Source organism: Antechinus flavipes, chromosome 2 (genome assembly GCF_016432865.1).
Source record: "Antechinus flavipes isolate AdamAnt ecotype Samford, QLD, Australia chromosome 2, AdamAnt_v2, whole genome shotgun sequence".
In the NCBI taxonomy this organism is placed as follows: Eukaryota; Metazoa; Chordata; class Mammalia; order Dasyuromorphia; family Dasyuridae; genus Antechinus; species Antechinus flavipes.
Window position 1 is genome coordinate 399605879 of NC_067399.1, and position 144179 is coordinate 399750057.

At 36.2% G+C, this 144179-nt stretch overlaps 2 protein-coding genes across 6 annotated transcripts; one reads left to right on the forward strand and one right to left on the reverse strand.

The window, feature by feature from the left end:
- Positions 1 to 29559: 29559 nt before the first annotated feature.
- Positions 29560 to 38914, forward strand: LOC127550100 (heterogeneous nuclear ribonucleoprotein H-like). Its single transcript, XM_051978727.1, is given in 15 exon segments — positions 29560 to 29659; positions 30148 to 30266; positions 31555 to 31710; positions 31902 to 32045; positions 33685 to 33823; positions 34824 to 35002; positions 35088 to 35159; positions 35216 to 35349; positions 35485 to 35620; positions 35944 to 36003; positions 36096 to 36185; positions 36870 to 36962; positions 37486 to 37511; positions 37514 to 37535; positions 38133 to 38914. Coding segments are annotated over 14 exon segments (1467 nt in total). The 5' UTR covers positions 29560 to 29659; positions 30148 to 30169; the 3' UTR covers positions 38252 to 38914.
- A 3779-nt stretch (positions 38915 to 42693) lies between these two features.
- Positions 42694 to 81645, reverse strand: RUFY1 (RUN and FYVE domain containing 1). Of its 5 annotated transcripts, none has more exons than XM_051978723.1 (18): positions 80875 to 81639; positions 66228 to 66401; positions 65171 to 65288; positions 63557 to 63658; positions 62291 to 62414; positions 60403 to 60464; positions 59298 to 59363; positions 58052 to 58121; positions 53991 to 54092; positions 53132 to 53248; positions 52572 to 52739; positions 50817 to 50914; positions 50364 to 50483; positions 49659 to 49788; positions 47757 to 47851; positions 45071 to 45119; positions 44038 to 44115; positions 42694 to 43429 (listed from the first exon to the last, which is right to left on the reverse strand). In XM_051978723.1, the coding sequence occupies exons 1-18, from the start codon at positions 81170 to 81172 to the stop codon at positions 43286 to 43288; spliced, it is 2115 nt and encodes a 704-aa protein (XP_051834683.1). In that variant the 5' UTR covers positions 81173 to 81639; the 3' UTR covers positions 42694 to 43285. The 5 variants fall into 5 exon arrangements, 4 of the variants coding, with proteins under 4 accessions (XP_051834683.1, XP_051834684.1, XP_051834686.1 ...); XM_051978724.1 differs by lacking the exon at positions 80875 to 81639 and adding an exon at positions 67393 to 67601; XM_051978726.1 differs by lacking the exon at positions 80875 to 81639 and adding an exon at positions 67300 to 67388.
- Positions 81646 to 144179: the final 62534 nt, after the last annotated feature.

The window sequence follows — 144179 nt, forward strand, 5'->3', positions numbered from 1 at the left end:
CTCATGGTTTAAGAAGCTGGGCTTTAGGGTACATGATTTATGTATCTGGCCTGCCATATCCAGATAGATGCCACAGTGAATAGAGTGCAGGGCTTGGGCCTGGAAGACTTGTCTTCCTGAGTTCAAATTTGGTCTCAGACACTTACACCTGTGTGATCCTGGGCAAGTCACTTAATCCTGTTTGCCTTATTTTCTCATCTGTCAAAAGACTGGAGAAAAAACTGGCAACCATTCCAGTATTTTTACCAAGACTCCAAAAGGGATCATGAAGAATGGGTCGCAACTTAACAAAAACAATAACAATTATATCCATCTTAGTTTGATTTTTGAATAACTACAAAATGTCAGAGCTGGAAGGAATCTTACAAAATGGAATGTTAGAACCAAGGAATCTTAGGATGGAGAATGTTTTGAAAGGACGGCACAGGCTAAATTGACAGACTGCCTCCACTTCTTTTTCCTTCATTCTCTTCTCAACTCTCTACAATTTGGATTCATACTTCAACATTCAATCAAAACTACTTTCTTCAAAATTATTTTGAATTTCTTCAAACCTGACAAATTATTAAATATTAAATACCAAATCCAATGGTCTTTTCTCAGTCCTCATCTTTTTTTGACCTAAGTCCTTTGACCTGGTTGAGCATCCTCTTCTTTTACCTCTTATAGGTTTTTGTGGCTTTCCTTTTTCTTGTTTTCCTTCTACCTGACTGCTCTTTTTCAATCTCCTTGGCTGAATCCTTATCTAGGTCATGACCACTAATTGGGAGTTAACCCCCAATGCTCTGTCTTGGTCCTTCTTCTCTTCTTTCTATATATCAGTAGTATGCTGGTAAATATTTAATAACTAGTTCTCTGGGGAAAAAATGAATACACAACACACTTTTTCAAAAGTTTGATCTACATTATTAATATCACTTTCCTGAGCCTAGACAATCAAGGAAACAATAAATTAAGCCTTGATTTGTGGTGTCTGTTGATTTTTCACACTGAAAATTTAACAACTGGACTGTGAGCTGGTATAAGCTAGCTGCCTCTGCTCTCTACTATTTCACTAGGTGGTCTCATCATTCTTCACAGATTCAATTTAGCACCTCAGTGCTGATGATTCTTATCCTATACAACCCTACCCCTCCTCCTGATCTTCAGAGACTCACATCTCCAACTGCCTAATTGACATTTCTTGATGCGTCCCACAGACATTTTATTTTAAATATGATATGTTCAAAATGGAATTCATCCAAACTCTCACCTTTCTAATATTTCCTATTCCTGTTGAAGATACCATATCCTTCTAGTCATCCAAGCTCACAAGCTATCTTTTTAAACTTCTTTCTCCTTCTGCCCTCCTTCCTTCCCTCCCACATTCAATCTCTTGCCAAACTCTAGCAATTCTCTCTTATCAGCCACCTCTGACACCACCGCCATCTTGCTGCAGGCCTTTATCACCAGGGGCCTGGACTGCTGCTACAGCCTGCGGGTTGAACTCCTTGCCTCAAGTCTCTTCCTGCTCCAGTCTAATCTCCAATGAGCTTTCAAACTGATATTCCTAAAACAAAGATCTGACTAAGCTTTCCTATTACCCTCAGGATCAAATGCAAAATCCTCTACTTGTTATTCAAGGTCCTACATAACCAGGCCCCTTCCCACCCTCCAGTCCAGCAGCTTTGGTCTCCTTACTGTTCTTAATACAAGACAATCCTAAATTGGTACATTTTCACTGACTGTCCTCCATGCCCAGAATTCTCTTTCTCCTCATTGTTTTTCATAGCTTCCCTAAATCCCAGCTGAAATCCTACTTCTACAAGAGGCTTTTCTTAATCCCCTTTAATGCTACTGCTGCCTCTACATTATTTTCAGTTGGTCTGCCCACATTTTGCTTGTACCTGATTGTTTTCATGTTGTCTTCCCTATTAGACTGTGAACTCTTTGAGAGGAGGGACTGTTTTTGTTTTGCTTTTCTTTCTTTCTTTAGTGCTTGAAACAGGGCCTAGCCCATAGTAGATGCTTACTAGACTTGATTCTTAACTAAAGGACTTAAAATATAGACATAATGCCAGAGCATTCTTCTTTTTTTCTTCTTCATTTTGCAGAAAAGGAAATGAAAACTTAAGCAAGGGAAGTTGCTTTAAGGTTATGTTAAGGGCAAAGCTGGGACTAGAAGGCATAAGAAATTCACCCAGTGGAAACACTTTAAATTTGTTGAAAGGGCTATTTTCTTTTTCTTTTTAATGTTTTTTTTTTAATTAAAAAAAAAAAAAACAGAATAGAAAAAAGAAAAACAGAACAGAACATTGTCATGTGTCCAGCATAACATTAGGGAGGATTTAAATATACGACAATAAATTACCACTTCAAGAAAGGATATATTATAATAATATAAGAAATTATATTCATGAGTGTCCATCTTTTCTTTGCTTCCTTGTGGGTCTTTCTTTTGTTCTCTGCTGTGCACTTCTTTTACTTTTGTTTTCCTCCTCCCTCAACAGGTTATAGTTAAGCACAGAGATATTTATATACATACATATGCAGATATGTACATACATACACACATACCCTCTGCCTACAGATACACATATACACATATATACATATACCTCCAACAGACACACACATATGCACATATCTACACACACACACACACACACACACTTACCCATATGTATCTAATACAATATTAGTATGGCTGATATATAATAAAAATTTCTCTCTTGATTGAATATTTTTTTTAAGCATAGGTTTTGATTTTTCAAAATACATGCAAAGATAATTTTTAACATCCACCTTTGCAAAACCTTGCGTTCAAAATTTTTCTCCTTCCCTTCCCATCTTCTTCTTCTCCTAAACAGCAAATAATCCACTCTAGGTTATACATATACAATTCTTCTAAACGTATTTCCACATATATCATGCTGCACAAGAAAAATCAGATCAAAAGGGGAAAAAAATGAGAAAGAAAAAAATGCAACAAACACCAAAAACAAAGGTGAAAATATTATGTTGTGATCCACATTCAGTCTTCATAGTCCTCTGAATGTAAATCACAGTCGATCACAAGTCTATTGGAATTGGCCTGAATCACCTCATTGTTGAAAAGAGCCAAGTCCATCACAGTTGATCATCACATAATCTTGTTGCTATGTACAATGTTCTCTTGATTCTTTTCACTTTGCTCATCATTACTTGTATAAGTCTTTCCAGGATCCCTCCTCCTGCAAGTGACTGCAGCCAGCAGCTTCCCTGCCCACTGCCTCTGCACTCACAGGTGTGCTAGTTCCTCCTCACCTAGGGCTGCAGCTCAGCAGCACAGCTGGGCCTGGCATTCCTAATCAGCCAAGATTCACTCAGTCTTCCAGAACTCAGACCCAAGGCTCCTCACACAGTTTGGGAAGTAAAAGTTTCTGTGGTTCCTACCACAGCCAAACTCAGCTTGCCCCAGGGGTCCCCATTTAGTGTTTTTGTGGAGCTAATCTGGAGGTGTTTGCACTTCACACTGGTTATTCCCCTGCCTGGGGTCTTTATTCCAATCTTTTTGAGTTGTGCCAGTAGTACCCGTTCTGCCCATTTTCACCAGTCCATATTGGCTCTGAGACACAAATTTGTTTTGGGGGGGAAATCTGGAGAATTTTAAAATTTACCAACCTACTCCTCTATCTTTCCAGAATCCTCCCTCTTTTTAATGTTTAAAACAAAATTTTATTGATTATCTTTTGTTTTTACAACCTTTGTATTCTCCTCCTCTGACCACCTTTCCAGGAATCATTATTTATAACAAATGTAAGAATACTGGAGGGATAACCTCAAACTCTAATGGATCCCTACATTTTGAGATCATGCTCGTGGACCAAGTTCAGTCCTAGGAAAGCCTAGGCTTAAAAAGAGGGTCAATAACTTTTTTTCTCCTCAGGGAATGACACTAAAAGCTTAGGTTTGCTTCATGGTTAGGTTGCCCTAAAAGGAATTGGGAAAGAAAGATACTCAGTGTACACTGTAGATCAGGTATATGATCGTTATTTATTTCCTCCATACAAAAGAAATGATAAACATATAAATGCCTTACAAGCACAAACTGATAAAAATTTAAGCATGAAGAGGTAACATAATTACTTGTATGTTCTGCCAGGAGATTAATACTTAAAACAGGAGACATTTTGTGACACTGGGGATTTATATTTCATCTAATTTTTGATTCTGCACTATATTTTCTTCTCTTCAGGTCTTTGTCTACCAATGAACCACAGCAATGTTTGTCTTCCAAGAAGCATTGTAGTAGATATAGGATACTTTCAATAGGGCAAAAAGAACCATACAAGGGGTGTAGTTATATCCAACTTATAAAACTCACAATACTGCCTTCAAAGCTTTAAATATTCTATCTTAAGATCACCATTTGATACCTGTACTTCTTCAGGGTACCCTGCATTTTCACATAGTATCAAATTCTTTTAACACTTAGCTCATGCATTCAGAAATGGTCAGGATGCAACTATAGGAAGTGTCCCAGCCAGAGCACATCATTAGAAATAGCCAGGGCCTCGGCCTATATCCACTTATTCTCCATGTTACACCAAGAATAAAAAAAGTGGGGTAGGAGAATAATTCAGCAGTTAATCAAACTACAGAAAAAGAATCTAACATTATACATAATGTTCCATATCCATGGTTCCCCACCTCTGCAAAGAAGGGAGGAGATGCCTTCTATCTCTTCTCTGTTTGGTTATTATTGTTTCGCAGCATTCATTTTCAATTGCTTTTTGTTACTCCCTAGATCCAAATTAGATTGTTGTAGTCCAGTTGAGATGCCCCAAAATTTCTTATCCTGAAACATTCTCCTGACTTTCCAGACTCCATAACTCACTTTCTCATCATGGAGAATCCCTCTAAGTTTGACACTTTTTTGACCTGGAACATCCCTCCAGCAGGCTGGTCTCAAGCTCTGTCTGAATTCCTTCTATTGGACTCCATTTTGGAAACTGGTTGAGGGCAATCATGCTTTATGCCTCTTCCTGATACTGTGCTTCTGACTTTCTGGATTCACCACATGTGATTTCCCATTATGCTTCTTAGATCCCTAATATGTTTGTTATCTTCTCTCCTTAAAATATAAGCTCCTTGAAGGCAGGGGTTGTCTTTATTTTTACTAGTATTTGTATCCCAGCCCTTAACACAGTACTTGGCAAATAGTAATAAATGCTTATTGCCTTGCCTTATGTATATCATTTTCCTTTTTCTACTAAAATACAAGGAAGCATAGACATTTATACAAAATGAAGCAAAGTAAAATTAGTATTGTTCTTTTCTTTTTTTTTTTTAACAGCACAGTAACATTTCTTTAAATCCATGTAGTACAACTTATTTAGCCATTTTCTAGTCAATGGATATATTAATTTGTTGCCAATTCTTTTCTACTACAAAAAGTATTTTGGGGTATATATAGGAAGTAACATTGACTTCCTTGGGATTTGTGCTTAATGAATGTAGAATTATTGGGTCAAAAGGTCTAGATTTGGTTCATTATTCCAAATTGCTTTCCAGAAGCTGTTTTGATGCACAGTGCATCAATAAGTTTATTTTTTCACAACTCCAACATTAACTACTCTCCTTTTTTTGGTCATTTTTGCTAATTTTGTGAAATGAAATATTAGAATTGTTTTGGCTTGCATTTCTTTCAGTAGTGATTTAGAGCACTTTTTTCAAATAGTTGTCAATATCTAATTCTTCTGAATGTGTTAATATCCTTTGAACACTTATCTATTAGGAAATGGAATGTGTTATGTATTTTTTCTGTCAGTTGCCTATTTATCAGAGATTTTTTATACAAAATTTGTTTTTGTTCCTATTCTATTACTTCTTACTATCCTAGATATATTAATTTGATTTATACAAAAGTCTTTAAATCTCACATATTCAAAATTATTTACTCTTTTGTAATCACTTCTTATCTCTTGCTTGGGAAAGCATTCACTCCCTAGACATGGTTTTGAAAGTTAACTGATTTGCTAATATTCTAATTTTTTAGTGATATAATTTTTAATATTCAAGTTATACTGTCATTTTGAGTTTGTGGTATATGATATAAAATGTTGATCTGAGCCTAATTTTTAACACTCTTCCATTTTCTCCAGCAATTATTGCCAAATGAGTTCTTTCCTAAGTAATTAATATTTCTAGGGTTATTGAGCAATAAGAAATTACATAATTTCTTATATTTCTTATCCAGTCTACTCAACTGATAGTTTTTCCTTTTTTAAAAAATCAGTACCAAATAATTTTGGCGATTGCTGCTTTATGATATAGTCTGAGGTCTGCAAGTGTTATCCCATGTGGCTAACTTTCTATGTGGCCTTGGACAAGAAATTTGTCTTCAAGTTTCTTCCTCTGCAAGATAAGATTATATAACCTTGGACAAGAAACTGGGCTTCAGCTTCCTCCTCTGCAAAATAAACAAGTTACAGTGACTAAATCATCTCTAAAGATCTCTGCCTGCTTTAATATTCTTGAGCCTAAAATTATAATTTTAACTATAATAAATGTGAACATACTAAGGGTACAAAGGATTTCAGATAAGGTAATCACAGGTACATGGAATAATTACAGAATCAAGTTTGAGAGAAAAGAGTTACTGATTTCCCTTGTCTAGATAGTTCCTTCCAATACTAACAAGCCTTGCTTATCCTTTGGAGCCAGGGCAGTAGACTTGCCTTCCTAATCAATTGATATTCTTCTTCCTCTGAACTGAGCTTCCTCCCCAGTTTGCTAAGAGTATAGTATAAAGAACAAAAGGCTAGATCAGGAAAATGGACTTTTAGATTTCTGGCTTTGCCACTCACTGACATGCTATGTAATATTGAAGACCATTGGGTATAGAGCCTGGGTAGGAAAAAAATATTACATTTCTGCGGGATTTAAGAATTTGATAAAGAGATCTGATGCAGATATAAGTACAATACAAAATTAAGCATAATTGTTACTCAAGGCCCATACTACCTTATTTTATTCTTTCTGGCCACCCATATTGCTACTGGTTATCAGTTCTTTATCTTTCCAGGTCTAATTTACATGACCTCACCCTGATTTGACCAAAACCCAATAAAACTGGCTCCTCCCACCCCCTAGGGATTCTAAGGGCCATGAGGCCATCACTTTAACAAAAATTTAGCAAAGCTCCAGATATCTCTCTTGCTAGGTTCAGAATGAGTCCCTGTCTCATAATTTCCCTTCAGGGAAATTTTTATTTGGCCTCTCTAGCTTACAATATGTCAGATGTGTTTTTTAGCTCTGACATTCTATTTCCTAAGTAAGCCTCCTTCTGCTTTAAAATTCTACGAATATGGAGGATCCCTAAATCTATCTCTTCTCTAAAACCTCTGTCCCAAAGTTGTGATTGATCCAGAGGATTCATTAGAAACTGGATGTGGTCTGTGCTTATTCCAAGGCCTTTTATCAGGTTGAACTGGGAAGGACCAGGCAAAGAAAGAACCTATGGGACTCTTCTCCCATCCTCAATATAGATCTCTACCATAATTCAGGAGAATGATAATATGACCAAGGCAACTAATTATTGCTAAAGGCTGGGAATTCAAATAAAATATCTTCATTGGTTGAAAATGAGTGGCTTTTAAAGCATGCTAAATTTTAATTTGTCCTGCAGGGACTGGGAGTATTTCCTGTTCCTCAGGTGGAAGACTAATCTTTCTCTATTCTTACAGGAGCTCCTGATCCTTTGTCTCGAACTTTACGCAGTCTACAGTATACCCACTAGGGGGCATTAACATCCCAGTGATGGCTGCGTTGGGATCTGGGAGGGGAGCAGGCAGGAAGAGCAGGAGGAGAATCTACAGCTTCTGCTTTTCTGGCAGCCCCAGTTGGTGGGTAGATCAATCACAATAGCAGCTGAAGGTTTTGGAAAGGAAAGATGCTTTGAGATTCTCCATATGTACAGACCTTTAGAGTGGAAGAACATTTAGAACAAAAAACACCATGGCAGGACTGGAAAGCACCTTAGCAACCATCTAATCCAAGCCCTTTATTTTACAAACAAGGAAAATGAGGCTCCTAGAAGCAAGATGCCCATCCTGTCATGGCTGATGTGGGCAAGTGGGCTTCTAAGTGTCCTGAGAGTACAGCTGGAAGCAGTATTGAGGATGAGGAGCATCCTCTTATTTTCCCTGCTTCCCTTACACCCCAGACTTGTTTCTGGCTGAATTTGGGATAGGTAATATGGAGTCCTAGCCAATACATTCATTCTACAAGAGGTATCTGAAGTACTTCTTAAGGAGCAGGCGTCTTGTGGCTATTAAAAGGATTGAGAAGAATGGTTCTGTGTTTTCAAGTAAATGCTATATTTAAGACTCCTAGAGGCAGGCCTAGAAGTAGATTGATCCTAGGCCTACAGTCACTAACACCTTAGCTCAAATTCAGTCTGACTCTTTGGATATGACCCTGGGCAAGTCACACGGGCAAGTCCTGACTGCCTTAGTTTCCTTAATTGTAAAATAGGAATAATACTACCATCTACTGACTACCTTTCAGGGTTGTTGTGAGGATCAACGGAGATATTTGTAAGGATTTAGCACAGTGCGTGCTTATGGTAGGTGTTTGATGGTTATTCCCTTCCTTCTCTCTGTCTTAGAAGGGGAAATAGCCTTTCCTGGATCCATTTAAAATTTCCAGGAGAATGAGATTGTTGAGGGTGAGAACTAATTTTTGTTTTTTGTTTTTTACTGCTTGTACCAACTCAGTGCTTTGCTTATAGTAGGTGTTTAATAAATGTGTTGATTAAATTTCCATCTAGGTACATGTATGTTTTGTTAGTTCATAAGTGCCTGATATTTTTGAGTATGATCTTTTAAAGTTATCTTCCTTTATATAATTGTAGTTACTCTTTATTCAATTCTGTATCATTTCATTCAAATATGCTTACTGACCATATTTCTTTGAATTCTTCATATTCATCATTCTTTATAGTACAATAGTATTCTATTACATTCATTTTCCAATTTGAAGCAATTTGTTTCCAATTTTGGCTGCGCCTATACAAACATTTTCATACAGATAAAGTCTTTTGTTGTTTTAAGTTCTTTGGGATATACACATAACAGTGGGATTACTTAAAGTATATGAGTACTTCTTTTTGGATAAGGAATAAGTATGATGGATAATACCACATGGACACATCAATTAAACATTTAAGTGCCAACTGTGTTAAGGAATAGGAACTCAAATTTAAAACAAACAAAACCAATAACAGTCCCTGCTTTCAAGGAGCTTGGTCTAATGGGTAAAAAACACATACAGATATGTACAGACAAGGCATATACAGGATAAACTGGAGATAACCAATTCTGAACAGGACTTGAAGATAACCAGGGAAGTTAAAAGTCAGAAATGAAGAAGCAGAGAATGCCAGGCATGAGGAACAGCTGGTGAAAATTGACAGACTTGTTAGACTCAATAGATATATTAAAAAGTTTTGCTGAACTGCTTTTTCTCCTCTCTTTTTCTTTGTTTTATGGAATAGTTCTCTAGATAAGGGAAAAGCAATATTGGGAAATGGAGGTGATATAAAAGCAAAATAGTAATAAAATTAATTTTTAAAACAATTATGAAAAATTTTGTAAATGTCATTGCATATTTCCAAATTTTTTCAAAGTATTTTGACTGATTTATAGCTTCACTAAGAGTGAATGTGTTTTTCTATCTCCCCATCAGTAGTAAATTTTTTTACTTTTACTAGTTTTTGTAATTTGCTAGGTATGGGGGAATAATAGCATTATTTTAATTTGTAATTATCTGATTTCTAATAATTTTGAGCACAATTTTTGGAGATGATTGTGGTTTATTTGTATTTCATTTTTTGAGATCTGTTCAAATTCTTTGACAGGAATCATGACCTCTAATTTTAAATATTTGTATCAAAACTCTGTAGTTTAGATGCCAGATTTTTATCAAAGCTATTTTATACAAAGATTTCCCCCATTTTGCTTCTTTGCTTTTTATTCTAGATATTATTTTATTTATGCAATGGTTTTTTATTAATATAACTGAGAGGCAGAATAGCATAATGGATTGAGAGCTAGCCAGGAAGATTTGCGTTCAAGTCCTATCTCTGACATACTGCACGACACTAAGCAAGTCTCCTTAACCTTTTTAGGCCACATTCTAACACTATAATTTGCAGAGAAGGTGCTGATCTATTTTGATAGAGAGAGTTTGCTTACCCAAGAGTTTCCAATATCAGTGAAATCCAGTACTTATCTCCATCTATTACAAAAATTCTACAAGAAATATTTTAGTATATATCAATATTTAGTATATATACATTTTTATCACTGAATTCTATGGGATATGCTAAATAATCTCTAGATCATAAAGTTAGACATCTGTATCACTTTCTTCTCCTAATTCCAAATTGCTTTCCAGAATGGCTGGATCAATTCACATCTTCACTAACAACGTGCTAATGAGTACACTTATCTTTTAAAACCCCTTCAAAATTGACTATTCTTATTTTTTTGCAAGTTTGCTAGGTATAGGGTGAAATCTTAAGAGTTGTTTTGCATTTTTCTTTTTATGAGTGACTTGGAAATTTCTTTCAAGATGTTGATAGTTCATCATTTTATTGGAGAACTGTTCATTTTCTTTTATCACTTATCTATTGGGAAATTGTCTTATCTATTTTGCTTATCAGAAATATTTGATACAAAGATTCCTCTTCTCCACCACTACCACTACAGTCAACTGCTTCCTTATTTCTTTTAATTTTGTTTATTCAAAAGTTTTTCAGTTTCTCAAAGTCAACATAATCTTTGATAAAATGGAAAGAGTACCCAGTCTAGAGTCAGGAGGAAGAAGGAACTCAGATCTGGCCCTTAGGCATATCCTGCCTATGTGACCTGGACAAATCACTTAGCCTTTGCCTCAGTTTCCTCATCTGTAAAATGGAGCCATTAAAAACATTTACTTCCTAGGGCTGTTATGAGGATCAAATGAAATAACTATAAAATAATTAGCACGATACCTAGCACATAGTAAAGGATATATAAATGTTAGCTATTACTATTAGCAGTTATATAAGCATTCACCTTTTCCCATAGCTATAAAAATTTTTTGCTCTGTGTGACTCTAGGCAAGTCATTTGACCCCAATTGCATCAGCCCTCCTCCCACCCCAACATATATATTTGCTCTGATTATTTATGATTTTAAAAAATATTAAGTCTTTATATTGATAAAATTTGCCATACAATATAATTCTCTTTAGCTTTAGGTATTGTACTACACCTAATTTTTGCCAGACCATTTTGCAGTTTTCTTAATAATTCTTGCCAAATAGAGAGCTCTTTACTAAGTAATTCATGTTTTTCATTGGTTGAAGACTGAGTTACTTAGTTCAGTTATTCCTGATTTTTCTACTTTTTAATCACTACTACTAATTATTGCTTTATAATACTATTTGAAGTTTTGAAGTTTCATCTATGAATGTTGAATATTTTCTCCTCTTTTTTAGGTCTTTATTTGTGAAAACTGCTTTAAGAATATTTATAGGAACATCTAGGTGGCACAGTGGATAGAACACCAGCCCTGAAGTCAGGAGGACCTGAGTTCAAATTGGCATCAGACACTTAACACTTCCTGGCTGTGTGACCCTGGGCAAGTTACTTAACCCCAATTGCCTCGGGGGTGGAGGTGGGGGGAAGAATACATTTATAGAAGTCAAGTACAATGAATCTTGGATTAATTTTGAATGTAATTTGTTATTTTTTCTCTTGGTTTGTGATATGAGGAAATGTTGATAATGTTTTTTTGTGAATTTGTTTTGTATTTTGTTAACTGTAGCTATTGTCTCAAATTTTGACTGTCTTGGATTCTCAAGTTAAATCATCATCCAATTCAATTCTATCAGCAAACTGAAATGATTTTGCCTTTTCTTTGCTGAATCTTACTAATTTTTCTTGTTTTTATCTCTCCAGCTATGAAGATAAGAAACTAAGACTTACAGAAAAATAACAACTTACATTAAGAAAGAAGGGTTTCCTTACCTGGAAGTTCCTCATATCAATAAAATGACAGGTCTAGTCTTTATTTCCCCTCTAGCATTTTTACTGGTATATTAAGCAATGATGATGACACTAGAAGGCTTTGCTTCAACTACTGATCTTATTGAAATATTCCATTATTTATTTAGAATAAATACTGCTAACTCTTGGTTTTAGATAAATGTTTGAGATCATATTAAGATAGTTTCATTCTTAATACTTTTTCTTCTTTTAACAAAGGTTAGTTTTGTGTTTTGTTGAAAGCTTTTTCTGCATCTATTGATGTAACTGTTTTTAAAATTAATACTATTTGTGATAATAATATTGAATTATCTTTGTGTCCCTGGCATGTCTGATTTAATTTTCCATAATGATTTTTGCAATATTGCTATATTCTTTTTCTTTCTGTTTTATTTAATATTCTGGCATTGATGTTTATCAGTGATACTGATCTGTAATTTTCTACTTTATTTTCTTGGTTTGGGAATGAAGACTATCTTAAAAGAGAGCTTTGTGGAATGTCTTTTTGCTGTACTAATTTTAATATTTTCTTTTGTCTTAGTTATATATAAAACAATTTAACGTTCTTTTTTCAAGTTTTGAGTTACAAATTCTCCTTTTTCCTTCCTCCTTCTCCCTACTCTTGTTAGAAGGCATTTGCTTTCTTTTAAAAAAAACTGCTTATGTGGCATAGGAATTGCTGTGTAAAAATAATAAAATAAAAACAAAATTAAAAAGGTTCAATTTAATTTTTTTTTGAGACTTAGTTAATTGCTCAAATGCATTTGAGATATTTTCTTTTTTATTAGTTTGGGTATTTATAGGAGAGTATTTTCTGTTTGATTAGTTTGGATATTTGTGGGAAAGGCAGCATGGCACAGAGAATGAAGAGTGATTTGTGGGGCCAGGAAGATATGAATTCAAGTTATGCCTTTTGGGAAAATGCACCATCAGTATGTCCCTGAATATATCACCTGACTACCTAGTACTTTAGGCAACTTACATCTATTTAGTTCATCTTTTTTAGTACACAGAGTTTCATCTGGGAGTTTTCTGTACCCTTAAAATCACAAGTCCATTATCCCTATTTATTTGTACATATATATAAGTCCATCTATTTCATTTTGATTTTCAGTTTTGTTACCAATACTGCTTTATTACTATTTAAGCATAGTAATTTATAATTTTTTTTTGAAAAATTTACTCATTTGTGGTGAATTTTTTAAGAAAAATCTTCTATTGTTCTTTTTTTTTTATCAAGTTACCTAATATTTTATCTATTTTGTTAGTGTTAAAAAAACAACAACACAACTTTGTTTTATTAGTCCACTTGTTTCTAATATGAAAATGTTGAGACTTTTAATTTTCAAAATCTGTTCTGTACTTATTTTGGTTTTTAAGTTGTTTTTTAATTTCATAGTTACTTATTTTATAAGTTTTTTCTTTTTCTCTTTTGTTAATATTACTATTCAGGGTTATACATTTTCTTCTAAAGACTGTTTTAATTGTTCAACATACATTTTGGCATGTAATTTCATTTTTGTTATTCCTTTTAAAATAATTTTCAATAACTTCAATGATTTGGTTTGGTTCACTCATTTATATATGATTTTTTTTCTCTCCATGCCTATCTGCATCTTTTGTTCCCATTTTCTTGTTTCTGTCTCCATGTCAATTTATCTTTGCTCCTATTTACTCATTTACAATTTTTAAAAATTATATTATTATCTGTAAAAGATATGTTTATATTACTTTTTCTATTTATGAGATTTTTGTGCCCTAACATAATTAATTTTTAAAGGTGCCATGGCAGTCTGAGAAATATCTATAGACTAAAATTTCCATTTCAGAAGTCTCCTTTAAATTTATTAAATCCAATTTTCCCAGAGTTTAATTAACTTTTAATTTCCTTCGTATATACTGTTTTGTTGAACCTGTCAAGCTCTGAGAAAGGAAAATTTAGATCACCTAAAATTAGAGTCTCACTGTCTGGCTTTTTTCATTTCAGTTAACTTTTTTAAAAAAAAGAACTTTGTTTCTAGGGGAAGCTAGTTAATGTAGTGGATAGAGCACCAGCCCTGAAGTCAGGAGGACCTGAGTTCAAATATGACCTCGCATAATTAACACTTTCTGTCTATGTTACCCTCAGACTAGTCACAACCTCAATTGCCTCAGCAAAAAAAACAAAACCCAAAATAACAAAAAAAAAAAAAAAACAAAAAACAAAACTTGGTTGCTGTGTAATCTAGTGTCTAAATGTTTAATTTTGATAACTGTGTCTTTTAAGCTCTTATAGTTTCCTGACTTATTTCTCTGGTTGTCAAAGTCTGTTATCACCTTATTACCCATTCCTTAGCAAAGTGCCTAACACATTTCTGGTGCTTTATAAATACCTGTTGAGCTATTTAAAGTTATGACTATGTCTCCTGCTTTTTATTTTTAAAAATTAAGTGCAAGCATCAAAAATCTTATTTCAGACCTTCACTCTAGAACAATATACATAGAATTTTATAATTTTTAGTTGTGCTTTTGTAAGCATTAAATTGTTGAATTTTTTGTATGATCAACTAAATTTGCTTAGTAATTATTTAGTAGTATTTACTCAAATTTATTTTTCACATAATAATTTCCCACACTTTCCTATATGCTCCAGACTTGAAAAATAATCCATTCGTTTTTATTTGCTTTTCCTCTTATATAGCTGTAATTACTATATAAACTTTATTCTTTTAGTTTTCTCCTCTCCCTCTCTTTCTTTTTTATATTACTTCACAAATGTCTTTTCTAATTTTTAAAAAATATTCTTTATATTTGGTTTTAATTATAATATTCCATCATATTAATGTTTTTTTAAGGAAACTATCATTTATTTATGAAAGTATTGGAGGCATATTGACTAGTTTTTTTTTTTTTAAAACTAAATAAGTGTCCAAAAAAGTTAGCAGGAGACCAAAACCTTGATGAAATGAACTAGTAGTTTGGGTATGTGGACTAATCTGCAAAGTTTGGGGGGCAATTTAATCATTTTATTAATAAGGTCAATAGATTATTAAAAAGAATGGTCATCTAACTATCTCTTTAGACCAAAGACTTTATCAAGGAAAAAAGTAGATGTCTTTCTTCCTCCTGATGCATCTGATGCAGTCTTGTGGCTCAGGTCCATTCTCTAGCTCAGCTTACTTATAGAAGTTTCTCTTCTTTTTTGTCATCTTTTCACCTTTTTTTGAATCGGGCTTTTAGGTTGAGGAGAGTCAAAATCTTAGAGATTCTCAGGAAAGGGCTTCTGTCTAGGTGAAGAACCATATAGGAGAGAGCTGTTTCCAGAATTTGTCTCTGCATCTTTTCCTCCAAATTGCCTTAGGTGGACACCATACCGAGACATTTTAAAAGGTTTGAGGGTTAGAGAGACATAGTATGTGGAGAATTTAATCTCCTTGTTTAATAATCCAGCCAAAGCAGTAGTAAAAGGAAGTTCATTTTGTCTCTCTTAGACCAAAGAGCCATATTAATGTGAAAATCTATGAAATCTTTAAACAAATGTTCTTTTTTTTCTTAATATATATTTTTATTTATTTTATTAAATATTTCCCAATTCCATATTGGGTTTTTAAAAATAATATTTTAAAGTTGGGTTTTGTTTTCTAACTCATTTTTTAATTCAGTTTCTTTTAAATTAATGAATTCATTTCATTAGCATTTATGGAGAGCATCAGTTGAGAAACCAACTATGGAACTACTGGAATTTTTTTTGTGCTTTTGGAAATGACAAATTAAGAATTCCATCTAGAAGACTTGAACTTTATATATAAAGTGAAGTAAGCAGAACTCGAAGAATAATTTACCTGATAACCACAATAATATAAATGAAAACAATATTGAAAGACTTCTAATCATATGATGCAATAGCCCTCTTTCTTCTCAGAAAGGAGATGGGTGATCTATAGGTACAGAATGAATTCTACATTTTCTAACTTGACTAATGTATTTGTTTTGCTTGACTTAACTTATTATTTATGAGGAAATGAGGCTTATGGAGGAGAGGCTCAGGAAGTGATGCTGATGTAAAAAAATGAAAATATCCATAATTTTTTTTAATTAAAGAGATAGACTATTGTAGGAATAGAGGATCAGTCAAGAAGACCTGTTCTAAAAACCTGTGACCAACCCATGCTAACTGTGTGACCATACACTTAATCTCTTGTCGTCCAAGTGAACTCTTTAAAGATATAGTTTCTAATCTGTATCCATAGCAGGAATTTCTACATTAGCTATCCCCACACTGATGAATCACTGATGACCCCCCCCCCAAAAAAAAAAAAAAAGTCCACAAAACATTCTGAAAATTATAATCATGAAGATTAGATTTCTCTCCATTGGATACTATTACTTTTTCCTTTTTCTCAGCATAATGTATTATGCTTCCTGTTATATTTTTAACAACCCAACCTCATTCCCTGCTGCCCACACCAAATACAGATAAGGCTTATCTAATTTGTAACAGTACAATCTTAATCACATCCTACTCCTTTCTCTGCTCACATCAGAGATCCTGGAATTCTACTTTTAAGGATATAATCTCTTAAAAATTGTCTTTGTTTATTCAATCTTTTCTAAGATCCTAAATATGTACTTTGGAAAGCATTGTCTTCCAACTCTGTCCCTTCCTCATCTCTTTAATCTTTACTTTCGTTATTCATGTATTTTAATCCATGTTCTGCTTTCTTTTCGAAATTATTAGATTTTATCCATATTTTTGAAGTTTTTATATTCACTTATGATGTAATGCCCACTTTTAAGAAATATTTCATTTCTTCAACCCCTTTCAGTCAATCCTCCAGACGACCTAATTCTGCTCAAACTCTTTTCAAGAAATTGTTTCCTCAAATTCCCAGCCTTTGCTTTTCAGAGACTCATACCAATTGTGATTTAAGAACTACAATTGACATTATCTTCTTATTATATATTAACATTGAATTCTATTTTACTCTTTAATTGCACTCAATTCTAAATTACCTTCTTCAATTTGCATTTGCTTGATCAATTTACATTTTTAAAACCCTGTATAATTTTAGATTTCTCATCAAGAAGCAAAATTTCTGACCTCATTAAAGAGCCACTTTTCCCAGGATGGAGTATTCTCAGTGTTTCAGAGTAGATAATTTTGAGATGAAAGCCAATTCCCCTTTCTTTTTAGCACATCGCATTTCAGCAAGTTCTTTCATTCTTGTCTTTACATGTAATATTCCTAATTCAGCAGTGTTCTATTCTACTCCTAGACTGGATTTAGAAAGTTACTGGGTTTAAGGTACTCTTTGGGTCTAATACTCCTAAAATATATATACTTCAGGAGATTCCATAGGCTTGTTATCTTTATAATAGTTATCCAGAGGATATAATTAGGTCAAAACAAAGGGAACAAAGGTGGAAAAAAAAATAGGCCTTTATATACAAGGCCTAGTATGAGCCAGGGATTTTGCTAAGTATTTTGTAAATATTATCTCTTTTGATAGAGATATCCTTGAGTGTTGTGATACGGGAGCCACCTGCAGTGGCTGCTAACTCAGACCTGTAGAATGGATCTTTTCATGTGAGAGGATGACAAGAAGACTGAGAGGCAATTGCTTTGTCTGACCTCTCTCCTCTTCCCTCTTGCCTCCAATTTATTTCCCAATCCACAAGGAACACCTGCATCAGCATAGGCTGCCCTGCAACTCCCTCAAGTGTCACTATCTGATCCACAGCTGCGGAGGTTCTCTGAAAATTGACCTGCCCCTTCACCCCAGGCAGGGTCCTTAATCCTTGAGAGTTAAATGTTATTTGGTTTCCATTTAAGGAAATGGAGGCAAAAAAGTTAAATAACTTTCCCAAGGTCACCCAATTAAATAAAGGTCTGAGGCAAGATTTTAAATCAGAATTTTCTAAGTGCTGGACCCAACACTCTTTGACCTGTGCCATATAATGAAATGGCATCATAAGGAAAAAAAGCTACAAAACATTTCTCTAGTTTGCCAAAATGGGCATTCTCCTACATCTTTAGTATTAATGGGAAGAATATATTCTTACGTATATTTGCATATGTATGTATAGTTTCCACTACACACACAAGAATGGAACATATCTTCAGTTCCACTGAGTTCTGATGTACTTTTTCACTATAAGCAATGTGTCTGGTGAGCAGATTACTCAGTTGGACTACCTAAACTTGTGTTTCTGTATCTCATTTTACTGTTCTGGCTCAAAAAACTCTATTTGTTTTATGCCTTTTTTGAGAATAGCATCTTCTACTAAATAAATATCTTCCTTGCAGGATGCCATGATCAGTGAATGAATAGGGGAAAAAACAAATTCCTCCTGCCTTAGGGATGGAACAGTTCTCTCCCAAGGGTTGGGTCCTTCAGCTAGTTAATACAGGGTTACCAGAGGCAGGGCTGATCCTTGGGCTAACCAATAACTAGCTCTATTTCCATCAAATTTGATCACAAAACTTCTGTATACCTTATAAAGAGTTAATGAATTTCTCAAGACCTTAATATCTGAGAGTTTTTTATGTTCTGGAATTTAATTAATCGAATAGAGGCTAAGAGAGAAGTCAACAAACCAGGTAGAACCAGGTGTTTTCTGAATAACTTTCATCCATTCCTACTTAAAAATATATATATTTTTTCAGTGTTAAATCATTAAGATATCAAACTTTTATCCTTTGTTTGGCTTTTAAAACCCTTTACAACCTTGCTCCTTTCTACCTTTCCAGTCTTTTTACATTTTACTCTCCTCCCAATACTCTAGGCATTGTGTTCTTTTTACATAAAACAATTCTTTTCATGGGCTATTTCCTATGCCTGGAATGCTCTCGCTCCTCACTTTAAACCTCCTGGTTTCTCTGGACTCCTTCAAAATGCACCTTAAATATACCTCCTCTTAACAGACAGGCCTTTCCCCAGATTCCTACTGCTAGGGCCTTCCCTCGGAGATTTCCTCTGTTTCAATTTACATATCTTATATGGACACAGATATTTGCACATCTGTTTTCCCCACTAGAATGTGAGCTTCTGGAGGACAGGAACCATTTCTTTGCTTTCCTTTGTATTCCCAGAGCTTAGTATGTAGGAAACATTTAAATGTTTTAAGTGCTGTTGACTGACTTGAGTGCAGGGAGTTTAGCTTTTTATATACACTTAATAAATTCTTTATTCATAATACATGGTTGCTGATTAATTAATCCTGAAAGTAGTAGAGCTAAGAGTGCAATAGTCAGATGGTAGGGATTCCCTGCCTCAAGTCTCTTCCCACTCCAATCTATCATTCACTCAGCTATTACTCTTCCTAAATCCCAGGTCTAAGTATGTCACCTTCTTCCCATGCTCATTTCACAAACTCCAGTGGTTACTTATCTTCAGGATCAAATATAAAACTCTGTTTTCAAAGCTCTTCATAACCTGTATTTTTTCTACCTTCCCAGTCTTCTTAAACTTTGCTCTCTACCATATACTCTGTAGTCTAATGCCACTGATCTTTTTGCTACTCCTTGAACAAGACACTCCATCCCCTAACTCTTCACTTTTTTCACTGTCTTCTATGTCTGAATTCTCTCCATCTCCTGGTTTTCCTGGCTTCCTTTAAATCCCAGGTAAAGCTCTATCTTCTACAAGTAGCCTTTCCTGACTGCTTCTTAATGCTAGTACCTTCCTTAGTTGATTATCTTCAATTTTTCTTTTATATATATTATTTATATATAGTTATTTTGATGTTAAATTGTGTGCTCCTTGAAAACAGAGACTATTCATTCTCCAATTGATAAATGGTCAAAGGATATGAACAGACAATTCTCAGACGAAGAAATTAAAACTATTTATAGCCCTATGAAAATATGCTCCAAATCATTACTAATCAGAGAAATTCAAATTAAGACAATTCTGAAATACCACTACACACTGTCAGATTGGCTAGAATGATAGGGAAAGATAATGGGGAATGTTGGAGGGGATGTGGGAAAACAGGGACACTGATACATTGTTGGTGGAATTGTGAACACATCCAGCCATTCTGGAGAACAATTTGGAACTATGCTCAAAAAGTTATCAAACTGTGCATATCCTTCGATCCAGCAGTGTCTCTACTGGGCTTATACCCCAAAGAGATACTAAAGAAGGGAAAGGGACCTGTATGTGCCAAAATGTTTGTGGCAGCCCTGTTTGTAGTGGCTAGAAGCTGGAAAATGAATGGATGCCCATCAATTGGAGAATGGCTGGGTAAACTGTGGTATATGAATGTTATGGAATATTATTGCTCTGTAAGAAATGACCAGCAGGATGAATACAGAGAGGACTGGCAAGATTTACATGAACTGATGCTAAGTGAAATGAGCAGAACCAGGAGATCATTATATACCTCAACAACGATACTATATGAGGATGTATTCTGATGGAAGTGAATCTCTTCGATAAAGAGAGCTAATTCAGTTTCAATTGATCAAGGATGGACAGAAGCAGCTACACCCAAAGAAAGAACACTGGGAAATGAATATAAATTGCTTGCATTTTTGTTTTTCTTCCTGGGTTATTTATACCTTCTGAATCCAATTCTCCCGGTGCAACAAGAGAACTGTTCGGTTCTGCACACATATATTGTATCTAGGATATACTGTAACCTATTTAACATGTATAGAACTGCTTGCCATCTGGGGGAGGGAGTGGAGGGAAGGAAGAGAAAAATTGGAACAGAAGTGAGTGCAAGGGATAATGTTATAAAAAATTACCCTGGCATGGGTTCTGTCAATAAAAAGTTATTAAAAAAAAAAAAAAAGAGAGGCTATTTTTTTGTTTTTCTTTTTACCTCCAGCATTTAACATAATGCTCAGCACATAGATGCATTCAATAAGTTGCTTGCATTCCAGGGAAGAGAGATTGCCAGTGCAAAGGCAAGGAGTGAAGATATGGTCTAACATGTGAGCAACAGAGAAAAGGATAATTTTGCTATAATATAAATGGAGGAGGGAGGGAAATAATGTATAAGGAAAGAATGGTTATTGTTAGGTTAAGTGTTTTAAAAACCAAGCAGAGGAGTTTGTATTTTTTCCTACAGGCAATTGGGAGTCACTGGAATTTAATGAGTAGAGAACTGTCATATTTGAGTTTAAGGACATTTACTTTGGCAGCTATATGGAAGATGGAATAGAATTTGATTGGAAAGATTTGAGGCAAGGAGATCAATTTGGAATTTACTTCAGTAGTCTAGGTGAGAAGTGATAAAGGCCTGTACTAAGGTGGTGGCTGTGAGTGATATTGTAGCTGTGAGAGATATTGTGGAGATTAAAATGATAAAGTTTGGCAACTGTCTAGATATGTGGAATAATGGCAAGTAAAGTTTCAATAATATCAAAGTTAGGAACCTGGGAGAATGGAAAAACACTGACAAACTTGATAGAACTGGATAAGTTTAGGAGAGTGGAGGGCTTTAGAAGAAAGGGAATATATTCTGCTTGATAACTTGAGTTTGAGGTGTCTCAGGTTATCTAGTTTGAAATGTCTTCCAGGCAACTGGTGACTTAAGGTGAGAGAATAAAGGGTAAGTATAGCTCTGTGACTTACCTACATAGAAATGATAATTAAAACCAGAATTGATAAAATTCTTAAGGAAAATGTAGCATAGAAAAGAGAGCTTCCAGATAGTTATGAAGTATACCATATTTAGGGGTTGTAATAAAGCTCAATGATGTCATATTCAAATAGAAAAGGGACCACTAACCACACATAAAGATCCCAGCAGATAAATATTGACTTAGAAAACTACATCATAACATTATCTATGTTCTATTGTAATTTTATTAACTTTGTTAAATATTTCCCAATTACATTTTTATGTGGTTCACGTAGCCTGCACTTTCATGTTGGGCTGAGTGTTTGACACCTTTGATAAGAGATGATAAATCACTAAAGATTACTAAGAAGCAATAAGAAAGGTGGGAGGAGAACCAAGGGACTAATATAGTCTTACAAAGTATTGGAGGAAATGCAGAAATGAATGCAGGAAAGAAGTAAATGTTGGCAGGGAATCTTGTTACTCTTCCTCTTGGAAGACCCTACTATATGACTCATAGATTACTGAAGGGGTAGATCTGGGTTGCTACTCCATCATGGTGTAGCCAATGGAATAGAGGTCTGGATTTAGTCAGTTAAAAGCAGATTCAAATCCTACTTCTGACATTTAATAATTGAGTAACCAAGTCAATTAGCCACTCTAAGTCTGTTTATTCATCTCTATAAAGTAGGGGTCTCTTTAATGTGGACCTTGGTTTAATTGATGCTCATAGTTCTGTTATGTTCAATTATCTTCTCAGCATACATTTGAGTTCCCCATTTGTAATGACTTTCATAAGACCGAACCAGAAGATATACAAATTCAAAGCAAAATTATTTAATGAAGCAAATACTTGTCACAAGTTTTTCCCTAAAGCTGCCACCCTCTCAACTCCAAAAATCAATGTGTAAGTCCAGTCTACCATTAAAAACCAATGTCTCTCAAACACTGTGGGAAAGTGACATAGGCAGTTTATTTAATTCATGCACTGATGATGCAATATGGAATGTGAAGTGAGCTGTGCTGTATAATTAACTCTTCTCTACTCTTTGGCAGGATACAGAGTTCTGCTGGCCAGGCCTTGAAACGCTAACACCTCTTCTCCATCATAACTGATTCTTTTTGGTTGTCTGCAAATGCCAGAGCTCAGGACATGGCTGTCATTCTTTATCAGCTATCCAGCCCTAACTTTACTGAGGGACATTAACTCCTGGGAGACTGTCTTCTCTTTAAATTATATGTGCTAAGTTAAAGCTCTCATAATCAAAGAATATAAGGAACAAATTCACATTTATAAGATTAAATTGATTTTCAAATTCATAAATAGTCAAAGCACACATCTAGGCAGTTTTTAAGGGAAGAAATGCAATTAATCAACAATCATTTGAAAAAATACTCCAAATCTCTAGAATAAGAGAAATGCAAATTAAAATGACCCTAAAGTTCTACTTCAGATCCATCAGATGGGAAAAGATGACAAAATAAGGAAAATAACAAATAGTGGAAGGGCGAATGAAAAATAAGACACATTAATGCATTACTAGAGCTGTGAATTGGTCCAGCTAGAACTTTTAGAACTATTCTTTAAAAAAAAGTTGCTAAAGTTGCATGCCCTTTTACTCAGTTATTCTATTATTGGGAAGACTGATAAAAGCGAATAGAATTAGGATAACAATTTATACCATGACAACGTTATAAAAACAACTTTGAAAGACATTGAGTTCTGATCAATGCAATGATAAACCACAAAGCCAGAAGACTGAAAATTAAATATTTTATGCTTGCTACCAGAAAAATGGTAGACAAAATACAGAATGAGATGCCCATTTTTGTACATCTAAGAATTTATTTTGCTGGACTATACATGTTTTTTTTTTCTTTTCTCAGAGTGGGGTGGGAGGGAGAGTTAATGTATGCTTTTAAAGATTAAAAAACAAAACTGCATTCTAGAAGGGCATCTACATAATTATGCTAAGTTAAGCCCTGAAACCATGCTCCCACACTGCCTTCTGAGAAATCATATCCAAACAGACCAAGGGGGTCTGTATATTGATCTGATCCTCCTTCACAATGCAATATAATCCCAGCTATTATTATTTCCAACTCAGGACTATGCAGATAGCATAGAACTATACATCTTTTTCTTAAAAGAGTCCGGGAATCTTGCCTTCCTTTCTTTCTCCAAAGGCTGTGACCCTTCTAGATGATTACTTAAAGAGCTAAGACCCTTCTTTTTTTTTAATTACAGCTTTTTGTTGACAAAACATATGCATGGGTAATTTTTCAACATTGATCCTTGCAAAAACTTCTGTCCAACTTTCTCCCTCCTTCCCTCTACCCCCTCCCCTTGATGGCAAATAGTTCCATACATGTTAATTATGTTAAGTTAAATATAACATATGTATACATATTTATACAGTTGGTAAGACCCTTCTTAATCTGAGGACAGCTTCTTCCCTCCTCAGAGGAACAAGTGAATAAACTAGACTTCCTTCAGATGTTAGTATATTTGTCCCTATAATGGTTTATTTCTTACTTACCATCTCTAACAGGCATCATTGCTTAACAGAATACATAGACTGGTTCTCTAAAGAGCTTGCAAGAATAGTTCTCTAAAGATGTTGCAAAAATGTATCATACTCTACAAGGAACTAAACCCTTCTTGTATCATAAGTCTCTGTGTGAAACTGAGCTTTCTTTCAAGACAGGTTTAAAGATGTGAACTAAGCCATGAACTTGAATTTGAGAACAAAGGCCTTATCAGTGGGGACTGAGAGACTATGGTAGGAATTCTCACCATCAATAGGAAATTTATATCTTGTCAAAAAAGAAAAGGGAAAAGGGGTTAGGAAAGGGACACATGGACGATTCTTAGGGCATTTCAACTATGTAATTAAGACTTTATTCATTTCTTACTGCTTTTATCTAATTATTCAGTAGTTTCTACATAACCAAGACTGAAACACCACCTTGGAAATTGGGGTCTAGTTTTATATTTTTGAGTATTTCTCTAGGGAGTCTTGCAGATATGTGATTATAAAAATTAGCAAAATACTGGTCAGTTCTGTCTCCCTGATCACAGGAAGTTAAAAAGTCTATAGATGAAAGGCATTGTTTTTTTTTGTTTTTTTTTTTTTTTTACTTTAGAATCTAACACATATCAGAGGACTTTATAACTATTAGACACAGGGAAGAAAGATTAGCAAATGTTGGAGAGAAACAGAAGAAGAGAAAAGAAGTATTTTGGGGGCAGAGAAATCATGAGTAGTGTTGGCTACATTTAGGAAGAGATGTTAGAAAGAAGCAACACAGCACAGTGGGTACTGGCTATATCCTTAATCTGGTTTGAATGTCTTTTTCTTTCCATCCCCAATGCTATCACTTCAGTCTCAAGGCTTCATCAGATTTCATGGACATTAACTTTCAAACAGGTCCCTTCCTTTACACTTCTTTTCTCTTCCATATAAACTGCACACACTGCTGGATTAATTTTTCATAAAGTTCAGTTTTAAATACATTATTTTTATTTTTGAAAACATCCAGAGGTTAACCTTTGAATATTTAGCACATTTCAGACTCCTTAATCTAGCATTCAAGACCCTTTAAAAACTAAAGCCTGATATATATCCTCCTTGTTCTGACAAAGATGGGTATTATCACTCAAGCATTTTATTCAGGTGTCACCTTAACCTTGTTTAGGGAACTTTCACCAAATAGATATTCTTTTCCTTCTGCCATTGAGTCAAATCTTAATATCATTCAAAGAGCAATTATATTTCTACCTTTTGTCTATAGGAAATTGTCCTTTGAAGTTCTATAGCACCTATCTGTACCTCTCATTTGGTAGAATCTGAAGTATCTTAGTTAAAAAAAAAAAACCCAACTTTTTTTAATCTTTTGTTGTGAACTTGATAAACACTAACATAAATATTTCTTTCTTTCTTTCTTTTTTAATAATAACTTTTTATTGACAGAACCATGCCAAGGTAATTTTTTACAACATTATCCCTTCATACTCACTTCTCTTCCGATTTTTCCCCTCCCTCCTTCCCACCCCCTTCCCTAGATGGCAAGCAGTCCTATATATATTAAATATAACATAAATATTTTTACAAAAAACTCAGGAGGCTACATATGAAACTACATATTTCTCTTATGAATAACTTAAAAAAAAAGCAAACAGAAATTCAACAATTTCTTCTTTGTTCTCCTCTCTGCATTTTTAAAAGCATCAAGCACTCTTTATTTTTTTACTTCAATATCACTTTTTTTTTCTTAAATCTGTACCTGTAAACAAATCACTATATTTAAATATTCATGTTGGCCATCTCCAAAAATATTTCAAATCTGATTCTCAACTCCATTATTCCTGTCAGAAAATGGACCATATTTTATTCATCCCTGGATTTCTTAAGACATAGGCTCTTAGAAAATCTGTTGAATAGGAAAGGCAGAAGCAATGGGTAGGAAGAAGTTGGGAAATATGGAGCAAGCAAAGTGACAAACTGGGCACTGGAGGACTGAATTTCACTAACTTGATGGGTAATCATAGGCAATTTATTTAAAGGGAATTAGAGATGATTTTTTTACTTTGATCTTTTCTGAGATTATAAAATCATCTGGAGTAGGGAGTTATTTGTATTTCTATTTGTATCTAAGAAATTTAATGCTCTGTGCACTTTGGTCATTGTTTAATTTTTGGACTAAATAAGCAATGAGTGGATATGATAGAATTATCTGTTGGCAACATCAATAAATTTTAATCTTAGCATTTTGCCTCAGTTTCTTCATCCAGAAAATGAGATAGAGAAGAAAATGGCAAACCACTCCAGTATTTCTGCCAAGAAAACCCCAGATGAGGTCACTTGGAATCAGATAGGTCTGAAACAATAGAACTTAGCTCTCCTAATAATTAGTTGTATTACCTTGAGTAAATTATGTGCTTCTCATATCTGGACCTGTTTTCTTCTTAAAGTGAATCATTATTTACAAAGCTTTCTCTAGCTCTAAAATTCTATGCCATTTCCTTTTTTAAAAAATCCATCTTACTAGCCTGACAATTACTTTAATAATGGCTTCTCAATCAAATATGATAGGCATATCAACATAGCAGCAAGTAATAAAGGAAATTGTTAATAGCCACACAAGTAACATCTTTTCTATGAACTTTTTTCTAATTATTCCAGTTCATGTTGATTCCCTATTCTAGTTACTCTTTCATTTTCAAATTATTGAATATTGTCCCATTATTTTTCTTTACATAGCAATATAGTACTTTATTAAAATGGTATTACATTTCCATGGACTTGTGATCTCATTTCTTTGTGTATTTATTTGCTCTAGCACTCATAGGTGATTCTCGTCCATGTCCCTCCATAAATGTCAAAGATTTAGCTACCCAATAATCCTGAAGGTCATATTCTTGACTTCATTCTTTTAGGCAGCAATCCTCAAACTACGGCCTGCGGGCCTGATGCGGCAGCTGAGGATGATTATCCCCCTCACCCAGAGCTATGAAGTTCATTTAAAGGCCCACAAAACAAAGTTTTGTTTTTACTATGGTCCGGCCCTCCAACAGTCTGAGGGACAGTGAACTGGCCCCCTATTTAAAAAGTTTGAGGGATTCATTTGTCTAGTGAAGCTTTTGAAATGTACCTCTGTTATCTCTTTCTCTGTGTCAATACAATAGTATAAAACTTTACTATACATAAGTATAGTTTTGTTCACTAATAGTGAACCTTGAGTGAAGTCTGATTTTGAGCTTATCATTTTTAACAACGAAAACATCTTTTAAAATGAAACTAGTATTTGCATACTTTTTTTTTTTTTTTTTTTGCTGAAGCAATTGGGTTTAAGTGAATTGCCCAGGGGGCACACAGCTAGGAAGTATTAAGTGTTTGACATCAAATTTGAACTCAGGTCCTCCCGACTCAGGGCTGGTGCTCTATCCAGTGGGCCACCTAGCTGCCCCTTATATACATTTTTAAGAGAAAATGGAATTGTGAAACACAAGTTTTAAGGAAAAGAAAAAAAAAATGGTAGCACAAGAGTGTGTTAACAATCCTGTACAAATTCACATGTCATCTAGACATCTATGTAACCAATTTACATTGTCTTGTTGACATGTTAACGAATGTTTTGAATCCCACTATGGTGGCAGAGAGTTGATTATTTGTATTTCTGTTCCTACCTAAGACTACCTTGTATTTTGTACATTTTTAGCACTCAGTTTAATCACAGGAATAAAAAAAAAAAAACTGTGTGGGTATGATTGAAAATACATTTGAAACATGAAAACTAAGTTTCTTTTCTCAAATCTACACTCTTTTTGTAAAATAGTGACTCAGCTATAATGGTTTTAATTATCATTTTCAAGCAGATGGTTCCAAGATCTATCTATCCCCAGGGTCTCTCTGGAGCTTCAGTCACACATCACTGACTGCCTATTGATATATCTCAAACTAGAGACATCTCAAACTGAACATTAGACTTTCCTATTTTCTATCCAAGGCACTAATCGATCTTATAAGAATCCCTGCAGCTTTTAAAGAGCTGGCCTAAAACCCACAAGACTTAAATTCAAGTCCTGAATGCCAGTCTTATCCTCTCAGTGTTCTGGGCAATTTTCTAAGAACACAAATTATAGAGAAGATCCTAATTTGCACTGATAGGATTTTCCTCATCTGGGAGATCTTTACACCAATAAAATCACAAGTCTAGTCACTATCTCAATGGAGAATAGTCAACAAACACTTTTTAAGAAAGTATCTACCTGTCCCACGCATAAAGCTGAGCCTCCCGGTAATTGTAAGGGAATACAAAGGCTGCCAGTGGCTTCAACACCAAACAGTTGTTTAACCTTACAATATTTAATTTTCCTCATTCTCCAAAATCCTAAAGCCTGTCAGTCACTCCTCTGACATTTAATCATGCACTTTGTTTAACTTTTCTGTGTGGATGTCATGCCTATTACGTAAGCTTTCTGAAGGCAGGGAATACTTCTTTCTCCTCACACTATTCTAGTTTTGAACAATCTGGATAGCAGGTGCTCAAAAAATGCTCCAGGAGGCCTCAAAACTTTCAAGCTAAATAGCCCGGGATTCCCTACCGTTTCTGAAGGAGCTTACCAGCGGCTCCCAAGCCCAGTGCCAAGGGAACACGACCCGGAGCAGGGGATTTGGTGAGGCTCCGTAAAGAGAGGGCGGGGGTAGCCCCATCTTCTCATCTGGGAAATTCCGTGTACTCCCAAACCAACATTTATTAAGCGCCTACAGAGGGCTAAGCGTGGGGGCCACAAGAACAAAAACAAACTCTGGCCCTGCCCTCGAGGAGATTCCATTCTCCCGAATTTAGGCCTTATGGCCCGCAGGTTTTGCAGTCTCCACGGAGAAGCTCCCTCTCGGGTTCGGCGGCCCGGCGAGACTGGAGAGATAGTAGTGAAGGCCCAGCGCGTGCCCGAAGAGATCGCGTATAGAGGGGGCGCTAAAGCCTACTCTTTGCAAGGCCCTGATGTTTGCGACAGGCCGGAACTCGAGACATTTCAAAGACCCCGGCTCTCTTTCCTTATCGGACTAGGAGTTTAACCCTAGCTGGGAGGAAGGCCCACCCACTGAGAGCGGGAGCCACTAACACTACAGACTAAAGGCCGCCACCCTAGGCCCTTCATAACTTGCCCCTCCCCCACCTTGGCGGGCCTGAGAAGCGAATCATCAGCAAGTTGGCGCATGCGCAACAGGCAAGATAGTAAGCGGATGGGCACGAAGTTCAATATTCGCGGTAAAGCGCAAGCGCAGAAAGGGCGTGGGGGGTCTTGGTGGGGGAAGGGTTGGGAAGGACTGTGGCCAAAGCGCACGCGCGCGAGATTCCTGTGGCGGGAGGAGGTTGGCGCTCGTGGAACTACGCTTGCGCACAAGCGTTGTGTGACGCAAGGGGGCGGAGACTGGAGCTCTTCTGCGCGTGCGCAGAGCGTGCTCAAAGGGGTTTATCTAGGATGCGCAGGCGCTCAGCGGTCATTTCTTCGTAGCCACGCCGAAGTCAAGTATCGAGGTGAGCACCGGTCGGCTCTCACCCAACCTCCGTCGCCCGCGGGAACGGCACTTCTCTCTGGACCTCTATCGGCCTGGTCCCCGTCGGCACTCTGGGGGGAGCGCGGCGCGTTGTGGGCTGCGGTTCGGGTCGGCCGGAGCTTGTCGGCGCCTCCGAGGCCTGCGGGCCGAGGCGACTCCATTGTGTGCGGAGCAGGAGGAGGCGGAGCGGAAGCAGCCGCCGCCATTTCCTCGGCCGCCCGCCCGCCGGAGAGAGGCTCGGCCGGCGCGGCCCCGGAGGCGCGGGCGACCGGTTTTGGGGGCGCGGCGGATGGTTGGGGTGGTTGGTATAGTGGGGACGAAGGACGGGTTACCGGTTGTGAATCCCCGCTTGGCGCGGGGGCGCGAACGGCTGGGAACGCGGGTGAGGGGGGGTGAGGGGCGGGGCGAGGTCCTACCCGGGAGGCGGGGGGAGGGACCCTTTCCTCACCCCCGGCCCTCGCTTCGCAGCCGCCGCCTCTGACTGAACAAGATGATGCTGAGCACCGAAGGCGGAGAAGGCTTCGTGGTGAAGGTCCGGGGCTTGCCCTGGTCCTGTTCGGCCGATGAAGTCCAACGCTTCTTCTCGGGTAAGCGGGCGGGGGTGGGGCGGGGTGTAAGATGGGGGAAAGTGAGAGCGCGCCTTTGGGCGGCGGCGGCCGCGCGCGTTGGCCTCGCGTCCGCGTAGGCCTCGTGCCCGCGTAGGCAGCAGGTCGACGGGCGGGGGAGGGGGGGCCGCGTGGTCCTAGGCTGCCGCGCGCTCCTGGCGGCCCCCTGGCGGGGGAGCGGCCGCTTGCTGCAAGTCTCGCGCTGCTGCTTGGGGGGAGGGGGTGGAAGTTGGTTTCGCTTTGCGTCATTACACAATGGAAATTGCGAAACGACCGCAGCTTGCTTACGGGAAGTGGATTGGAGGGGCCGTGTTTGCATTAGCAAAAGACTTACCCACCTCCCTCCTTGGATCCTTATGGTTCTTATCCTTCTGCTAAAGGAGGGCTGCTTGGAAATGCATCTATTGCTTTGACAAGAATTGAATGTCTCCTGATAAACATTTGACTGTCTCCTACATAGCAAAAGTATCGTGGAAAGGCTGGTATGATTTTTTGTATAGGACAGATGAAGGCCGTGCATTTTTCCTTTGGAAAGTAACCTCAGTTTATGATTCAAAGTTAGAGACTTGAAATGTTGAGAATGGATATTTAAAGGACTTAAAAAAGGGAAGCTGTGAGAGGAGTCGATTTGGAAATAGATTTGGTTCCTTAAGTTGTCAGTGGTTTATTACTTGGCATTAGTAAAATCTTGGAGAAGTATGGGAAGATGAAGCTTTTACGTAGCCTGTTCAATGAAACTATTATGGATACATAAAAATAAGCTGTTTAGCCATTTATAAGGTGGGTCAATAATTTCATGCTTGTACTGTTACTATGTGAAGTTATAGTATTCCTGCTGCTTGATGTACTGAATGGTAAGTCAAGAATGTTTCACTTGGTATTTATATCTTGGTAAAGAGGAATAAGTATTTTACCCTTCCCCCCAAAAAAATTAATTTGAGGCTGGGTGGTGTGCTTGGCATGCAGTCACAAAGTTGATTTTTTAATTTATATTTTTTTAGTAATAGGAGATGAAATGTCTGAAGTTGTAAAAATTTGTTAAGGATTTTAAAACCCCCTAAAACTTGCGATTTAGCTATTCTGATATCTTTCACTTTGAAAATTTTTAAAGTTATAAATTGTCATAATGTCGTATTCAGAATAATTTTGCTTCCAGTAACAATATGGGTATCTAATACCAAGTTTTAAAAGTCCTAGTTGTAGGGAGTAGCAGGACCTAACCCAAATAGTTAGATATATTAACTGTGAGTAACAATTGGTTTCTTCACAGAATGCAAAATTCAAAATGGGGCATCAGGCATTCGGTTCATCTATACCCGAGAAGGCAGACCAAGTGGAGAAGCATTTGTTGAACTTGAATCAGAAGATGAAGTCAAATTGGCACTGAAAAAAGACAGAGAAACAATGGGACACAGATATGTTGAAGGTTTGATTTATGTTGACATAGTAAAAGTGTTAAGTGTGTAGATTTTACCCCCCTTTCTGAATTTTAGGTAATTGACCGCATGGAAATGGTCATCTAAGTGAGTTTTTGGCACCTCCTAGTTTACCTAAAAATAAGGAAATCTTGCTCATTCTAACATTCCGAAATTGACTAATTCTAAGCACCTCTTACAGTATTCAAGTCAAACAACGTTGAAATGGATTGGGTGTTGAAGCATACTGGTCCAAATAGTCCTGATACTGCCAATGATGGCTTTGTACGCCTTAGAGGACTCCCATTTGGCTGTAGCAAGGAAGAAATTGTTCAGTTTTTTTCAGGTATGTAGTAGTGCTTGTCATTGGACAGTGCATTCTGGCTAGTTCAAGTAATTGGAGTTATTTAGATGTACTTGTTTGGACAAGTTGAAATTTTTAAACACTGAATGCTCTTCTCTCTGGTTTAGAAGTTCAGGGACTTTCAAATAATTTAAGCCCATAAATTAGACTACCTTAAAGCTGGAAAACAACTTGGATTCTAAATATCACTAAATTTTTAATTTTTTTTATACTTGGTGTTGTAGTTTAAAGTAGATATTTAGATGCTAGAGGATTGTCCTCAACAGCTTAACTTCTTTCTACACATTTGCTGTTCAGCATAGTACCTCAAGTTTATAAGGTAAGATGCACTTATCACCATGACTAGACTGATGTACTTTAATTTTAACTAACACTCTTCCTGCTGTTATTCATTATTGTAAAATGACACTGCCGGTGTCATGGGACCAAAGTTAAACTCCTTTATGTTCTCTGGAGCAATACTATGGAGCCTCTTCCAAGGAAAACCTGATTATAGCCTGGTAATTGTAGGCTACTAGCATTGCAAGTTGCCTGTCTTAAGTAAGATTGCAGAGGAATAATTTGCAGGTACTGTTTTAAATTCTTACCAATTGCTGATTTTTGAAAAATGCTGTCCCTGTTTACTTAAGATAGGGAAAATGCTCACTGAGGTAATGTTTTGGGCCTAAACTAATTGAATGTCTAACACAATTCTGATGTGATTTGCATGAGTATTATTCATTGAAAAGTTTGTAATAGAAATGTTTTTAAGTTTTTGAAAAATTTGACTAGTTGTTTCTAGGTCTAGAATGCAATATTAAAGATGGAGGGCTTTTGTGGTTTAATAGTATATAAGTATTAATTTCAATCATTTAATAGCATATTTGATAACAATATTTGAATCCTAGTCATTGTTTTTGACTAATGTTCAAATATCTTATTAGAATGAAAATTTGAATGCCATTTGTCACTTAATGTAATTTCATATCTTACTCCTAGGAAAGTGTTTTTAAGACTTTTTGTAATCTTGGAAATGTATCCACGAACTGGAAATTCCATCTTTGAAAACCTTTTAAGTGTTATCTTACAATTAAGAACATAAAAATTGCATGATTGTCTTAGATCAGTTGTGTTTTAAAAGTCAGGTTATTTGATCAGTTTTGTGATCTTGCAATGTTTTTATTTCATCATTGTATGTGTACCTAAATATGCAAAAATTGTCTTGAAAACTGAAGTTCCACTTAGCTTATTTGTAATATTTAATTTAAAGGAAAGAAGACATGTTGGCAAAACTTGTTAGTGTGTGAAACTTGATTAGCTTACTGTCATTCTATCTTGTGTAATTCTCAGCAATGAGAATGTGTTGAAAATATATAAACTGTTGTCAGTTTAATACATCCCCTATCAGCAAGTAAACTGTATATTTGTTTGCATCATATTTTTGTGCCACAGGGTGTTTTAACAATAGTAAACTTATATGGAACTTCATGTCAGTGCATATTTGAGTACTTAAAGTTAAAAGCATACCATTCGCCTAAAATATTTACAATTCTGGTGTATTTAAAGCTATAAGAAGAATCATTTCTGGGCTTGTGATGTTAATATTGCCCCCCTACTGGGGTTATTTGTCCTTGGGTTGAAGGGTTGGAAATCGTGCCAAATGGGATAACATTGCCGGTGGACTTCCAGGGGAGGAGTACGGGGGAGGCCTTCGTGCAGTTTGCTTCACAGGAAATAGCTGAAAAGGCTCTAAAGAAACACAAGGAAAGAATAGGGCACAGGTGGGGATGGATGGTTGGTTGGATACGTCACTTTTCTTATGGTAAATGATAATTAAATCCATATTCTCTCTGCTTAAAAGGAAATGTATCTATTTCCTAGTCCTAGTTAATAATTAAAATGTTAAAAACTGTTAAGTTACTATCAGATGCTAAAGTTACATGCAAAAATTTTCCAATGCCATATTTATATAGACACAAAAGCTTACAGTTAAATTATTCCCATTCAGTAAGATGCATTTGCCAATTAAGGTTCTTAATTTCTATAAGTAACCATAAGTCCATGGAGTCGAGAGACTATGGCTTTAAAAAAATTTAGTGTAAACAATTGCTTTAGCTCAATATCTAGTAAATTAATATTACCATAAGAAAATGTGATAACTTTCTGAACTTGTTTTATAAAGTTGAAATGCCACAAACTTTCTTGCTGTATATAAACTTGCATTGTAACGTTAAGCATAGCTTTCAAGAAATTGTCACAAAAGGTTTTATTCAATTTTGCTTGTGACTATTTTTCATTGAAGCATGCGCTTACCTATGCTGATTCTTACTAAGAAGCATAGGATATGTGGGGTACTTGTTAAAGGCAAAGTAACTGTAGCATTGAGCTAGAATGTTGGTGAAGGCTGGCTTTTTAGCTCACTTGTTACGCATTGCCAGTTAATTCAAATGTTGAAATGTTGAGAGTTGAGTGGAATTCATTCCCTCCTAAAACATTTTACTTTTATATAAATACTCCTCTCCCACCCTTAAGGTTGGGCAACAGTAGTTTTGTTTTGTTTTTTGTTTTTTTTTTAAAGGAGGAGTTTAATTTTTCCCCTCTAAAAATGACGTTTTTATAGTCAAGAGTAAAATCTGGTCATTGCCTATGCAAATGTAAAGAAATCTGGCTTTTTAAAGTATTTTGTCAGTTTCATGGCTATGACTAGAATATTGTCTTGTGTAATTATACTTGTGCATGAGATGAAGGACTCACTAGTTTTCTATGTGAACAATGTTGTAGGTATATTGAAATCTTCAAGAGCAGCCGGGCAGAAGTTCGCACTCATTATGATCCTCCTCGAAAGCTAATGGCTATGCAGCGGCCAGGTCCTTATGACAGACCTGGGGCTGGCAGAGGCTATAACAGCATTGGTAGAGGAGCTGGGTTTGAAAGAATGAGGCGAGGTGCTTATGGTGGAGGTATGTGTACCTAAGAAATAAGATACCCCTTTTTAAAAAAAAAGCTTCCTGTTAAATAATGACTCTTCCCCATTAACCATTTCAGGGTATGGAGGCTATGATGACTACAATGGATATAATGATGGATATGGCTTTGGGTCGGATAGATTTGGAAGAGGTAAGGTAAGAATTGTACTTCAAAGCTGGAGGATACTTACACTTTTTTAAATCTAGACCTAAATTACTGTTTTTCAGGAATGTCTGATCATAGATATGGAGATGGTGGGTCCACTTTCCAGAGTACAACAGGCCATTGTGTGCACATGAGAGGATTACCTTACAGAGCTACTGAAAATGATATTTACAATGTAAGTTTCTCAGGTTAACTTGCAAATTAGTTTTAATGTGTATATGTTTATATATCTGACATTAAAGAACTGAAGGATTTTTCTAGAAAGTAATCTTTTAAAATGAGAGCATAACCTGATTCTTTTTATGCCCAGTTTTTCTCACCACTCAATCCTGTTCGAGTACACATTGAAATTGGACCTGATGGCAGAGTGACTGGAGAAGCGGATGTTGAGTTTGCTACTCATGAAGATGCTGTGGCAGCTATGTCAAAAGACAAAGCAAATATGCGTGAGTCTATTGGACTTTTTGTATCCCAGGAAATTTAAAGCATGCACAACAAAATCATTTGCCTTGTGATCGTTAGTTAAGAAAGTATGAAGTTTTTGTCATCTTGATTTCTATTACTTGGCTTGGTGTACACAGAGTAGTTTCAAATAGTTTTTAGGGAATTGAACAGTTTAATTATAAATTATAATAGAAGAGTATAAATTTTAGCATTAATAAAAAGCCAGGAGGGTTAATTTAGGCTGCATATTTATATTTAATATTAAAATTAATTTTAAGAAAAACTTGCATAGTAAGTAATCTTTCAAACCTTTTTCTCATTTCAGAGCACAGATATGTAGAACTCTTCTTGAATTCTACAGCAGGAGCAAGCGGTGGTGCTTACGGTAGCCAAATGCTAGGAGGCATGGGTTTGTGTAAATATCACTTTAGTGTCTTTTTTTTAAGCTAACCTTGTATGCCTTTTCTCTCATTTCAGAACACAGATATGTAGAACTCTTCTTGAATTCTACAGCAGGAGCAAGCGGTGGTGCTTATGGTAGCCAAATGATGGGAGGCATGGGCTTGTGTAAATATCGCTAGTTTTTTTAAAAAACAAAACATTTATATTTAAGTCAATTATATTTAAGTTAAGTTATTTGTTTAGTTTACATTTAATTGAGTTTAGTGTAACCTTAGGTCAGGTCCTTTGGAAGGCTATTCCTTCCATTCAGATGGGCTATGAAGTTAATTTATAATAAGACTTAAGTTTTTAGTGAAGTAGTAAAATTTACAGATTAGAGAGTAAATTGTTTGTATTTGGGGGAGGGGGGGAGGGAATTGTAAATAACATAACTTAGAGAGCCTAGTCTTGACTAATGTCAGTAAAAAAGGACCTGGCAATAAAACATAAAACGAAGTACCTTGTTAGAAAATGAAGGGGGATGTATGGTGCCCAATTTTACCTGAAGTAAAGGATGTTATTTCATTATTTGCATCCATTAAATTAGTAATATAAAAAGAATCTAAGAAAAGCAGCTTTGTAATAATGCCTCTACTTTATTGAGTCCTGTGGATCTATTTTACACTGTGCATATAGTGGAGGAGTAAAATGCTGTTTAAAAATAGTTTTAAGAATTACTCTAGAACAGGATTGGTTATAGGACAAGTGGTCAACTCTGGAAGACCATGTAGATTTAGAAGTGCAAGCCAGGTACCACCAGGTACCACATGGCCTTGGAAACAAGAACCTAATGTTTTCTTAACTTAACAGCAAACCAGTCCAGTTACGGTGGTCCAGCTAGCCAGCAGCTGAGTGGGGGTTATGGAGGAGGCTACGGTGGTCAAAGCAGCATGAGCGGATATGGTAAGCATGTTTTTAATTGTGGTTTAAATTTTTTAAGGCAGGCATGTTTATAGCTGGGGGGAGGGGAAATATGCAGGTTCCTTTTTGAAATTGGGCATATATGATAGCCGGGTTGGTTGTTTGCTTTGGTGGTGGTGGGACAATGGTGGTGGGAGGAATAAATGCTGAGCATAATTGCTTTATTAAAATTTTGAGAAATGAGCATTGGGGGAAGTGTTTCATAAATGGCACCTAGTAGTAACTGATCATAACTTGCTGTCGAGCCAGAAAATGTTATCTGCCTCCATTAAGAATAAAAATTGTGCCTTTTGTGATTTTTTTTTTTTTAATTTTAAGTTTTTAAACTTTTTTTTATTAGTAACTTAACTATTCTAGGTGGGATAATTAAATGGTAGACTGGCGGTTGGGTTTAAGATCATATTTTCTAGACAGTTAAACTAGGATTGGTTTTGGTTTATTTTCAATTGGTCTAAAGAATGGTGATTTTGGTATTATAGTCTTACCCTACAAAATCCTTTTGCAGACCAAGTTTTACAGGAAAACTCCAGTGATTTTCAATCAAACATTGCATAGGTAAATATTTTCTCAAAAAATCTAATTTAAATTCCCAATAGCAAATATTTTTTTTTTTTATCTGTTGTAATAACACTTTCTATAGCAGTCAATGGCTCTGACTTTAACTCCATGGAGGCTGCCATTTTGGGCACAGTGAGTTGCCATTAGTCCAACTGTGTAGTCTCACTTCCTGCCCACCATGAATAGGAAAAGCAAGAGACTTCCCCCTGTGCTCCCTATTCATATGCCATTCAATTAACATTGTGAATGTTTTACGTTAAATTTTTTAAATGCCTGTTTAGCTTTAAAATCATTGTGAAAGTAATTTTGCAATTTTTGAAAAACACTAGTTTTCCTTTAAACTTAAATTTTTAATCCTTAAAGATCCATTAAAATGGTAGCACAGGAGTATGGCAAGTTGGTACAGCAGTGAAGGGGTTAACGGAGGCCTGTTTGGAGTAAGGGTCCCCCTATCCCAAACATGTTTCTCTCTCCACATAAAACAGCAGCCATTGTGCACTACAAACAAATTTTATTTATTTTTGTGATACTGTTTTAACGTGGCTGGTACTTTGAAATGGCTATTAACTTTTCCCCACGTGTATCTCTTTTCAGGGAGCCAAGGAGCGATGAACAGCAGCTACTACAGTAGCGGGAGCCGTGCATCTATGGGAGTGAACGGAATGGGAGGGATGTCTGGCATGTCCAGTATGAGTGGTGGATGGGGAATGTAATCCTGATCACTGACTCTTGGTCAACTTTTTTTTTAAAGAAAAAACAAACAAAAACGAAGTTTAACAGTTTTGCAATACAAGCTTGTGATTTATGCTTACTGTAAGTGAAATCAGGATTGTTTTAAAAACTTCAGGTTCAGTATTTTTGAACACAGAAAACATTCATCTAGGATGTAATAACCAAGTTGAGTAAAGACTATAACTGTTAAACAATTTCAGCTTTTCTCAAGGTAGTTATGTTGTAGGAGTGTACTTAAGCAGTAAGCGTATTTAGGTTAAAGCAGTTTCAATTATGTTAAATGTTGCTCTTATACCACATTACATGGAACACTGTTTGAGATGCATGTTGGGAGACATGCTTTTTTGTAAAACAAATATAGGAGCTGTGTCTGCGATTCAAAAGTGAAACATTTGGCATGTTTGTTCTAGTTTATTTCGTTTACTATCCTGTAAGGCACGTACGTTTTAAGCTTTTTTTTTTTTTTTTTTTTAAGTTAATGGGGACAATTTTGAGACGCAATACGGATACTTTAGGATTTGGTCTTGGTGTTTGTATTAAATTCTGAGGCCTTGATTTAAATCTTTCATTGTATTGTGATTTCCTTTTAGGTGTATTGCGCTAAGTGAAACTTGTTAAATAAATCTTCCTTTCAAAAACTGGAATACATATTGTCCTTACTTTTAACAGTGTCATTATTTGGCACTGTTTCTTAAGCCAACTGTTCACTGTGCATGTTAGGTTTCCTCACCATTACCTGTTGAAGTGATTGAGTGACCTTTGTTTAATATATCAATTCCCTACTTAAAAAGAAAAAAGCACAGGTTACCTTCAGAACCCTGAAAACTACCTAGTATTTGGAATTATATTTGCTTAAGAATTTGGGACTGTCACCAAAGTTAGCTGGGTGCCTGGTGGTGTCTAGTGGGGGAAGAGGGGGGAAACAGGACATGAGTGCCAAAAGGAGTTGAATGGACTTGGCAATCTACCTGCAGAGAGATCCGGAAGTGAGACTGAAACTGCCTGGTTAGTCAATAGAGCTGTTTCAGTCTGGGGCAATGGTAATTGGGAGTGTGTGCTATGTGCCTTTGAATATGCATATATCAGGTTTTCTAGAAAAGTCATTTTATGGCAGGACATCTTTATTAATAGGACTTAATTTATGAACAAACATTTGAAAATAATTTTACAAAATTATGTAGGATATAAAAGTGTATGGAGTTTTTACGTTGTCTTGGATTGGAATGACGGCTAACCCAAGTGTTTAAGGGGTATAGTGTTTACTGCAGATAGGTAGTTAGCTAGGAATGTTTGTGCCAAAGTTCTCTAGTTGATGTGTAGAGAAAGCTAAAGCTATGATAGTTAAAGTGTAATAAATACCTTAAGTTAGACTCATGACAGCCCCATTTGGTTTTATCCTAACTTTACATTAATTATAATTTTGAGATCAAGAAGCCAAGCTTTTTTTTTTTTTTAAAACTACAAAGGAAGAAGAGGGGTTTGCCTTAACTATTGACAAATTTCTGTATAATTGTACCTTTCAAAGCTTATAAGGAGCAACTGTAGTGAAAGATAGTAAAAGCTTAGGGTTTTGAGTATGTTGCACATAGCATTCCACTTGCTTGTGGTTTAAAATTTAGGCCTTGGGAAATCCAACCTTAGTGGAAGCAGATTTTTGGTGTTATAGTAGATATGCTTTGGCTAATTAAGGAAAAGGGCTTTCTTGTTAAACAAAAATAGAAGACTTAGCATTTTCTGTATCAGTAAATGCTCAAGGTGGGGGAATTTACAGCTGACTCCTATATACAGGTTCCTAAAGTCCCAAATATGGATCTATTGTTTAGTTTATTTGAGTCAATTAAAGGTTTTAGTCTCAAAAGTGTTGGGATCAACATTGATGAATTAAGACAAATAAGATTTCATTTCTAAATGTTAACATCTACCTGCCAGTTTCTTCCTTAACATTAAGAATGTTTCCAGTTAACTGCTAAATCCAGTGATATTTTTTCTTGTCATTTTATTTAGACCTAGCTTTTGACATGTGACCACCACTTCCTGGATGTGAAACTGCTCTTGGTCCTTGTCTGATGGTTACTTCTCTCTTTGCTTTGCTAAGGTATACTGGCTGATAACTGTATTTTGCTTCAAAACTTTACTACATCTGCAATTTCTCACTTTTGTTTCATAGAATTCCTTTGCTTCTTGAGCAGCATAGTTTTAGTTTTTCTCTAATCCTTCAGAAGCCTTGTGTTATTAGCTCTTGAATAAAAATCAAAAGTAAAAATGGATGAGACCCTAAGTCTAATCCGCATCTATCAGTGATTTAATAACCTTGTTTTCAAAGGCTAGTGTGGTGATCTCAAGACAGTATAAAATGAGAGTCAGTTTTGAGACTTTTACCCACTTGGCACTTTGGGGCCAAGAAAGGTCATTACCTCTTAAGACAAATAATGCAAATCGGTCTTGTATGTTGGACAATTGGCTTCCTCCTCACACTGTTCTTTCTGTAGTGCTTTCAAGGTTAAATAGTCCATATATCACACACACACACACCATACAATTTTAGGATAGATTTAATTAGGACTGAATACATTGATAGTACACAATTGGTGTTGCTTTTCTTAATTTCATCCTTAGTGCCAAATAATTTTTGCAGATTTTGACATGTCTGAAACGGAAGACATTACGTTTTCCAAGTTTTTAAAATGGGGACTAGTTTTAAAATCCTTCTCCCTCCCCCCCATCCCAAATGTCCAACCATGTTGCTGCTGTTTCTATCTAGACCTCTCTGGGTCTTAACTTAGAAGTTTCCACTGTTACCCCCCTCACCCCGTCAATATGACACCTTCCACAGAAAAGGTATACAGTGTTCTAAAAACACCTAACCATGTCACCCACCACTAAAACTCAAGTTGTATCCCCACTGCCTTCAGAATAAAATGCAAACTTGGCTGAGCATTTTAAAAATCCCTTTCTAACACATGAGCCTGTCTACTTGGGCTTCTGGATCTCCTACAGGGCAGGCGTTTTTCTTACCAAGACTACAACCTCTTTCTGACTCCAGGTCCACCACCCTATCCACTGGTCTAACTATTACTTCCTTTGCATGTATTAGGTGCTAATAAAAGTTGAAATGAATTAAACCAAAAACTTGCTGGTCCCCAGTATTTAAAACCAAAGGTCAATTTATAATTTCTGTGCTAGCTGGGATATAGTAAGATGAAATAAAACTGACATTTCTTGCCTCCCGGCCTTTTCAGCATATCCTTTCTATGATCCTACCATTAGTTTAAAACTCAAGCTTTCAGGAAGTTGTTTCAGAATCATCCTCATCAAGTTGTATCTTATAAATTCACTTTTGAATGAGTCTGCTAACTGACTCTTTTAAGTTTGGGTCACAGTGAAGAAATTAGTGACAAGCCAGAAAATAGGCAGGCTTTGGAAAAGGACGAGTTCAGTCTCAAAATTGTTGAGTTCGAGGTGCTAGGTAAAATTAACAGATTCAAGAAGATGCACACTTTTTGGGAGTCTTAATATGGCTGCTTATAGTTGAAGGAACAAGGATTAAGCCTAGGACTAAAACCAGAATGAAGAAACCATTGTTCAAACCATGAGGGCCAGATGAAGAGTGTCAGTATTTGTCAATGAAGTCAGTGATGTCAAGACTTTTAAAATTTGGATTTGACATTCAGGAAATTATTGGTGACTCTAGAGAGTTTTTCAGTACTTGCTAAGGACAGAAGGCATCAGAGAGCTGAGGAATGAGTGGGAGATGAGGCAGCACCAGCAGAAATGCGTTAATGCATATCCTGTATTATGAACATAACAGTGGTTCATTAACATGATTTCTCTTGGTACTGTGTAAATTGTTAAAAACTCTTGTCCCCTCAGTGGATAAAGGATAGAGCACTGGGCCTTGGAGTCAAGAGGACCAGAGTTCAAATGTGGTACCAGATACTGTGACCAGTCACAACTTTGCCTCCTTTTGCTCATGTGTAAAATGAACTGGAGAAGGAAATGGCAAACCATTACAGTAACTTTGCCAAGAAAACCCCAAGACTGAAACGAATTAAACTTGGTTGTAGCTTTTGGTAAAATTTCTATATTAATCCTCACCTAGGTAAGGAACCACATGAGGTTAAACTTTGGGGTCTTAGTTCCTGGTAGCTTTATCTGTTAATACCCAAGTGCTGCTGTGTTCCCATCGTCTTTCCAAAGCGAAATTAAAACTGAATAGGAAAGAAAAACATCAAATCGGAGGGACTAGAAGTGCCATCAGTCATGGTTTTTTAGTCATTCTACATACATGAATGTAATCAGAGTTGGGCAAGCTTGGAAAAGAAAAGTGGCTTAGTGAAAGATCCGTGGTCTGGAAAATCCCTTCTCTGGGCTTTAAGTTTTGTAGTTTATATGTTGTGCACGCTTAAAACAACAAATCAAAAGCTTTTATTGTATCTCGTGGGCATGAGAAGCAAATCTTGATGTTTATTGTAAGTTCAAAGGAAGGAAATTTCAGTTTTTTGGAGACACATGAATCAGAAAACTTTCAAAGATGAAAAAAATTTGTAGATGTACATAGTCTCAATGTTGATTATTTTACATGTGAAAAATTACAGTAACAAAATCTTGAGATTCACTGTGCAGAAAAAAAACATTCTGGAGGACCAAAGTCAAGAGAGAACAAAGGAGAAATAAAATTTAAATAGAGAAAATAATTTTAGACCATAAAAAGCACACCAATATTTCAGTACATTAAAGAACAATTAACATTAAAGTATATGAAGTGCTGTTAATGAACCCTTTTCTTTCTGCTCTCATGAAACCCCCTTGTAAATCAGTAACGTAACAGATTGCATTAACAATAAGCACAATATAAGACTTTCCTTTGCCCTTTTTCAGAATGAAAGAACAGTTTACTGCCAGGAATGTTTATAACGATCAGAAAAACTGCAAAATTCACATTTCCAAGCTTGTTACAGGGAGGCAGGAACTCATTTACTCTAGCTAACATAAGGACTTTTCAGCATTCGTGATCCCTAGGAAGAATTGGATGAATATCTCTGAAGGAGGAGAGTATGGCAGGCATCACATACACGTACAGGTCTTGGGTAGGATGGCAGTGCAAGTTCATTGCTTGAACATGTGTTACAAAAGATGTGTCCACAGTTCCGACAGTGATGCTAGAGCATAGTTAAAAAAAAAAAGGCAACGCAGGTGGGTTTTATTACCTAAAACTCAGCTGCTTTACGCTTTGAAATGTACTTTAAAATTCTTTGTCATCCCAATTCATTACTACTGACCCTAGTCTACAAAAACAGGATTTGGACTTTGGAATCTTTTAAATAGCTTGTGGGAACAGAAATCAAAAGTTCCACAAAGCCCTAGGGGCTCAATGTTTATTGCCCACAAACACTCTTATTGACCCAGAGTTGAACAGCAACCAAAATTTTCTGACATTTTGTGATGGGAATCAAACCAATGGTATCCTTTAGTCAACAGGTAGTCTAAAAATGATCAAGGGATCCCATTTCTTATCCAAAGTTCAGAGATAATTTGTCTGGGTAGGACATCTTACAAACAAAACAGTCTTCTTTGAACATACTGAGCAACCAGAACGGAGGTCCCTGCAGTGCCAGAACCGAGCAATTTGGGCACGATCGCCTTTTTTCCTAATCAGGTAAAGTGATGAGATGGGCATGTGCAATGGTTCTAATGATTCAGGTAGCAGGAGTGTTTTTTACCTTTAATAAACTCTCAAGACTAGAGCCTCAGAGGGGTGGGCCCTTACCTTCCTCCGGGAGATGGAGAACTCTTTCTCACACTGTTTGCAGTACGTTGCTTCATCATCTTTTAGCCAGGTATGACCCTAAGGAGAAAGGAGCCCTAAGAATTGGATTTTTCATCTGCAGAAGGAAGCCAAACAAAGACTAGTGGCTAGAAATGCCAGTGACACTGTCATCTTGGCAGTGACATCTAAGAGCAGTTAAGAGGAGTTTAAATGCTTATCTCTTCAAACAACTGAAATTTTGGACTCTTTGGGAATGTTGTGGGTAATTTTTCTGAAAAGTTTGTGAAGGAGCATCAAGTTTGGGCTGCATTTTTCTAGCTTTGCTATTTGTTGCTTATGAGACATTGGACCTCAGGCTCTCTTCTATCTGTAAAAAGAGGAAGTACATGACCTGTTTCTCATCGCTTCAGTCTATGTAAACTTATGATGTGTATTTTTCCTGTAAAATCAGTGTATCATTTCTCCCCTCATCATGTTTCTCACATCTTTTTTTCCATTTCCATATCACTTTTTGCCTGGATCACTCTCATAATAGCATCTTAACCAGTCTTTCTGCTTCTAGTTTATTCCCTTTCCAATACATACTGTCCTCTGTGGACACGGTAATTTTACTAACACATCATTGTGCTCCCTCACGTTTACTGTATAAAGTTCAAACTCCATGGCTTGGCATTAAGGCTCCACACACTGACTCCTACACACTTTCTTCCTATCACATATCTCATACTCTAACCAAGATGGATTGTGCCAGTTATTCTTCAAATATGCCTCTCTAGTTTTCCATTTTCTGTGCCCTTTAGCTATAATCTTCCCTCTTCCTCTGTGACTTACCAAAATTCTACTGATCTTTTCAAGCTGAGCAGAAACATGTTTTCCATAGTCTTTCTCTAATCACTGTGACTCTCAATGAGGACGAGTGGGCAATAGATATAGAAACTTTCACTTTGTACATCAGTTATATTGAACCACAAAGATTTACCAAGTCACAATTTGCTAATATGCAAATACCCCTTGGTTATTCATAATCCAATACCTTCAGTGCCTTATTGACCTCTTTTATATCTTCCATCTTTAGCTTTGATCTGGGGGGGGAAAAAAAAGGCAGTTCTGACAGAAGAAAAAAAAGCTTTATCATCTCTGCTGAAATATAGAAAAAGGTTTTTGTGAAAATAAAATACCGTGAAATTAACTTTTCCCCCTTTTATTTTTTGGTCCAGAGATCCCACCATTCTCTTATTTATGTATTTGGGGTAGGTGTTTTTTTTCTCTAATTTCTAAGGGGTGATTTTAATCTATTTCTATTCCTAGTTGGTTAGGATCATTAATTTGAACAAGAATATACATTTCCAAGTACCACAAAGATGAACAATTAGAAAAAGGAAAATAAGCTAGACATACAACAATTTTATATACTAGGCCATCTGATGAAGAATATCATAGTAACTTGATGAAAGTTGGAGGAAATTAATTGTTGCTCTTTTCCTTGCCTTTGATGCCTAAGAGAGAATTGAAATCTCTATTTTTTAGTTACAGAACAAAGAGAACAAAAGTAGAAAAGGGAAAAATGAGAGGGAGAAAAAAAAGGATCTTCCAGTGTGGTGTTCTAAATGATGCTTAAGATAGTGAACTTCTACTTTACCTAGGCTGAATGACCCAGGGCAGCTAAGAATGCCTTGTTCAAGATTACAATGATTAAGGAGATCAACTGGGGATTTTGAAACTACATCTAGAGCTAGTCTAGCAGTCAGTGAGCACTTTGCATCTATACACAAATATTCCAAACTAAATGCAGGTTGGAAATCATACTTTTAAGAGCAAAGCCAAAGAAAAACATCAATAAAGTTTAAATTTCCGAAGTATATAGTTTTGATTGAAATTAAACTTCTAAAAATGTTCTTTTTTAATGAATGTCAACCTTGAGTTGAGGACAATATAACAAAATGAGCATAATACAATACTACTACCAACTTCCACTGAAAAGATTTAGCCATAACTCCCAAAGTTTGTCGTCTTAGATCTTTTCATTAATCCCAGCTTCCTACAAATGCACAATTTTGTAAATAGCCATTTTGGAGACAATTTTTCTATTATACTTGTGAATGTAAACTGGTTCTGGATTTTACCTTGATGGTGTGCTTCTCTACACTGTTGGTAATAATGGAGAAGAGCATTTAGTATGTTAGCATAAAGGCTTGGGAGACTTGCTAGTTGAGAACAACCTATTTAATGCTACTATTAAATAATACACAAGATACTGCCACAAGCTTTTGTCCTTAATTTTATCTACCAATGTTTTGGATAGAAAAAGAAGGCACACATATCAGGACCCCAAATGACAAATGCTGATATACAATATGAAGTCAAAATTTTAAAAGACACTGACAAAGAAGTGGTAGATTCTTATCTATGGCATGAGGTATACATTTTCAGACATAGGCAGTGTGATGCTTTGGGGTCTGTTTTGATATTTAGTTGTTATAAAGAATGATATGTCCGGGGCCTGGGGGGGAAGATGAAAAAAGAATCCTATTCTCTCTTAGGCAATAAAGGCAGGGAAAGGAGCAATTTTCACTCATAGAAGGTCAAACACAGCAAAATGCCAGACTTGTCTTATATGTTTGTTTTCCTACTTAGGCTACAGTATTTTTCAGCAGACTGCAAGCATTCTCTATTTGACTTATTCAAGTCTGGCAAATGCAGACTTGCCCATAACGAATAGAAAGAATGCATTGTCATTTTGTTACTGGTAAAACATCAAGGCCTGTTTGAATAAATTAAAAATTACAAGCCTAGCTCAGAAACAAAAGTGAAGACATGGCTACAAAATGTTAGCAGAAGATTAGCTTGTAGAAAACATGAAGGAATCATGTAGTTCAATACTATATATTTTGAGAGCTTGCTGAACCACAGAACACTTCAGAGACTCACTCTTTTGTAATTCAATACCCATTAATGATAATGGAACACATTCTTAGAATGTAAGAGTTTAAGAAAAGTCATAGCAGGTCAGTTCCTGGTATTCTATTTAGAAGTCCCAAGGACTAATATGCCTTGGAAATTCACAACTGTACCTAAATGAGGTTGAAGGTGTAAGATGTGAACTGAAATGTCTTTACTTCCCTTGATAAAACAAGAATAGCTTTGCAATTTCATCTAAACATTTTTTAAAATAACCTATAACATAACCTCATAAGAATAATGAAGTCCAAAAATTATACTTTATGAGAAAAAGGGCATTTTAATTTGTTTAGACATACTTTGTCTAGTTTGAAGAATACCCATTTATAATCTGGTATATACTAGCCATTTCATTTATATTTATAGGCTAAAAAGTTTTAATCTTTTAAAAGTTTGGTTTATGCAGTAGGATTCAGGTTAGTTGCTTATCTCTGAACCTCTTTAGTTACATCATATTCTTACTGAGGAGGACAAAGTTATAAAAAGGCAGAGAGATCCAAATGTAAACTGTTAACTTGCTCTGAAGAAAATCACTGTGTGATTGTCCCAAGTACATTTGTTTAAGACTAAACACAGAAAGAGAAGAGTATGGGTAAAAAAGGGTACATGTAGAAGGGAATGAGAAAGACTGAAGTAGATATAGAATGGCTGAGGTAGATGGAATGGTTGGCAAATAGGTTTTTAGTACTTAACATAGTTTTTTGATCTGACTCAGTTTAAAAGTTCCATTTATCCTAATTAAGTTGAATCTGGGAACTTACTGGCTGAGGTGCAATCCCATTTCCTGTAGTGCTTGTTCCTGTTCTTCACAAATCTTCTGTAATTCTTCTTTTTTTTCATATAGTTTTTGAAGTTCCTATAAATAATATTTTATAAATAATCAAAGATTCTGATTTTTCAAGGATAATCACAACAGCAACACTAACCAGGGCTGGGAAAATTCCCTGAAGCTGCGAGAATGAACTGATAGAACAACTAATTTTTTAGGATTTATTTCCTGGATTATTTATATGATTTATTTGAGTGATTCATGTACTAATCTTTGGCACAAAAATGACTTTATCCAAAAAGTAACTGAAAATGTTTATCTAGATTAAAAACTGCTATATTTCTCAGTTTATCTCATCTTGGAATGCTATTGTGCTGTAAGAAATGATAATGGGGATGGCTTCATAAAAATCTGGGAAGACTTATATGAACAGATACAGAGTGAAGTGAACATAACTAGAACATTATACATAATGATAATATTGTAATGACAATCAATTGTGATTGTCACTCTGATCAATACAATGACCCATGAAAATTTCAAAGGACTCATTATGAAAAATGCTATCTATACAGAGAAACTTGATGCATTCTGAGGAGATTAAAGCATATTTTTTCACTTTATTTTTCTTACTGTTTGTAATCCATCTAATGTGAAAATCTGCATGACTTCAGAATGGATATTGTATTTTTCTTGTCTTCTCAAAGGGTGAGGGGAAGAAAAAGAATTTGGAAATGAAAATAAAAGTAGAAACAACTTTCTCCTCAAAAAAACAAAAGATATATGCCCATCTTATATAGATCTGCTTTGCAGTCAAGCCTTCAAATAGTACTTATTTATAGCAAATGTAATGGATTTTAAAATTTTCATTTTTTTGAAATAGTACTTTAAAAATTCAGATATGAACATTCTAAATTCATAAGTTACAGTGGGTATACAAAAATAAATCACAATGAAAACAAAATTGTAATCACTTGAGGGAATGGTGAATTTTTACAGTTTAAAGATATGAAAAGGATCTGTACAGGGGTTGTAGCCTAATATTGGGAAAGGAAGTAGACTTGTATAAAGTGGTAACATTCTATATGATCTATCTAAGGATTAAGGGAAACTACTGTGTTGGATTGGTTGTTTTCCCTCTGGGCTATTTTGACCCTGTACCTGACTAAACAAAAATTAGTAGGCCCTTATATTCTTATGAAATAAGAAAGCCATGGTTTCTAATCAATCTCTAATTCTATTCAGAGAAAGAAAGGGTACCTTCCTTCCAGTCATTCTGATAAGGAATCATATAGGATAGATCTTAGAGAGGAATTTATCCAGGGAAATTTATTTTGTCTTAAGAGAATTATTTCCTTATTTCCACTTCTCCTTTATTTCTGACTTGTCAACAAGCCCAGCCTATCCCTTGCACAAATTAGTTCCAAGGCGTTTGAAGACTATCCCCTCCAATCCTTGAAAAAGCCAGGGTTATTGTAGGTTTGAACCTATTCCAAGATGAAATTAGGGTTCTAGTTTGAAGGGTATGATATTAGTCTCCTGGGATGGCTATAGAACTCTCATACATAGTTCTCAGGGATGGTTCAGAATCACTAAAGATAGGAGGGCTTTCCTGGGCCTTTTGTCATCTTGTGGGACTTTTTTAATCTTGAAGACATTAAGGTAGGATTATTAGGTATTATCTACTCAAAGATATTTGCCATTTTGTTTACTGGTAAATGGTGCTGAAAGATCCTTCTGAAATTCAACTTTTCTGTTCAACTAAATCACACAATCTTTTTTAAATCTTTAATCATTCCATTTATACAAAAAGACAACTATCTTCAAATGGCTTTTCTTAAGCTTCAACATGACAAGCACAAACTCTCAATCATCTATACACTGTGCAATTTACCTTTTTTAGCCCATCAACCTGGTGCAACTCAGTTTTGAGCAGAGAAGCAGTATTTTTCTCTTGCTGCAACTCTTTCTGAAGAGCTTGCCTTTGCTCTTTTTCTGACTTTAGCTCTCTCTCGAGACTTGAGCTGTTTTTTAAAAAGAAGATGGTTTTAAATGAAGATCGTTATATTATAGAAGACAATTAAACTTTGGACTAGTACAAGCCAAATGGAATGTTACTTGGAAGTCTCATTTCATGAGTTGGCAAGTTCTCTTTCTCAGTGATCCTTCTAATCATTCCACTTTCTCCCAAAAATGTGTAGCTTCTATAACCATTACCTATGAGAAAGGTAATTGTTTTCTATTGTCAAGTGCTAAAAAAAATTATCACTGTGCTGACCTGGGAACTAGACAGAAAAACTGTTCAGAACATAGGTTAGAAGAGGCTTTAGCCTGAGGTAAATCTCACAAGTTTTTAGATAGGAAATAAGGCAACTTTCAGAGAAGAGGAAAACAAGACTCTGATAAGAAGGAAACAAATTTACTGTTTTATTTGTATTATGTGTAATGCTAAGTCCTACTACTACTTTTGTGCTCTGCACTGGAATATGAGCTCTAGTAATAGTTACTTTGAAATTCAGAGAGTAATTGTTACATCACAACCAGAAAACACATCATTGTTCCCCCTCACATCAAGCAATTGTAGCTGAGGATTATTTACCATTGTTTGTCCAATTGGGAGAGCTGCTGTTGTAGGGTTTCAACTTTGCCACCAAATTCTTGCTTCAGTTTGTTGTTTCTTTCTTCAGCACCTTGCCTGGCCTTTTCTGAGTAATGTAATCTAGATCAAAATACGAAAAGACATACGTTCAGAAAACATATGAGGTAGCATTGAGAATCAATGTCTTATAAACATCACTATTCCAAACTCTCGTACATAGTTCTGAGTCAGAGGAGAGACCCTTTCACAACCTCATTTTCAGTATGATTAAGGAGACATATGTAAAAGTCTCAGGCTTTTGGTGCAAGGTCATTTTGTATCATTCTTTAAGAGAATTACAGTATTAGTCTCTATGGAATGGATGAATTTTTATTTCATAGAACTAGAAATACCCACTTTCATAAAATTCCACAGAGACTTGCTAATAAGCATCAGGTGATATTCATTACATACCTCTCTTCCATTTCTTTCATGGCAGACATTACTTGATTGGTTTTTCCTTCATAAGATATGATTGTTTCATTCTTCTGTTGTAAGCAGCTCTCTGCATTCTAGATAAGAAAAAAGTTAAATTCAAAGAATTAAATGAGAAAATGTTTATATGTATCCAATGTTGTAAATTATAGAATGCTATATAGAGATGTCAGCTACAATCATAACAAACAGTATCAGATGTCAGAGAATCAACTCAAATCAAAACCTTTGGAATGCCTACCTAAAATACATTCTTAATGTCTTATTTTCTTATCCCTCTAAAAAATGTATCATTTTTGCTGACTGTCAAGAGTCCTGGAAAATATATGAGTAAATCTCGGTTTTACAGACAGAAAAAGGAGGAAGAATGTAGTTGGCTAAAGACTGTAGTCACCAACGATTATGTTAGATCTTTGCTTTTATCACTAGAGTATACTCTCCTTGCTGGAGCTGATAAACTCAAAAGGCTTGTTTTAATTTGGAAAAAAAAAAACCTAAAGTAACATAATTAAGCACTTAGGTGGAAAGGTAAATATAGGGTATGGGAACATGGCCTTTCAAGAGTATTTATGAGAAGGGGAGACGGCTGTCAATTACACATAAATACACTGAGGTATGGTCACTATGGCAACTCTTGGGGAATTCTTTTATTTGAACCTCAAATCACGGAATGGATAGTTGGATAAGTTGTCCAAACAGACTTGAACTAAATTGGTTGAAATTTGACTTATGGTTCAGAGAGAAGTCAAGAAAGCAACTGGTAATCCCAGAATGCATCACTCAAGAAACCCATGGTGAGAATCCAAGGAGAGGATCCAGATGCAATTAAAATGAGAGGAAAGATAAATCTACCAGATTCTATTAACTGGCATTGTTTGTATCAAACATTTCTTTATGATGGTTTCTTTTTCATTTTTGGAGGAGAAATATCTATAAATCTTCAATAGATATATGTGTAAAGAGTATTCATTTAATGGCTAATATGTTAAAGGAATTTAGAGATAGTAGAAGAGATTTAGGCTCTGAATGATTAATGAAAGAGGTTCCAAAAAAGACATTTCTAAATCTTTGTGATTCAATAAGCTAGTACTGATTTATTTTATAGTGATGTCTCCAATACTAGAAAGAAAGGACGAAAGAGAGGCAAAGAAGAAAAGGAGTAAAAAGTCAATGTCTTTGACAAAGACTAAGGGAAGTGAAAGAGGAACCATAATGAAACATGATTTTCCATGGTTATTTATATAATAAAGTAGGAAGTAAAACTTAAAAAAAAAATTCAGTGTTTTAGAAAGGATATTTTTGAATGCACAAGATCAACATATGAGGTACATAAGCAAACAAGGATTATTTGAAAGTCAGCACAATGCAGCAGTTTGAATGGTTTACATCTAATCAAAGCATATTCTTAGCAAAGACCCACTCCTATGCCTGCTATTTCTGTACTTGATCTCCCCGGCCACTTTAGTGGAAGAGAGGGAAAGGCATACAAGGAGGCTATGTGGGTATATTTTACATAATAGGAAAGCTTAACATGGAAAATGGAAAAATTTGGAAACCAAACACTTAAGTTAATAAAAACCTACTAATATGTGACTGGTGTTGAACAATTAGAATATGAAGCAGAAATGAACAGAACAAAGAGAGCAAAGAAAAAAGAAGTCTGACATATAGTGAGATCTCTGTTACCATGTGGTATTTTGATGTATTGCCTTCATTTACAAAGCTGATTTCTACCTGGGCTTTATGAAACATCTGCAAGTTAATTGCTTTGACTTCTTCCAGTTGCTGGCGAAGAGCAACTAGTGTGTCTTGTTTTTCATGTGTATCCTTTTCTAGTAGTTTCATTGCAATCTCCATTTCTGTTTTCATTCCAATTTGCAGCTCCAGTTCTTTCTCTAGTTCCTTAGGAGGAAAATAATCACAAATCTAGTTTTAATTTTTGCATGCTGCCCTTCTTGGTTAGTGCTTAGGATATTAGTGCATAACACTGTAAACATTTACTAAGTTTCCATGTCTACCTTAAAGTCAACAATCATTATGGAATCACAAGGTTGAAGGAGAGTCAGTAAGGTCATATAAGACACTGTAGGCAACATAATATTCTTTGTATAATGTACTATATTTCTGTGAAGCAAAACTGGCCTCTGCATCATGCCAACAAAACATTAACAATTGTTGATGTGAATGACAAAATGAACCTTACTTTAAACTTTTGCAACTGTGTCTACTTTCTCAGTGATTCAGCAGCTGAATACATTCTTGTAATTATCCTTGTCCTAGTGTCCCATACTCACCATTCGGACTCTTTTTTCCTCTTTCAACTGCTTCCATACATCGCTATACATTTCATCCAGGCCTTGTCGGGTTTGTTTGTAAGTCTCAAGCTCTACTTTTGTATCTTGTTTTGTTACCTGTATTAAATACAAATATTAAGAGTACTCCCAAGAACAATTTTTTTTTTGCTGAGGCAATTGGGGTAAGTGACTTGCCCAGGGTCACACAGCTAGGAAGTGTTAAATGTCTGAGACCACATTTGAACTCTGGTCCTCCTGACTTCAGAGTTAGTGCTTTATCCACTGTGCCATCTTGCTGCCTGAGAACAATTCTTTTGCTCATTTATTTGAATAAAGTTTCTAAATGGGATGAATAAATTCCCATTTTAAGGAACTTGAAATCCTTCCTAAAACCATAATAACTTTCATATTACAAAAGGAAAAAGAGAAAACATTCATAGGTTTAATATAATTAGACAACCAATCTAGATAAATGAAACAAATTGGTCCTGCCTTTTCTGGATAGCACTTTCAAAGGAAAACCAATGTAATGTAAAAATATTTTTCCAGCTTGTTAAGTCAGAAAAAAAGAGCCATATGAAACAATTCTTCATTTCCACTCAGAGAATGGTTTTAGTATTTTCCTTCACATTTGTTTCCTCTTATAGTGGAGCCCAAAACAATTTAGAAATAAGTTACTCTATAATTTCTAACAGATGAAGTACCGCCAATGCAATGGCTGGGAGATGACCTGGCTGTCTTCCACAAGCCAGAGCAGAATTTCCACTGGAGAAATTTCAAGGATACGATTCTTATTCAGCTCCAAGAAGAGAGTTTGCTGAATAAAAACATGCTTATTTTCTGCGGCCAGTTTTCTAACCTCTACACTTTTTTCACTTCTTTCCCGGATTAATTCATTTTGTTCTCTTAATTGTCGCTGTTCTTCTTGAAGTGAATCAATCCGATCTGTAGCTGCTGAAAGCTGGTCAAAAAAGAAGAATTTTAGTGCAGACATTAATTACCCATTTAATTCACTGAAATTTGCATATTCAAAGTTAGACACAAAGTACACAAATCTTAGCATTCATAAAAAAGCAAGATCATAGAAATTTAGAGCCAAAAAGTATTATTTCCTTTCAGATAAGGGAAATTAGGCTCCACAGGTGAAATAACACTAAGGACATTTAGCTAAGTCCAGAAACTCCTTTTACTATTACTGTCACAATCTCCCTTTTAATTCTTTAAAAATATATTCTTATGAAGTCAAGGATCAAATTTTAGTTCTAAAACGTTAACTTATGTCACAGATAAAAGAGAATGAATTTTGAACATCTCCTTTTGTCCCTTCCATTCACATAAATGCCACTAAGCTCACAGAACTGGCAGCTTTTGCTAAAAGAATATTAGTTGATTTTTAAAGTAAAAACTTTAAGTTTTTAGGAGTAGAACTTGAGTTGCCAGTGTAAATATTAACTTGAGGATTTATAATCTCAGGCAGGCAAAGATCAAGCACTGAGAAAGTACTAAAAAAAAAATTAATAAGTTAAAAAAAAAAAACCATCCTTTTATTTACACTTTTCACAGTTGTATATTGGGAAAATGAGGATTACCCAAAGAAAGATAATTTCTATGATCAGTAAGGAAGGCTTAAAGACCTGCTAGGTATGTTAGGTATAAATACACAAGCCAGCTCTCCTTATCCCTGCCTCAGAATAAATGTAAAGAAAAGCACAAGAGAGCATCTGAAAAATCCTAGTTAGGACATTTCCCTATTCTTTCCCCCCCCACACATATTAAGAGTTTCATTTGGGAAGTTCATAAGTCAAATTATGAGAAGGGAATCACTCAATCTCAGCACTTAAACCAAAACTTCTAGCTGCCAAATAATGTGCATTTGATGATTAGAGAAACTACCTGTGTATATTTGGCTATAACCTTAAGAATGGACTTTATGCATAAGATCACTTTGTCCAACATAGGACAAAGAGCTTTCAGAATTCTCTTTTTACAATGATAAAGAACAGATAATAAATAACATACACAAGTTATTCCAAACGACACTTTAACTGGCTAATCTCTTGTAAATACTTGTAAATGTATTTGATCCATACTTGAGCTCAGTATAAGCACCAATTTCCTGAATTTTACATTGGCCCTTCTGGTCAATAACAAAATGCTAACTAATATAAAATTCCTTTTCAATTTTTCTAATTTATGAACTAGTGCAAACTGACTAATAATTCCACACTTTAAACATACTTATCAATAAAATTATGGAAAACATTTCTCCCAACCCTTCAGAACAGCAAGATGAAGATGCCTAAGTAGACAGGGACAACTACCTGAAGAAAGGTTCACAAACAGTTGAGAATGCCATCTCTTGCTAAGAGAGGAGACAAGATGGCTATCATGTCCACAAAGTAGTGTCTGCCTGGCAGCTGGTAGAAAACTTTCGCCTCTTCCTCATCCCTTGATCTTCCTGTCCTCTCATTTTCCACTTCCTATGTAAGAAACAAGAGAAAGACCATGCTATGGAAAGACTGGTCAAGTCTTATAATAAATGTCTGTTGACTTGACTTGATTTGATTTAGTTCCATATTTCCAAGAGGCAGGTATTTTGGAGGTGGAAGGCTAGGGTATTTGTACCTCTCAACAAACTTTATAACCTCTTGTACAAAGAGTAGCTATATTATATACTATCTATAATTCTATGCCACAAATAGTAGTTCCATTTGGATTAAAGAACAACAAACAAAAAAAAATTGCCCAAATAGTAATGTCACACAGGCTGCCCACTGAAGTTTCATTTTAATGTCTTACTATGGCATGGAGGAACCCTAGGTTTTTAATTGAAGTTTTAGAAGGCCCTACTAAGCTGGAAAGGCTTCAAATCTGGCCACAATTTATTACCTAACGACCTGCCTGGCTAAGTTTGAAGGGGTTTCTGAACTCAGTAAACCCAGTTTAAAAAAAATGAGGGCCTTTTTATTTTTTCTGGATTTAGACCTATGATTTAATTATTGTTTAGGGTATACTCATGAGGAGGAAATTCCCTCATCAATGCCAATAAGCAACTCTTCTATAACTTACAGACTTAAGAGAATCTGGGCCCTGTGAGAGTTTAAATTATTCAAAAGATCATGTGACTAAAATGGGTCAAAGAAGAGACTTGAATCCTGATCTTTCTGACTGAGGCTGACACTTACCTGCTGCCAAATCAAAGAAACAAGAGCTATAACAGTACAAATTGCTAAGAGTAGGTCACAGATTTTGGGGAGATAAGGCTTTCTAGATAGTAATCCTATGTAGGGCCTAAGACAGTTTTCACCCACTAGAAATTCAGTAACACAGAAACAACAATAAACATTTATTAAACATTTAACATATATGAAGCTCTGTAATAAGATGTTGGAGGCAGGGAAGATAAATAAAATATAATCCCTACCTTTAGGGTACTTATCAGAAAGCTATAAAAACAAAATAAGACTGCTCTATTAAGTCTGAAAGAAAAGGTGGGTCCTAATATGAAAGCAAGGGAATTGTGCTATATAAAAGAATAAAGAGGAATTCAATTGGTGAAGAGAAAGAAGGATGGCTTCTCCAAATGCAGAGAAGTATGCAAGCAATTACATTATTTGGGGAGCAGAGAGTCCAGTTTGGCTGCAACAGAGTGGGAAGAAAGGGAGAAACAGGACATAAGGCTGGGGAAGTGTGTGTGGCCCTAGAGAAGGAGAAGAAAAGAAGCCTAAAAAACTCAGGAGGCAATCTGAAGGCACTAAAGATTTCTGAGCAAAAAAATAGCATTCCCAAATTTATTTGTACAAAACAAGTTGCTAATCAGAGTGAATGTGAAAGAAGAAAATGAAAGGAGGGAAGACCTGTAAGAAAGAGAATGCTATAGTGTGAGTGGGTGGCAGTGATTGGATAATGTGGTGACAACGTAACTCCACTAGAACTGAAGTGGACAAGATGAAGGTACAAACTGTTTTGGAGACAGATCTGGCAAATAACTAGATATGAGAAGTGAGAGAGGGTCAGAGATATCCACAAGATCAAGAGAATGGGTGTGTGCCATAGACACAAAGAGTGAAGATGGCTGGGTTTAGAGGAGAAGTGATTTTGATTTGGAGCATATTAACTTTGAGATGCTGACAGGAGTTATAAGTAGAGGTTCTGGAAGCAGGTGAAGATGTGAGCCAAGTTTAGAAGTTTTCCATACTAGAAATATTTAATTTGGGTGTTATTTGCATATAGATGGTACTTGATGCTATGTGTGTAAATGAGATGACTAGGAGAAAGAATTTAGAACAAGATAAAAGACTGTCTGTTGCAGGGAAAACTTACTCTGAGAGGTAAAGAAAAAGATGAGGTGCCAGTGACACCTCATGGTCGCTGGTATGGTAAGGAATATAGGAGAACTGTTAGAGTACAATATTATTTAAATAAAAGGAAGAGGGATACCTAGAAAGAGGAATCATAGGATAACATATTTAGAGAGAGTCAGCTCTACACAGCTACATAGAGGGAAGGGGAAAGGAAGACTGAAAAGAAGCTACCAGTGAATTTGGTGACTAAGAGTCACTGGTGACTTTGAGAGAAGCAATTCAATATTACTCATATCACACTGCAAAAGATTGAGAAAAGAAAGAGTAGGGAGTAAAAAGAAAAAAGACATCTGGTTTTAGAGAACTTTGAAAAGTTTAAAGGAAAGAAATGGGAGAATAATTATTTGATCTAGAAGGAGTAAAGGTAGGCTTTCTTGGAAGTGGAGAGATCAGAACATGTCTGTAGGCCAATGGGAAGGATGACTAGGAAGGAGATAAGATAACTGCTGGAGGAAGATCCCACAAGAAGAGAATTGGGATCAAGTAAACTCTGATAAATCAAACCCAATTCAGATAACTATAATTGCAATACTTAAAAAAAAATTAAGTTACAAACCTCTTCTTGAAGTTTTGAATTGGTTTTTTCTAGACAGTCTATCTTGGCCTGAAGATCCCCAACAGTGCAGCTGTAATAAAAAGATTAAAGACTGAAATTGTGGGCACACTAAACTTTCACAATTCTATATACTTAAGATGATAGTTCTCAACCTTGGTTTTATAGCACCTCAGGAGGGCTGAGATGGAAAGGAATAATCTTATGAACTTTTTCTTATCTCCTCCCCATCACCTCATTGTTTAAAATCACAAAATATTGTCTAGAGGAGCCAAAAGCTAGATTATAGGTTTGAAATTTAATAATGTAAGGGTCATTAAAAATAAATTTTTGCCTTGTCAGATAAGTTTTAGCAAGGAAAGTAAATATATCTATAAGATACACATGAATTTCATTTACTTGCTATAAATGTCCAAGGTATGGTTAGTACAATTTTACTTCCTACAAATAGTATATTATGAAACTCATCAAAAATGATTTAAATGACATAAAGAGAACATATCCAGCTAGGTCCACACTATAAGGATAAATCTTTAAGATACTGCCTTTCAGATCAGTTTCTATATTGCTATGATCTGAATGGCTCCTGAGATGAAGATATCTCCATGCCTACCATATATGAGTCCATATTTGCTGAATACTGTCTAAAATTCAGAATAACTGCTTAACTAGGAAACAAAAAGACTAAGTGCCGAAAACTGAGCTTAAATTAATTGATATAATATTGAAAAAAATCCATTATTCTGCTAGTCTCCCTTTGAAAACTTTTTGTTTTATGATTTGTAGAATACTAGCCAAAAAAAAAACTATAAAAAAATTGGAAATTATTTCCCAGAAGGAAACTAAATTACTCCATTTCATACAACGCAAGTGCTAGCTGTTACTTTTGTTTGTAAAATGAAAATGTAAGACAACCAGAAAAGGGCTTCTTAAAAAAAATGAAATTATGATAACATTTCTAGTGAATTTTCTTTGGAAACAAATATCTTGTGAATAATTACAACTATGAATTGTAAATTCAGAATATTTTTTCAAGAAAAAACAAAAGCAAATTAGAAATTAAAAAAACACCTGTAATAGTAAAAGCTTACATTTACAAATATTTTTATGTTTCACAAAACACTTTCCTTCTAAAAACTCTGTGGAATAGTAAAAGCATGGTTATCTACATTTTACAGATGAGGAAAAAGATTCAGAGAAGAAAAGTGACTTGCCTAATGAGCAATTAAAAAAAAAAAATGAGTCCTACCTTAAATGTCTGTTAAGTTCTTCCACATAATTCTTTTGATCAAGGACATCAGTAATTCTTTCTTGTCTGTTTTTAAGGAAGAGGGATTCCTTAATTCATTAGTTATTCCTCATCTTCATTCTTTATTCCCCTCTCAAAACTGACTACCTCATGCAAGCATTAGTGTCTCCAGTATTAGAAAATCATTCAGTCATAAAACTTAGAAAGAAATGCTGGAGTACAATGTTTTTCCTACAAACTAATGACTAGCACTAATGAAAGAAAAAGAAGTGTGAGACATTATCTATCAATGAACCAGCTCCATATTTCTACTGAAAAACTGTTGTTACCAATCACTGAGGTTCTTGAAGCCTTTACAATCTGATCTGTTAGTTTGTCTCCCTCTGGTTGATGAAGTTTGGAAATGTCAATGGCTCAAACTCAAGGTTATAACTGGCAGTCTTTAGATTCATGGAGAGGGCTCATCTCATTTAGATATTTTAGATAGATATGTTCCCCAAAATGGAGTTATTGAGCTGGCACTTGCATTTACAAAACAAAAGCAAATAAACCAAACCCAATGGGTTTCAATGTTAGCTTTATGTTTAGTGAAAACTCACTTATTTCAAAATATGGAGTTAATTCAGTGAGAATCTCAAAAATAACACCAGACATTTTGACAGGGCTTTCATAGATATGAAGGATTTTCACATCCATTATTTCATTTGATTTTCACAAGAAATCTGTGAGGGGAATAAAGTAAGGAATATAGAAGAGGACCTCAATTAGTCTAAGATGTTAAGTGATTTGCTGAATACCATCTCTTTATTAAATGTAAGAATTAGAAACTTGGTCATCTTAAGCTTTCTCTGGTGCCCCTTCATAATTACGAGTTCATCAGAGTGTAGCAAATCTGGTTTCACTACTTTCATTATACATATATGGAAACTGAGACTCAGAGATGGGGAACAGTGATATACCAAAGGCAGCAAGTGGCAAATGGAAGACTCTATCTAGGTCTTCTGACTTCTTGTCCATTGTGCTTCCTATTGCACCAAGACTATTAGTGATCTACAACAATATTTGTTAGAATTCCATTATAAAGAATAATTGACTGTATACATACTCTCTATCACCATCAATATCCTGCACATCCTTAAGATATAAGGAAAAATCGATCACTCCAACCTGGTTTAAAAAACACACACAAACACACACCAAAGTTTAGACAACTCTTTCTATAAAGAAAAATGTAAGATGGCATTTCTTATTTTTTTACTATTCACTGTTTTCATAACTTAGGTTAAACATTTAAATTCCTGTCCCCTTAAAATAATCATTTACCTTGTAGTATCTGAATTTTGTTAACAATAAGGCTCAAGAAGTCAGAACATTCCTGTTATGGTTGATGACTTTTAAAGCAAATGATTTGCCTGACTACTCTGGAAAGTGATCAGAGATAATGGAGATAGAAGAATCCTTAGCAGCCATTTAGCCTACCCCCTAAAGGTGGTTAAAATGACAACCAAATACTCCTATCATGTAAAAATCAGAGGGACTAGTTAAACTTCTAACTCTAAATATTTTGTGACTTAAAAAAAAAAGTATTCTGGTCAATATATTATAACTTACAAACTTGCTGAAAACAAAGTTCCATTTGAATGAAGTTAGCCTGGATATTAAAGAAGGCATGGAGAAATTCTGACTTCCTCAGTACTTGTTAGTGACTTATGAAAAAGTGATGGTGCTCTCTGCAAGAGTTTTTTATGAACCAACCAAGGCCATACTCTAGGAATTCTCAAAGGAATTCCCAATCTTGAGGAGTCTTTTGGGAATGGGGAAAAGGACTGCTGAGGTTTGCCTTCAGGAGACCTTCACGATAATGGGTAGTAAATTACTGTGAGAGAAGTGAGGATGCTCTCCATATCCTCTGAACACAAAGGGGGAAGAACTATGATCTATGTATACATCCTTTGCTCAGAAGGGAGTTCATACATAAATGTTGAGAAGCCACTATCACTAGAAGGTTATCTTTATTTAACAGAAAAATTACCATAGTAAAGCAATCCCTCCATTAAAGGGCTTTAAGTTCCAATTTAGACAAAGACTGGTTTTGTAGAAGAATCAATTTTCACTATAGAATCATAAGATCCAAACACCCGATGGGCCTTCTGAGGCCATCTAGTCCAATCAGTGTCAAAGAGTTTCTTCTAGACCTTGGAGATCCAGCTTCTATTAAAGAGAAGCTCATGTTTCTCCATATATAGCTTACTTTTTTGGGGGAGAGGTGAGGATAGGGGAAGGGAGAGATGAGAAGAGGAGAAAGAAATTGTTTTGAATTTAAACATCAAATATAGAGCCTTTCTATATATACAGAGCAGAACACAAAAAAAAAATATGAAACTATAAATCTCATTTCATAGTAATTGTGTCTTTTACACCTATATATACAGGCAATCCATTGTATTTTTGGGTAGCTCTAATTCTTAGAAAGTTTTTCATTTCATCAAGTTAAATCTCCCCTTCTTCACCTTGTACTCACTCTTCTTCAGCCCTCTCAAATACTTAAAATACCATCCCATCCTTTCTAAATGTACTCTAGGCCAAGTATTTCCATTTCCTTTACTGATCTTTATATGGCATATTCTCCAGTCTTCCCCAGATCACAGGCACCATCTTCTAGACAAACTCCAGTCCATTTATGTCTTTCCTGAAATCCAGAGTCCACACAGTATTCTAACTCTAGCTGGACCAGGCCAGAAAAGGAACTATTCCCTCTCTACTTCTCTAGCTTTTCTTTTCTTCATGTAGCTTAGGAAAGCATTATCTAATCGTTAAGAAATCAAGAATGCACCAGTAATTGTTAAAGAATCTTTGGAAACACTTAAAACACTGGGCCTATAACTTAAACTTCCAAATTGTTATTTGTCCCAAGTATATCCCATGTCTTTACAACTAGTAATCAACACTGGTTTAACTCAAGTACTTTATTGATAGCAAGAATTCTGTTTTACCTGAGAGTCCAAATCTTCTCCTTTTAAACAAAGGTTAGCATCAAGAACATTGAGGCCCACCAGCAGACCTACAATTACTGTTCCTTCTTCTTCCATCATCAATGCCTCAGGTTCATAGAATTCACTAAGAGAGATTGGCAACCACCAAACATATGTTTATTTTAACAATAATGCTGACATTTATATACAAGCTTAATTTGGCATGTTGGTCTAATACAAATTGTAAATTTTCCCCAAATTATATTTGTGGACATTTAAACTTGATTTTTAAAGTAACACAATTAAAGGCACACTGCTCATGAATATTTATGAAAACTATTATGACTTTTTAGGGAATGATACCTGCCAGAAAAAGGTCCATCCTACCCTCTGTACCAATTGGAAAAGGGAATTATATGGGAAAAAATTCTCCTACTATTAACCATAGGCAATCAGAAGAAGCAAAAAACAGATACACTAATGCTATTTACATAAATACAAATGTCAAAGATGCACTGGGCCCCCCCATGTAAAATGTAAAATTTAACATAGCAGGTATCATTGATCCTATAAATATAGACTTTATATATCAAGTTCTCTGACATTTATATGTTGACATTCTTCTGCTGATTGGTCAAAGTAGTGAAATCTTCTTATGTTTTTTTCATCTCAATGAAAAATAATCACAAAGTCTATGTTACTTTCTCTAAACCCTTCAGAGTATTCATTCCAATAAGGACCAATAATTTTTAACATCAAATAGCTATTATTAATACCAATAACAAATTTTCCGAATGTTACCAGTACTCAATAAATGAAAGAATTAAAAAAAAAAATCCTATGGCTGTATAATAAATGCTATTCTTTAGGCAACAATAATAGCTCATATTTCTAGGGCATCTTGAGGGATTTCAAACCTTTTTTTCATAACAGGCACTTACGGCTGATGGCACGAAGTATTATTCCCATTTTGAAGAGAGGGATGTTGAAGTTCAAAGGAGTTAGATGGGTTTTCCCAGTGTGACATACTGGTTAAATGTGAAAGCCAAAACTAGAATCCAGAACTTTTAACTTATAAAGCTATTTCCACAACATTGTTCTGATTCCTAGATTATGTTATAAATATTGCTACTATAATTACGGTCAAAGAGAATTTTTAATATTAATATGCTAATCTGAAAAGAAACCATATGCCATAGATTCTTGCCTAAAATAAACATCATATATAGGAATATTTTTAATCAAACATTAGATAGCTATTAGAAATTCAAAAAGATTATAGGATACCTTAAGAGATGCTTATTATCTATAAGTACTTTCAGATAATCTGCCAATTTCTTTTGCATGAGTGCAAGGTAAAGCCACGCCCTTCCTCTTCCTACTGCTGTCCTAAAATCAAAACAAATGGATCAAAACACCAGCAAAAAACAAAATGTGAAAAAGACCCCAATGTAAGTTTTATTCATTTTTAAGAAACACAGATTAAAAAAAAAAAGTTCCAATATATATACAATTTTCTCTAGGAACCTGAAAAAATTATGCCTGATTTAAATAAAAGGATACAAATATTATTATAAAATAAAAATAAATAGATGCCTTGGATTTAATTATGGGGCAACAGTTTTATGACTTGAGGAAAAAAATGGATTGTAAATAGCTATTTAAAAATAGAAATCATGAAACAATATGGGAGAAAAATAGAACTAAAATCCTTCTAGAGCAGATTTAAAAAGGTTATTCTGAATGGTTAATTTTTTAAAATAAAACTGGAATTAATATTCAACCCAATTTAGTTAATAATACTGGCAACTACAGCAATAATACAAAACCAAGGAAAAGGAGAGAAAGCTCAATCCATTTTTAAGATGGAAGCAGACCATACTTGGATATAAAATCTGCCTTTCAAGTTCTAGTATGATGTCAAACTGACAGCAAAATAATTTGATTGGAATACTATAAGCAAGTGTGTATGGTATACAGCTTCTAGAACTTCTGTCAAAATTTTAGGAGAATTTTTAAAAGAAATAAAATTGCTATACCTCCTTTAATCATCCCTCCTGCAAGCCCAAAAAATAAACACATTTCTGCAATATTTCTGCTTCTTAAGAAAACATGTATAACAAAGTGACTATTTTCTTCAAAAATAATTGGAATTTAGCCAACCTGATTTCTTGGGCACCTTGTATTTATAGAATTATACCAAATTTCAATGACTTGTTTTCCATTTGATTGTGGAAATGCACAATGATAACATATCTGAATTACATTAGACAGTAACATTAATATTAGCATGTGAAGCCAAATTTGGTCAAGACTTATACTCTACATATTTTAGAACCTAAAATTAAGTCCTCATTCTTGGGTCGTAGCTCAAGAACTGAGAGATCTGAAGATATGTAATTCAGCTTCTTCACTTTGTAAAGAAGGAACCTGAAGGCAGGATAGTAAACTTCAGATGAAGACGACCCCAGGTCCTCTGACTCTAGAGCCAGTGTTCTGTTTCATGAACTATATTTCAACCAGCCATTAGTAATCTACTAATTTATAAAATGGAACGAATACCTCTGAGATTTCAGAGGAAGGTGAAATAATGTGAGAGTGTAGTGTGAATACCTATCCTAGTAAGAAACAGAAGAGCCTTTGGAAATTAGCTAGGGTAACTTCCTCATTTGACACAAATGAGGAAACAGAGATCCAGAGTTTGTTAAAGGTCCTGATCATAAGGTAAAAAGTGTCTTAAATGTCTCAATTGTTTTGCAGTCTAAATATAATGGTTGAGCTATTAAATGTATTATGTTTAGCTGAATAATGTTTATATGCATTAGGAAGAATTGCAGAAAAAGTTAAATTTCTTAGAGAACTGAAATTATACCAGAATTTATATAATTACTTCTCACTTACTTTAACTCGGGCAGATTTTTAACACTAGTTGCTATATCTGATGCTTCTGGACAAAGTTTCTCCACCAGCTCCAGGGGACCAAAGAAAGACTTATTTTGGCCAATAAAACTCTTCTTAACTACAAGGCATGGAAAATACAAAATTTTGTTAATAGTGTAAAGCTTCAAAACTTCTTTAATCCACAAAACTACAACCCCAAATGGTACTTTATCATTACTACTTTGTAAATCCTTGACTCTTCTGAGTTCTGAGAAACCTTAAGAGATCATCTAGACATCTGGTATGTTGATGCACAACTGATTCAGAGATTGAGGCTGATGGCTCAATGGCTCTGGAATTCTGAAATGAAGTAGACTAAGACAAACCATCAGATATCCACTAAGAGTAGCTCCCAATATAGTGAAATTCCCAGGATGAAATAGGGCATCAAATTACCTGAGGAGTGAATTAGCTCAGGTTGGAAATAAGAGTAGATCAAAGTAGTAGTAGGCTCAGAGCCATGACCAACTACCTTTCCAACCTGGCTGATAGAGGGAGACTCAGTCTTAAAACAAAGAAAAAAAAAAATCACCTAGTTTAGCCTCCTTACTTTGCAAATAAGAAAACTGAGATCCAGAGGAGACACTTGCACTCCAAATCATACTATGAATCAATGGAAGAGCCAGGACTAGAAGCCAGATCTTTGTGATACTTAATGTTCTTTCTATTATACCACACTTTCTATAGCTGATATAATTTTTGGATTGTTTTGTATGGATAAGGAGAAATATGTTGTAAGTAGAAAAATAAAACCCATAAACAAACAGTTAAGGCATTTCTAGGTTAATTACTCATCTATATCTATATCTATCTATCTATTGACAGATTCCTAGGCTAATTACTTCTACATAGAAATATATATACTGAATGTTCATTTGAAGGTAGGTATTACAGCTAAACTATTTAAAAAGAAAACCCTTCTTTTTAATTCTTACTATCAACATAATTCACTTCTTCAAATTATTCTTCTAAATACTTCAGCCCAAATTCTTATATTCTACAATACAAGGATGCTCACCTTTCAGGCCATGTTTGAGACAATGCTCCATCACCACAAAGAACTGTTGCAAAGGGGCGTAGTCTGCATCCAAGCTTCTACCTAGGCTCAGGGCTGACTGGATCAAGACTTTAATACTCAGCTTCATCATATTCATCAAGTTGGAGCGTTCTTCCATCATTTGGCATTTAGCAGCTGTTGGTGAAAAGAAGCCATGCCTTGCTTAATTTGACTAGTTAAAAAAATGAGCTTATCTGCTATTTGATGGGGCCTGAAATGGACCCTACCTATGGAGATATGGTAAGCAAAATTAAGTTCCAGAGACAGCAGGAGTTTGCATTATGCACTTTGGGATTCTAACGGATTTATTATGCACATCAAGGACAGAATAGAGTCTAAAAGACAACATATTTGCTGAAAAACTGATAGCAAGCTGATTTAATTTTACTTTTCCAGTTTTACCTCCCATGAAACCTTTCCATCTCTCCCTACCCCCATTCCACATTTACCCAATGTTTCTCAGTTTGCCAAAGAATTCATCCCCTAAAAATCAAAAATCAGAATAAAAGACTTCTTGTACTCAGCTGGGCTGATCCCAGGGTTCAGTCATTATCACCACCAAGCCGACTTTCAAGCTTGCTAATAAGCTCCAGAGGCACAACCTGGAGACACTTCCTTCCCCCAAGTCAGCCCAAGGAAGGAAGCCGTCAGACAAACAATACTAGTAACAATAATAAAATCAGCTCGCAGAGTGCTTTTCTTTTCTTTTCTTAAACTAGCATTTTTCTCGCCATGCCCTCAGGGAACCAAACCCATATCTCCATTTTAGGATTTTAAGCTCAGTCAAGAAGCTTCGGAGATCAGGAAATCCAACCCCTTCATTTTACAAAGAAGGCCACAGGCCCGGGACGGGGCGGGGGACAATATGCCCTAGGCCCGGCTCGGGCGCGCGGCCTGCAGGCCAGCATACTCGCACCCCGGAGGGGTCGGCCTCTTCCAGGATTCGGCCGTCTCCAGCCAGGCCCTTAAATTCTCTATCCCGAGTCCCCGCTAGTCGGCAGTCCGCGCCCACTCCACTCCCTGGGCTTCCCACCCGCCAGGCGTGCTGCAAGGACCCAGGGGGACAGGACTCAGGTTACTGCATCACCACTGGACCCCGAAGACCGGGAAGAGGATAGTCAGTTACCCCCGGGGCCTTCTCCCGGGCTACCCAAGGATGTTGCCTAGGAGACAGCCTCACGCTCTCCAGGGGCTTCTTGGGATTGGACGTCTTGCCCAGCCGCCTTGCTCTCTTGACCAATGAAAACACAAAGATTCGCGAAGTACACCTTCCTCCTCGCCCCAATTCAGGGCGGGGAAGGGACATCATCCCACCTCCAATTCTTGGGGCGAGAGGGAAGGATGCAAATAAGAGAATCACGCTCTTCTCGCAGCGGGAAGTCCCTAAATCTCGCGAGGCAGTGGGAGAGACGCCATTTTACGTTCTTGTTCGGTTTCAGTCCTGACATGGTGCCTTCCCGCGCTAAATGGGCTCCGGCGTTTCAGGAAGGGGCGGGGCGGCTATAGTGTTCTGCGGTCACGGGGCTAAAGGAAAGATACCGGTCCCTCATTTTGTTAGCTAGTGTCTCGGGCGCTGGCTCAGCTACACTTAAATCTGATTTTGGTTTAACTGAAAGGGGAGCTTAGGCTGGGAAATTTCGTCAAGGCTTAGTGACCAGGGACCCGCGGGCGTCGCCCCAGACCGGGATCGGGGTTCTGACCGTCGCAGTCTGCCCCTCCTTCGGAATCCTGTTTAGTAGAGCTCTTTCCCCCGGGGGCCCCTCCTCCTACAGCTTCACATTCGCTACAAACTTTATCCTCCCCATGCACTTTACTGTCTGCGGCTAGGCCTGGAACACAGCAGACCCTCAATAAATGTTAGTTGAAATAGAAATTTCCTTTACTCATCTCCTAAAAGACGGGCGGGGGACGGGTGTGGAGAGCGGTGAGGAAGCACTGCTGTATATCCCTCACTCTGAACACTGAGGTTCTGGGTTCAAGTAAGATTTTTTCCAGCTTTGGCCTATTTACCATCCCTGAACCTCAGTTTCCTCATCTGTTAAATGGAGAGTTTGGGCCACACGGCTCTTTTCCAATTCTATAAAAGAGGCCCCTCTGAGAGTCAGCTCCAAGCTCAGAGCTATTTTGTCAGCTTTGCCTTACCTCATCAACACCCTGTTCCTCAAATCCTCACCTAGATTATTCATTTAACACATTTTTTGGGGAATGAAAGAAACAAGCATTACTGAATACTTAGCAAGGCCCAGTAACTTCGACGCCATTAACAGAAAGACCATGTGAGGTCCAATTCCCTGTATAATTCAGCTCCTTCCTTCTCATTAATAGAACAGCTCTATGGATTTGTTTTAATTAATTATACTATCCCATCATTTTGATCTGGTAAGAGATTGTTTTAAACAGGAAAGGACTAAGTAGATGGCACCTACTATGTTCAAGGAATGGATGAAGACACATAATTGAGAGGAGCATTTGGGCTGGAATCTCAGTTTAATAACTGTGAACAGCAAGTCACTTTACTTTCAGTCTCAGTTTCTTTATCCTTAAAATAAAGAGTACAGTTATATGTTCCTGAAGGTCTCTTCCACTTTTTTTATTTTAAGGTTATTCCAGCATAATGAAGAGACTAGGTTTTTGTGAAAGTGAATTCTGAAGCTTCTTCTACTCAGCCTGATATTAAAGGACTGCTGAAAGAAATGGGATTGTGTCCCTATTGCTGAGCAGTCAGTATCTCTTATGGGGGAGATGGAATATATTGTATAAGGTACAGTAAGTAGGGCAATTTAATTGGAATGCAAAACAAAAGGGCCATATGGACTAACCCTGTGATTTCAATGATGGGGAACTGCCAGGTGAGGAAACTATTAATGCAGCACAGCTCCTCAGGAATGTTTTGTCTTGACAGTTGCCAAGAGCATGAGATTTGCCCAGTCATTGAGTCAGCTTGTGTCAGAAGCAGAACTTGTCTCTGGGTCTTTAGGGTTTTCAGGCTAGTTCTCTACTATGCAACATTCTCTGATTATAAGGAGTAATGTGAAATTCTAAAAAGAAGGTTTGGAGCCTAATTGTGGAAAGCTTTATATGTCAGACCAGACTGCATCTATTTTATTAATTACTATTTATTACAGAGATGCTACTAAAGTTTCCAAAGCAGGGAAGTCACATGATTGCACTTTTATTTATGAATAAATTTTGGAAGCTGTGCAGAAGATGGAATTGAGACAGGAAGATCAATTAGGAGGCTAATGCAATGGTCCCTATAAGAAGTGTTGAAGACCTGAATTAGAGTGCTAGGTGTGTGAAAGAAAATCGAGATGTGAAAGCTACTTCAGATGACATTGAGCATCTGATTGGCTATGGCAGGAAAAGTGAGGAAAATTTGAGTAAATCAGAGATGGTGGACTTGGGAGGAGGGCTGGGTTTTGAACCCTTCACTCTCTACTCTTCAATTTCTTACTATCCACTTTTTCCTCTCTGTTAACAAAAATCCATAGGTCTCTTCCTTCCCAATCCTTTACAAATCTTCACTTGACATTACTACCCCTTTAAGATACTAGTCTGTATTTGGGTCTTTCATAATTAAGCTCCAATAAAATGCCATTGGAAACTTAGTGTTCCCAAAGAAAGAACACTGGGAAATGAATATAAACTGCATTTTTGTTTTTCTTCCCGGGTTTTTTATACCTTCTGAATTCAATTCTCCCTGTGCAACAAGAAAACTGTTCGGTTCTGCACACATATATTGTATCTAGGATATACTGTAATTTATTCAACATGTAAAGGACTGCTTGCCATCTGGGGAAGGGGGTGAAGGGAGAGAGGGGAAAAATCCGAACAGAAGTGAATGCAAGGGATAATGCTGTAAAAAATTATCCTGGCATGGGTTCTATCAATAAAAAATTATTAAAAAAAAAAAAGGAAACAGTGCCTCTTCTTCTTTCCCTCCTACACAGTTTCCAACCCTTTGTAATTTGGCTTCTAACCTCATCATTCAACTGAAAGTGGCTCTCCAAGGTTACCAGTGATTTCTGAGTTGCTACTTGGACAGTCTATCTGAGTCTTCATCATTCTTGACCTATTTGTGTGTAGTCTCTGACATTGTTTATCAGCTCCAACTCCCACCTTTCCTTGTAACTAAGTATATACAGCTAAGCAAATTGTTGGCTCTAGGTCTGACAATGTATGCCTCTTTCCATATGTTTAACCCACCTCTTCTGAGAAGAAAGCATTCTACAGTCAGATGTCAAAATTGGTCACTGCATCAAAAGGAATTTTGAAGTATTTTAGTGTTTCTTTTTTACATGATTGTGGCCAAGGAGCAAATTGTACTGTTCTTATTACTTCGATCTGTATCACTCTTTAACTCCTTTGTGTTTATCATTTCTTTCAGTGTACTTTTCTAAACTTCAGTGACAACTTTGTTCAGGTCTGTTTCAATCTTGCATCTTCAGATGCCTGCTGAGCATCAACAACAGAATGTCCTAAAGACATCTAAAATTAAAACTGAACTTGCCCTTCAGATCTACCTTTATTTTTATATTAATATTGAGAATACTATAAGTCCCAGTCACTCAAGTTTACGATCTTTACATTGCTCTCTTCCTCCTTTATTCCCATCTAATAAGTTGTTGAATTTTGTTCCTTCTACTTCCACAACACTTGTCACATGTGTTTCTATTCATGTGACTTCTATCCTAATTCACATCCTCCACACTCTTGCCTGGACTATTGCAAGCTTCCTAAAAAACTTCCTGTCTCTCCCATTCAGTCCGTTTTCCACATTCTAGTAAAAATAATCTTCCTAGAGCACAAATCTTAACAAGTTCCTTGCTCAAAAATTGTCAGTGGCTCTCTGTTGCCTCTAAGATAAAATATAAATGTGTCAGTCTCACATTTAAAGCTCCCCAGAACTTGGCCGCCTATCTCCTGCCTTTGTACAGATGACTTTATGTTGAAAATATACTCTTACTCTGCTTCTTTCTTTAGGAATCTTTAGTTTCTTCCTTCAAGACTTTGTTCATGAGCCACTTCCTATTAGAAATCTTCCAATCTGAATACAGAGGACTGGCAAGACTTACATGAACTGATGCTAAGTGAAATGAGCAGAACCAGGAGATCATTATATACCTCAACAACGATACTGTTTGAGGATGTATTCTGATGGAAGTGGATCTCTTCGATAAAGAGAGCTAACTCAGTTTCAGTTGATCAAGGATGGACAGAAGCAACTACACCCAAAGAAAGAACACTGGGAAATGAATATAAACTGCTTGCATTTTTGTTTTTCTTCCTGGGTTATTTATACCTTCTGAATCCAATTCTTCCTGTGCAACAAGAAAATTGTTCGGTTCTGCATACATATATTGTATCTAGGATATACTGTAACCTATTTAACATGTAAAGGACTGCTTGCCATCTGGAGGAGGGGGTGGAAGGAGGGAGGGGAAAAATCGGAACAGAAGTGAGTGCAAGGGATAATGCTGTAAAAAATTATCCTGATATGGGTTCTGTCAATAAAAAGTTATTAAAAAAAAAAAAAAAAGAAAGAAACCTCCCAATCACTTTAGTTAACTATCCTCTCCTCAAATATTATTTATGTATTGTTTACATAACTGCTTACATACTTCATCCCCTCAGTAGAATCTAAGTTCCGGGAAAATAGGGACTATTTTTTGTTTTATCTTTGGATCTCTAGTTCCTAGAACACTGCCTTGCATATAACAGGCTTTTAATTAATGTTCGTTAGACTGAATTCAGTATAATTTAGCTTTGTGAAAAGTCAGAATCTTGGTTATTGCCATGTTATCATATTTACTTGAATAATCCTTGTTTCCCCATTTGTAAAACAAGAATGACACCACTTATTTTATTTCAATTCCATGAGGAAAGAGGATGAACTCTGAATTTTGAAAAGGAAAACTTGTTTTAAAAGTCTGCTAAACGTTACCATATTAACACAATTTTTTTTGTAAAGGAAAAAAGACAACTTTACAGAGGAAAAATGGAAGCAAACCATAGATAGGAAATTGTAGGCTATTTGGATTTATTTCACAGGAAAAAAATATTAAATAAGAACTCTAGATGATCCGTTTCAAGAGTGGACAATTTAAGACAAAATGATAGTTTCCATAGAATTGGGGTTAGAATTATCTTTTTTGGTTTTCAAAGCACTAACAATTCCCAATGGAAATGTCTTCAATTATACAGGTGAATAACTTCTCTTTAGGGAGAGTGCTTTGAGGAGGAAATTGAACCAGTGAAAATAGAAATTGTGGTCCACATTTAAGGATGAATGATGACAAACTTTTTGCTAAAGCAACACTGACAAATCTTAGGGAGCAGAATTGGATTAATAGAGTTGTTGTTGTTGCTGTTTATCTTGCTTTCTCCAAGAAGAACATGACATCAGGGAGGTGGTACCGTGACACGAAAGTGAATTGGATTTAAGTGAGGGAGGGCTGTGCAAGGTCACCTGCCTCACTTTCCCCTCCAGAATTATCTGGGTCCAGTAGCAAGATATAGATCAAGATGACTGGAGATGGCTCTGGATGCAATAGGAGACCTTGGCCTTTTTAAGTTAAGGTCTTCAACAAGTCTCAGGATTGCTATCAACACATTATTTCACAGATATTATCCAGTGATTTGGCATTATATTCTTAGGGGAAATTCTCAATATTAGTAGATTTTTAAAATATAAAATTGCTACTAAGCAAAACTGATAATTACTAAGAAATATTAAAATGATACTATGAAGAGATGGAAGTAACAGCATTTATGTACGTTAAAATCTAAGTGATTGAGGCCTTGCTTTAAAATAGATTGTTGTGTAAGATGTAATACTGTATGTATAAGGAAAATCTACTTCACAAAATCTAAGAAAGGAATCTGGTTATTTTTATACAGTTGCTAAGAAATGATTATGTTAAAGTAGTCAGGTGGAAAGCCACTACATATATGGAAGATGAAAGAATTTTGCCACTTTCTTTAAATTCCTCCTTAAAACCTTTAATGTTGTCCAAATGTATTTGTACAGTGATGAAATGGGGAAAGTTTAAATGCAATAGCTTTTCTCAATCTAAAGCTATTACTGGTCAAGAAATATATTATGAAATAATAAAAGATAAAATAGTTCAGCAATAGCACTTATTTTATACATATAAACTGTGGTAATGATGTGGCTCTTTGGGTACTCAAATACCTGCCATTTGATAAATTTTTTTCCCCAAAGGTAGATTTTAGGTAGTTTACCTTTTGTATTAGAGAATTCAGCAGTGTCACAAATGCCAAAATGAACTGGCTGGCTATATCTTGGTCTGAACAGTCTGGGCAAATGATATTTGAAATAAATGTCATCCATACTTTAAAAGGCAGACTGGCATTTTAAATTAGTGTTTTTGAAATTAAGGCTAAAGAGGCTGCTGAAAAATAAAGACCATTTTCACAGAATCGCAGATTTAGACCTGGAAGGTTATCTAGTCCAAATCCCTCATTCTATATAAAGATACTGAGGCTGAAAAAGGATAAATCATCTGTGCACACAAGTCACAGAAGTAAGTTTCAATCATCTGACTAAATCTTTCTGTTGTACCATACTTTTATTGTGAGATTCATCCATGATTTTCTCCAGGACTACTTTCTCCATATTTACCCCACAATGACCATTCCAAATAGGCCCTTAAGATTTTAGCTCTTTTGAAGTATTCAGAATCATTAAAGGAAACCCTCAAACCATTCTCTAACATTCAAAAAGCAAAATAATTCATATGTAAAAAAGACATATGCTTATACATGATACTTTCAAGAAACTAAGGTACCTAACCTAGTGGCAAAGAAATGGAAAGAACACTGAATAGAGAACTGGGAATCCGATTCAAATCTAATTACTTTTTCTAATAGAAAATAAACTCCTTGAAAGATAGATTGAATTTTATTTTACATCCCTGTCATCTAGCAGTGTCTTGTCCATAGCAGGCACTTACATTATATTTGTTGAATTGATTAAATTTCTGATATGTCTTCATTTGCAACTCAGGTAAAGACCCACATTAAATCACCAGTTGTTTAGCTGTGTCCAACTTGACATAATCCATCCCATGAACTTTGTCTATGGGGTTTTCCTAGCAAGCATACTGGGGTGGTCTGCCATTTCCTTTTCCAGGGTAACCCCATTTTACAGAAAAACTGAGGCAAATTGGTGTTAGGTGACTTGTCCAAGATGACACAGCTAGTAAGAATCTGAAGCCAGATCTGAACTCACATTCCTGACTCCAGACCCAGTGTTCTTCTCTCCATGGTACTACCTAAATGCCCCTATTAAACTCCTACCAAATACCAAGTCTTTTACTAGGCACAAAGGTAGATATGGAAACATGATCCCTGATTTCAACTAACTTATGGTCTAGAAAGAAAAATGAGAGGCTCAGATGACTTCTAAATTCACATTTTCCTATGAGTCTATAAATCCCAGGGTCTTTATTACCATATTATAGAAAGTATGATGGTGATAATTTGGCTGTTATCACTGCTTTTTTGAATTTAACATTTTGAGCAGAACTGCTTCTCCTTTATCTTTTATATGTAGCCATAGTGCTTTTTTGAATTTAACATTTTGAGCAGAGCTGCTTCTCCTTTATCTTTTATATGTAGTAAATTATTAATTTAGAGATTTACAGAACTTAGAGCTGGAAGTGACTTCAGAAACCAGTAAGTAAATCTGCTCATTTTCTAGTGAAGGAAAAACATCTTCATGATGTTTATGCCTTATTTTAGCTTTCATACCCAGTACCTACTACTTAAGCTAATAACTACTTATTCTCTCCTCTAATCTATCCTTCAAACCATTGTCAGAATAATCTGAGGGTTCTCAACTTTTTGTGTCATGTACCCATTTGGCAGTCTGGTAAGGCTCTGGACCTTAACTATTGGCCAGCTGCATTGCAAAGATGTCTGAACACAAGAAAGACTTCCATTATGTATGAGTTAGTGGTGAGTCAAATAATTATAGGACTTCTGAAATAATGAGGAGTGTGGAAATTTAAAAATATTTGTAATAACTCCCTATGTGATATGAAAAGGCCTGTGACTTCTGATGGAGACAAAACAGAGGAACTACCGATACAACTATGATTTATGGCCTATATTCATAATTAAAGGAAATACTAAATTTCAGTTAGAAGTCAGTAAAAATAAAGATGAACCCTTATTTTATTTTATTTTAACTCTTTTGTATGATTCCCCCCCCCCCCCATCCAAGTTCTAAGACTGCTTTGAATATGTGAATCCCACATTAAGATTCCTTATTCTAATGCACAATTTTCCAAAAAAAAAAAAAAAAAAGGAAATCTGAATTAGTTCTGTATTCAAACCCATTATAGTATTTCCTCATCCTGTCTATTCAACCTTATCTCACACTGCCTCCAGCAGGGTCAGGCCCTTCTCTTTATTATCTGCCACATCATACTCACTTTCCTCATGATCTTTGAACCTTTGAAATACTCTCCTAATTTCTTTTCATCCATTTTCAAGGGATAAACTCAAATCCCTCCTCTTCCATGAAGCCTTCCCCTAAGGCTCATATCTTTCATTATTTATCATCAAATTTAATTTTAGAACTTAGTTATTTCTTCCTTTACATTGTAGTTTTTTTTTTTTTTTAAATAACTTTTTATTGACAGAACCCATGTCTGGGTAATTTTTTACAGCATTATCCCTTGCATTCACTTCTGTTCCTATTTTTCCCCTCCCTCCTTCCAACCCCTCCCTCAGATGGCAAAGTCCTTTACATGTTAAATAGATTACAATATATCTTAGATACAATATATGTGTGCAGAACCGAACAGTTCTCTTGTTGCACAGGGAGAATTGGACTCAGAAGGTATAAATAACCAGGGAAGAAAAACAAAAATGCAAGCAGTTTATATTCATTTCCCAGTGTTCTTTCTTTGGGTGTAGCTGCTTCTGTCCATCCTTGATCAACTGAAACTGAGTTAGCTCTCTTTATCGAAGAGATCCACTTCCATCAGAATACATCCTCAAACAGTATAGTTGTTGAGGTATATAATAATCTCCTGGTTCTGCTCATTTCACTTAGCATCAGTTCATTACATTGTAGTTTAATTGTTTATCTGTATTTGTATCAAGAGAGAATTTTAGAATTTTATATTTCTCCCACAGTTCCTAGATACATCAGACTTTCACAAAGCTCTGCTATATTGAATTCATGACTTTTTCCATATTTTGTCATAAAGAACCTATGTACACTAATATTTTCACAGAATCTGGTTCACTGTAATTATTTTGCACATACATTTCAGCATAATGAAAGGATTCACCTATCCAGGGCAACTTATTTGAATATGCTGTACCTATTAGTCAGAAAGCAAAATACAAAGACCTGCCAAACTGGAAAAACAAAAGATATATGCCCACATATCAAGCATTAAAAAACAAACCAATTTCTGAAAAAAACTTTCTTCAATAAAACTTTCACAGAAGTGAAATTTCTTGAGAAATACCATATCATGAAAGCCAATTTGGTAAAAATAGACTTCACAAAACATCCTTAATTAAGAAAAACAGTATTAAAATTTCAAATCTTATAATATGAAATGATCAAAGACATCTGGGATGTATAAATAGGCTCACACACACAAAAGAAAGAATAATCCGGATAATTTTGCAGCTTCACTTTTTAATGGAAGCTACTGCTCTTCCAAGAAATGGAATATGTTCAAATAGTTCTTGAGCATCTACTATATTTAGGGCTTTGATGAGAACTTGCAAAAGGAATATAAATGAATAGAAAACAATCATTATCTTCTCACATTCTGATAAGGGAAATCAAATATAATTGTGAAATAACATTGCAAGAGAGGAGTACAACCCAAAAGGTGTTCCATCAATCCTAGGCAGTAAAAGTACTATTATGCCTTGTTTTATGCATGAGGAAACTAAAAACTAACATGACTTGTTCAAGGTCACAAAGCTAGCAGGGGCAGAAAGTAGCATATCTGATTCATAACTATGACATACTGTGACAAATTATGTTCACAATTTTATGTTCCCAAGCTGATTTTAAAAGAAACTAATCTGCCCAGGGTTACTAGTACTAGTTACTAGTGCTTTTTAAATATTAAGTATTAATTTTTGAAGTGAACTACTGGCTTTGACAGTAGTTTTCTAGGTACTATAGCGAGCTGTCTCTGGAAATTCAATAATTATATTAAAAAATGAACTAATTTGTTTCATATTGCACCCCTAACCTTTTATGTGGCATGTTCTTTCTTACACAGTATTCAAAATATTAAATGCTCCATTAACCTGTTTAATAAAATATTTTCCTATTAAGAATATTAGTATAAGATACATTGGTATCACAAATCTTTCCGCTTAATATAACTAGGTTTATCCTACTTTCTGGTAGTAGATTAACCATTTTGACAGCACTTCCCATAGGATTCCATTTGTTCAACAGTTAATAAATCCTTACTATGTGAACTATATACTGAGATAGGTAAAAACAACTACTATGGAGGTTTGGAAAGAGAAATTACTGTCTGACTGGTGGAGGGTCGGAAAAATTTTTATGAAGGAGGCATTAGAACAAAAGGAGACAGGGAAAAATAATTCAAGTAGCAAAGGCCAGTTTTTTTGAGTCAGGAAGATCTGAGTTTGTTATGCCACAGTTCTCTTTAACTGTCCTGACTCAATTTCCCTGTCCCAGTTTCCTTTACTGTTCTGTCTCTTCGCTCGGTTATAAATTAGCAAGATAAAAGAGTAGATCTCCTGATTCTTTTATGGATTTACAATATTCCTTTAGAATATTCCAAGATAACCCACGATATCTTTACTTCTTTGTCTCTGGATTTTTTAGGGTTTTATGGCTTCCCCTCCCTGATAAAAACTTTCCCTCCCTTTCTCTTCTTTGTCTCCAAAAAGGTATTTAAGAAGTTGGGGTCTGGCAGCTGTATGCTGGACGCTGGATTCTTTGGGTCCTCCAGCCCTGGGACCAAAATGGATTCCTTGGTCCCAGTATACTTATCTCTGTCTGACTGGATAATCTGAGACGAGAGTCCTGTCCAGTCAATCTTACTCTCCCATTAATAAAATATTAAAACTCTCTAATCTCTCTCCTGCCTCAGTTTCTCCGGCATTACAACTTTAAGTCCAGTGTCTGCCCCAGAACAAGCTATGTGACTCAGTATAAGTTATAAATTCACAGTGCCCTACGCAATGCTCCCAAATTGCAATTTTGGGAGCAAATTGCAAATTTTTTTATAGAGTCCATACAAACAATTTCTCATACTGCTGAAATCAAAGGTCCAGAGAAAAAAGGGAGGAGAAAAGCATATATAAACATGGTGTAAATCGTTTACATTTCATTTGCATAGAAGTTTTATGAATACCAGTTCCATTTCTGCAAACCTTCACTTTAACAAACAATTGTTAGAGGAAATACAAAGTTTAGGTAATAGTGGTTCTTGGCCTCATGGATCATATGGTTTAGACAAACTTCAAAAAACTATATACCAATGGAAAATTGTTTTTTTCCCTAAATACTGTCATTATGAGAGATTATTTAATTGGCTTTTCTCCTGTCTAAGAAGGGCTGAGAGCAAAATAGTTTTTGTAATTGTGTTCATATAGTTCCTGTGTTTGTCTCGGCAGGTAGAACCCCAAGTATTTTATATTATTTACAGTTATTTTAAATGGAATTTTTTTTGCTATATCTTGCTGGTGGACTTTGTTGGGAATATATAGAAATATGTGGGTTTATTTTGTATCTTGCAACTTTGCTAAAGTTGTTAATTATTTTCACTAGTTTAGAGATGATAATGGGCATCCTAGCTTTACCCCGATTGTACTTGGGAAGGCTTTTGCTTATGCCCATTATAGATAATGCTTACTGGTGGTTTTAATTAAATATTACTTATCATTTTAAGGTAAGCTCCATTTGTTCCTATACTTTCTAGTGTTTTCATAGGAATGGGTGTTGTATTTTGTCAAAAGCTCTTTCTGCATCTACTGGAATAAAATTTCCTGTTGGTTTTCTATTGATATGTTGACAGTTTTCCTAATATTGAATGAGCCCTATGTTGCTGGTATAAATTCCACCTGGGTTATAATGTATGATAGCAAAATTGCCTTTAAAGAGAAAAAAAAAAGCAAAATTTGTCTTCAGTATCTCATCTTTCTTTCTTGAGCTTCTTGCTATCTGCTACTGCTCTGAGTTGCCCAAATCTTCTAATTGCAGACTCCACATTCCCAAGCTTTATCCTTTTAAACCCTGATCTTCTGTTTCCCTAAGAAAAACTATTCAATCTATGGAAATATGTTTAGAATAATTGCACATGTTTAAACCTATATCAGATTGCTTGCAGTCTTGGGAACAGAAGAGGGAAGAAAAGGAGAAAAATTTGGAACTCAAGGTTTTGCAAAGATGAATGTTGAGAGCTATTTTTGCAAATATTTAGAAAAATAAAATACTATTGAAAGAAAAAAACTATTCAGTCATCTCAAACTAGTGTATGCTCCTTAACATTTTATAGGGGTCTAGTGATACAATCTAAGGAAGTAATAGTAATTATGTACTTCCCTGATTGATTAGGTTTAGGCAGAGATATTGAAGGGGACTCTAGAGAGTTTGGACTAAATGAACTCTCATGTCCTTTCTAAATACAGTGAGATTTTGTGATTCAATGTACCTTAAAGCATGAGTAATAAATAATCAAATAAAAGAAAGATTTTTACATTGGCTGTTCCCATTTAGATCTTTATATCTAACTAGGTTAAAACTAGTTCTTTTTCATAATCATAGCATAACAGAGCTTTGGAGTTGAAAGACATCTCAGAAGTGACCTAATATCCCAATATCTCTAAAAGATTATTATCCAGTCTCTGTTCAATTTCTTCTTATGATAGTGTAGTCACCGTCTCAAAAGACAATACTGGGTGATGAAAGAAGCTATAGCCATGGAATCAGGAAACCTTGGTTCAAATTCAGCGTTTGCACCTTACAGCTCTAGGACTTCAATTCCACCTGTATCGACCCATTTACCTACCTACCTTTTCTAAGCAGATACAGGGTTAAGCAAATGTGCGAGGGACAATTAAGTAAAACAAGTATCTTAACTCCATTCCATCAATATTTAATGTTTTAATCACAGATTTATTCCAGCTGTGATAAAACCCCACCTATTGTTAGAAGTTAGAAACAGATAAACTGGGATTTTTAAACTTCTGAGTACTGAAGCCATTGTCGAGTGCTGGAACTATTTTACATGGAACAGTTATTGTTGCTGTAATTTTCTTTAAAACCTGTCTCAATCCATGTTTCTCTAACAAAAAGATTAACGCCCCCAATCTCTCTCCAAGTAGTCCAGTCAGAGAAATGAGGGTGTGTGTGTGTGTGTGTGTGTGTGTGTGTGTGTGTGTAAAAGGAGGGGAGGAGTATGATTTATTTTGATAAGACTTTGGCCTGGCTCTCCCGGACAGCCGCTTGTAAGTTTACTTTTTGGAGTGGCACCTCGTACGGAGCCGGCACACTTTCGGCTGCGGCCAGTCCAGGGCTCGCAGAGCCTCCCAGCGGGCTCGCCCCGGCTCGTTTGCTTACCTGGGCTGGCGGGGCTGTCTCCGCCGCTGCCGCCGCCACCGCCAGAGAGTTTGCTCCGGAGCCCGGCGGAAGAGGCTGCGGAGCGCAGCGCGTGTCCACAGCTCACCGAGAAGTTCTCGGACGCCTTCCTGGCCAGTGAGAGAATGGGGTGCGACCAGCCTGCGTCGTCCCCGGCCGTCGCCTTACTCCCAGCCTCACTGCGTACTTCGTTTGTTGGGGGGACCTGAGTCCGGTCTATGATCTCGAAGTCTTCCCGCGGATCCACAGCGGGGGAGTTACCAGCCTCCCCTTCGGCCATCTTTACACAGTCATCTGACACCAGTCAGGAGGAAGCGGGTTTGCAGCCGCCCCAGCTGCCCGCCCGCTCTCTTGCTCGCCCGCTTGCCCCGGGCAGCAAGCGCCCTAACTAGCGCCCAGGAAGATGCCATCGAACCTTGTGCCTTTCTCCCACCTTAGGTGGATGGGGTGCGCAAGCCAGCGTGGGCTGGAATGAATTTTAGGGAGTCTTCAAACTGTGGTGGGAAAGAGTGCACTTAGGGGAGTTCTCAGATGCCAGGCGGTAAGAGTGAATTTGGTGAGGGATTCTCAGATGTCAGGGATTCTCAGATGTCAAGAACTTGAATGGGTTTCAAAGCCAAAATGGGCAGGAATAAGCTGTAGCAACGACTTTAGGAGATTATTTAGGCAAGAATAAAAATGGAAAGAGTCAGTGTCGCCAAGGATGCGCTTTGAGTGCTCGCGAGGGGGTGGCTTTTGGAGTAGATTTCCCCGGGCTTTGGTGGGATAGTGTTTGGGCGGTGGGGTGGGGGAGGGCGGAGTTCTTTGTGGAGAAAGCACCAGGCTTTCCAGATTCTTTGTTCACGTGACCGCAAGCGTCGCACTAATTTCAGTCCAACGTTGGGCAGACCTGAGGGGCCGTCCTGACTTAAAGCGAAATTAAGGAACTAAAAGTGGGGAAAGGGATTTGGGAAGTGATGACTTCAAGAAGAAATGTGAACATTGTGAGCAGCAATCGCTGCATTTGTTCTTGTATGCTCAGTGCCCAGCACAGGGTAGGCACCTAAGTAGGCATTTAAACACCTGATTAGTTGCTTTTAGGAGAGGAGGAAGCTCAGAGCTTGCACGTGCCCTCTTCTCTCCCCTGATATCATTACCACAGGCCTTTATCACCTCATGCTTGGACTATGGCAATAGCCTGCTGGTAGGTCTGTCTAACACACGTCTCTCTACTCCATTCTCCACTCAAATGTCAAATTACTCTTCCTAAAAATCACACATGTTACACCCACACCCATGTCTCTCCAGTAAACTGAATGGTCTTCCTTGTTAGGTAGGGGGTGAGCTTCCTGTCTTGAGCTGGCATTTGGAAGTTACTCAACAGATACACAGAAGGGCAAAACCATTGGCACTTTCCTCAAGAACCTTACATTTCACTGGGAAGAGAACATGTAAATAACTTGCTACAAGCAAGATACAGAATTGAGGGAAGGTATTCTGAGAAATGAAGACAACTGTTTCTGTGTGTGGGGAAATTAAAGAACGCCTTCCACAGTGAATGAAATTTGAACAGAATCTTGAAGGGTGTCAGTGAAACAGGAAGTAGGGATATGGTGGAGTAAAGAACTCCAGGAGTGGGGGATAGCCCACTCCTCCTTCCCTAAATCTACTTCCAGGTAGAGGATTCCTGAAATGAAAAGGAGGTTCTATTTAAGGGCAAGAGTTCTATGATCTTGTGAGAATTAACTCTACAGAAAGTCTTTTACAATTCATATTTGGAAGCAAATGCTCTATGTTGATTACTTTGATTTTTTACATCAATATTTAAGATATTTTAATATTTTAAAATTAATATTTTAAGAAATAAAAAGGACAAAGCCTTTTTTTTTTTGTCCATAACTCCTGTTCCTAGACATTATTGATTTACATACTTTGGTGGACCAAGTGACCCTTCCTATACATATTCTTCCTCCTGGCCACTATTTTCCCAGTTGTTTCTCACTAATACAGAGCTCAGTTTCCCTTTCACACTCCTTCAACCCCCAAAACTGAAGGAATGGGCAGAAGATCTTGCTTTAGCTTATATACTAATAAAAGATGTCGTGCCATTTAAAATTAGTGCCAAAAACCCTCAAAGAAAACATTCTGAAATATGAAGGAGTTGGGCTAATTATCTTTTAAGCCCTTTTCAGCTCTAAAACTATGATCCTTAAATGATCACATAAGGTTAGAAGTTGGGTTTCTCACTTCCAAAGATTCTTTCCCAAGTCAATAACTGTCTGACAACACACTAACTCTGAGGTTTGGGTGCCATCTTGTGGATTACAAGTAGATGAGTTCTAAACAGTTTCCAGCACTTTTTTTTTCCCCAGGCCAATTTGGTTATGGCTTACTTAGCACTAGGAAAAAAACCAACCAAACAAAAAAACTTGTACTGGGATCATGGCCCTAGAACTGGAAGTGATTTTAGAAGACATCTATTCCTACCCCTTCATTTTATAGATAACTGAAATCTAGGGAGATTGAGTTGCCCAAAGTTACAAAGACACAGGGTTGAACCAAGAGCTTCTGACTTCAAATCTGAAGGTTTTTCCATCTATATCATGGGGAGGAAGATTGGGGTTTGGGAGTAAGAATACACTTGGAATAAAACAGGGCATGAGGAAGTAAAAGAAAAAAAAAACCCAAAAAGTCCTTTTCACCCACAGTTTTTAAACTTTTTAAAACTTTTAAAACCAGTTTTTATAAATAATTTTATTTTAAATATTTTACAGGAGAAAAATGTAAACAGCATTGATGATTTTTTTTTTTTTTCATGGAAAATTGTTACTGGAAACTTCATTCACATATGATGGGAACACTTGGATTCTTTTTGAGTTGGAAAAGCACTGGTTTACAATACTGGATTTAATTCATATAATACACTGTGGTATGAAACCTTTGATACCTGGTGGAAATAGCACTGATGGGGAAATTTGCCAGATACTTGAAGCAGGACTCAGACTGGGCTTTGTGTGAGGTTCCTTCAGTCACTTCTTATGGCCCATTTCCTATTCTTATGGCTTCTTTGGATTAAAAAAAAGTCTCTGTTGAGATTCAGTTAGATTCAATAGAATTGTCCTAGAGTCAAGAAGATCTGAGTTCAAATCCAGCTTATTAGGTGTTTGATCCTGAACAAGCAACCTAACTTGTTTGCCTTAGTTTTGTAATGCTGGAGAACTGAGGCAAGATAGAGATTAGAGAGTTTTAATATTTTATTTATTGGAGAGCTTAATTGATTGACTGGACAGGATTCTCTTCTCAAAGTATCCAGCGGTGAATGTGAGACTCCTAGGTTTTTTTTAATAGGCCTCTAGTAAGAAGAGAAACAAAGGCAGGAGAAAAAGAGCAGGGATTTTCAGGGATAGATCATTAATTTGGTTCTAGCAGGATGGGGGTGAAAACTATAAATTCTTACCAACTGGGAGGCTAGAGTCAGGATGTCTGAACAAACAGAAGTAAAGATGTCAATTAGGTATCTGAGATAGTCTTATCTTTTGGAATGTTTAGAGTGGGTAGTACAGCCCTAATGGACAGGAAAAAAGGTGGGGGTTGCATACTAACTCAGGGCAATGGAGATATAATTCAGGGAAACTAATGCAGGAAAACTGAAGTAGAACAGTTCAAGGAGACTGTGGCATAACAGTTCTTCATATGTAAAATGTGGATAATAATAGCACCTACTTCCCAGAGTTATGAGGATCAAATAAATAGTAATTTAAAAATACTTAACACAGTTCCTAGAAATAGTAAGTGCTATATAAATGTTAGTTCTTATCATTATAGAGGGAGGCAAAGCAATGGAATGAGACCCTTTGGGAAGTGAGATTAGCCCTGCTTTGCCTATAACATAGAGACAACAGTGGAACTCATGATGTCCTAAGTGGGATCTGGGGAGCCAAAAACCAGATGATAGTTTAAAAGAAGAACTCTATATGCTGTTTACAAATTCTCTGCACCCCTTCTTTTCTGCTCTTTCTTCTCTTCTTTTTTTAATTGCTTCTTTCACAATGCCCTTCCTTGGAGCTGGAACTTCCTCTGAGAAGACAGAGCCAAAGGCTGCAGCATCTGAGTTCCAGAGGGAAACTGGAAATAAAAGATTAGAGCTGGGGAGCTGGTGGAAACACATCTTCTTTACCTTCTCGTTTTAGTCCATGGGTTTGCTATGGCTGGGGCATACCTTGTTCATTCCACCAATTCATTCCCAGGACCTGCAAATGTGCTGAGATTGGTCTGGGTTTCTTTTCATTAGAATATAAGCCCTTTGAAGGGCCTCTTTTAATAAACCCAATGTTTAGCACAGTTCCTGGCACATAGTAAGCTCTTAATAAATATTTATTGATTGATCTTATTTACAATAAACCATGTGATCCTAGAATGCTAAGTTCTAACTTAGCAGGGGATAGTAACTTAAGAGCCATTAGAAGGCAGGGTTTTTGATCTAGGTATAGAAAGTAGATTTTCTATTCTGCCATATTGAGCAATATTCACTCAAATTCCCTGTATTAATTTTAGTCCCATCTAGCAAAGGGTTAATCTGAACTGAGTTGCTTCACAGTGTGGTAGAAGTCTCTTAGGAAAAGGCTACCCAGTACAGAGCAGAAAGGGACCTAGTGTCTTCAGGATAGTGATACAAATAGAGAGTCATCTGGTGGCCAGTTTGGATATTACATGCCACCTATGGATAATCCATAGCTTCAGGCTCTTTTTTCTGTAGGTTTCAAGAAGATAGCACTTGAATTGGGCAATTAAAAAGCCTCATGTAGGAGCAAATAGTTCATACTTGCATACACTTTAAAATTTATTATAATATAATATATATAATATAATATTATTATTATAATATAATATAATATATATTTTGTTTGGCTTCTTTGGACTCTAGATTCCTCATTTTTATAATGAAATTATGGCAAGTTGGACAAGACTATAAATAAAAATGCTATGCCTAGGATAGTCTTAGGCTGATGATCTCTGAGGTATTTACTAATTGTAAGAACCTATAAGTGGACCCAGTAGCTTTGTTTGTTCAATTTTGAAATGTTTGGGACAGGATTATAGGGCAGCAGTCTGTACTGACTCCACAGATATCAGTGTGACGTGCTTTCCAAGTATCAACCCGCTTTCTTTTCTTATCTTTTTTTTTTTTTTTTAAATTAAAGCTTTTTATTTACAAAACATATGCATGGATAATTTTTCAACACTGACCCTTGGAAAACTTTCTGTTACAAATTTTCCCCTCCTTCCCCCATTCCCTCCCCTAGATGACAAGTAGTCTAATGCATGTTAAATATGTTAAAATATATGTTAAATCCAATATATGTATACATATTTATACAGTTATTTTGCTGCACAAGAAAAATCAGAACAAGAAGGAAAAAAACCCAAGAAAGAAAACAAAGTACAAGTAAACAGCAGAAAAAGTGAAAATGCTATGTTGTGATCCACATTCAGCTCCCACAGTCCTCTCGCTGGGTGTAGATGGCTCTTTTCATCACTGAACAATTGGAACTGGTTTGAATCATCTCATTGTTATCAACCCACTTTCTAGAAACTTACTATACAGATTTGTCATGAAGAGGGAATAAACATGAAAAATTGCTAATGCCCACTCCACAATTCATTGCAATTCAACAAGTATTTATTATGTTCCTATGCACATAATAGAGGACTAAGTATTGGGGATATGAAGACAAAAATGAAAAAAAAGTATTTATATAAAATATACATATCACATATGTATAAGTATATATATAAAATAAGAAGTTAAGAAGTTTTGTTTAATAATTATTTGCTTCAGGCACATAGGTGACAGTCAGCATATGTCAGAAGCGGGACCTGAACTTAGGTATTTCTAGCTTTGAAATCAGCTCTATTTGATATGACAACTCTACCTCTCAAGTTTGAGATATTTATGGAAAATCTAGGTAGATTTTCCATTGTAATGGATTCTATGTAATTGAACTGGATCACAGTTGCTGGAGATAATAATTCGATTGATGAGAGCTGATATAATCTTTAAAAGTATGAGAGAGGAAAGGGGGAGACAGTTGGAGAGGAAAAAAAAGGAATCAATATTTCAAATTGGTGTCCATCCCTGCTTAGGAGAAAGATAATCTGAAAAAAAAAAAAAGAGTCTTAGGAGCAGTCAGATGAGAGAACCAAGAGAGAGTAGGTTGCTTTCTCTATTATCTCCATTCTCTCTCTAATTTTTAATTTCTCCCTATCTAATGGCTCTTCCCTGATACCTTCAATATGCCCATGGATCTTCATTCTTAAAAAAAAACCTACCTGATCCTCCCATCTCTTCTAGCTATCATTTCTGTTTTTTTTTTTTTTTTTTTTTTTTTCCTTTCTAGAATACATGACTTGTACATGAATCCTGGAAAAAACCATGCTCTTTTCTCACTTGATTTCAGGCCTATTGGCAATCTATCTTCTGAATTAATTATTGAAATGAAACTTCTCTTTCCAAAGTCAAAGCTCTGTTCAAGTGTTATCTTCTACATGTTAAGCTTTTCCTGATTCTTCTAGTTACTAATGTCAATCCCTACCCTGTCATATATTTTCCATATAGTAATTTATATACTTATTGTCTCTCTTGATAGAATGTAAGGTTCTTGAAAGAAAGGCCTGTTTCTTTTTTGTCTTTACATTCCACTGTCTAGTATAGTATCTGGTACATGACAAATGCATAATAAATGATTAATTAATAAATATGGTTGATTATAGGTACATAATAAATGATTAATTAGTAAATATGGTAGATTGAACAAATGGTAAATTGATTGATAGATAGTTGATTAGTCTTACAGTCACCTAATTTTTCTCTTTTAAACACTTTGACTTCTGCTTTTCAGATCCATCTCCTATCTCCTATCTACTAAGATTTTGTGGAACTACAACACTTAGCTAATGGCAGCCAATAAAAGATTGTCCCAGAATTATAGTAAAGATATTCTTTTGACTCCCAAGTTAGTGATCCCAGTCAACCATCTGAAAGGGTTAGAAAGTTTCTTGTAATTCCTCTTTAAACTCTAATGAGAATTTTATATCCTTAAAAACCATTTGGGGAACTGATTAAAAAAGGCCCCACAGGAACTGTGTGTGATACAAACTGTTCTCTCTTCCTGCACTCTTCCCCACCTCCAACACTAGCAAGCAAATTAGGCTGCTTAAGAACATAAGCTAAGCAAAGAAGTTAAGGTCATTTCATCTATCTATATTCCTGGTTTGCATTCTTTTTAAAATTTATGTCTATTCTGGGGGTGGAGCCAAGATGGAAGAGTAAACTCAGGAAGCTGCTCAAGTTCTCCCAGTTTTCCTCAAAAACCACCTGAAATCAAATCTCTGTACAGAGTCTGATGGAATGGAACTACTCTTCAACTCAAGATAACTTACTGGAAAAACTTCAAGAAAGGTCAGCCCCACGAGGATGAAAAGGGTGTTCAATCCAGCTCAGACAGATTCTGAGAAAGCCGGGAAGAGGGTCTTAATTGCAGCAAATCAGCAACTAAGACCCTCAGTCCTAGCTCAATAGATGAGCACAGCAGGGGAGCAGCTTCCAGTCCCATCTCAGAAGGCAAACTCTGGGAAATCAAGCTGTTTCCTAAAAAGAACAGGCAAAGCTACCCCTTATAAACATAATGGGCCCTTGTGCTCAGAGCCAAGCTTCAGAGCTGCACAGGAAGCTTGGGACAACACCGCTTTTACTCCAGGAGCAGGGCTCAAGAATAAAAGTTAAAAAGAGGAAATACCAAAAGAAAAGGAAAGAAAATGAGTAAAATTTATGTACTTTTTAAGAGTCCATCCCACCATGCTTATACCAAAAGCCATCCTTTGTTTTTGCAAGGTATTTTGGCTAGCAACTTGCCCATTTCTTTACAAATATAAAGGAACAAATAATAATAATTATTTCTTTATCTCACAGTGTTCATCTTCAAGTACTTTATATTTTAATGAAAACATGAAAGTTATCAGCTCTTCAAATATGCCTCAAGTTTTCCTGCCTCTATGTCTTTGTTTACTCCATTCTTTATGATTAGAAAGCTATTCCCTATCTCTACCTCTTCAAATCTCAGTTTAAATGCCTCCTGCTTCATAAATCTTTCACTTATCCCTCTGCCCTTCATCCCACAGTTGGAAGTGGTTTCCCTTATCTCAGATCTTATAATTACATATTCATAGCTCCTTCAGATACCTACTAGCTATATGATCCTGGCAGGTCACTTAACTCTGTTTGCCTTAGTTTCCTCAACTATAAAATGATCTGGAGAAGGAAGGAGCAAAACATTCTAGCATCTTTGCCAGGAAAGCCCTAAATGGAGTCACAGAGAATTGGACGGGACTGAAAAATGACTCAAGAACAACAAAAATGTCCATATCTCATCCTTCCTACCAGCTTGTGAACTATCTGAAGACAGGAGTTGTGTCTTATCTATCTTTGGCAGCATAGTTTAGTATGAATACAGGAGATACCCAAGAATTATTTGCTGAACTGAAAAAATAGTTTATAGAAACAGATAGGTCCAAGGTCTGGAAGAATGTACTGTTTTTCGTTCAGTCAGATCCTCATCTTTTTATCAGGATTCTTTAAAAACAATTTATGGCTGCTTAGGGAACTACAGAGTTTCATGCCATTCCCAGAATGAATAAACACCAAGGGATGTGGGTGGGACAGAAAAGATTTTAGGGGACAGAATTTTCCATAATTCTTCCTTCCGAGGAAAGGCCCAGAGGACTACCAGGGGAAAGTGGAGGAATGGGAAAAAAGTTAACTTTTTTTTTTAATGAAGTTTTTTATTTTCATAATACATACATAAATAGTTTTCAACATTCCCTTGTGTTCCAATTTTTTTCTCTCTTCCTTTCCCCATGCCCTTCCCTAGATGGCAAGTAATCCAATATGTGTTAAATATACAATTCTTTTATGCATATTTCTATAAGTATCATGCTGCACAATAAAAATCATACCAAAAAGAAAAAAAATATAAGAAAGAAAACTAAATGCAAGAAAATAACAACCAAAAAGGTGAAAATACTATGTTGTGATCCACATTTAATCCTCACAGTCCTTTCATTGCGATCATAATTGATCATTTTATAATCTTGCTGTTGCCTATGAAATGAGAGGGCCGGATTAGAGCTCTCCATGGACCTTTATAGTCTCAACTTTCTACTTTTGTAGAATTGGGGAAAATAGAAAGAAATATTACATTTGGTATAGCACTAGCTATTAACAGAGAGGAAGTCTGAAAGTGCTGATAGTTTCAGGTGTGGTGCAAAAAACAGATATCTTACCAAACCTCCATGCAGACCATGGCTCCAAGAAAGTATATAATATTATAGGTAGAATCTAGTGACCACTAGGTGGCCCTAGAATACTTCTTTATTTAGAAAAACTACTTACACCATCATCAGAGTCTCTCCTAGGGTGGGAAAGTGGCTATTGTCCCTCAGGAATATATGTATGATGATATACATTGGAAAATCATTTTGGTGAATCATATTTCACCTAGAAACAATATTAAATCAGGAAACTCCCAATTTAATTTGCCAGATACACACACACACACACACACACACACACACACACATTTATTTATTTGCCATATATATATAATTTTCTCAAGTGGTTTCTGGTTTTTAACTCAATTTGCAGTTTAGGTCTATGTTCATTTTTGGAATCCATTCACTCATTCAATGAATGCATGCATCTATCCATTAAATATTTATGGTTAGTGTTCCTAAGACCTCTTAGAAATTTGATGGAGGAAAGAAAGAAATGCAGTGGACATAAATTTGCCTGAATCCTCGCATTTCCTTTGGCCTGTTTTTCCTGATGCCCTTTAAGAGACTTTTGATTCACTGCTCCATGCTATTCCTTCCTTGTGGGTTGGAATATAGAGGGACAAAGTTGGAGCTCTCGGTGAGGCAGAAGGTCTGCAACCATTTGTTGTTTTCATTACCGCTAAACAGCTTTATGGTAAAGAGTTGAAGCTGAATGAACTAATAAATAAATATTTATTAAGCACACATTATGGCCAGACTATGTGCTAGGGATACAAGTACAAAGAATGAGACAATTCCTGCCTGTAATGGACTTAGATTTTAATGGAGCAGATAATAAGTACATGTAAAAATACATATGGCATAAATGTAAAGTTAATAAATACAAATCATAAAAAAGTAGTTAAATGTTAGAGAGGGCACTAGCAGTTAGGGAGATATCAGGAAAGATTTCACACAAAAGATAGTTCCTGAATTGCTTCTTAAAAATAGAGAGGAATGCTATGAGGTAGAGGTAAGGAAAGACTGTATTTAAAAAATGGAGAATAGCCAGTGCAAAGATACTAAAATGGGATGTGGAGTGGTGTGTGTGTGTGTGTGTTGAAGAGAGAGAGAGAGAGAGAGAGAGAGAGAGAGAGAGAGAGAGAGAGAGAGAGAGATAAGCAAAAATTTTTTAAAGCTTTTTATTGAAAATAAAATTGGATAATTTTTCAACATTGACCTTTATATAGCTTTGTGTTTCAGATTTTTCCCTCCTTCCCACCATCTTCTCCCCTAGATGGCAAGCAACCCAATATATGTTATACATGTTAAAATATATGTTAAATCCAATATATGTAAACGTATTTATATAATTCTCTTGCTGCATAAGAAAAACCAGATCAAAAAGGGAAGAAAATGAGTAAGAAAACAACAAAAAGTGAGAATGCTATGTTGTGGTCCACATTCAGTTCCTATAATCCTCTCTCTGGGTGTAGATGACTCTCTTCGTCACAAAATCATTGGGACTGGCATCAGCCATCTCACTGTTGGAAGGAGTCACATTCATCAGAATTGATCATTATATAATGTTGCTGTTGCCATGTACAATGATCTCCTGATTCTGCTCATTTCACTTAGCATCAGTTCATGTAAGTCTCTCTAGACTTTTATAAAACCATCCTGCTGGTCATTTCTTACAGAACAATAATATTTCATAGCATTCATATACCACAGTTTATTCAGTCATTCTCTAATTGATGGGCATCTACTCAGTTTCCAGTTTCTGGCCAGTATACAAAGAGGGCTGCCACAAACATTCTTGCACATACAGGTCCCTTTCCCTTCTTTAGTATCTCTTTGGGATATAAGCCCAGTAGAAACACTGCTGGATCAAAGGGTATGTACAGTTTGATAACTTTTTGAGCATAGTTCAAACTGCTCTCCAGAATGGTTAGATTCGTTCACAACTCCACCAACAATGCATCAGTGTCCCAGTTCTCCCACATCCCCTCCAATATTCGTCACTATCTTTTCCTGTCATCTTAGCCAATCTGAGAGTTGTGTAGGGGTATTTCAGAGTTGTCTTAATTTGCATTTCTATGATCAATAGTGATTTGGAGCACCTTTTCATGTGACTACAAATAGTTTCAATTTCTTTATCTGAAAATTGTATGTTCATATCCTTTGACCATTTATCAACTGGAGAATGGCTTGAACTATTATAAATTTGAGTCATTTTTCTATATATTCTAGAAATGAGGCCTTTATCAGAACCCTTAAATGATGTTTTTCCAATTTATTACTTCCCTTCTGATCTTGTCTGCATTAATTTTGTTTGTACAAAAACTTTTTTCCCCCTGAGGCAATTGGGTTAAGTGACTTGCCCAGGGTCACACACTAGGAAGTGTTAAATATCTGAGGCCAAATTTGAACTCAGGGCTTCCTGACTTCAGGACTGGGGCTCTATCCACTGCACCACTTAGCTGCCCCTGCACAAAACCTTTTAAATTTAACATAATCAAAATTATCTATTTTGTGATCAGTAAAAATCTTCAGTTCTTCTTTGGACACAAATTCCTTCTTTCTCCACAGATCTGAGAGGTAAACTATCCTGTGTTCTAATTTGCTTATAATATCACTTTTTAATGTCTAAATCATGAACCCAATTTGACTTTGTCTTGATATGTGGTGTAGGTCAATGCACTAGGCAAATTTCTTAATTCTAATTGCTTTGTCCCTCCACCTCCCTTGTTCCCCCAGTTTCCCTCCCTGCCAAAGCTAACCAGAGTAGTTTATAAGTTATCCTTGAGTTGGTTGAGTAGAGAAGTCTTATGGTAAGATCATTGTTTAAGGAAAACTATTTTAACAACAGTGTGGAGAATGGAAACGAGTGAAGCGAGATTTTTTTTTTAAGTCCAGATTCTTTATTGTCTCTTTCTAATAGTCTTTTCTCCTTTTCTGGGGCCTGGTTAATTTTCTTCTTCTTCTTTTTATTATAGCTTTTTATTAACAGAACATATGCCTGGGTAATTTTTACAACATTATCCTTTGCACTCACTTCTGTTCCAACTTTCCCCTTCCCTCCCTCCACCCCCTCCTCTAGAAGGCAAGCAGTTTTATACATGTTAAACATGTTAAAATATATCTTAGATACAATATATATATGTGTATGGATCCAAACAGTTTTCTTGTTGCACAAGAAAAACTTTGAAGATAAAAATAACCTGGGAAGAAAAACAAAAATACAAGTAGCCCACATTCATGAAGTGATATTTGAGACAGGAAGCACACTTTGGGAGAACTGTAACATCTGAGACCTATTGCAGAAACAACACCAAATTATTGGTGGGGAGAGACAGACCAATGGTTAGAGGCAAAACTGGCCTGGCATTTGCCATGAAACCTCAGGGGCTAATGAAATTGGGCCAGGAGACCAATTCCAATGAACAATTCTTCCCTTTATCTTTTACTCAAACCTGCACTGCCCCCCCCCCCCCCGCCCCCTTTTCTGATTGCAGAGCTAATTTTCGTGGGCTCCCAACATTTAACCTCCTTTATTTTTTTTTTCCCCATCTACCAGTTTGGAGAAACACTGGGGGAAGTGATGAAGTGCAGCAACTTTTTTTTTTTTTTTTTTGCAGTTTCTTTGCTTTAAAGTGTTCTAATAAATCTTATGATCTTTAAAAAAGTCAACTGTCTCAATCTTATAATAAACATTTATACAATGTTTCGAGATTAGCAATTTAATTTGATCCTCATGACAATTCTGTGAGGTAGGTACTTTTATTTATGCCCATTTAATAGATGAGGATACTGAGTATGAGAGAGGTAAAGTAACTTATCCAGGGTGATACAGCTAGAAAGTGTGTGAGGTAGGATTCAAACACAGGTACTCCAGATCACATACCAGTCCAACACTTTATCTACCATACTACCTAGCTATTATAGATGAGTTAATTAAGATCAGATTTTCCAAATGCAGGATGGTGGAGCCACTAAGAGGATCATGTTAAGATGTTCATAATCCTTATATTCTAGAGCAAAATTCTATTTATTTTTTCCAGACAATAGTTTGAATTTGGCCAGGAAAGGCAGCTAAACCTTACTATTCATGCTTATGGTGGGAAGTCAGAGCATTATAAATGCATGTTGCAAGTTAACATAGTCTTGTTGACCAGTGGATTAAACTGTTAAGAGAACCTAAGCATGCACACTGGATACCCTTGGACAAACTATTTGGTTATTGTGCTGCCTGGCTGACAATTAGATCCCATTTTCTCTTGTTGACGAATAAGTCAATCAAGCCTTCTTTTCTTCACAGAGAGCAGGGTAACCTGCTAGGTGAGGGTTGCTACTGCTACTTGGACATGCCATGTATCACTGAGACATTAAATGTACATATCTGTTTAACTCATTTATCAAATACCTGTTATGGAGAGCACTGTGCTATGTGCTGAGCCAGACACAAACTTTAAAGAAGAACAGCCTGCGCCTTCACAGAATTTACAGTCTAGGGGCAGCTAGGTGGTGCAGTGGATAGAACACCAGCCTTGAAAGTCAGGAGAACCTGAATTCAAAACTGCTCTCAGACACTAGCTGTATGACCCTGGGCAAGTCGCTTAACCCCAATTACCTCAGGAAAAAAAAATTACAGTCTAGTAAAAGGTGTGTGTGTATGCTGTGTGAAGTCTTGTGGGGGAATGGTCATTACCAATGGGGACTCCAAAAAGGCTTTTATAGTTAGTATTATTTTCCTAGACTCTCAAGACTTGAAGTCACAGAATTTTCTTTGATTCTTCTCTCCATCGTGTTCCACATCAGTTGCCAAATCCTTCCAGTTCTATTGCTAGAACATCTCTTAAATCTATCTACTCCTCTCTCCATTCTCACTGACATTAATCTCATTTAGGACATAATTGTCTCTAGCTTGGACTATTATAATAACCTTCTATCCAGTTTCTTTGTATCCAGTTTCTCTTTTCTTCAATCTATCCTTATCCAACTGTCAAATTAATCTTCTTAATGGAAAAGCTTGGATTCTATTTACCTTTCCAACCTTATTTATTCCCTTGCAATCTATGTTGCAATCAAACTGGACTACTAGCTGTTCCCTAATATTGTCTTGCCATTTCCTTTCACCAGGAATTCATTCAGGTCCTATCTCATTCCTGGACCTTTCCCCTATACCTTTGCTGTTTAAATTCTCTCTTCCTACAAGTCTTAACCTTTGGATCATGCATTTCTTTCTAGCTGAATATATTACTTTCTTCAAATTTTCTTTTTAGTAATTTATCCAGACCTATTCTTTGCTCTCATCACATTTTATTATGAATAACACTTATTGGCATTTGTGTTTGTAATCTTCTCTATTAAACTCTCTATTAAATTAAAGGGTCCTAGAGGGTAAAGTTTGTGTGATGTTTCATCTTAGTATCCTCAGGATCAGGCATCAAAAACTACTTGTAATTGGTGCTTAATAATTGCTTGTTTCACTGAATTGAGAAGATGGTATTTTGTTAATGAAAATAATCATTTGAAGAGATCATGACAAAGGTCTCTTCTGTTTTAATATTGCAAGAATCAAGAAGACAAGTCTGTGGAGAACGGGAAGGGAGCAGTTGCCAATGCATCTGGAGAGGGCATCTTTCCATCCTTAAGCTTCCTGTAAATATTAGAGAAAAGCAGAGAGATCTTTGGCCACTGACTTGCTATTTCTTAAACTGACTAATATACTTACTGTAGTTGTAAAACTGATTTTATTGATGTGAGAGAAAAAGAGAGCCTGGCAAAAGCACAATGTGGCAGAGCCATGAAGTTGCCTAGACTTACTAGTCAACTAGTAGTCTTTCTGTAAGAGTCTTTGTTTCCCTGTGATATGTATGCCTGTGAGAACTGTTTTGTTAATTGGTTTGTGCTTTGAGTAGCCTGAGATCTTAGGCTGGGCATTGGTGACTTTGTAGTATGAGGAAGGAGGAAGAGGGGAAGTGAAGAGAAAGGAATGAAGAAAAAAAGAGGGGAAAATAAGAGAATGGAAGACATATGGAAGAGAGGAGAGGTGAGGGACAGAGAGAAGATAGGAGAGGGAATGGCAGAAGAAGAGAGAGAAAGATATGATGAAGGATGGAGTGAAGAACCAGCTGAGAGGAAGGAGGGAAAAGAAAATGTGATTTAGATTTACAAAAAAGTTCTTAAAATCTCTTTATTTATATTAAAACAATTAAGTCTATCGTCAATAGGACTTTGTGGAGAAATTTTAAAAAAAGTTTCAAAATGAATGCAGCCAAAGATATCTGTCCTGTTTCTTCTGCTTACATGAAGGGGTTTATGACTCTTCCCTTCAATCAAAAAATCAGAGGGTATTGTTTAAGTGTGAATAATAGCCTTTTTATTTGGGTAAAACAATTAAGTTGCAATATTTGGCAACCCAATACAAATGTTTTTAATATGCATAAGCAAAATTCATTAAAATATTGCAATTGATTTTAAAAAGAATTATTAATAAGATATCTTTTCCCTCCAATTCAATGAAAATGTTTTGTAGGTCAAATTTTATTTCTTTTGGCCAAAGGCCATTATAAAGAAAGAGCAGGGATAGTGTGATCTTCAGAATAAGTTACTGAATTTGTGTGAATGTCTGAGGATGGAAATATTTAACATTCCAGAGGTAGTTTCATAAAAGGAACCAGCAATCCAAAACAATACGATATTAATTTAGCTGTAGTCTAGTTCTGAGCTTTTGAAACAGCTACTGCAAAAAGAGAGAATAAAAATTACATATTTTTCCCCTTATATAGTAAGTAACTTTATTTTTTATAGTTAGAAATACTTACAGGGAACTTTCAGTGTGACCTCAAATACTTGAGGTGAAGCTTTTTATATATTTATATAAGTATACAAATAAATAAATAAATGAATATCTATATCTATCTATATATATAGTAAGAAAAGAATTATTTGGCTTAGCCATTAATTCAATCAGAAAGGCAGGGGAATTAACCTGTGTCAGCAAGAAAGCAGCAACTACTAACCCTAAAAAAGGTCATCAGCTTTCTCCTTCTCTAAAATTGTCTGTAGGTAGTAGGTAAAAGCTGGAGGAGAGCCTGGGCCTTTGAGTCTATTTCTAAATTGGCCTTAATACTGGGCGGTTGATTATCTTGATAGAAGGAAAAGAAAGAGAGCTAGGGGAGTAAGACTTCATGGTGGCAGAGCCATGTAGCTCCTGGAATGAGGCATGGCCTAGTACTCTGGCACCTTTCCCTGTGTGTCTATGTTTGGGTTTCCCTAGGAGCAATAAGTGGAAGTTGGAAAGGGTAAATTTTGGCTTGGAATGAGGAAAAACTTCCTAACAATGAGAAATATATAAACATGGAGTGGACTATTTCAGGAGATAATGGGTTCTCTTTCACTAGAGGGAAGAAAAGGCTAGATGACCAATCCAATGCAATAAACTTTAATTCAGCACTACACTGTACTAAGTACTGGGGATACAATTAATAAAAAGAACGATAGTCCCTGTCCTCAAGGAGCTTACGATCTAATAGAAAGGGGACACAATACACAGAAGCAGTTGGGAGAGAGAGAAAAGGGGGAGGAGGGAGAAGGAAGGGGAAGAGAGAGACAGAGAGAGAGACAGAGAGAGAGAAAGAGAGAGAGAGAAAGGGAGAGAGAGAGAGAGAAAGGGAGAGAAAGAGAAAGGGAGAGAGAGAGAGAAAGGGAGAGAAAAAGAAAGAGAGAGAGAGAGAGAGAGAAAGAGAGAGAGAGAGAGAGAGAAAGAGAGAGAGAGAGAGAGAAAGAGAGAGAGAGAGAGAGAGAGAGAGAGAGAGAGAGAGAGAAATTGGAGAGAATGTGTGTGTGAAAAAGAGACAGACACCAGAGGGCCTCTTTTTCCATGGATCTGAGACGAGGCAGAGCAGCAGATGAGAATGAGCAAAGTCTAATTCCTTCCCCATATAAACGAAGGCATTGGGAGCACATTGGCACTCTATTCTCTAGCCTTCCAGTCAGAGGAAAGGAAATACTAGTCAAGGCATGGTGGTATTAGAAGTGATGATCTTAACCTAGGAAGACAGTTGATGGTTATTTTGTAACAGGAATTCTTTTTGGATATGCATTGAACTTAGCCTCTGAGGTCCTTCCAACCCTAACATTCTGGGGAGTCTTGTGGATGGGGTGTGCTGGCAGTTGCCTGAAGTCCTGGCAAGGTAAACCCCAAGGGTTGGGATAGACTCTGGCAGGAAGGTCAGTGAGAGCCGCGTCTTTGATGAGGGTGTGTGAGCCCTGTTCTCTCCTGTGTGTCACCAGGAGTTAGAGGTTACAGGACTCCCCATGAGTTACGGCCCAGGCAGGAGGGTGAGTTAGGTTATGGTATAAGTGCTGCTTTTGGGAAGATGCCTGGCAAATCTCCGCATGCCGATGAGAGTTAACTGAAGGAAGTTTAAAGCTATGCTTTGGCAGCAGCATGACAGACACTGGTGTGATGTAGATCAGAGCTTCTAAAACTTTTTCTATTCATGACCCTTTTTTGCCTAAGAGATTTTTACACGATCCTGGGTATATAAGTACAGAAAACAGGTATGTGAATCAAACATTTGCTAATAATAAACCATAATTTTGTGACCCCCACATTCAGTTATGGGACCTCATTTGGGTTGCGACCCACAGTTTAAGAAGCTGGGATCTAGATCAACCCATGCCCTTCTGTTGTAACAGATCAAAGTATTAAGTTTAAAAGCTAATATTATATAACACTTTTTGTGGAACACTTTAATATATTATCTTATTTAATCCTTAAACTAACTTTAAAGTTAATGCTATCATTATTTTTATTTTACAGATGAGGAAAGTTTAGATTAAGAGGTGTTAAGTGACCTGTCTAGGATAACATGGATATTAAATTTCTGAGGCAGAATTTGAACCTAAATCTTCTTGATTCCAGTTCAGGGCTATATCAGCTATGCCATACTGTCTCTCTACTACTAGGTAGTTGTAAAGATGTCCTCAATGCAAGTGAATTGTACATGATGAAGGTGGTTCTTGGGGTTCAGAGATCCCTGGCTTTTATGTAACTTCTCAGTGATTCTCTGTGGTGTTCCTCAGTTTGAGAGTTCAGTTATCTCTCTCTCTCTCTCTCTCTCTCTCTCTCTCTCTCTCTCTCTCTCTCTCTCTCTCTCTCTCTCTCTCTTCTCTCTCTCTCTCTCTCTCTCTCTCTCTCTCTCTCTCTCTCTCTCTCTCTCTCTCTCTCTCTCTTTCTCTCAGTGTGTGTTCCCTGAGAAGTGATTGTAGGAATGTCATTTCTCAAGCATGAATGGGGATACAGAGGCAAGTAACTTGGGACTTAGGACCAAGCAGATATCAGGAAAATTGGCCAGTGATAAGGTCCAGACTTAGCTATCTGCTGAGAGTCTGAAATTTCTTGGCAAGGTCTTCTCCTGTCTCTTATTTCAGAAGTCATTGACATGATGGCATTCTAAAACTCAATTCTTAAGACTTTTTTTTCTTAGTAAGTGGGGAGCATTTAATTATGGCTGCCTAAACATAAACTCTGTGTGGGGAAATCTGTCTTGTGAAGAAATTCAAGGTACTAGAGAGAAGGAGGAAGGGCTTTTATTAGATTAAGAGGAAATAAGTTCAAAGATGTTGATTTAGTGAATTAAAAAAAATTCATCATCTTAAAAGGTTCTTTCTATGAACTTGTTTTAAAAATCAATACAATGCAACATATTTATTAACCCCTGAATCAAGCTACACTCTGTACTCAGTCCCTATAAATTCCAAATAAGGACATTTCCACATAGTTAGGGCAAGGGCTGGCCCTCTAATAAGAACTGAGGCTTTGATATCATTGACATAAGAAACTATCAAGTGAGGAAACTTCTATTAACACAGGTCAACTTCTCTTTATTGAATAAAAAAATATGAATATGGTATCTCATATTTTTGGCACAAATTTGCCAGAAATAATTCAACTTATTTTAAATATTAATCTAATATCCAAGCATTTCTAGTTTGGAGAGAGAGAGATATTCAGTGAGTTATGTTCCCTCCTCTCCTGTTCCCCTTTACCCTTTGGATTTGTCTTTCTACCCCAAAACAATTTGAAGTAACATTTATGAGAATCTTGAACAAGAGAAAGATTATATGTTTTAAAAAAAAATTGGAATTAATATTCTAAAATAGTTACTATTCAAGTCACTTTCCCATTCTTTCTAGGCCACATCCATCAAAGATTTAAAAGGGTCTCTTTCATATGATCAGTATCATTCTTTTTCAATGGAGATGATTGAGTTCTAGTGTCCTTGTTTCAGGGATTAGGGAAAAAGAAGACTTTTTGCTCTTAGATGGGTAAATAACCTAATCACTTGAAAGGGTAGGAAAACCATTGATTTTTGTCTAGACAAGAATTAAATTTGGATTTCACCCATGATCCTTTTCAGGGTATCTTACCCTTTTGTTCTATGAAATCTTGGAAAGGTTTTAGACTAGAGAAAATATTCATTTTTCAATATTTCTAGAGAAACTAATAAAATGTTTTAAATATACTTTTACATCTGCAACTTAAAATCTTAGAGCATTGATAGGTGATTTGCCCAGGTTCCCACAGCTAGTATTTGTCAGAAGAGAGGCTTCTTAGCTTTGAGGACAGTTTCTTTCCTCTAAAACAGACAACAGACTGTATTTGGTAACATGTGCAGTTTTAGCATAGAAATTGCTTTGAGGCTGAAAGGTTGAAATGAGCCACATGAGGGCACTCAGATGTCTCAAGACATCAATAAAACCTTGCAAAGTTAATGAAAGAATTGGAGAGCTACAAAGTTTGACATTACATCCATGCCAAATTACCTGTAAATCAGTCTTCATTTCCTATATATTTTGCTTCATCAGTGAAGAGAACAGAGCTCCTGATATTTTAGTTACACCTTTTTTGTGTGTTAAAGTTTGGTGTATGTTTAAAATGTTCTCCAGCATTTGTTGTTAAAATGAAATGGTTTGTGCAAAAACACAAAGATGAGTGAAGTTAAGGAGCGAACGCTCCCTGATTTTGCTGAAGTCTGGGCAGCACACCAGATTCCCCTCCAGTTCAGGCCTCTACAGACAGCAATGATTGTGCCCTTTCTATAACTTGGCACCCATCACTCCTCTGGTTCTTGTGGCATTAAAGCAATCCAAGCAGACCATCTGCACTAGACTCAGTGTGAGAACTTATTTCTACAATCCTTGGTTGTCCTTTTATCATTTTTTCTCTCTAGCTCTTGCAGTTTCCCAAAATATTTTGCAAATAAATTCCACTACCAACTCTAAGAAATATGGACAGAAGTTTCCTCACCTGTCTCTCCTCCTGTGCCTAATCTGCCAACTGCAGAGTGCTGAAAGAGGTCTGAAGGGAAGATGGATTTGTTCACACGCCAAGCTTCCAAGTCATGAAGTGACTTCAGGTGTTACAGGGAGGGTGATGGGGAGAGTATATGTCCTGGCCCGATGCCTGGACCCTCATGCTGGGATACGAAAACAGAAACTTTCCAGAGCTCTGCAGTATCTCTCACATCTTCTCCCTTCCTCTTTTTCCTCATTGCTACTCCCTTCCCCCAGAACAACCTTCATCCTATCCTTTACTATCCTCCTGGACTATTTATCTCCTAACAGTTTCTCCTTCCTCTCCTTCCTCTCACTCTATCTGTACTCTTATATAACACTAATCTTCCTTGTGCATGGATCTGATTGGGTAGTCCTCCACTCAACAATTTTCTGCATCTTCCTGTTTGTAGTTAATTCCAGGCTTTTCTGTTTGACATTCAAGGCTCTCTGTAATCTACATTTCCAGCCATTTCATGTCTCATTTGCCCTATGGGCTGGATGCTCCAGACTTCCTGGGCTTCTTAGGAAGGCCTATCTTCTGTCTGTGCTTTACTTCTGCTTTGCCTTTTCCCTATCCTCAGTATTCCCTTCATTCTCCTATTGAATTACTACTCATCCTTTAAAACCCAATTTAAATGATACCTTTTCCATGAAGCCTTCTTTGATATCCCCAGTCAGTAATAAACTTTGCTCAAGTAGGAATCATGTGGCCCAGAATTTAACAACTCTCCGAGACAGTAATAATGTGTTATGTTATATTATGGCTATCTGTGTGTATCCTATCCTTCTATTAGCCTCTCCTCCTCCTCCTCTTTCTCCTCCTCTGTTTCCTCCTCCTCCTCCTCCTTCTTCTTCTTCTTCTCTCTCTCTCTCTCTCTCTCTCTCTCTCTCTCTCTCTCTCTGTCTCCCCTGAAGCAATGGGGGGGGGGGTGTTAAGTGACTTCCCCAGGGTCACACAGCCAAGACGTGTTAAGTGTCTGAGACCATATTTGAACTCAGGTCCTCCTGACTTCAGGGCTGGTGCTCTATCCACGGCCCACCTAGTTGCCCTGTTCTGATCCTTCTTAATGCTTGAGCTTTCCCTCTATTGATTTTAGCCAATTTATCCCGTGTATATCTTGCTTTTATATTGTTGCTTTCAGGTTATTTCCTCCAATACTAGACTATGCACTATGAGAGCAAGGACTCTGTCTTATCTAAACTTTGCAACTCCTTCAGCAGCTATCATAAGGCTAGTGCCAGGTACCCAATAAATTTTTGTCATATTGGAACTGAATGGATTTAAAGAAAATTGTGTTGCTTAAAACTTAAAAGAAGTGCAAGGAACATTTGAGTCATTATTGTAAGATTTGGGACCAAATTGGTTCATTTGGTAATTCAAAAGTATTCATTGAGTACCCAGTGTGTGTTCAATCCTATGCTATGCTTATAAGAGATAAGATTCCTATATTCCAAAAGTTTAGAGTCTATTTCAAAAGCTAAGGCATACCTATATGAATTAGCTAAAGGGGCAAATAGGGATTGAGATTAAGACGAATGTGGTGTGTATCCTATCTTTTAAAAATACTTTGTCCTGGAAAACCCTGAAGTTCAATCTTAGATTGTGAGAGGCACAAGAGTGTACTGGAACCTGCTTGAATCAATTTATAAGAGCTGATTATGAATTTTTAGTCCGAGCATTTATACCTTAGACATTGGCAAATACTATAAAGTAGGGCTTGGTTTATTGTTTTTTGAAGATCTAGATTTAAGAATATGATGGAGAAAATGCTAATAATGCAGATTAAATTTAAAAATGTGTTGTTTATAATCCTTCCTCCCCCCCACCAAAAAACTGAAAGCTAATTAAACATTTACCATCAAGTCCCTTACCTTGGAGATTATCTCCCCAAAGCTCCCCTAGGCTTTAAGGAGGTTAGTCAGATTCAGATTTTAGTATTTATGTGAAATTATTCAAGTTCTTTACTCCTTTCCCCCTATTTTAAGCATGTGTGATGTTTGAATCCAGGTCCTTTCTCTTCTCTTGTCCCAAATCAGTGATTTAGTTATTGCCTGATATAATCAATCTATATCCAGACACAAATAGGACAAATATTATTGTCTTAGTACTTTATTATTTTTAAGGATCTCTGATTTTATCTTCTTATTTTCTTCTACTCAACAATTGCCCTTATATTACTGGACTTCAGATTTCAAACTGATGTTCTCTCAAATTCCTTGAACTTCCAATTCCTCAGAACCTCCTTAAATTCCATGACCTGTTCCAGCTCACCTTGCTTCCAGCTTCCTTCCTGTCTTCTCCCTTTAGACGGTAAGTTCCTTGATGTCAGGAATTCTATTTCTTTACTAACTACTTTTTTTTTTAATTAACTACTTAATAATGCTTATTGAATTGAATTGGGTTCCTTCATTACATACTACCTTCCTTAAGAAGCCTTTTCAGATTCTTGATGTCAAAGCTTTCTTTCTATTATGTCCATTTAATTCTCTCTAAATTCTGATTGTACGTAGTCGTTTGCATGTTGTCTTCCCACTTAGACTGTGAACACTTTGAGAGCAGAAATTGTTTTGTGCTTTTCTTAATGTCTCTAGTGCTTAACCTGGTGTCTGTCACATGACAGACACTTAATAAATTCCCCTTGGCTTTACTTTATCTGAACTCAGTTACACAAAGGGATGATCACCCAGTGAATCTCACCATATCTGCAAGTGTTCCACTTCCTTAATTATAAACTATAAATAAAAACTTAATTGTAAATATAAAAATAATTATATAAATATATAAAATTATATATTGTAAATATGTAATTAAATATAAAAATTATAAAATTTATTTACCATAACTTCTTATCATTCTACCTCTTAAGCTATTCATTGCCATAATCAAAATCTCTACTCCTCTCCCTCAATACTTTTTACGTCTTTAGCCCTGCTTTGACTTCATTTTCCTCTCATTCCCATCTCAACCCTATAGTTAGGGTTATTTCTACACTGAATTTGACTTTGAGTCTCTGGTCTGTTTGTCCTTTCCCCACCTATCTCTTCTTGCCAAACCTCAGCTCTAGATTATTCTTATCATCTGCCTCCTGTGCTCCTGCACTGAATAGAGCTAGAGGAAGTCTCATAATTGTGCTGCCCAGGTAAATTATAAATTCATGTTATGTAGCCCTAATTTCAGCTGGGTCTTCCTGCTATGAGATAATCCTTTTATTCTTCTTTAATTGATTTCCTTTCTCAATCCCTACCAAGATTATTCCAAATCTTCTCTGCTCAAGCCTCCCACACCTCTCACACTGCCCCTCTCCAAAGAGGACTTTGCATCTGACTTTAGTGAGAAAATTGAGGCCACTTGAAGTCAGTTTCATCTTCTATTATTCTCTTCATGTCAAAAGCCTGTACTTTCACCTTTCATTCTGTCTCTTTCTTCCCCAGTCTCTAACAAAGATACAACCTGGCTTCTTGCCAAGGTCAAATCCTCTACACTTTCAGTGGTCCTTGAGTGTTCTCATGATTTCTAGCAGTGTCCTACTTTAATGACCCCTCTCTCTCTTGAATCTTCAACTAATGGTTCCTTCTTCAATGCTTTCAAATATGACCAAATCTCCATCTTTAATAAATGTTCACTATCCCCTCAAATTATTGTCCTGCATCTTTCCTTTTCTCAATAAAATTCGATTCCCTAAAAAAAAAAAAAAAAAAAAAAAAAAAAAAAAAAAAAAAAAGAATAATTCTGGTGGAAATTCAAAATCTTGCAAAAATAAGTGTTGAAAACTAACTTTACATGAAATTGAAAAAAAAAAGTATTATTAAGTGCAAAAAAATCTGTTACCAATTCTTGTTGTTTTTGTCTTTACAATATTTCTGGCATCCAACCCTTTCTTTCTATTCATATGTCTACTGTCTTATTGTAACCCCTCATGTAAATAATCCCTTCCCTATTGTGATATCCTCCTAATTGATATTCCTGTTTCAAATTTCTTACCTCTCCAGTCCATCCTACAGGCTGTTGTCAAATTAATTTTCTTTAAGTTTAGTTATATTTGATCATATCACTTTCCTATACAATCAATTTCAGTGGGATAAAATATTAACCCTTCTGTCTTTGAAAGCCCTTTACAACATGGCCCCAAATTATCTTTTGTTGGCCATTTCTCCTTATCCACCAACTATAATCCAGACAAACTTGCTTCCTATCACTTCCTCACAGTCCATCTGCCAATTCTGCTTTTGCACAAGCTTTTCATTGCTTCATGCCTAATAAATATTGCTTCTCCATCTACCCCTTATAGACACTCTCTTCTCTCTCAATCCTTTTTCTCCTCTCTTCCTTCAAGATACACTTTGGGCACCATCTTCTACATGTCTTTCCTGATCTTTCCCAAATGGAGTGTCCTTCCTTCCAAACCACTTTGCACTTATATGAATTTTCTTGATGTTTATTCTGTAGATACGTTTGTACACATTTGCTATTTTCCCCATTACTGTGTAAGCTTTTTGAGGGCAGGGGTTGTTTCAACCCCTTTCTCTGTAGCCCTTACATCTTCCTTTGTAACTCTTACTCATTGTAGATACTTGATAAGTGCTTGTTGATTCAATTGATAGAAGTGGGTAGTATCCTCACTAAATGCAGATTTAAAACCTTCCACATCTTAGTAGACAGTTATATAAGAAGCTGTAGCCAAAAATATTCATCACTGCAAAGCTAACCTTCTGGGGATGGACTTTTCCATTCTTGCATAGGCTTGTCCTCAGATAATAGTCACATTCTTTGATACTGGGCTTGCAGATAAATCTTTTCTAGGTTGGAAGGATCTGCCAAAGCTGTTACTCTGCTAAAACAAGTTTTGAGAACCCAGGGTTGACTTAATATTTATTTTATCATCATCACTTAATAAGTTGTTTGTGTTTATTGGGGTCAGGCACTGTGCTAGGTGCTGGAGCCCAAAGCAGAAGTAAAACAATTCCTACCCTAATGGAGCTTACATTTCATCAGGGAAGACAACATAGACATATACAAACTTATGTAAAATAAATGATTTATTGGGAGAATCACAAAAGCTCTTATGTAGAAACTTTAAAGGAAATTAGGGAGGTGAAGCAGAGATGAAAAAACAGCTTGTTTCAAGTATGTAAGAAAGTCTGTGCAAAGTTATGGAGATGGAAGATGGAGGAAGATAGAAAATGAAGATAAGGAACAATTTAGAATGGAAGGGAAAAATTGCTATCATGGATCTTATAACCTACTAAGCTAGATACCAAGTCATAACTACAACAAAGGAAGAAGAATAGCAGTCGAGATAACTAAAAATTTACCCATGACAAAATTCCAGAAAGGATCAACACATTCTTTTTAAACACAAATGTTTTTCTGGTGGTGGTGTATAGTTAAGGATTAAGGAATCTATAGTCTCTGAAGATCATCTGGGCAATGGAGAGATACAGTACCTGTAACTCCCACTTCAAGTCTTTTGTTATGAGCAGGTTACCCCATATTGTATGAATGAAGAATATTAGGACTATGACGGAGAAGTGGTAGAAGGAAAATAAGATATATGAATAGGAAAAAAGATGTGTCAATCATATCTATTAGCTCTGTCAATAAAGGAAGGGAACTTAATCTGGCATGGCCTTGCTAGAAGTTCACTCACGTGACTTTAATAATTTATCCTAGAATTTTTTTTTTTAGGAATGGAAGTTAAGCTCATTGGTTTTTCAGGTTCCTTCCTCCCCCCCCTGCCCCCTTTCCTCCCTCCCTCCCTCTGTCCTTCCTTCTTTCCTTTCTTCCCTCCCTCCCTTCCTCCCTTCCTTCCTTCTAATTGGGGCAACATTTGTTTTTCTCTAGCCCAGCAGCACCTCTATTGTTTTGCAGGAGAGTGGCATGGGGATCCTATCCATCAGTTCTTGTAGTAACTTGGGATGTTGCTTGTATGGATATGGTGATTTAACCTCATTGAGGTCAGTTAAGGTGCTTTGTCCTTTGAACTTTAAATCTCAGTTAGGGAGAGCTTGGAGCCAGTCCATGATCTTGATGATCTGTCATCAGTGACATTCTGGGAGGAGATCCAGAGACAGAACATGAACTTCTTGGGTATCCAGGGGGACTTACTGAGACCAATGGATGAAGTATCATACAGGTGTGAGTTGGATGCTAGCCAGGTAGCAGACTTGATGGTTGCTCCCAGCCACATAAGAAGATAAGGGAATGGTGGGATGATTTTATTTCCCTTATGCCTTTTTTGATAATACTTTTTTACAGTGGTTTTTGGGTGCATTTGTTTCCCTCTAACTTATAAGAATAAAGAAGCATAATGCAAAAGAAGATCGGTAGAGGGGTCAGAATAGAAGATTCAGACTTTACCTGAAGAATCTGGGGCTGCTGCTACCATTTAGATGTTAATACTATGCATTTTATTTTTATTTTCATTGTAGTAAATGCATGCTACCCTACCTATTAATTTAGAGATTTCTTTGAGAGTTTTGCTGAAAAGGGAAGAGAACAATTTAGGATCTAAGTGAATGAGGATATGAGCCAAACAAATGACGAATTATTCTTAGAATATCCTTATCTCCAGAAAGGGACATAATAGTAACAGCTATCATTCATATGGCACTTTAACATTTCTAAAACCCTTTATAGACATCTTATTTGATCCTCACAACAACTCTGAGAGGTAAATACTATTATAATTCCCATTTTACAGTTGAAGAAACTGAGGTTACAGAGGCTACTTTCCCAGGGTACACAGCTAGCAAGTGTCTGAGGCAGGTTTACACTCTCATCTTCCAGGTTCAGCACTATCCACTGTACTTTCTAGTGACCTCAAAGTATCTAGGGTAGCACTTGAACTCAGATATTTGTTAATCCAAAGCTCTATCTACTGTGCCACCTGATTGCCCCAGAGTCCAGCAAGCACTGAAAAAGAGACAGGGAAGATGCTGGAAATGGTAAGCGTTTCCCATATATGCTCACTTGCAAAGGAGCTAGCACGACAAATTTCAACTGCCACTGACAATTTATGCAGATATTACTGCCCCCATCCCCCCCAAAAAAAACCCAGTTGCTGCCAGACCTATTCCCCAGTTCTAACAAAGAAACATTTTTTCCCATAGGACTGAAATTTCTCATTTGGGGAAAAAAGTGTTTCCTTTCCTCCATCCTGAGTAACCCCTTTCTTTGATGATTCCAATAAGTTTAAAAACACTTTTATTAGTTGTGAAACATTTCTGGTTCCTGGTTTGTAGAACTCCAGGCTCCAAATCCCCTTCTCAATAAAGTATAACCTTCCAGAGCTTATTCTGGCCATCCCACCAAGTCTCATGTAAGGTTAAACCTGTCTCCTTGCATTACAATCTGTAGTTCACCTTGCCTGTCATCCATATTTTATGTATATGTGAATAGACATCTGAAGCCACAGATTTTAATGATGGCTCCCTTCTTGAATTTTGTCTGGTCATCTCTACTGCTCTGCTTCTTCCTACACTGTAACTTCTTTCAGTGGTAGCTGGCTTGGCAGGTACATTTATGCAGTTTTCTCCCTCCCCTTTTCTTTTCAGTTTAAAACTCATGATTAAATGTGCAAGTATGTGAAACTATTCAAATACATTTTTGCCAGCCTGTTTGAGGCCCAAGGGCCCATTATTATTATAATTTAAGCTACAGATGAGAAATCCCAAACCTGTTTTCAGACACTATCCTTTTAACTAGATACTTGCTTCTTAAATCCTCCTTTCTTTCTCTTTTTTTTTTTCTCCATTTCCCCCCTCTTTTCTCTTTTGAAGCCCTGGTCTTAGTAGAGGTAAAAATGCCCCTACTGCTTGTAAAATGTACCAAGACTGGTAGGTGAATATAAATATTACAAATACATGATGGAAATGGGAGAACTTCTCCTTTGACAGAAGAGAAACAATAACTTTGGATGTTGTGTGGGTAAGTGGAAAGAGCCCTAGACTGGGATTCAGAGAACAGGATTTTTAGGTCCAACTCTTCCAAAGCTTCACTGTAAGAAGCAGGTGGCCAATTCAATGATGGGGCAGCTAGGTGGTGTAAGGGGCAGATTGCTAGGGCTGGAGTTAGGGAGACCTGAGTTCAAATCCAACCTCAGACATGCACTTAGCTGTATGAGTGTGGACAAATCACTTAATTCTGTTTGCCTTGGTTTCCTCATCTAGAAAATGAGCTGGAGAAGGAAATAGCAAATCACTCCAGTATTTTTGCCAAGAAAATCCCAAATGGGGTCATGAAGTGTTGGATATGACTGAACAATCCAATTATATAGCAGAGGGATAAAATGGAAAAGATTTGTAAAGATTTTTGTAACAAATTTTTTCACGATTAAGGAGAATGGAACCATCACATTTGTGGTTCTACCTTATGTGATCATGTTCAACCTTGATCTTGGTCATGTCATTCAATCCTTTTGCATTCCTGTTGCCTCATCTGTTAAAAAAAAAAATGCACTAGTTGGAATAATCTCTAAGATTCCTTTCCACTCTAGAGCTATATACTCTTATGCTTCTAATATTACTAGGAAATTGAATTGGAACTATGGAAAAAGAAGGAAGTGGGAGGAAGGAACTGAAGCAGACTACATTTACAGAGAGAAGGTCAATTCTAGGAAAACATGATTTTAAGGACATTGTGTGACAAGATTCTCAATGATATTGAAGAAGGTAAGAGAGGAATTGTGGGAAGATGGTGGATTAAAGTGGAAAACTATCTAATTCTCCCAAATCTTCCTTCTCTTCCCTCCAATAACTTTTAAGAATGTCTCAAAGTAAATTTCACAGCAGCAGCAATAATTAAAAGTCAGGGTAAAAGTTGAAAAGTCTTAGACAATTTGCGGGGGGGTGCTGAAGAAAGATCTGACCTCCTAAAGTGGTGGTCTGGCCTGATTGAAGTGCATATTCTACTCAATCAACAAAAAAACAAGCTCAAGGACAGCTGTATAAGTGGCAGCTTCACCTTCAAGAAACTGCTTCACATGGTGTTGGGCATTGGATGGCTTATCAGGGAAAGACTGAGGGGGCACTCCACTGATGTTGGACTTTGGGCCCAGGCCCACTAACCAGACATGGTCCCAGGTTGTGGTTGTGGGTAAGGAGCTGGTGAATGGGATTGCAGAATGGTAGGCATTGCTCAGTCTGGTCACTCAGAATTGAGAGTCCCTGACTTTCATTTCAGGGCTGAGAGATGAGCTGACACTTGCAACTGCCTGAGGGATTGTAGGAAACCAGAGTGTTTGAGGTGGCAGTGGTGCTAGGGGCCCTCGTGGTGGCTCAGGGTCAAGAGAAGTACCTGTTATCACTTATAGGCTAAAATGTGAACAGGAGGATCAGTGACCACACCTAGTCTTGCAATGTAGAGCACTGGAAGAACTTTGAGCTCAGAAAATAATAACATGAAAAGCCTGAAGCCTGAGGCATTATCCTCCACACTCCAAGAACAGACCCTGACTTTAACATAAGTTAACAGCCAAGAAATAGGTCATTAAAAATGAGAAGGAAAAAAAAAAAAACAAAACAGAGAAAGAACTCAACGATAGATAGCTACTATGGTGATTGAAAAGATCATGGTTCAAACTCAGAAGACAAAACAGCTTCCTGTAAAGCTTCAAAGAAAAATGTAAAATGATTAGAAGCCCCAAACAAGCTTTTGAAGAGATTAAAAAGGATTTAAAAAAAAAGCAAAGAGAGATTGAGGAAAAATTGGGGAAAGAAATAAATAATGTAATAAAAGCAAGAAATTTATTTTAAAAAGTCAATCAATTAGAAAAAGAATTTTAAACTTACTGAAGAAAATAACTCCTTAAAATAGAATTGGACAAGGAGAAACGAATGTCTTCACAAGACATAAAGAAATAATAAAGCAAAACCAAAAGAATGAAAAAAAAAAAGAAAATAATTTAAAACATCTCATTAGGAGAACAAGTGCCCTCGAAAGACAGGAAGGGATTTGTAGAGATTGAGGAGAAATAATATAAGAATATCAATAACTACTATCATATGTCTATTTTCCCTCTTGTACAAGTTCTTTTTAGAATAATTTACACACATACATAGAAGGTATCCTGGATGATAATATAAAACATGAATGAGCAAGCTTTCATAAATGATTTTCTAAAGCAAACCACATTCTTACTGTTACACAATTGATTAAAATTATAAAGAATTTAAGACCCCACATGATCATTGTTGATTATAGAAAGGCTTTTGACCCATAGAACAAATTAAAATGTCTGTTACAACAAAATGTCTTTGTGCAAATGTCAAAACCCTACACATGTCCTTGGAATAGATAATAGAGAATGGCCAAAGAGGGCCCATATATAAGAAATGATGAAGTCCTCCACGTACTTTTGTGTGATGGTTTTGTGCTGATTGCATAAGTACTGAAATATGGTAGGATTGGTATAATGAGAACCACAATAAGAGTTAGAGCTAAAAGGGACTTTAGAGGTTATTGAATCTAACCCCCTTATTTATTTATTCAATTAATTTCAAATGCAAAAATCTCATTTTAGAAAAGAGGAAACTAAGGTACAGAAAAATTAAGTGTCTTATTCAGGATTTACACATCTAATAAGTGACTGAGACAGAATTTGAACTTGTTTTCCTGATTTAAACCCAACTTTCTATCCACTGAGCCATGCAAACGAATTCTGTCTCCTATCCATACCAGAACTACCCAATGAATAAAAAATGTGTTTTTATCTATCTATCTATCTATCTATCTATCTATCAATCATCTATCTGTCTGTCTGTCTATCTGTATTTGATTATTCAATTATTTCCACAGTTACACGTGAAAACAATTTTCAACATTCATTTTTAAAACTTTGAGTTCCAAATTCTCTTTTTTTCCTCCTTCCCCACCATCCCTTCATTGATAATGCAAGCAATTCAATATAGGTTATATGTATGTGTCACGTAAAAAATGTACATAATAGTCATGTTGTGAATGAAAACATAGATTTTAAAAAACCATCAAGAAACATAAAGTAAAAAAAAAAGTATGCTTCAGTCTGCATTCAGACACCACCAGTTGTTTCTCTGCTATGAAAGCATTTTTTCATCACAATTCTTTCAGAGTTATCTTGGATCATTATATTGCTCAGAACAATTAATATCATTCACAGATTATCTTATAATATTGCTGTTACTTTTTACTCAGTGCATTCCACTTTATATCAGTTCATGGAATTCCTTCCAGGTTTTTCTGAGGGCATCCTGCTCATCATTTCTTATAGCACAATAGTATTCAATCACAATCAATACACAATTAATTCAACCATTCCCCAGTTGATGAATAACCCCAGTTGCATAATTTTTTTTGTATATATAGGTCCTTTCCCTTTTTGTTATAGTTCTAAATTATTCAATAAAATGGTCAAATCAGTTCTCAACTCCACTAACAATGCATCAATGTCTTGCTTTTCCCACATCCCCTCCAAATTTGTCATTTTCCTTCTCTGTTCTATTAGCCAATATAATAGTAATTCAGAAGTTTGCTGGAACATTTTTTCATATGACTTTAGATACTTATGATTACTTTATCTGAAAACTATTCATATCTTTTGATCATTTGTCAGTTGAGTACTTGCTCTTTTTTTATAAATTTGATTCAGTTCTCTTATGTTTGAAAAATGAGGCCTTTATCACAGAAAATTTTTTCCCTACAATTTCTCTTGCTAACTTTATTCCCCACCATTTATTCTATTCTCTCTCTCCTTTTATCCTGTTCTTCCTCAAAAGTGTTTTGCTCCTCACTACTGTCTTCCCCAATCTTCCCTCCCTTCTGTTTTACTCCCTTCCTCTGAGTCCATCTGCTTTCCCTCCTGCTATCCTGGAGAGTAAGATCAATTTCTATATCCAATTGAGTGTGTATGTTATTCCCTCTTTGAACTAATTCTGATGAAAGTAAGTTTCATTCATTCTCCCTTGTTTCCCCTTTCTTCCCCTCCACTGTGAAAGCTTTTTCTTGTTTATTTTATGTGTGATAATTTACCCCATTTTACCTCTTCCTTTCCCCTTTTCCCAGTACACTCTCCCCTCACCTCTTAATTTTATTTTTTAAGATATTATCCTTTCATATTCAGCTTAGACCCTGTGCCTCCTATATATATGTGTATGTATATATGTGTCTCTATATATTCCTTCTAATTTCCCTAATAATGAGAAAGTCCTTATGAATTACAAGTATCATCTTCCCATGTAGGAATGTAAACAGTTTACCTTTATTAAGTACCTTATGATTTTCTTTTCCTATTTACCTTTTTATGTTTTTCTTGAATCTTGTATTTGAAAGTCAAATTTCTATTCAGCTCTGTTCTTTTTCATCAAGAATGCTCAAAAGTCTTTTATTACATTGAATATCCATTTCTCCCTGTGAAGAGTAATAATAAATTCATTTTTGCTGGGTAGCTGATTCTTGATTGTAATCCTACCTTCTTTGCCCTCTAGAATATCATATTCTAAACCCTCCAAAACTTTAATATAGAAGCTGTGAAATCTTGTGTTGTCCTCATGGACAACTTGGCTCGATGATACTTGAATCATTTCTTTCTGGCTGCTTGCAATATTTTCACCTTGACTTGAGCACTCTGGAACTTGGCAATAGATTCTTGGGAGTTTTCATTTTGGGATTTTCTTTTAGGAGGTGATTGGTGGATTGTTTCAATCTCTATTTTACCCTCTGGTTTTAGAATACCAGAACAGTTTTTTCTTGACAATTTCATGAAAGCTGATGTCTTGGATCTTTTTTTTTTTTAATCATGACTTTCTGGTAGATTGATAATTTTAAAATTATCTCTCCTGGATCTATTTTCCAAGTCAGTTGTTTTTTTCAATGAGATATTTCACACATCTCTTCTATTTTTTATTCTTTTGGTTTTGTTTTATTGGTTTTTGCTGTCTTATAAAATTATTGGCTTTCATCTGCTCAATTCTAATTTTTAAGGAATTATTATTATTTTTTTAGGAAGGCTTTTGTATCTCCTTTTTCATTTACCCAATTCTACTTTTAAAGGAGTTGTTTTCTTCAGTGGATTTTTGCATCCCCACCCCAATTTAGCCAATTCTATTTTTTAAGGAGTTTTTTTCTTTAGTGAATTTTTGTGTCTCTTTTTCCATTTGACCAATTCTTTTTAAGGCTTTCTTCTCCTCGTTGAATTTTTATACTTCCTTTACCATTTGGTTTGTTTTTTAAAGCATTTTTTCTTCAGTATTTTTTTTCTCCTTTATCAAACAATTGACTTGCTTTTCATGATTTTCTTGTATCACTATTTTCTCTTCCCAACTTTTTTCTACTTCTCTTACTTGATTTTCAAAATCCTTTTTGAGCGCTTCCATGGCCAATTCATATTTTTCTTGGAGGCTTTGAATGTAGGAGCTTTGATTTTGTTATCTTCTGAATGTGTATTTTGATCTTCTTGTCACCATAGTAATTTTCTGTTGTTAGACTCTCATGTTGTTTATTCATTTTTTACACTCTATTACTTGACTTTTAACTCTTTGTTAAAGTAGAACTCTGCTTCTAGGGAGGAGGGTGTTTTGTCTCAAGCTTCAGGGTTTTTGTTCAGTTGTTTTCAGAGAAACTTCTGGGAACTGTAGCTTTTTAATTATTTCAAGGCAGTATAATCTAAGGAGAAGTGTGTTTACTACTCTCTTGGCCTGTGCTCTGATGTGTGAGTGACAATAAGTACTCTTTTCTGCCCTAGAACTGTGAGGAGGATCCTTACCCCATTGTGGCTTCAAGCTCTGATGTGCTAGTTCTTCTCCTTACCCTGAGACTGCCACCTAGGACCAGGACCTGGATTTGAGTATAAGCAAAACAACAGAGTTTCAGCGTTAGCAACAAGATTTGTATAATCTTCTTTAGGCCAGCCACTCAAACTCTTTGCCAGCCTTGGGCTGAGTCTGGAAACTGCCCCTGAAGCTTCTGATTCATTTGCCCTGAGGTCTGTTCCTGATTCGCTGAGGATGGGATTGGTTAGGGAAGCCTGAGCTAAACTGTGCTTTCTCTCACCCTGATGCAACAGAAATACCTTCCAAGTTGTTCTGGCCTGGAAGATTGTTTCACTCTATCTTTTTGTGGGTTTTGCTGCTCTAGAATTTGTTTAGAGTTATTATTTAATGATATTTGGATACATTTGGGGGAAAGCTTAGGTGAATCCCTGCTTTTACTCAACCATTTTGACTCAGCCTGGTGTCCAGATTATGATATAGAGTTAGATGGAAAACCTAAAATCTTCACAAAAGAGTATGTTTATTTTGGACAGACACTGAAAATGCACCATGAAGCTCAGAATTGAAATGAAGAAGAAAACAGGATGGATTATCTTTGGGAAAACTTTTCAGCCCTTTTAATTACATAAAATTTCTCCATGAAGTAGAGGATTAAAAAACTTTTTTTTAAGCACCAATATTCTTCTGGTATTGTATGAGTATGAGACATGTGATACTTTAGTACTGAAGAACTGAAGTTAGTTGAAAGACAATGGAGAGGCACTTGGTGGGAGTGAACAGGCTAAAATACATTACTTATTTGTATTTATAGGAATTATATAGAAGTAGTTTTGTAAAGATGTCATAGAAGAAAAAGATGATTGGAAAAAAAGATGAGTCAATCATCCAGTGAGAAATCATGTATGAGCTAAGACTCATATTTGATTCTTTACTTTCACTCATTCTTCATATATAATCATTAGTTGTCAAGTCCTGTAAATTTCTCCTCATTGACATCCTTCACAGATGTCTGTCTTTCTACTGATATCTAGGCAATCATTAACCTTTTGTCTGTACTGTGTTTGTTGATCAATTAAAATCATTCCAAATACCAAGAAAACTAGAAGAAGTTCCTTTGCATGTTGGGGAAAGAGAGGGTAACCCTCTGGAAGTTGCAGGAGGACAAGGAAAAGAGTTATACAGATGAGTAGATAGTAATGGATTGTAAAATGCATTTTTAGAGGGAGTTTCCACATCAATGAGATCATAGATTCATTGGAGCATAGCAATATTATTCCAAAATGTTTGGGAAATTAATATAATTAAAAAATTTAAAATTATTTTAAAATACTTCATTTTGGAAAACTGTCATGTCATGTATATCTATTTTATAATGATAAAATTCTATGGTGAAATCATCATCAATCATATTCCTATTCACAGAATTATGAACTCTAAATTTGAAGAGACTATCTAGTCTAATCTGTATTTGACAGAGAATTCCATGTATGATAAACCCCCGAAAGTCTCTATCTACTTAAAGACTTTCAGGGATGATAGTACATTTAATGATTTCTGAGACAATCCATTTATTTTGGGGGTATCTCTAATTGTTTATATCAAGCCTAAATCTGCCTCTTTGCAGCTTCTATCCATTGCCCTACGGGACCAGGTAGAAAGAATTCAATTTCTCTTCTATATGGCAGTCCTTTGGATACTTCAATCCTTCCATGTATCACATAGTCTATAATAGATGTATCAAGTACACTGTCCAGAGGCTCATATCACTATCGAGCACAGCACAAAAATATTTAGCAAAATAAATAACTATGCAATAGAAAAGAAATAATAATATGTGTTTTTCTAAGTTAATATGTGGCATTTTGTAGTCTTGTTTCTATTTGAATTTGACACTATTAGCCTACAGAAGCATCATCAGCCTGGTTTTCTGGGTAATAATAATAACAATAGCTGATATTTTGATATTCCTTTAGATTTGCGAGACATTTTATATACAGAATCTCATCAGACTCTCTTGACAAATTTGTGGAGTTGGTTTTGTGGATGAGACTCAGTCTCAGAGAGGCCAGTGACTTGTGCAGATGCTATCGCTAGTAAATGTCTGAGATGAAGTTCAAATCTAGGTGTTTCCCAACTTAGTCTATTGTGCTGTCTGCTTCCCTTGCCCCAACTGGTAACTGGCTCAAAAATGAGAGAGCACATTTCAGAATTTTGCCATGAATCAAAGTCAAACTCCTTGGCCTATATTTATTTCCTCCTTATTCTTTCTTTTCTTCTTCCCCTCCTTTCCTCCCTCCCTCCCTCCTTTCCTCCTTCCCTCCCACCTTCCCTCCCCTCTTTCCCCTCCTCCCTTTCCTTCCTTCCCTTCCCTCCCTCTCCCTTCCTCTCTCCTCCCTTCCCCTTCCTCCCTCCTTCCTTCCTTCCTTCCTTCCTTCCTTCCTTCCTTCTTCCTTCCTTCCTTCCTTCCTTCCTTCTTCCTTCCTTCCTTCCTTCCTTCCTTCCTTCTTTCCTTCCTTCCATCCTTCTTGCCTGCCTTCCTTCCTTCCTTCCTTCTTTCTTCCTTCCTTCCTTCCTTCTTTCCTTCCTTCTTGCCTTCCTTCCTCCCTCCCTCCCTCCCTTCCTTCCTTCGTTCCCTTCCTCCCTCCCTCTCTCCCTTCCTTCCTTCCCTCCTTCTTTCCCTCTCTTTCTTCCTTCCTATTTTTCTTATTTAGAAAAATAGCATTCTTTTTTTGTGACAAGGATTCAAGAGGATGCTACATTAAGTTTCAAAGTCTAATTCATTATTGAATACTGTTTTGGGGTTGCTATTAGTCACTGACATTAACTTGATATGAGTGAGACAAGTTTAAATGTCAGGAAAGGAAAATCAGGTGTAACAAAAACCAAAGATCACAGATGATTGGAATGTTGAGTTTTAATTAGTAAAGAAGCTGCCTGCCAAAGAGCCCTGTCCTGCCACCTCTTACACCTCTCACCCACTTCCCTTTCTGAGGCTTTCCAGCCTTTATTTGTTCAGCTCTGGACACTTGTGATTAACAGACATCTCTCCCCAGTGATATTTGCAGGGTTTGGGTTCTGGATTAGTTAGAAATGATTTTTAGTTGTGACTTTTTGAAAGGCCAAAGATCCCTGGAGAGTGATAAATGGCACAAAAGTGCACGGTTTTCTTTTAAGAGATGCTTACAGTGAGACATCATCCTGAAGACATTTCTGGTTCTTGAACTTTTTTGGAAAGGAATTTAAATTGTTCATCGATAGTACATGTAGACCTGGTTATCAATAAGGATGCTGGTCTGGTGCCTCAATGAGATCTGATGATAGTAAACAGATCTAACCTGTGAGTTCCCTTCAACTTATTCCCACTGTCTTTATCTCTATCCTGACTGGTAGGTTCTAAGATTGGAAAATAATATGGCATGGCAAAATGAATGCTGGATTTGGAGTTAGGAAACTGGGATTCCAATCCTGGTTCTGCTATTTACTTTGTGACCTTGTGCTAGTAATTTTCTAAGTCTTGATTATTTACCTATATATTGAGGCAATGGGACATCAATTAAGATATTTAACCAAAGACTAGATGACCAAAAGTCACCTATGTTATGTGTTATGGGGGAGGGATCCTTTTTGGGTGTGTTGGACTAAATGGTTGCTATAAATTATAACTCAGAAAATTTACTAACTTTTGTGCTTCTGTGACTACATACCTTGTGATGCTCCTTTGGCTGCTGTAGTGAAGGTGATCCCCTGCACTACACGCTACATTACGGTACCCTCTGTATGCACTGTTCCCCCCCCTTCCCCCAGGTGAAACGCACGCCATGCTCTGAGCTGCATCCAATCAGAGCTGCAGCAGTGAGCGTGTCATCCTGTTCTTCCCCAGTGATTTGTTTGCTGGCGCCATTGAGAGCAGTGCCGCGGAGGAGAGCTGAGGCAGGACAACATAAAAACCCGGTATGTAAGCGGGAGTGAGGGGGCATGATGGAGGATAAAAGGGGCATGATGGAGGATAAAAGAAGAACTCAGGGAGCATGATGGAGGATAAAAGGAGCATGATGGAGGATAAAAGAAGAACTCAGGGGGCATGATGGAGGATAAAAGAAGAACTCAGGAGGCATGATGGAGGATAAAAGAAGAACTCATGGGGCATGATGGAGGATAAAAGAAGAACTCAGGGGGCATGATGGAGGATAAAAGAAGAACTCAGGGGGCATCATGGAGGATAGAAGGAGCACTCAGGGAGCATGATGGAGTTAAAACATTATTGAGGGGCATGATGGAGTGAAAAGAAGGACTGATGGTCATAATTTTATTATTCTGTCTGCACGGGTCACCTGTGTTTTGGCAATTCGTTTGGATGGAAAGAAAGTCACACTTCTAATCATTAGTAAGGGCAAGAAAGATAAGATTGAACGTATATCAGGCATTTACGTTCTTGAAACCGAAAAAGCCTGGTATACACAAGCCGTTATAAGAAAGTGGGTTGATTGAATGCTGCCACTTGTTATGCGAGGTAACCAAAGAGGTCTGATAATCTGGGATTCAGCCAGCACTCACCGCGCTAAAGAAATGAAGAACTTCCTTGCAGAGAGAAGAATAGATCAAGTAATGATTCCTGGAGGAATGACTGCCTATCTCCAGACCCTTGATATTGCAATAAACAAGCCATTCAAGGACCATTTGCACTTGGAAGTCAATGACTACATTGAAAATAGAATGGAAAGAAATCAGCATGGAAACTTTGTGAAGCCCTGTCTGCAAGAAGGTGTGACTTGGGTGAAGAAGTCATGGGATAAAATTACTGACAGCTGTGTCACCAAGACACTACGAGCAGGTTACCTGGACAAGACATGTTCATTTAAAGAGAGCTATATTGCTGGACATGACAGATTGGGTCCACTTCTTCTGAAGGAAATAGAGGCACAAGACATCCAGGACAGAATTCAGGGTATGGACACTTAGACGATGTTGTTGAAGATGACATGATCATTATTGAATAAAAGTACTTTTTTTTGTTCACATTTACCTATTTATTAAAATTGCTGTCAATGTTCATTAAAATAAGCCCTCCCCTGAAAATAAGCCCTCTGGTGTTTTTCTGTCCAAAAAAAAAAAATATAATAAGACAGTGTCTTATTATCGGGGAAATCCGGTAGCTCTCTATTTACTGAGACACTTAGCTCCACTCCCTTACATTTACTAGCTGATGTTTTGATAAGTTTGCAAGACACTTCCTTTAGGTTTGCAAGACACTTTACATACATGATCTCATTAGGATCTCTTGACAAATCTGTGGAGTTGGTTTTACAGATGAGATTCTCAGTGTCAGAAAGGGGATACAGTATGGATTTATTGTAGACCAAAGTAACATAATTTTGTGCCTTTTTAAAACTAAAGTGTCAAGATGAAGATGAAAAGCAGATCAAGGAACAGTGCAGTTATACAGAGCTGGAAGTTGTCCTCAGAGGAGAAAATTTTATTGTTCAATCATTTGGAAATGGAGCAGTTTTTGAGTGATGAGGAGAGCTGAGGTGAGGCTGAATTGGCAGCAACTGGAGTGGAGGGAAATGGTTAGAACTAAGGCTGTGCTGCAGCCCTGAATCCATGATTTTGAAAGATTTATTATTGGATATATTGATGTCATGTAGGATGATGGCAAGGATCTTGATGAATCCTCTGATCATTTGCTAAGTGCTAGAATCATCAAAGAAGTTGGGAGAATGAAGACCATACTAGATGAAGGTGATTAGGTTAGTAAGGGATGTTAGGGAGAGCCAGAGTAATATATGGTCTTGTCCTTGACACATAATAAGTAACCCTTGTTACTTATTACTGGTAGCTAGTTACACTGGCTATCAGACTTCATCCAGCACTGTTGAACTTTTCATATATTTAAGATATCTTTCCTGAATTAAATTATGAACTTTGTGAGAGCAGAGACTATTTTACCCACTTGTTCCTTAGTTGAACTTGGGCCCTTGAACCGGGTGGTCAAATTCAGGCCCCTTACTGGGCAAGCCAGTCGGGGCTCAAAAAACATTTGTTATTAACATTTATATGATTGATTTATTTGCCCTCATTTGCATGAGAAATACCACAGTCCCCATCATAATTAACAGGCCCATCTGGCATTAAGTCTTCTCTCCTTCAGTTCTATTCCTCTGAGATCTGTTCTTGGCAGGATTATCTATAATTAGCTTCTTCCTTTTCCTAATCTGAGGAGGGATGAGCCGCAGGCAGGCTTTTTTTCTTTTTTTTTTTTTAACTGCAGATGCTGAACTTTGGCTAATAAGCCCCAGACTCAAGATTTTGCAGCAGGGACTGCAGTTAAGTTTCAAAGCAATAGTGAAATTTGAGGCCACAGTTGTCTTCTCTAGCTTTCTCTTTACATGTCAGACCACAGATGACACTGTCTATGCAAGCAAGAGCTTGGGTTTTTCTGTTTAAAAAAATGATGAATTTTAATCATGAGAGGCTACTTCCCAACATGATTAATAAAGAGATATGTATTTAAAAAGTTAATATACATGTATAACCAGAAAAAATAAAACAATTAAAAATGTTCAATTGAAAAACATTGAGAGGCTGCTTTACTTTTTAAAAATCTTTAGAGGGGGATGGTTTCTAACTACCCTTTGGTGTCTTAGTGAACCAGGTGAGCAGACACAAGGGGAGTGGAGGACATACACATCTTCCTCCATTTCTAGCCCTCTATGGCTAACTTATCTCTGATAATATTTTTATTATGAAGAGTTCCTATGCTGGACCTCTTGAGGGAATAATGTTGGATTGTTAAGAGGGAAGCAAAGCTTCCTTTCAAAAAGAATGCTGGATTCAGAATCAGGGACCCTTGCTCTTTCTTTACTATTTGTTCTTATTAAAATTCTAGTGTCTATTGCAGCCTTTTGGTAATTTAAAAATTTTGAGTCTGATACCGGCAGACTTAGCTATGGATATATCATAGCAAAGTTTATCAATGTGAAAACTTGGGAGCACCTCTTTGGCCGGTTTTCCCTCTTGGTCACTGCCATAGCCAGCTTTGCTTCCTGGATTCCCTTCCACTCAGATTGCTGTGAAACATATAGCAAGGTTTTCATCTTTTTATTAACTTTCCCAGAAACAAGGCAATAGCACTAAGTGATAGAGAAAATCAATTTTTCCAATTTGGAGACTATTTTAGATCTGCCTGCACTGCTTCCTGGGATAGCTAGGTGGGCTTGAAATCAGAAAAACTCATCTTTATGAGTTCAAATCTGACCTTAGACACTTATTAGCTGTGTCATCTTGAGCAAGTCACCTAACTCTGCCTTATTTCCTCATATAGAAAATGAGCTGGAGCAAAATAACTGGCCATGTATATATATATTTTCATATATATATATTTATGTTGTATTTAATATATACTTTAACATATTTAACATGTATTGGTCTACCTGCCATGGGGGGGAGAGGTGGAGGGAAGGAGGGGAAAAATTAAAATACAAGGTTTTGCAACTGTCAATGATGAAAAATTACCCATGCATTTATCTTATAAATAAAAAGCTATAATAATAAAAAAAAAAAGAAAATAAGCTGGAAAAGGAAATTGAAAGCCACTTCAGTATTTCTGCCAAGAAAATCCCAAATGGAATCATGAAGAGTTAGAAATGACTGACAACAACAACTACTTACCTTATAATATAATCTTTCACTTCTTTGAGAGTTTCCTCATCTATAGAACGAGAGTCATATTTGTATCACCTAGTGCATAAAGTTGTAAGGAAAGTGCTTTATAAAGTATGATATAAATGTGAGCCACTTCAAAAGGTATGAACAGACAATTTTCAGATGATGAAATTAAAGTTATCTATAGTCATGTGAAAAGGTGCTCTAAATCACTGTTGATTAGAAAAATGCAAATTTAAAAGCTCCATGATATCACCTCACACCTTTCAGATTGGCTAAAATGACAGAAATAGATAATGATAAATGTTGGATGCATTATTGGTGGAATTGTGGAATGATCCAGCCATTCTGGAGTACAATTTCCATGGAAATCATAAAGAAGGGAAAAGACCCACATATATAAATATATTTGTAGCAAGTTTTTTTGTGGTTGCAAAGAATTGGAAAGTAAGTAAATGCCCATGAATTTGGGAATGGCTGAATAAGTTGTGATATATGAAAATAATGAAATATTATTGTTCTAAAAATTGATGAATAAGATGATTTTAGAAAGACCTGGAAAGATTTATACGAACTGATGCTGAGCAAAACAAGTAAAATCAGGAATACAGTGTACACAGTAATAAATAGATTGTGTGATGATCAACTAAGAAAGACTCTTTTCAGTGGTTCAGTGATCCAATTTTTGGATAAGATAAATTTTGGATAGAAAATGCCATCTGTATCCAGAGACAAAACTAAGAAGAATGAATGTAAATCATCAACACATGCTATGTTCACTTTTTTTTCCTTTTTCTTGTTTTTTTCTTTCTCATGTTTTTCCCTTTTATTCTGATTTTTCTTTCCCAACATGATTTATAAAGAAATATTTATTTTGGCAACAAGATTATACTATAATCAATTCTGAGCAATGTGGCTCTTTTCAACAATGAGATAATTCAGGCCAGTTATAATGATCTTGGATGAAGAGAACCATCTACACCTAGAGAGAGGACTGTGGGAACTGAGGATGGATCACAATATAACTTTTTACTCTTTTTGTTGTTGTTTGCTTTCATTTTGTTTTCTTTCTCATTTTTTCCCTTTTTGAGCTGAATTTTCTTGTGCAGCAAGATAATTGTACAAAAATATATGCATATATTGGATTTAACATATATATTTAATTATTTTAACATATATTGGATTGCTTGCTGTCTAAGGGAGGAGATTAGGGAGGGGGAAAATTTGGAGCACATGGTTTTGTAGGGGTCAATGTTGAAAAATTGTCCATGAATATGTTTTGAAAATAAAAAGCTTTAATTTAAAAAATATTAAAAATGTGTATTAAAAAAAAAAACTAATGTACAAGTGTAACCAGAAAAAAGAAAATAATAAAAAAGTATTAAAGCAAACATTATATGCAGTGAAGATATATCATTTTTACCAGTAAATATAAGAGATAAGCTAAATAAATAAATAAATGTGAGCTGCTGTTATTTTCTGAAAAAAAAAATTTTTTTTTGAGAGATTTGCTGTTGGGAACTAAAAGAAAAAGATATGGGTTTACAATAACATGAAGTGGAAGTTTCATGAGGCAATATGGTATATTAGAAACAGTATTATAGAGTTTTGCATTTAAATCTTAGATACTTTTTAGTTTCATGACTATAAACAAATGAAACATGGTTTCCTCATCTGTAAAGTGGAGATAATAATATTCATCCTGTTTTCTTTAGACCATTCACTTTAGACCATTTAAACCATTCACAGATTGTATAAATAAATAAAAAAAATCTACATATATAGCGTATTGTCTGAGGAATAAAATGGGTGGACCAAAAATTCTGAGAGGCTGTTGGAGGAGGGATGGAAAGAACACCAAATTTTTTAAGTAAATAATAATTGATTAAATTGTCAGAAAGCATCACAACTTCTATAGTATACTGTCTTTGTTGTTTTTAACAAAGCATATGATTCAGTTCCAAACTTAATGATTATTTATGTAGTGCAAATGTAGGGTATCCCAAAAGTTTTTGTGAAATGTTCTATAAGAAGACTTTTGGGACTCTCTTTATACAGACCTGAATAAAGGGAGAACACTAAAGTATTTGATGCATACTTGGAAAACTGTTCTATATTTCCAGCATTCCACAAAATCAATAATGTCAAAAACTACAAAAATAAAAAATGGTATTTTCCAGGAAGATAGGCTAAACCTCATAATGGTTCTGTCTAGTCTCAAATCCATGATCATTTCTTTTAAATATAACTAAGCATAGAATCCAAGTTAAAGAACAAATTTTTAACAAAATATCTTATTAATTACTTGATATACATGAATAATATCAAACTATAAGACTCCATAGCAAATCATATTAAAAACCTTATTCATCTCATAAGGAATCTTCCTCCAATGATATACAAATTTCATTTGAGTTCAATAAATTTAAAATTCTTGTGTGTGTGTGTGTGTGTTCTGTGAACTCATTGTTTTTACAGAAGAATATTCCACTCAGGTTGTAACTGCCAACATTCAGCTATACAAAATAGAATATAGAGTATTTCAGTTCAAATGGGAGAAACTATTATAAAAAAACTTAAACAAATTTATGGTCCTGTAAAATAGCATTTAAACTAGATAGTCTAAATTTATCTATCTCCTTGTACCCACACTAAATGCTATTATTTTTCTCAAATCAATAGAACCAGTGTACCCAATCATGAATTCCATTGCCTGAATAACAGATCATAGCAAATGAATCCTATTTTCTTTTCTTTTCTTTTTTTTTAAATAACTTTTTATTGACAGAACCCATGCCAGGGTAATTTTTTTTTTTTTACAACATTATTCCTTGCATTCACTTCTGTTCCGATTATTCCCCTCCCTCCCTCCACCCCCTCCCCCAGATGGCAAGCAGTCCTGTACATGTTAAATATGTCACAGTATATCCTAGATAATTGTATATGTGTGCAGAACCGAACAGTTCTCTTGTTGTATAGGGAAAATTGGATTCAGAAGGTAGAAATAACCTGGGAACAAAAACAAAAATGCAAACAGTTTACTGCTTCTGTCCATCACTGATCAATTGAAACTGAGTTAGATCTTCTCTTTGTCGAAGAGATCCACTTGCATCAGAATACATCCTCATACAGTATTGTTGTTGAAATATATAATGATCTCCTGGTTCTGCTCATTTCACTTAGCATCAGTTCATGGAAGTTGAATCCTATTTTCTAAGAGCTTTTTCTAGCTCCTCTACAAATCTGTCTTGACCTGGATAAAAAACCAACAGGAATTTCTTGAACTTCAGTGGCCCCAAATGCTAAGCATTGTTACGTATTCTGTATGATCTATACTGATTGTTTCCATTTTTAGTTGGGATATATTTAAATTGCCATCTTAAGCCCCCTATATAGCACAAGCAGGAAAGCTCCATCCATGCCTCTAAGAACATGGACCAGTCCTCTTGAAGAATGCTTTGTTTTTAGCAGTTTCTTTCCATCAGTCAATTATTCCAGTGTAAAGGATATCAGTTCTTTTACACCCAGACTATATTATCCTTTACTAGCTTATTGTATCAAAGGGATAGGAGACCATAATTGCCACAGCAGTTGCTGATTGTACAGTCATCTAACTTATCACAATATGAGGGTTGTTAGGATCTTGGATTCTAAAGATCTGGCTTTTGCTGTATTATAGGTTCCAAAGGAGGCTTTTCTAGAAATAATAATATCCTACATCAAATCATTGAAAACTTGATACAACCCACAAATTTTGGCAATTTTTACAAGGCAAATCTCCCAGGCCTTGAATTCTCTCAGTGCCAGACTTCCCAGTGTCAGCTTCCAAGTATCATTTTTAAAAATGCCAAGGATGGAGTCCAGCTGTGCCATTAAAGAAAAAATTGCTAACCAACAAACTTCTAAAACTATATGTGCTTATCCAATTCTCTCCAAAATACCTATTTCTTAAAGGTGAAATTAAGGGCCTGAGTGGGAAAATTTATGAAGACATTTACTAAGTTACCTTATCAGCTCCCTTGGAGTGTAGGCTCTTGTATACAATCCATCAAACCCCCCGTATCGCCTATCGCAGCAATTTATTTATTTACTTACATTCTGCAGCAATAGATTGACTCTCTCTGTGCTGAATGCCACAGTGTCAGAGATAGCACTAAACTGTTGGCAGAGGAGATAACTTACTCTGTTGTGGGTTAGGAAGTGCTCAGGAGGAGGAGTTAGAGGCAAAAAGTTAGAGTAGAGAAGCCCAAAGCCAGGGAATGCATTGCTTTCTTCACAGCCTCTTGCAGTGTAAAATTTTTTATAATGTAAAAATTTTATGCCAAGAAAGGTTAGGGTGAAGGCCTTGCACTTTAATAATATTGAACTAATATGTAAAAGTGATGCTTACAATATATTGATTTCCTTTAGGCCAGACAATAGAGTATAAAGATATTAAAGAAAAAGTTGTGGCTTACCATGTTAAAAGACTTATTGGCATCCTGAAATCAAAGCTAAATGGAAGAGCATATTTAAAGTAACTGACACCAGTATAATATCTGCCTTTATACCTTCAGAACTAATAATGTCTATGCATGAAGAGCCTGGGCTTGTCTCTATTAATGAACTATAAAATAGATCTCAAAAGATTGGGAAAGTATTGTAATATAACATTCCCCTCTGACTCTTTCTCTAACTCATTTGCATAACTCCTCAGGATTTTAGGTTTAAGCTTGAGGAGGAATAGTGATTTTCTAGTATTATTGTTCATAAAACTTCACAGTTGTGGTACACATTATCAATCAGATAATTATCTTTTAGAAAGGGTAGCTTTTGCCATTTTTGTATCCTCAGCACTTAGCTGAGTGTATATATGGCACATAGGGGGTGCCATAATAAGTAAATAAATATTTATTGAGGGAGCATAGCAAGAAATATCCTTCTAAAGCAGAGGATGGCAAACTATGACATGAACCAAATGTGAAACCTATGAGCTAAAGATGGTTTTTATATTTTAAAATAAAGTTTTATTGTTTTTAAAATTATAAAATCCATTCTTAGTTTATTGGCTGTACAAAAACATGTGGTGGGCTAGATTTGGCCCTTAATCTATAGTTTGCTGTCCCTTCTCTAAAGCAGTGCTTCTTAAACTTTTTTCACTCATGACCTCTTTTTGCCAGAGAAATTTTTAGTGACCCTGGATATATAAGTATATAAAATAAGTATGTAAGTCAAACATTTACTGATAATAATTTGTAATTTCAAATCCATCACATTCAACTATAAGAATTCATATGGAATCATGAACCACAATTTAAAAAGCTGGGCAATTGATTAATACTACAGAAAAGGAAAACAACAAATGTTGGAGAGGATATGGGAAAATTGGAACACTAATACATTATTGGTAGAGTTGTGAACTGATCTAACCACTCTGAAGAACAATATAGATCTAAGCCTAAAAGACTATAAAACTGTGCATACCCTTTGATCCAGCAATACCACTGTTATTTGTATCCAAAGAGATCATAAGAAATGGAAAAAGACCCACATGTACAAAAATGTTTATAGCACTCTCTTTGAGGTGGCAAAGAATTGGAAATCAAGGGAATGTTTATTGATTGGAGAATAGTTATGGTATATGTATGTAATGGAATACATTCTATAAGAACTGATGAATAATAATTTCTACTAAAAATAATGAGCAGGTAGATTTCAGAAAAACTTAGAAAGACTTGCATGAACTGATGCTGAGTGAAGTGAACAGAACCAGGAGAACATTGTATACAGCAACAGTAACATTGTGTGAATGATCGATTTTGATAGATTTTTTTCCTTTTCAGCGATACAATGACCTAAGACAATTCTAACAGATTCTGGATGGAAAAGCTATCCTCATCCGGTGCCCTTATGGAGTCATGAAACTGTCTTTTCTTATTGTATGTAGTTTGTTTTCATGTTTCTCCCAGGTTCCAAATTCAGGTGTGGTTGTCAGCCCCTGATACTCCAGGATGATGCTACTGGCTTTAGTGGACATTGTTACCAACACACACTGAAAGAACCTCCAGACCTTTTGATCTTTTCAACTTCATAAAGCTATCACCTGTTCAAGGTGGGGGATTGAATGTGGAAGAAGAAAGATATTTGCTTATTTGTCCTTCTCTTCTTCTCTCCTTTCCTATGTGGACGCTCCATTCCTTACTATTCTTTTTTCAGGAGTCCTTCACTTTTGGACTCAACCATGACTCAAATAATTGGCTCTGAGCTGGCTTGCTCTTTTTATATTTAGTTCAATAGGGTGTGGCTGATTCTTTTTAACCAGTGACAACATATTTTCTCTGTGGCATCATCTGCTTTCACTCAAATCCACTTTCAAATTGATTAAGGAATTCTTCATATCTAATTTGCTTTTCATTGATTCCATCCAGATGTCTAAATATTCTTGTTATTGGCTGAGGTAGGAGTGGACTCTTTCCCTCCTTCTTTACATTAAAATATATGTATATGTATTTGTTACAAAATGATTCATCACACTAAGACAACAATATTAAGCTTCATATTTTTCACTTCAAAGAGGAAGAAGAGAATTGATATTCTTAAAATACATGATAAATAGATTTTAAAAAACTACAGAAATACTTTTGGAACAAACAAATATAACTGAGCAATATTAAAAGTTACAACAGGCATATACTAGTGGACTTGAAGTAACTGAAAATTGCTGGAGCTCATTAAATAGCTAAGATTCAAGAATGAAAAAAAAATCCTCTGGGCAACACCTGAACAAACTCTCAATAATATGTCAACAGAGAACATTAATTAGATGGCATAGTCTTATGGATTTGTTTGTGGAAATAGAGAAGTTTATGACAGCAATCAAGGACTGGGTCACGGCCACAAGAAAGGTTATCCTTAAGGATTCCAGACTTAGTGAGCAATGTGGGTTTTGCAGGGAAATAGCAAAAACTATGCAGCATAGCACTGTTGGCTGTAAATCTTTAACCTTATCAAATCCCTGACAAAACATGACCTGGTGGCTAGAGGTATAGAATATAGTAAGAGCTCACTATCTTTCAGGAACAGATAGATAACAAACGTTTGTTGTTACAAATACAGAATATTTTAAATATTCTAGAGAACTCAGCCAATAAGCTGCACTGAAATGGAACCATCATCATAGTCTGAAGCATTGACAATAATCACCCAAATATAATATTGATACATAAAAACTTAAGCAATATTTTTAATAGATGTTGCCACATGAAATAATAATAGTTTCTAAGCTGTATGGAATGAGATACTTTCAAAATGTAGAGACTTAGATGAGGAGATCAAAATCATATAGGGAATAAAGATGAGGTACATATCATTCCTGTTGTCCTTTCTGCTACTGGATTTATACTGAAGTGGATTTTAGGAGTATATAGGGGATGAGCTTTTAACTCAGCATCTTTATTCAGATAGAGTTATTTTACCCACTTGTGATATATTTACAGGACATTTACAAGCATTTGTCCTAGAAGCATTTCTGTCTAAACCTCATCACAAAAGATGATGAGATGACAATGTTGCCAACAGTAACAATAATTCATTTATATAATACTTGAAGCTTTTTAAAAAACCATTTTTATGAATATAAACACCAAATAAGATAATTACTTTCACATACATTGTGGAACAGAAAGAGGATATGAAAGTATGAATCTGTATTATGTAGATAGCTTGCTTTTCTTTTAAAGTATTTAAGAAAGTCATGTAATTTTCTTGCTGAGGCAGTTGGGGTTAAGTGACTTGCCCAGGGTCACACAGCTAGGAAGTGTTAAGTGTCTGAGACCAGATTTGAACATAGGTCCTCCTGACTTCAGAGCTGGTGCTCTATCCACTGCGCTACCTAGATGCCTCAGTCATGTAATTTTCAAAGCTGTCTTATTTGTTTGTGCTCCCTTCTAGTCTTTGTATTGCTTTATTTTCTTTTAGGGATGGTACTATTTCTGCCTCTGCCCTTGCTTTTCATTTCTCCATGCACTTTAAACTTTTCAAAGTGCTTTCCTTACTTATGAGGCCACCATTTCTCATTCTCTGTCTCTCTGTCTTTCTCTCTCACACACACATGTTAAAACACACTATGCATACTTAAATTTATCAGTTTTTTTTTTTTCTGGAGGTAGATAGCATCTTTCTTTATAATCCTTTGTAGTCAATTTGAGCATTTATACTCTGAATAGCTTAGTAAGTCAAAATTATTCTTTGAACAATTGCTGTTATTATATACAATGTTCTCTTGCTTCTGCTCATTTTGCTCTTCATTGTTTCATGCAAATCTTTCCATGTCTTTCTAAAACCAGACATCTCTTCATGAAATATCTCTTTCACCATTTCTTATAGCTCAACAGCATTCCATCACATACATAACTTGTTTAGCCATTCTTTAATTGGTGGGTATCCCTCTAGCTTCCATTTTTTTTGCTACCACAGAGAGAATTGCTATAAATATTTTATAATATATGGGTTCTTTTCCTTTTTCCTTGCTCACTTTGGAAAACAGATCTAATAGTGGTATTGCTGGGTCAAAGAGTACATTACAAAGAGTACATTAAATACATAAATACAGTTTTATAAACTTTTCAGGCATAATTCTAGATTGCTTTCCAAAATGGTTGGAACAGTTCAAAATTCCACCAACAGTGTGTTAATATCTCTATTTTTCCTCATCCCATCCAACATTTGTTATTTTCTTTTTGTATCATTTTAGATAGGTATGAGTTGATATCTCAAAGTTATTTTAATTTGTATTTTTCTAATCAATAATGACTTAAAGCATTATTTCATTTGACTATATGTAGTTTTGAATTCTTCATTGAAAAACTGCCTGTCATATCCTTTGACCATTTATTAATTTGGGAATGACTAATACAGAAAAATTTGAAAGATCAATATGATGACTAATCAAAATTTCAAAGGATTCATGATGAAAAATACTATTCATCTCTAGATAGAGAGATGAGAGACTCATAAGATAGCTAGGTGGTATTGAGGATAGAATTCTGGGCTTGGAGGCAGGAAGATCTGAATTCAAATTTATTCTCGGACATTTACAAGCTGTGACTTTGGGCAAGTTTTGCCTCAGTTTCCTCAACTATAAAATGGGGATAATAAAAGAATCAACAAAGTAACATTGGTAAAGCATTTAGGTCAGTGTCTGGCACATAGTAGGATTATATAAATGCTAGTTCTTAGCTACTATTATTATTATGAGCATATATAACATGCCTAATCTATTTTTCTTTTACTCTACATGTTTGTAAATTTTTTTCTTGATTTCTCAATGGGGAGGAGGGAGAATTTGGAACTCAACATAAAATTGAAAGAGGGAGGCCTTTTTGGGCTCCTGTTAGTCATAATCTCCATTCAGGAACTCTTTCTCCAAGGCTTATTTATTGCTAGCATATACTTCCCCCTTTGTCCTCCTTCAGTTTTCTGTTGCCTTTATTCCCTCATGATTAGTTTTCGAGGCCTTCCAAGGTAACAATTAGCCTATATGATAAACTCAGTGTGCTAATATGTGAATTCCTACTTACATTTATACTGTGCTTTAAGATTTAAGAAGTGTTTGCCCTACAAGAATTCAGTGTAGTAGGCATTGCAAGTATTTTAATCCTTATTTTGAAAATGAACAAATAGCAAATGGCCTCCCCATGTACATACAGTTAATAAAAATCTTTGATATTCTAGGGTAGGTCTCTCACCTTTGAATCTAGCACTCTTATCATTAGATAAGGGATATTTTCTATGATGCCCATTGAGAAGGTCTTTCAATGCACCCTTTTTATTTATTGGGGTCCTACATGGGCATTCTAACAAAGCTTTCTGGAGATAACAAATCATACTTTGTCTTGTCCTATACATTGTATTGGGAGTAGCTAGATGATATAGTGGATAATGTCAGAATTCAAATTCAAATTCAAATTCAACCTTAGATAGTAGCTGTGTGACCCTGGATTAGTCGCTCCATGTTTACCTTAGTTTCCTCATCTGTAAAAGAATTAGAGAAGAAAATGTCAGACTTTCTAGTATCCTGGTCAAGAAAACCCGAATGGAGTCACAAGGAGTAGAACATGACTAACAATTATAATGCTATTGCATTATCTTGACCAAATAAAATTAGATAATAAAAGCATATTATCTGTAAAATTCAATGCTATGTAGCACAATGTACATTTATTAAGTGCCTACTACATTCCAGGTACTGGGTGAGGTACTGGTAATATAAAGACTAAGATCTCTGCCTTCAATATCCCTGTCTTGAACCAGTTTAAATTCTACTGTTTGAAGTTGTAAAATAACTGGGTCTCGGGAAAATTTAATACATACATATTATGTTGAAGGTCTCTGAAAAGTCATATTCTACTATTATTAGAAAAAAACCATGTATAATGTATAATACTTCAAAAGTATCTGTGATTTCATCAAAGGGAGCTCTCATAACTAAGGAATTCTGTCTCACAGGATTGTAATGGAGGAAAATTTTGAAATACCTTAAAGCACTCTAGAAATGACATATTATTATGTTAGTATTAGAGAGTTGTAAGGGTGCCAAAGGGCTTTACTCATGATGATCTGTGGAATAAAGTATTATTATTCCCCTTTATGGTGAGGAAATCATGGAACAGAGGAATTAAGTGACTTGTTCATAGTCACACAGCCAAAAAGAGTCCAGATAAAGTCTTGAGAAAGTCTTCCAAAAATTTATGCTATTTCCATCTCACTACATGGCATCTGATGATTTCCTCTTTCTTTGTCATTTTAAACTCAGACACACGTATGCATATATATATATATATATATATATATATATATATATATATATATATATATATACACATATATATATAAATTAATGTTTGTCAATAATTGTTTTTTATGAAAAATGTAAGGCAGTAAAGCTTAAGAGAAAAAAGCGTATCTTTTTATATCGCAAATTATCAATAAAGGTAATATTTATAAAATGTTCCATAAACATTAAAGTGCTATATAAATGCTAGCTATTATTACTTGATTAAATCTTAAAAATTTATTGAGATCTTTTAAAAACTCAACAGTCATTTCTCTGTATTCCTCAAAGTCCTCCTCTGACGCCCCATTTCATGTAGAGGAGACTCTGACTTCTCAAAGGCTATATTTGCAAGCTCTGTTTGATAGGTTCTATTATGCCCCAAAGTCTTTTAGTATGGTCCTAGCAATAGACCAACTTTATATTTCCCAGTATATTCCCTGCCCCATTTAATCCTTACTTCTAACAAAGAAATATAATTTAGCAAAAATTATTTAACATAATGACTGCCGTTGGAGAGATCCTGAATGGTGTGTTGGACAGAGAAACTAAAGAATTGATCCCTGAAGCAAGCAGGGAGAAGGCACTGATAGAGATCTGTTTAGCTTCATGGTCCTGTCCGGTCCAAGTTACATCAAACCCTTAGGGACCCACCCTTTGTAGAGGTCTCCAGCAGCCTCACCTTGCCGTTCCCTGTGAGAAATCCTAGTTATGTCCCTGAGATTAAATTTTCCCTGTAAAATCTATTTATGGATGCTGCCTTCCTTTGGGTCAGTCTGCCACGGCATTCTGCTTCATGGTGTCTTTCCCCTTCTCCCATGCCATGTGGTATCTCTCCTAACTCTGCTATGCTTCTCAACTCCACTTTTCCTCCTTACAGCCAAATAACTCCTTTAGCTTGTTAAGTCCCTCTCAGGATTTAGCCTATCAGCTAACCAACCTCATGGGATGCTCCCTTTCTACTGGATAATTGTGAGTTCCACTGAGGAATTTGTCTTTCATATGCTCTCCCAACTCTATTTCATATTTATTATTCTGTGTATCTATCATAGTCCTTCATCTTGTCTGTAACCCCTCCCCCTAAATAAAAAGAATGGCCATTGTGAATTCTTCATATGACTGAACCCCAACTTTTGGTGGCTACCATCATCTGGTATTTACATCACCCCACATCGTTTTGATATGATGTCACCAATAGTATGCACAATATTTTACATCTGTACTTCTCCACCTCTTTACTGAGAAACTGGGAATGAGTTTCATCATCTGGTCTCTAGTACTAAGATCAGTCGATGCAATTAACCTGTGTTTGGTTGCCTTTTAACGTTGTTTGCATTTATGTCAAGGTGCTCATTACTTGTATTTTTCTCCTGGTTCTGCTTACTTTGCTTTCTATTATTTCATTCAAGCCTCCGCATTTTTCTCTGAATTCCTCATAGTTTCCACAGTTCCTGAGTCCAATAATAATCTATCACATTCCTATAGCACAATTTGTCCAGTCATTGTTGTTTGTCCTTCATCTGGAAGAGAAGGATAACATCAGGGAGATAGTGCCATGACATGCAAGTGAATTAGATTTGAGTGAAGTGCGAAGTCACCAGCCTTGCTTTCTCCTCTGGAGTCATCTGAGTCTAGTTCAAAATAGAGTAGGGTGACTGGAGATGGCCCTGGATGCAGTGGATGACTTAGTTTAAAAAGCTAAGTTCTTTAACAGTGTTTCAGCTTGTTAAAGAACAGGTTTCAGCTCAACTGAGGCAACTGTTCCTTCAATGATTAAGGTTCTATAAGAAAGAAATGAGGCAAAAAATGGCCTCTTTTACCTGGTCACAACCTTCCCTTCCCTCCCTCCGCCCCCAACCAAATCCAATCTGGGAGAAGAAGACCTTCAGGGTTTCAGACCAAAAATAGAAACAATTGCTATTTACATTCAGTCTGAGTCAATCAGGGCTCAAACAATGACCCATTGGGCTTGACAATCAAGCCCAATCAACGAGAGCCAGAGTGATTTGGGCTTAAAACACGGTCCTTCAAAAAGAAGTCCTGCCATGATCCAAACAATGAACATTCTCTTTGTTTCCAGATTTTTGCCACACCCTCCCACTCCTGTTTGTACACACATATAATATACATATACACACATGGTTGTTCAGTTGTTTCAGTCATTTATTACTGTGTGACCTCATTTGGGATTTTCTTGGCAAAGATACTGGAGTGATTTGTCATTTCCTTCTCCAGCCCATTTTCCAAATAAGGAAACTGAGGCAAATAGGATTAAGTGATTTGCAGAGTCACTCAACTACTAAGTGTTGAAGGCTAGATGAGTTTTCCTGACTCCAGTCTTGGAACTCTGTTCACTGTGTGTATAGTTACACACATATGTGTATGTAATGCACATTCACACATCCATATATGAGCATATATTAATTTAACATGTATATGTGAATACCTACACATAAACTCGAGTGTGTCTATATGTGTATCCATCTCCACATATCTGCTCTTCTGTCTCTGACCTCCTTGGGGGTACATGTGCTAATAGCTATTTGAAACAATTTCATTCTTGCTTTGATTGCCTGTAGAGTTGGCAGCCACAGTGGTAAGAACCTCTCCCTGTCGCCTCCGCACATTTACAGATTGAGATAGACTCACACACATTCATTTGCCACATTTCAGAAAAGATCCATCCAAGTTGGCTACTATCCAGCCTTTCACTTCATGATCACTTGGAAGAGTCGCATGAGAAAATAGAATCTATCACTTTGAGCACATCATCTCACACCTTTTCCTTTTGTTGGGAGGAATGAAGCCTTTTGTAAATAAAATTTAAAATTTTCACATCTTTACCTTTATCATCTTATTTCTCATCCCTTCCCTACACAAATCCTGTCCTCCAGAAAATTAATGCTATTTAATATAGCCGAATATGCTTTATCCTATTTTTTTTTTTTACTACTTCTATCTGGAATTTTCTTCTTGTTGCTGAATTGTGTCCCACTCTTATTTTTTAAAAATTATTATAGTATTTCAATTTTTCCCAAATACTTGCAAAGATAGTTTTCAACACTCACCTTTGCAAAATCTTGTATTCTAATTTTTTTCCCCTCTATTCCCATCTCTCTCCTCCCCAAGACAGCAAGCAATCCTATGTAAGTTTAACATGCAATTCTTCTAAACATTTCCATATTCATCATGCTGCACAAGAAAAATAAAATCAAAAGTGAAAAAAAACCCAAGCAAACTAACAACAACAGCAAAAAGGTGAACATTTTGTGCTTCAATCCACCTTCAGTCTCCATAGTTCTCTGTCTGAATGATGAAATGGCACTTTCCATCTCACCTTTATTGATATCTTACTTTTCATGGCTTCTTTTGGCACTGGAGTGTTTTGCCATTTCCTTCTTGAATTTATTTTACAGATGAGGAACTGAGGTAGACAACAACTTGCTCAGAGTTACATAGCTAAGTTAATTTCTGAGGCTGAATTATAACTAATCCATTGTGCCAAATAGTTGCTTAACTGCAATGCCCTCCTTTATATCTCCTGCTGAAATTCTACTCTTTGTTTAAGACTTAGGTTAAATACTATATCTTTCAGAAAAAATTTCCTTCTTTATTCTATTGTTGGAAGGGATCTCTCTGTTCTTCAAATTACTATAGCATTTTGTCTCCTCTCCTATGGAGTTTATCATATTCTGTCTTGTACTATGGTGATATGGTGGACTAGTGAGTACTCTGAGGGTAGGGCTCCTTCATCTTTCTCTTGTTGTAAATGTTAAATTGTTGAATGCTATAGTGAGTCATCCTAGTACACTTATTTATTTATTTATTTTTTTTATCAAATGAATGATTGGACTAGATATTTTGGAATTCAACCTATTTTAGGGTTTAAATCAAATGCTTATGGAAATTTAGTGAAACTTTAAAAGCATGTGGATCTAGAAGACCGACATTGTTTTATGTGTTTTCCCCTTAAAAGAGACTTCAATTTCACAATATGTCCTGGGCACAGAGGTACAATGTTGATAAATGGTCTGTCTGATTCAAGATAAGCTAGAACACTCTGAACTGACAAAATCCAAGGGCCTGGCTACTTACAGCTGCTGCCTTCATTTCCATCAACCCTGCCAGCTCTTTAACAACTCATATAAATAAACTCATATAAAAGTTGCTTTAGCTTATCAGCTTCACCCTTAACCCAGTAAGTTCCTCAAGCTACCTAGCTTGGTAGGACCACTTGTAGACAAAGTTCTCTTTTGTTCTATAATGTTAATCATAGTTTGGGGGCAAAGCAAGGGTCCTGATAAGGCTTGAGGCTATTTTGTGATAGATATTGTCTATGAAGATTTTTTGGTGATTAGTAAATAGTATTGTGCTGTGAAAGTAATCTAGAATTTTATTATGTATTTGTGCTGGGATGCTTTGGGGAAAATGTTAGGATTTTCTCCATTTGAATTCCTATAATTACATTCATAATTATTAAATGGCTACTTTGGAGGTATATTGGAAAAGTGGACTCAGCCAGTTTCCTTGGATCCTTATGTGGAGACTTTACTTCTATCTTGAAATGCACAAAAGAGCCATCAATAAAGCATGTGCTACTCCTTATGTTTGTGGGATCTAGCCTAAGCCAGAGTTGATCTGTAACTATTTCTTCTTAACCTACAACTAAGACATTTGATGACATTGTAAAATTTTGAAAGTACACTATTGGTTATTGTTCAGAGATTTAAATTTCAGAATTAATAACCTGGCGAAGGCATATAGGGAAGAATTGCACATTCTGTCCTGAAATTTGGGGGGATTTTTTTTTAGATTAAATGAAACATTTGTAAGACACTTAGCTTAATGCCTGGCACATAGTGGGTATTTTAAAAATACTTATTCTCTTTCTCCTTACCTCTTTTCTTTCTTCTTACCTCCTTGCCAGGTGATCTCTTGTATGAGCTCACGATTAAATTTTTCAATAAAACCTTTTGTTTGAACAAAATTAGCATGAATGATGGTCCAAGGCAAGATCCTAACCAATAAGACTGCATCACTAAATGACACAAATATTAGGAAGTATTCTCCTAAGTTCAAGTTCCTAGTATATAGAAAGAGCTCTTACCACCATGGTCAGCAGGCTACCTACCATCTCTTGAATTAGTTCAGATGTATTAACTGCAGATGTACAAGCTGCATAAGTTCACAATACTTTCCTTGTAAATTCAAAGATGCTGAGTGCAGATTCTGTGAGAAGAGAAGCCCTAGAGACAAAGGAAGCCATTCAAAATCCAATAGAGATTCACATTGCCTTTCAATGGATGATCTTGCTCATTCACTTGATAGGAATCTCAAATGTTGTATTGTCCAGACAAATGATAGGAAACTTCAATATACTCTACTATTAGTGTCAGTACCCATAAGCATCTGCAAGTGCAAGAGAGAAGTTGATTCCAGCTGGGATGCATCAGTCAATCAAGACCATGTTTTCTGACAAAGCTTGTTGCCAAGATTGTTGGGGGAACCGTACATATTTTGTTTTTGCTATTGTTTGGTGGTTCCAGCCATGCCTGACTCTTCATGACCCAATTTAGGGTTTTCTTGGCAAAGATACTGGAGTGGTTTGCCATTTCCTTTTACAGCTCACTTGACAGATGAGGAAACTGAGGCAAACAGGGTTAATTGACTTGCCCAAGGTCACACAATTAGTGTCTGAAGTCAATTTGAACTCAGATCTGGCATTCTATCCATTGTGCTACCTACTTGACTCCATATGTAGTTTGTGACCACGCAAATGATGTTGGAAATTGCTCTCCATGAAATGCAGCTCCTTTCCAGAAGTCTCTTTTAATCCTTATAAAGAGACAGTAATAAATTGTAAGGACAGATACTGCCATAATAGATAGAGTGCTGATCCTGGAGTCAGGAAGATTTGAGTTCAAACATGGCCTTAGACACTTACTACCTATGTTACCCTGAGCAAGTCACTTAATCATGTTTTCTCAGTTTCTTCATCTGTAAAATGAGCTGAAGAAGAAAATGGTATAAACTACTTTAGTATCTTTGCTAAGAAAATCCCAAATGGAATTACAAAGAGTCAGACATAATTGAAATATGACTGAACAACAACAACAACAAAGAAAGCTTTGGGCCAGACTTGGTCCTTATGTGAAAAATAAGAGGCAGTACAGAAAGAGTTTTGGATATAGAATCAGAGGGTATATTCTCAAATCCTACCTCTGCTATTTACTTCCTATGACACCTCAAATAAGGCATTTCCCCTCTCTGTGCCTTAGTTTCCCTCATCTATAAAAAATCTGGTATAACTTTATATATTTAAAATGAATAGCAAGTTAAAATGAATAGTAGATTTTCAGTTTCATGTGTAATTATCGGTTAAAAATATATATATATACTATGTTTTATAAGTGTTTGTTTTATTCTATAAATTTAAAAAGTTTAAAGGAAAGATCTTTTTATATTATCTAGTCTAGGGCTATCATCCTATCATCTCTTACATTCGCTGTAAGTCTCAATTCTATGAATCATCATTGAGGCCTTTCATATTTGTTCTCCCCCCACACCTCCCAGGACTCGGGCTCTTCCATGGCAGAGGCTACAGCTTCTTGAGCTAGTGGGTTCAGAGAAAACTGTTAGCAAAAAGTTTTCATTTAAGGAAGATTCAGAAAGGTTGGGTTGGTTGGTCACTGGAACTACAGGATGTTGCACTAAGGTGCCAAAGGCACGACATGGAGTCCAGATCAGAATCGTGAGCTGTTGGAATCCTTACAAAGTGTTAACTCATTAGAGTTGATAGAGACAATAATTATCTAATTTAGCATGGTTCAGTATGATTGATATGATCTTACAAGGAGAGAGAAGGCCTCCAGAAAACTAGCCAAGCCTCAAGTGAAGGATATAAGATTTTGGAAGAGACAATAAAAGACTATACTTTAATCCTTGGCTGCATTTAAGGTGATTATTACTTTTAACTGAAACTAAGGCTGCCTCCAGGAAACTTCCCTGAGAAAACTGCTTTCCCTCGAAGAGAACCATTATATTTTAAAGAAGAGAACACCACATTTTGGCGTCCAAACGTGGGGCTGACAAAATCCTTATTGCAGTGGAAAAGCCTCTGATCCTGAATCCAGTGGAAAAGTCTTCTTGACCCAGAAATTAGGGTGAGTGCAACAAAGAAATTTTGTTAAAAGCGTTAAAATAGAATTTCAGCTAAGATGGGACAGATATTTAGAAAGCAGCCTTCTGTTTCTGTTCAAGGAAAATGTTTAGGGAGCATTGTCAAGGTTATGGAAAGCCAAGGTTTGATTATAATTTTGCAGCAGATCACTGAACTTTTACAAACTGTAAAGCACATATGTCCTTGTTTCTCAATGGAAAAGGAATTGGAATTAGACGAGTGGAAATTAGGAGAGGATCTTTGTCAATTCTGTAATGAAAATGGACCTGACTCAATTTCCAAAGACATACTTAATACATATAATTTAATACAACTGGCATTAGGAAATTTTATAAGTGTTAAAATAAGGAAAAAGAAGAAACAACAAGGAGAAGTGCCAACTAAACTAGGTGAAAAGCAGGAAGAATCAAATAAGAATGGAGTTAAGTACAATTCTCAGTGTGATACTTCACAGCAGGAGAAATTAGATCATTCCACATCTCATGACCCTCCCCCCTCAATTAACCTTTCATGGGTGGAGGAAGAAGTAAGAGGGGAAGAGGGAGTAATGCAATCAGAACCACCTATTAAGGCATCTCCTGTGAAACAGAATATGACAAGATTAGAAGAGGCATTAATTAAAGCAAAAAATGAAGGAGAAGATATATTTGATTTTATAAATACATATCCTGTGATTGAAAAGCTTGACTCTTCAGGTCAAAAAGAGAGAAAATACACTATTTTTAATTTGGAAAAAATTAAAGATTTGAAAAAGAGTTGTACTCTTTATGGGGCTACATCCTCTTATGTTAAGCTGTTACTAGATAATTTGTCTTAGGAAATCTTAACCCCAAATGATTGGAAATCCATAGCAAAGATATGTTTAAAATCTGTACAAAATTTGTTGTGGCTTTCGGAGTTTCATGAATTATATAGGATTAAAGCCTAACGCAATAGGCAAACAGGAGCTATTGGACAAATCACTTTTGACCAACTAGCTGGTGAAGGTCAGTATGGAGAGAATTCAGAACAGATTTATTATTCTATAACAGTGTATGAGCAAATTTCTAAGGCTGCAATAAAAGCTTGGAATTCTCTCCCTGGACAGAAAGATTGAAATAAAGCCTTCACAAAAATAGAACAAGGTCCCAATGAACCTTTTGCAGATTTTGTGGGACGTTTGCAAGCAGCTGTAATGAGAACCATTGGAGACAATGCAGCAATTTTGGCTAAGGAAAATGGCAATGAGGTTTGCAAAAGAATTATATGGGGACTAGGCAAAGATGCTCCTTTAGAGGAGATCATAAGATGCTGTGCCACAGTGGGCACAAATGCTTATTATGCCCAAATTATGATGAACATGGAAAGACAGGGTCCTTCTTGGCAAAGGAATTCTAGAGAAACTCATCAGTGTTTTCAGTGTGGAAAAGTTGGACATTTGAGAGCCCAATGTAGATACAGAGATAGAGTGAGAGGACAGGGTGAGAGAATAAAACCCAAAACTCCATGTCCAAAATGCAACCGAGGCTTTCACTGGGCCTCTGATGTAGAGTGACCCAGAGAAATGAGAGTCAGGGCCCAGCTCCCTAGATATCATACAAAAGATAGATGGGGCATGATGGCAGCTCAGGTTACACCCAGAGAGTCTTTAGAAGGTCAGGACTCTGATGTGATCAACCAACAGAAAAGCAATCAGGATTACAATTGGATAGAATACAGGTTTTTTAACCCAATAGGGCAGTGTCCAGTGCAAGCAGTTCCAGTGTAATTGCCAGTTGATAAGGAGAAATCCCCAAAATGGTAAATAGAAGGGAATTAGATATCTTAACTGCTTGGGGTTTGCTTGTATCTCTACAGGTAGAGAAGGAATCAGATGGGTGCCAACGAGACATATTCACCTTGTCCATCAGAGAAAAACAGAAAAAGAGAAAAACCTCAAAACAAAGGAGAAGATTTAAGAAACATCTGACACTGAAAGAGCATGGCTGACAATGAAACTGTTAAAAGAACTTTAAAATCTTCAGCTTTCAGTTCTTGAAAACCAGCAAGAATCATTGGATTCCTTGAAATGAAAAATTGTTGATGAGACTATTGCAATACTTCAGAACTTACAGGAATTATTGGATTCCTGGCACATGAACTAATGGACAATGGATTCCTTTTGGACTATTTATAGGACTTATGAACATGTATAAATTCTCATGTTAATTCATGTTATTTGTTACATTACTACTAGCCTGTGTTATATTGCTATGTATCTATGTAATCTACATAATTATGTGTAATACCTCCCATATTGCTGGATTTATGTATACCCGTATCAAGTGAGCCCCTTCAGAAAACTGCTAATCTGATTTGACTTCCTATTTCCTTTGGTGTTTTCACCTTCCTTCCTGAGATGTCAGGGAGGGCGTGGCCACCTTCTTTTTATGGTGTTTTCACTCCTTTTTTGAGCAGTCAGGGAAGGAGTGATCACCTTCTTTTTGGGATTCTCACCTCCTTGAGAAGTCAGGGAAGTCACAACCACCTATGTTCTAAATCAAAAGAAAAGGGGAGATGTTGGAATCCTTACAAAGTGTTAACTCATTAAAGTTGATAGAGACAATAATTATCTAATTTAGCATGGTTCAGTATGATTGATCTGATCTTACAAGGAGATGTTATGGGCTAAAAGAAACAAGGTACTAAATAGAACTGATAGAAACAATGCTTGTGTTCACACCTTTAGAGAGCTCATATAAGTAAGAAGCTCTCAGGGCCAGAGAGCACTCTGGGACAGACTCTGAGCACTCTGGGAGACAGAAGCTCACAAGCCCACTCTCAGAAGCAAGACAGATTCATTCCAACTTTCACCTTGGTGCTGGCTGGAGATATTTGGAGTGAGCTGACACCATAAACAATTGAGTTTGAAGAGGCAAACAAAGACACATAAAGTTTAGGAGAAGGATGTCAAGTAGAAGGGCTCAGTGCTTGAGGAGAGAGCATGGTTGAGAACTTAGCCATAATTTCTTGCATTTAGCTTCTCAAGCAGGTGTGTTAAGTTTTTGTGGACAGAAGCATAAGGCTGTATGGCTGCAGAGGGACAACTTTGATTCAGTGGTTGGGAGTACTGTTCTCAAAGGAAAAGGATTTTTAATTTCTAAGATCCTCCCAGTTATAACAGGAAGGTGTTACCAGATTTTTTAGGGTGCTCTCTAAGGACCTTGAAACTACCTGAGAAGTATTGTGGTCTTAGCTGAATTTTGCCAGTTGTACAAATGAGGGCAAGTTCTC

Coding starts and splice junctions, on each gene's coding strand:
- RUFY1 (XM_051978723.1), bottom strand. CDS start 81,172: ATGGCCGAAGGGGAGGCTGGTAACTCCCCCGCTGTGGATCCGCGGGAA. Junction 66,402..80,874: donor AGACAGCCCCGCCAGCCCAG/GTAAGCAAACGA, acceptor TTTCACCAACAG/CTGCTAAATGCCAAATGATG. Junction 44,116..45,070: donor AGGTCAATAAGGCACTGAAG/GTATTGGATTAT, acceptor CTTTCTCCTTAG/GGTCATACCTGGCTAAAAGA.